We start from the raw sequence: 121,896 nt of genomic DNA, 5'->3' as shown, positions 1-121,896 counted from the left end.
CCCCAGACTGTAGCAGGGCAAGTGCTGATTTGGTGAATAATTAATGCCTCACTCACCTAGACCCCCAGGCTCCCGCCTGCCTCAGACTCGTGCAGGCTTACGAACTCGAACTCGTAAAGCAGCTGACTCTATGGTCTAATGATTAAACTTCTCTGGGCCTTATTTCGTTGCAGCTAAGTTAAAAACCGACCAGCTAGCCGCTAAACTCTTCTCCCGGAAATGACTGGAAAACAAGCCAAGTCTCCTGACTGGACGGACAACTAACTATACTCCCTGAATTCCAGCCACATTTGCCCAGAGCAGGACTCCAAGCTTTGACTTTGTCCATTGCTAAGGGTAGCAGAATGGGTGGTGGGGTCCCGTCACCAACCTCTTTTCCCTCTCCAGCCCCGGGAAGGTGGTGAGCTTCTATGTACCCCTAATTTCACCAGGCAGGTTACATTGTGTTGTTAGAGACTCTTCATTAGAGGCCCTCTCCCCACCTCACCATTTGCACACCATGGAGAATGGTCGAGATTGAGCGTTGTGGGGAATGTCTCTCATGAGAGATTTCCACTTGCTGGCTGTGTCAACTCTTCCACGGCGAGATGGGAAAGGGAGTCAGTAACAATAAGTGTCATTTGAGGAATCACCTGAGCTAAAGCCATCATCTGGATATAGGTAGGAAGATTTTTTTTTTTTTTGAGACGTAGTTTTGCTCTTGTCGCCCAGGCTGGTGCAATGGCACGATCCCGGCTCATGGCAACCTCCTTCTCCCAGGTTCAAGCGATTTTCCTGCCTCAGCCTTCCGAGTAGCTGGGATTACAGGCGCCCGCCACCACGCCCAGCTAATTTTTGTATTTTTAGTAGAGACGGAGTTTCACCATGTTGGAAGTAGATTTTTTAAAAACAGAACTAGACGTTCAATTCAATGCCGTGACCACCTGGGTAACAGGGATTACAGATAGGTCCTGAATACATGTGTGCGCAAAGAATTGCAGGGCGCACAGAGCTTCCCCTCCTTCCTAGGAAGACACTGTAGATGTCGCGCCCATCCCAAGCTCTTGGATACTAGGGGCGGAGAGGAAGTGTCACTTTCTAAAGAACAAACACGACACGTCGACCCTGTTTCTAAAGGGTTAACCCGCCGTCCCTGAGCGCAAGGCACGAGAGTTTTAGCCGTGGGCACGTTTGGTGATTCACTTCTTGCGAACGTAAATGCGCGAGTCCGCGGTAGGTCCCGCCGGCCCCCTGGCTGGGCGACCTGAACACCCACCTCGGAGACGCCCCCACGCATCCGCCCCCCTCGCTGGACGGCCCCGCCGCGCGCCGTTCTGGGACGCGCACCCCGGGGCGGACCCGCCCTGGGACCGGGAAGTGCCCCAGCCCCGCAGCGCTCGCAGACATGGTTTCAAACAAAAGAGGCGCCCCGGGGGGTGGGACCGGGACCTCACCCGGTCCTCGCAGAGTTGCGGCCGCCCGCCCCTTCAGCCCCGGCTCTCTGTATGCGCATGAGCAGAGGCGCCTCCCTCTGTTCCTCCCAAGGCTAAACTTTCTAATTCCCTTCTTTGGGCTCGGGGGCTCCAGGAGCCGGGCGAGCGCTCGCGTCGCCGGGTGAGGAGAACAAAGTGGCTGCGCGGTTTTTCCCCCTTTCCAGCCCACCCCCCGCTTCCGTGGGAGCGACAGGAAATGGAAGGGCGCCTCGACTCTCTTTGAACATTTGCCTTTTTCCCCCTCCTTTCCACCTCTCCAGAAAGGAAGACGGGAAGAAAGGGCAGGCGGCTCGGCGGGCGTCTTCTCCACTCCTCTGCCGCTTCCCGGTGGCTGCAGGGAGCCAGCATGGGGCTTCTCCAGGTGTTCGCTTTCAGTTTCTTAGGTAATTCCGTGGAAACGGTGCGGGGAGGCGGATGGACTTGGGCATGGGGAAGGAAAACCCAAAAGCTGCTTGCTCACCTTCGTGGGATCCTGGGGGCTTGGGAGAGGGACTGGATGGAAATGACGGCCCTGGGATTAAACGCCACCGCCCTTGCTTCGGTGGTGGCTGGAGACGGCGCACGCGGAGCGCCGCGGACCCGCATCCCCCGGGCTCTGCGCCCAAGCCCCGGCCCCTGCGGGCTCCCGCGGCCCCCGCTCAGGGTTTTGCACCCTCGGCCGGCTCACCCTGGGTTTCCCCACCGCAGAGGGCAGGCTCCCTGGGGTTGGCGGCGCTGACCGAGGAGGGCTGTCCAAAAATCCATTGCCCAGGAAAGTGCCCGAGCTGAGCGGAGGCTTCATTCTGGGAACAGATGAGGGGCCATGTGGCTTTAATTAACCATCTCTGTCTCCGGGTGGCACCAGAAACAGCTGGACCTGGCGCTTCCCTGGAATGGCGAAACCTTGAAACCACTCCAGAGCCCCAGGGACTGTCCACGGGCTCCCCTAGCTCCGGAAAGCGGCGTCCACCGCGAGCCGCGGCGCCTCGCCCCCAGCGAAGCGCCAGTGACCCTCGCGCGTGCACGCACACGCACTCTCGCGCCCCGAGCTCACAGATTTCCACGCGCACACTCACACCGAGGATGCGCAGGCTGCCGCGTGCACGCGGGTTCACGTGCGTGGGTGTGTGGCGTTTGGGGGGTCAGCCTCCCTGCGCCGGGCTCCAGACACGTCGAAGTGGAGGGTCTACACATCCACCCTTTGTTGGGGGAGCTGCTCCCCGGGGCTGATCAGGGTGGGCGCGAGCGTCGGTGGGTTTCCCGGGAGGGAGGCTCTCGCTGCTGGACAGACCTGATGACGTGTGTGGGTTTCTTTCTGTGTCCTTCTCCTTTCTGAGTCCCTGCCTTCCCAGCCTCTCCTGCGCTCATCTCTCCATTGTCTTTTCTGTGCATTTTGCTTTCTTCCGAATGGACTGTCCTCTCTCCGCACCCACTCCCCCGCCCCCGCTTGTTCGTTTTGTTGGGGCTCCACTCCCTGCTTGTGTCCCCCCAACCATGTTGCCTGTCCTTCCCGCAGCCCTGTGCGGAGCCCGAGTGCGCGCTCAGGAACCCGAGTTCAGCTACGGCTGCGCAGAAGGCAGCTGCTATCCCGCCACGGGCGACCTTCTCATCGGCCGAGCACAGAAGCTTTCGGTGACCTCGACGTGCGGGCTGCACAAGCCCGAACCCTACTGTATCGTCAGCCACTTGCAGGTGAGGGCTGAGAGCGGGGTTCGAGGCTCTGCTAGCGCCTCCTCCCGTCCAGACCTAAGGGGCAGGCCCTGGGGACTCCGCATCCTTCCAGCAATCCAGGTAGGAAGCGCAGCCAGCCGGAGAGTCCCGGGATTAGGCTGGTAGCTCACCCTTTCGCCGCATCTCAGTTTGCACAGTTGCATCCGCCACATATTTTCTGCCGGCGCGGTAAGTATGGAAAGACGGGACTGCCGACAGCCCTGGCTGCCCTGACCCAGGGCCTCCAAAGGCCTGATTGTGTGTGTTTTTTAAATCTTTAGTTTTGGAAGTGTGTATTAAAGGTGATTTATCCTCTTTTTAAAACCCTTGGGTTCCCCACACACACGCCCCCACCGCATCTTCACTTGAGTAAAGAGGATTCCAGCACTGACAGGCGTCTTGCAAGGTGATTCCAATCACTGAACGAACACGTTTTCCTCTCCTCATTCGGTGCTGTTCCCAACTAGATATCAGGATCAGATGCTTGCTTTTACGAAATGCCCTGGTTGCCATGGTACCCTGATACAGGAAGACCACAGTGAAATTTCAGGGTATTACCTGTTTCTAAAAGAGGACCCAAATTTTAGATTTCAGGGGTCATATTTATACAAAGTCAAAAGTAATTTTAAAAGAAGACACAAAGTATAAAATATCCAAAATCAGAATAGTTTTCCCTCATTTTTAAAAAGGAGGCTGGCCGGGAACAAAATGGCTCACGCCTGTAATCCCAGCACTTAGGGAGGCTGAGGTGGGAAGATCACTGGAGCCCAAGTGTTCAAGACCAGCCTGGACAACACAGACTCAGTCTGTACAAAATTTTTTAAAACTTAGCTGGGCGTGATTGTCCACACCTGTGGTCCCAGCTGTCTGGGAGGCTGAGGTGGGAGGATCACTTGAGCCCAGTAGGTCGAGGCTGCAGTAAGCGATAATCAGTCCACTGCATTCCAGCTTGATCAACAAAGGGAGACCCTGTCTCAAAAATTTTTTTTAAATAAAAAAAAGGCTGATATTTCTGGCCTCTAACAAAAGCAGAAAGTATCAGTTTCACATTTGGGGCAAGTTCCAAGCTAATTGCTCAGAACGTGGTCAGCCCACCCACCTGTACAATTGCCGTTCAGAAGGAGGACAGAGTATTGTGTGTGGTTTGCACAGCAGATCCCTTAAAATGGAGTCACTTTTACAAAGCAGAAGGCCCATTCTGGAGACCTGATAAATTAGACCAAAGGAATGTGGTAAAGTGGATTCCGTTCATTTGCTCCCAGGTTTATACAGAGATGTCTAGACTGCTTCCTCCTGATTAGAAGGGAGGCTGTAATTAAACTTTTTTAAACTTTTTTTTTTTTTTTTTGAGTTCTGGTGATTGTTCTCCAGTACTAGTTTCCTTGACTACAAGTTGTTGAAGGCAGTTGATGTTACTTTTCTAATATTAGCATTTAAATTTTACCTACAATATTATGCTAACACTCACTTGAGAGGCCAGGACATCCTGTAAATGAATCACCAGATTCTGAAATCAGCTTTGACCAAAATGAGAATCAGACCGTTTGTATTAAAAGCAACTGGAGAGACTATCCTTTCAGTGATGATTTCTGTAGTTCGTTACTAGAGAAGTTTCTCTGAATGTGTATAGAGAGCATCAGAAACCACAAGAAGGAGGTGCAGCGGTCTCTCCTGAGTGTGAAGCTGGCTCTTGGTATTGCTTCTTGGTTCTTCTCTTCCTTTGGGAGAGTAAGAGGAAGAGGATGCAGTCTTAGTAGTTTCCCTTAAAAAAAAAAAAAAAAAAAAGCAACTGGAGCCAGGCTCTCTGGTATATACGATTAGCCATGCATTTGTGAAGTGCTTTTCACAGATAGCAGGGCCTAAAGAAAGGGACTGGGCACGTGCTTTCCTCAAACATCTAGTGGGCATCAAGATTGAGACAGGAGGCTTGTTTCATCCAGGCTCCTAATGCATCTCTGGTTTTGGGACTCTGTTTTTTAGACAGTACATCTTGCCAGTTTCCAAATCCTTTTGAGAAGAAGATAATAACTAAATAAATTCGATGTGAAATACAATGTAAAAATACAGTCAGTTAATTGTGTCCTTATAAGATTACCCTTAAATGCTGTTTGTAACATACATGTGAGTGTCTATATATTTCAGTCTTAGCCTCATTTTCAGACTTAAGAATAATCTGCATTTCAGAAAATGTAGGTACAGAGCAAAGCTCCATGTGGAAAGAGAACTATTAAGCTCTGTTGTTTATGATGTGCCTTGATGGAACGCACAGAAAGTAGATAACTCTCCTAACCCAACTGCCCAGGTGGCTCTGGCTCCCATTTTAGGAGAAAGTGAGAGAAATTCAAAGCTAACCTAAAACTTACAGTCTATCTTCATCCTAGTTCATGCCCATGTTGGGGTTCTTTGAACTGGCCCCAGATTATGGTGGTCCCAACATGGCCTGGTCCTCCCTTCCCCAGATATTCTGAGCAATTTGCAGGTTAGCCTGCATGCCACCACCATTGATTCACTGCTCAGGCAGGGTGGAAATGAAGAAATCTTGTTCTGTGGTTCCCAAAGCTTCTCCAAATACTTCTGCCTAATACTTGGTTTCTGCTTCATTTAGGTTTTGGAAAATCAGGCCAAGCGAATTGTATTTTTTTCTTTCATTTTTAGTTTGCTTTATGTCAGCAAGAATTCTCTAACATCTCCTCTGCATTTTACTGTAGAGTAAGCTTCTCTAGCTGTTTACTGAGATTAAGGTTTAAGCCTAGAAATTTGAGTTTGGTTAAATTAATAGCTTGTGGAAACAATGCCCTCTTTTACTTTAGACCTTGAATTTGCAAGGAAGGAGGAAATTATTTTCAAGAGTATTTTAGACTCAGCAAGTTAAAAGTGAAAGATGTGATACAAATCACCTAAGCAATTTTCACACAATTATTTTTCTTGAAGCTAATAGGTTGATTTTTGTATTGTGGGCTTCATGGGGTTTTTTTAATTAAAAATGTTTTTAATGAGATTGCTTTCTAGACTGATGAATTCAACTTTGTTTGCAGGAGGACAAAAAATGCTTCATATGCAATTCCCAAGATCCTTATCATGAGACCCTGAATCCTGACAGCCATCTCATTGAAAATGTGGTCACTACATTTGCTCCAAACCGCCTTAAGATTTGGTGGCAATCCGAAAATGGTATGTGGTTGGTGTGGGGACAAGTTCCATTGAGTGTGATTGATAACTTGGGTAGAGCTTACAGGTTCCTGGGTGTTTGTAGTTATGATTTGCTTCTCTGTCCTGTAATTATGGCCTCTGACAGATTGACTGCCTGGAGCACTAACTTCTCTTGGTAAAATCTTATCCTTCTTCCTGAAGCATTTATTTCCTATAAGAAAGCAGTCTTCCATGCTAGACCAAAGGAGCATTTCATAGTCCTCATTCTGAGGGGCTTTTGGAGAGAGTACTTGTGTGCCGGGGGCTGTCTGGGGAGGGTATGGGTACTATCTCAGGCCCTTATTCTTCCACAAAACATAACATCTTTCGTTTTGATCAATCCCAAAGGAAGGGGCAGAATCATAGCCCCCACTCCTCCCCCAGCTGCCTTCCTTCATCTACAGAAAATTTCTTGATAGTAATAATAACACTATGAATAAGCAGCAAGATGTAATTTTTTCAAAGACTCTGTCAACATGGATATGACCCCAAGTCAAATGGTTCCTCCAGTGATTGCATGAATTACACCCTTTTTCCTGTCTTTGCTATTTGGGATTTGGTTTAATATATTCATCAAATATGATTTTACTGTTGCTGTGACATGAAGCCCAGATGAGTTTCACATTTATTTCAAACTTGAATGCTGAAATTTGGGGAATAAAGGTAGAGTTATTATGTTTGTTAATTAACAATGTACCGTTAGATCTTTTAAAAAAAAAAAGTATCCTCAAAGAAGTGAACCTAACCCTGGCTGTTAAAAAGTCTGGAGACTACTAGATTTCTTTATCCTATGCTGTACACCTGGGCAGGCTTTGGATGCCGTTGCAGCCATCTATCATTCTGTAAAGACAAACACTCTTAATAGATTTCTTTGTCATTGACTGTTTGTTTATTTATTTTGGGGGCAGAGTCTCCCTCTGTCATCTAGGCTGGAATGCAATGGTGCAATCTTAGCTTACTGCAACCTCCACCTCCTGGGTTCAAGTGATTCTCCTGCCTCAGCCTCCTGAGTAGCTGGGATTACAGGCACATGTCACCATGCCAGCTAATTTTTTGTATTTTTAGTAGAGATGGGGTTTCACAGTGTTGGCCAGGGTGGTCTCGATCTCCTGACCTTGTGATCCACCCACCTTGGCCTCCCAAAGTGCTGGGAACCACCACGCCCAGCCATCATTGACTGTTAAATTGCAATATTTTCTAGACTATTGGTTTCTAAGGAGAGTTGGTTTGTTCATTGGTTGGCCTTGGCAATTCATTGGTTACAAACTTCATTGGGTCATCAGAAAGCATTTATCATTTAGAGCCATGTTCATTCTTATGGGGGCATATTTTGGTTGATATTTCAGTGTGAAAGAGAAGTTTCTGTAAATCTGCAGTGCACCCCAAGGACTTCTGAAACAGCAGCAAGCTTATTATGAACAAAGACTAGGAGCATTTCCTGATCTCCCACATTCTTCTAGTGAAAGGCAGTTTGAAGAAGATGCCTCAACATTAGGATCGAGACTGTCCCCATTTTAGTCAACAGACAGTGAAACAGTTTATCATGTGCTATAGTTCTAGAGGAAGGTTTTTCTTAGTTATGTCGAGTTAATCAACTTCTACAACTTTGAATCTCTGGGACAAAAGAGACCAGATGCCAGAAAGAAGAGATTTTCCAGTAGAGGGGCTTGAGTTCTCTGTCACTCTGTCACAAGAGATTAGATGAGATTAGACTGATGGAACTTAGTCTTTAGAAAGTCAGACTGATTGTTACTATACCCTATCATCTCTCTGTTGTCCAATCACAATTGAAGACTTTATGAATGTGATTTTATCTATTTTCTGTGTGTTTTGCACAAGTTGTGCTTATACATGGCAGGGTTAAATTATCAGTGTCCAGGCACAGAAACGAGCTTGGAATGTACGACTATTTTTACCCATCGTGATCTATTCGTAGGTCTAACAGAAATCGAATACACTATAGAAGAATAACCTTGTTTCTTTTCTCTGTGGATTTTTCTTCCCATATAAGAAAAAGCCTGTATTGCTTTATCAGGTTATAAATCTAAATGGAATGTGCTTTTGGTGCACACATTGCAGCATATGTTCTTAGGTTACAGAAATGGCACTAGTCTTGCTTTGCACTTTACATTATTTTGTTATCTCTTAATTTTGAACAAATAATGTAGGTTTTTAAAAGCCTGGAAGAGGAGAGATGTACAGTTGCCTAACATTTCACTCAAAAATAAATGCCCAGTGTAGTTTTGTAATATGGTTCTTTTTGATAAGTTAGGTAAGATTAGTTAGTGTGATTATAATGTTTTTCTTTTAACATTCCAGCTAACTCATATCCGTTCCAGTGGCCACTTTCCGTGCCCCCCGCCCCCCAATTGACTTGGCAATTTTCCAGCAAGAGAGTTTATTTCAAAAGGTCCTCCTGATTTCCTGAAAATACACCAGCCTGTGACATGATTCATTCTGACGCATTCCTATCTTCCCGCATTTAAGACTTCTTTTGCTCTGGAAGATGGACCCCAAAAGCTCTCACAAACACAAGAAACGTGGAAAGTCTCCCTTGCTGAACAGGCAGGCTTGAGAGCTCTAGGGACTGGGGAGGAGGTGCTTTCCATCTCTGGAATTCCAGTGGCCTTTTTAACGTGTTTAAGTGAGACCGACTGACCCTCAGGGCAAGGGTGCAAAGGCTCATTTGTTTGTTCAGGCTTTCCCCTGAAAGAGAAGATGTTAGTATTTGTTCTGAGCCAGTTTATTTGACCGATTCTTTTTTTCTCTGGCATTGTTTTTCATTGTGGAAATGCATCCAAAGGTTTCCCCATCAGGGATAGGTTTTTCTAAGTTGTAGTGTAACTAACATATGTGGTAGACTCTTATTTATTTTCTTTGCTGCTGCATAGAGAAAAAGGAATATTTGTGTTTCTACTGGAGGAGGATTGTGTCCTTGTGCATCAGACTGCAAGCTGACCCCCTACTGTGCACAGGAAGTGCCCCTCCCTTTTTTCCTTTGAGAGCTGCTTGGCTTAGAGGGTTGGGAAGATGTTTCACTTCTGGCTAGGCAAAGGATGTCTTTCTTGACAGCAGCTAGAGGCACTCTGCCAGATGTCTTGTTCCAGTGAGCAGATTCAATCTGTTGAACTCCAGAAGGATTTGTGGAAAACTAAAGAATCATTCGACTTGTGCTTTACCACCAAAATAAGCCCATGGGATTATTATTTAGTTTCAGCTTCAGCTTAAGGTAGAATGCAAGGGTAATTTCTATGGGGAACATAAAAGTAATTTTAAAAAAAAGTCTCAACTATTCACATATGTTTCTATTTACAGTTTCATTTGTTTTTAATCTCCTGTAGGTGTGGAAAATGTAACTATCCAACTGGATTTGGAAGCAGAATTCCATTTTACTCATCTCATAATGACTTTCAAGGTAAGAAATCCATAACTTTCTCACAAATGACACATGAGAGCACTCTGTAATGTCCCCTTTCAAAATGGATGTCAGATGTGAGTTGACCTAAATGGGAACTTAAATATTATTGTTGCCATAAATTGGGGTAATTGAGCAGTTTTTAAAACATGAGCATGAATAACTACATTTAACAAATACTCTATCTTCATGACAATAAGTAGAAAGAGCCTCTATTCTAAGGTAATTCAACTGTAAACTTTTAATTAGGTATCTTTTTATTTCCCCATAGAGTAAGGCAGTGTTGACCCTCTTCCAAACCGCAATAAAACATCTGGAGAGTAAATCCCTGGTCCCTTGTGTTTATGTTTTAATACTGACTTTGGTAACTGGAAAGGAAGTGTGTTCTCTTTGGTTTTCAAAGTTTTGCAAAATTTGTGGGAACAGTTTTACAGTTCCTTAAGAAATGTGTAATGCCTTCTTAAATGTGGATTTTCTCATCATTTTTCTTTGAGAGATGTAAAATGACTCCAGAACTAGGGAATGTCCCTGTACAAAGTCCCTTTGTTTCTTCTTAAGCAGCTGCCTGGAAATGACAGACTTCACATGGCTTAAAGTACACATTGGCGCACAGAAAACCCATAATTTAGTTATTGCTTCTCAGATTAAAAATCACTTTTGAATAGCTTTCAGTTGGAGTTGGGAACCTTATCTACACCCTCTCAGGATAGGAAAAGGTGCCAAGGATAGATTTACCATGTGGGCAGGTAGCCATGAGAAAGTCTCACTGTCTCTGCCACCAAAGCGGGAGGCCAAGGAGCTAGGGTGGGCGTGGGAGTCAGAATGCAACTAGGAGGGATGCTGGGCTGTGCATCTGAGCCTTTATCCCCTTGCCCACTCCCCAGCAGCCTGCTGTTCCTGCTGGAGCAGGAAGGTGGGCACTGTGACTGTGACACCTGGTATTGAGAGTGGTGGGGAAGGTTTCACTAAATAAATTGTCAACTACTCCTTGTCACCAACCGCTTGTCCCTTCATTGACCACACAATCTGGTGATTAAACCGATGCTCGTCGGCATATAAGGATGTTACCTTTATGTTATGTGACACCTAAGAATACTCAGAATCATCTTTATTAATGTTTATGATCCTATTTTTTCCTTTGCAGAGGGCATCTGTTCATATACATGGATAGTTCTGAGTTCATCTAGATCCAAAAGTCCTTTGGGCACATGTTTTGTAGTTGAATACTCATTCAGGTGAATACAGTGGGAGAAAGATGAACTTACTTATGTAGGCGCAGAAGGTGAAACGGGGGTGATGATTGAACTGAGACATGCAGAATGGCTACAAGTTGGGGCCAGGCGTGGTGGCTCACACCTGTAATCCCAGCACTTTGGGAGGCCAAGGCGGGCAGATCACTTGAGGTCAGGAGTTCAAGACCAGCCTGGCCAATATGGTGAAACCCTGGCTCTACTAAAAATACAAAAATTAGCCAGGCGTGGTGGCACACACCTGTAGTCCCAGCTACTTGGGAGGCCGAGGCAGGAGAATCGTTTGAACCCTGCAGGCGAAGGTTGCAGTGAGCCGAGATCATGCCACTGCACTCCAGCCTGGGTGACAGGGCGAGACCCTGTCTCGAGAAAAAGAATAGGTACAAGTTATCACACTGGTTTGTGAGAAAACAACTCATCCTTCGGGTCCTAGCTCCAGTGAGAAAAGCAGCATCTATGGGGTTGGGTACATGGGGTGTGAATCCCTGCCTGCTCCTTCTTGGCGTGTGTGGCGAGAGCTGTGATTTCCTCATTGGTAAATGGGAAGAGGAATAATTCCTACATCATAGGACATAGGACAGAATGGTGGTGTTCTCCTTTTCCTCTCTGTTTTTTGTTTTTTAAATACCGAGTCTCGCTCTATTGCCCAGGCTGGAGTGCAGTGGTGCAGTCTTGGCTCACTGTACCCTCTGCCTCCTGGGTTTAAGCAATTCTCCTGCCTCAGCCTCCGAGTAGCTGGGACTGTAGGCACATGCCACCACACCTGGCTAATTTTTGTATTTTTGGCAGAGACAGGTTTCACCATGTTGGCAAGGCTGGTCTCGAACTCCTAACCTCAAGTGATCCTCCCACCTTGACCTCCCAAAGTGCTGGGATTACAGGCATGGCTACCGCACCTGGCCTGTTCCCTTTGTTCTGGGAACTGGGATAATCTTGCTGCCCTGGCAGTTAGTGGGAACCTGAAAGTCTGTAAATGCAGATGCTTGGCATATAGTAATTGCTCTACAAATGTTTACTGAATGAAAGAATAAGTGGATAAACGAATTCAACCATCTTCTGTTTGTAAGAAACTACTCTACTTTAAGCCTTATGGGAAATTGTAAAGATAGCATAGTGACTGCCCTCCAGGAGCTTCCAGTCTTCCAGGGCAGAAAGATATACTTGCAAATAACTTACAGTACATGACAGAATGTGCTAATGACTACAGCAGAAGTTCAGACAATCTATGTTAGCCTGGAGGGGGGTGAGATTAATTTTAGCCTGGAATAAAGAAGAAACCTAGGACTGGGACTGCACTTGACCTGGGCCAGGAAGGGAGAGCAGGATGTCAGTGGGAGGAGATGGAAGAAAGGCCATTCATGGCCAGAGGGAAACAGTCTGAGAGCAAGGCACTGGTGGTGGGATAGTGGGTCAGGATTTGCTCAGCAAGTGCTATGTAGATTTGCCTCGAGTTTGGGGTAGTGAGAGAAGGAAAGGAAAGGAAAGTATAAAAGCAGATTAGACACAAAGGACATTGATTCCTTGCTAGGGAGTGTGAACTTTATAAGAAATAGGGAGCCATTACAACTGATGAATCTTAGAAATTCTTTTTTTTTTTTGAGACGGAGTCTCGCTCTGTCGCCCAAGCTGGAGTGCAGTGGCATGATCTCAGCTCACTGCAAGCTCCACCTCCCAGGTTCAAGCGATTCTTCTGCCTCAGCCTCCCGGGTAGCTAGGATTACAGGCATGTGCCACCATGCCCGGCTAATTTTGTATTTTTAGTAGAGACAGGGTTTCACCATATTGGCCAGGCTGGTCTTGAACTCCTGACCTCATGATCCGCCTGCCTCAGCCTCCCAAAGTACTGAGATTACAGACATGAGCTGCCGCGCCCAGCCCAATCTTAGAAATTCTTTTACTAATTTTTTTTTTTTTTTTTTTTTTGAGGATGGAGTTCACTCTTGTTGCCCAGGATGGAGTGCAGTGGCACAATCTTGGCTCACTGCAGCCGCTGCCTCCCAGGTTCAAGCAGTTCTCCTGCCTTAGCCCCACAAGTAGCTGGGATTACAGGTGTGTACCACCACACCCGGCTACTTTTGTATTTTTAATAGAGACGGGGCTTCACTGTGTTAGTCAGGCTGGTCTCGAACTCCTGACCTCAAGTGATCCACCTGCCTCTGCCTCCCAAAGTGCTGGGATTACAGGTGTGAGCCACTGTGCCCAGCCTCTTTTTCGTATTTTTAATAAGAAATGAATGATCATTTCTTGCCAAAAGTTGCCACTATGAGGTGATTGAGATAATTCTGTTGCAAAAACCTTAACATTTAGTATGACTCTTTTTTACTATATTCTTGCAGTTAGTAACTGCAGCTATCACGTTATTTTGTGCTTTATTTTTGTTTATGCCAGTCTTAAAGATCCAGATTTCTGAATCTTTAAAAAAAAAATTAATACCAAAGAAAAATTGGGAACCATTGACAAGAAAATGAGACCTGTGTTTCAGGAAGGTAGCCCAAGAGGAAATACAAAGCAAGGACTGGGATGGCAAGAATAAAGGGCATGTTGGGAGGCTCTATTGATGTCAGCATTGATGAAGCATTAATGGAGGGTTGCTGCTAATGCAAAAACTGGCTGTAATTCTTAAGTAGGAGGGAGCCTCTTCCTGCAACCCAGGAGTCCTGTAAGAATATCTTAGAAAGCTTTTTCAAAATCCCATGTGTCCACTCACTGCCATACTCTGATACTCTCTGCTGTTACTGCCTTTGAGGATCATTGCCAAGATGAGGCGCCCCTGTTTTCTAAGGGCGGTCATTTGGATACTTTAAAATCAAAAGCTGAACCGTGAAGTGGAGAAAGATTAGAAGCAGAACAGTGGAAGGAAAGGGCTGAATCAAAAATTACTTAGGGCTGCTCTGCCTATGGAGTAGCCATTCTTTTCTTCCTTTCCTTTCTTAATAAACTTGCTTTCACCGAAAAAAAAAATTACTTAGAAAGTCAAGTGAAATAACTATGAAGATGGTGAAGCCACTAACAGCAGTGAAATCAGGAAGAGAACTGAGATTGTTGATTTTTTTTCCCCAAGTTTGCCATAGACATGGCTAATTGCTAAGTGGATTTAGACTAGCAAAAGCTCATTTAGTGTGTACACAGTATGTTTTTCTATATTACTAGATGTTTCAAAACTCATAACTCTTGGCCAGGCATAGTGGCTCATGCCTGTAATCCCAACATTTGGTGGGGCTGAGGTGGGAGGATCGCTTGAGCTTCAGGAGTTCAAGACCAGCCTGGACAGCATAGCAAGACCCTGTCTCTACAAAAAATGAAAAAATTAGCCAGGCATGGTGGCACACACCTGTAGTCCCAGCTACTCAGGAGGCTGGGGTTGGAGGATTGCTTGAGCCCGGGAGGTCAAGGCTGCAGTGAACTATGATTGTGCTAGTGCACTCCAGCCTGGGCAACAGAGCAAGACTCTATCTCAAAAAAAAAAAAAAAAAGACACAAAAAACTCATAGGTCTTTTGTTTAAATTATAAATTTGGAGGCAATTGTGCAGCAACGGCAGGCCTGAGAAGGTTGATGACTAAGCAGAGAGTATGGAAAGGATTCTATTTGTGAGGTAAAATGTGTTGTTCTGGTTTCCAGCAGCTTCTTAACACCACAGGAAATTGGATGACTCGTCGATGGTCCTTTGGGACTTAAAAGTTTCCAAAAGAGAGGGAGAAGGAAGCACAGCCAGAAATGGCTTTCACACTTTTTCTCTCTCTGCCCTTTTGACACGGAGAAGTATGATTAGACCTTCCCCTCTCTGCCTCTCCCCAAGCCTCCCAGCCAGGCTCTCACGGGGAGTTTGCCATGGTACGTGGCACATATGTTTCAGTTACTCCTTAGGGGTTTTCTCCCTTACTTTAAAATTCTTAGGCTGATATTGAATACGGTGTCATTTTCTTATATTCCTGGGTAGGTGAAAAATAAACCTGAGCAGCTAGTGAGTGAGTAAGTCAAAGAATCTGTCAAAATGTAATTGTCCATTTTCTTATCCGTCACATCTTTTATCAGAAAAAAAGCTCAGCAGGATTAATAAGGAGGGCTAAAGGAAGCTAAGCATGTTTCTAGTTTTCACTATTAACCCTCACCCAAATTTCTGTCAAGCGTTGATTTTAATTCGGAAGTAAGTGTCTTTATTTAGGTTCTGTTTTCTAGGTCAGCTGAAATTTTCCTTTGATCTTCTTCCCTTGTAATCTGACTTCCAGTTCCCAAAATGCATCATTGTGTTGGTTAGTGTCAAAGCCTTTGCCTGTTTGCCTATTTTTCAGCGCTCTTTCTGCTTCAGCTTTTATTTCCAGCTGACCCTGTTCACTGCACCCTCCTAAATCTCCCTCCTGCCTTGGTTTCAGAAGACTGCCTTTTTTCTCTTTTCCCTCTGACACTCATTTCTCAGTCTTCTATGCCTTTAGCCAGTGAGGGAGAAAGATAGGCATGGATTTGAATCTAAGCTCTGCCTATAACTAGCAGGTCAGTGTCTCCGAGCCTCAATTTTCTTATTTGTCAGACAAATGTGTTGTGAGGGTGCCTTGGTTTCCTAGGGATGCCATAACAAAGTGTCACGGGACTGGGTGGCTTAAACAGAAATGTATATTCTCACAGTTCCATAGGCTAGGAATCTCAGGGTAAGGTGTTGGCAGGGTTGGTTTCTCCTGAGGCCTCTCTCCTTGGTTCGGGATGGCTGTCTTCTCCCTGTGTCTTCACATGGTCTTCCCTCTGTGCATGTGTGTGTCCTCATCTGTTCTTATAAGGACACCAGTCATATATGATTAGAGCCCACCCTCATGACCTCATTTTACCTTAATTACCCCTTTAAAGAGTCCATCTCCACATATAGTGACCTGAAGTATGGAGTTAGGTCTTCAACATATGAATCTTGCAGACACACAAATCAGCCCAAATTATAGAGAGTTAAAGTAAGTAATGTAATGAGGGGTACTGGCACCACTCTGTTTTCCTTGTCTAGCCCCTGGTTATACGTTTTTCTGGAGCACAGACTTAGGCTCTCTTTATCTTGCCCATTCCTCTTTTCTTTTTTTTTGTTTGAGACATCATATACTTGGAGGTTTCAAATATGTGTGTGTGGTGACTCCCAAATTCATGTTTCAAGCACCATTCTTGCAGCTGAGTGCCAGACCACTTTTTCCAAGTGTCTGATGGGTGTCTCCACGTGGATATCGCACATGTGACTAATTAGCCTACAACCAAATGCTTTCATGCCTCTTCTATATTGTTGTCATTGGCAACACATCTACCTAGCTACCCAAGTTCAGGTGCCTGCATTTCTTTCCTCACCCTGCCTTTTCCACTGCAATCTAATTGATCACCAAGTGTAATTCAGTATAGTCTTCTGTCACTAAATTTTCAGAGTGGTCAGTTCCATCCCTTTCTATCTACATTGTAATTTCTCAAGTTAAAACCTTCATCTTTTTTCTTTCACTTGGTTTTCCTGTGTTTTGTATCGTCCATGTCCAGTAACTACCACAAGAGTTATTTTTCTAAAGTGCAAGATGATCATTGCATTTGTCCAGTTAAATTTTTTAGTGTTCTCTTTTCTTTGCAAAAAGATAAGTCCCTTAGCATGGCAACTTCTTACCTGCCCCAATCAACCTCTTCTGCCACGTGCAGCCACCTCCACCCACTGCCTGGAAAACACCTTGTTGCCCTTTTAAGATCCAATTTGGCCCAGGCGCGGAGGCTCACACTTGTAATCCCCTCACTTTGGGAGGCCAAGGCAGGTGGATCACCTGAGGTCAGGAGTTCTAAACCAGCCTGGCCAATGGTGAAACTCTATCTCTACTAAAAATATAAAAATTAGCCAGGCGTGGTGGCGTGTGTCTGTAATCCCAGCTACTCGGGAGGCTGAGACAGGAGAATTGTTTGAACCCGGGAGGCGGAGGTTGCATTGAACCCAGATCATGCCACTGCACTCCAGCCTGGGCGACAGTGAGACTCCGCCTCAAAAAAAGATCCAATTAGATGCCTTCTTCTCTGTGAAGTATTCCTAGCTTTTTTTTTTTATTGGCAGTAAAATATCCATAACAGAAAGTTTACCATTTTAACTATTTTTAAGTGTATAATTCGGTGGTGTTAGGTATATTCACAATATTGAGCAACCACTAAGACTGTCTATTTCTAGAACTTTTTCATTACCCCAAACAGAAATTCTGTGGCCATTGCCCCTCTGCCCAGCCCCTGGTAACTGCTAATCAACTTTGTGTCTCTGATTACTTAACCAATTCTAGGTATTTCATACCAGTGGAATCATACAGTATTTGTCCTTTTGTGTGGCTTATTTCACTTAGCATAATGCTTTCAAGGTTCATCCATGTTGTTAGCATGTATTAGCATTTCATTTTTATGGCTGAGTAATATTTCACAGTATGTATAAATCACATTTTGTTTATCTTCATCAGTTGATGGGTACATGGGTTGTTCCCGCCTTCTGGCTATTGTGAATAACACTGCTGTGGTGAACATTCATGTACAAGTGTCTGTTTGAGTTCCTGTTTTCAATTCTTCCAGGTATATACCTAATAATGTGGAATTGCTCGATTTTCCAGCTTCTTGAGTTACTAATTTCTTCCTCTTCCTTTTCCAAAGCACACTGCATGTGACCCTACTATGGTGTTTGACATAGCATATTGCAAATTATTGACACCTATATCTGTACCTCATTGGACTGTGTATAGCATATACAGCATATAGGCCACTGGCTGGTACTAAGGAGGTAGTCATACATTTATTGAATGATTAAATGAACGAATGAAAGAACAAGCACTCAAACTTGCCACTCATATTACAGTGGACATCGTGACTAAATATATGAAAGTGTGTTTGCTATTTAGGCCTGTTTATAATCAGCTTCTAAAGAGAAACAGTTTACTTATCCAGTAGGGTGGGGAAAAGTGCACATTTTAGAGGCTAGACACTTTCCTTGCAAGAAGAGGCTCTATGGAACAGCTTGAATTATTTGAAATCCAGCCACAGTCTGAAATACAAACCACATTCAGTTCAAGTTTGTGGCATGTAGTTGAGTGACATTTTTACCTGAGATTAAAAAAAGTACAGACTACCAATAAAAAGCATCAAATGAGATTTTTGCTCCTGCCTTTAGACATTCCGTCCAGCTGCTATGCTGATAGAACGATCGTCCGACTTCGGGAAAACCTGGGGTGTGTATAGATACTTCGCCTATGACTGTGAGGCCTCGTTTCCAGGCATTTCAACTGGCCCCATGAAAAAAGTCGATGACATCATATGTGATTCCCGATATTCTGACATTGAACCCTCAACTGAAGGAGAGGTTTGTTTGCTTCTGTGTTTTACATTCTACTTGCAAATCTACTTTTTGATTATTGCAGAAGTACCAATTACTCTTGTTTCCATTTTTAGGTGATATTTCGTGCTTTAGATCCTGCTTTCAAAATAGAAGATCCTTATAGCCCAAGGATACAGAGTAAGTTCATTTTCAAACAAAAGTGTTTCTTGTTAGTTTGTTTTTTTGTTTTGTTTTTTGAGACGGAGTTCTGCTCTTGTTGTCCAGGCTGGAGTGCAATGGCGCGATCTCTGCTCATTGCAACCTCCGCCTCCCGGGTTCAAGCGCTTCTCCTGCCTCAGCCTCCTAAGTAGCTGGAATTACAGGCATGTGCCACCACGCCCAGCTAATTTTGTATTTTTAGTAGAGACAGGATTTCTCCATGTTGGTCAGGCTAGTCTTGAACTCCCAACCTCAGGTGATCTTCCCACCTTGGCCTCCCCAAGTGCTGGGATTACAGGCATGAGCCAGCACACCTGGCTCAAAGAAAATTTTTTGTTTGTTTTGTTTTGTTTTGTTTTTTTGAGATGGAGTTTCACTCTTATTGCCCAGGCTGGAGTGCAGCGGCACGATCTAGGCTCACTGCAACCTCTGCCTCCCAGGTTCAGGTGATTCTCCTGCCTCAGCCTCCCGAGTAGCTGGGATTACTGGTGCCCACCACCATGCCCAGCTAGTTTATTTTTGTATTTTTAGTAGAGACGGGGTTTCACCATGTTGTCCAGGCTGGTCTTGAACTCCTGACCTCAGGTGATCCACCTGCCTCGGCCTCCCAAAGTGCTGGGATTACAGGCGTGAACCAACACGCCTGGCCCAAATAAAAGTTTTGATGGTAAACAGCAACCATGGAATAAGTCTTACTCAGAATCTAAATATTCAGTGCTAAATCTACCTTTTTCATTTTCCTCCTTTCTCTGCATTACCTGACCAGAGTGTCTTGAAATTAGCAATAATTACTCTCCACTGATAGGGAATACATTTACATCTGATATAAGATGTAAATACAATATATCCGATATAAGATTGATAGGTTATCAAGTAATTATGTTGATCATAATACCTTATTTTATTGCTCAGTATATTAGGGTATATATTGGGCTTTTGTATCAAAGTGTCCCCCCAAATCTAGTTGTTCAAATAAGGTGAAAGTTTCTTTCTCTCTTACAAAACCCACCAAAGAGTTTTCTAGAGAAGAAATGTAGCTCAATTGCCATAATTAAGCTTACCAGATAAAATACAGGGTGATACCCAGTTACATTTGCAGATAAATAATTCTTTTTTTTTTTTTAGCATAACTATATCCCATATATCCCATATATCCCATATAATACTTGTGACTAGTACAAGTGTGTCCCATGCAATATTTGTGGTTGGTATAACCATGTCCCTTGTGATATTTGAGACATACTTTATCCTAAAAAATGATTGTTTATCTGCAATTCAAATTTAACTGAGTGTCATTTATATTTACTTGTTAAATCTGGCAACCCTAGTTATAAGGCCATCCATGTTTCCAGGTTTATTCACATGGTTAGAGTTAGACCACCACCACTACATCCTCATCTCAACTCGGGAGAAGAGGGAAGACGAGGCAAGCAAATTCCATTTAAAGATGAGACACGGGCCAGGGATGGAGGCTCACTCCATAATCCCCAGCACTTTGGGAGGCCAAGGCGGGCGGATCACTTGAGGTCAGGAATTCGAGACTAGCCTGGCCAACATGGGTGAAACCTTGTCTCTACTAAAAATGTAAAAATTAGTTGGCATGGTGGCACATGCCTGTAATCCCAACTACTCAGGAGGCTGAGGCAGGAGAATCACTTGAACCCAGGAGGCAGAGGTTGCAGTGAGCCAAGATCGTGCCACTGCACCCCAGCCTAGGGGACAGAGCGAGACTCTGTCTCAGAAAACAAAAAAATGAGACGTGGAAGTTGCGCACGTCACTTCTGCTCACATCTCATTGGCCAGAATTAGTCACATGACTGTACTGCAGGAGACACTGGGAAACATCTCTAGGTATTTCATGTGCTCTACTAACACTCTCGGCGAGGGCTCTTACTGTCAAAGGAACAAGGGAAGAAAGAATACTGAAGAGAAATCAGAAGTCTCTGCCATACTCAGTATACTCAGTAAAATGAGGGTTGCATTTCCATTTAATAGAAAAATAAGCTGAAGCTTATAGAGTTGGATGTTATTACATAAGGTGATATGGCTATTAAATGGCAGTCAGATCTTGAATCCATATGTTATGGTGCTCAGTTCAGAGCTCTTTACCACATTCAGCAACTGCTCTTATTACACAATTACATTTTAATCTTCTTGGGAGGCATGTATGGTAATTAAAAGAATGGGCTCACCGGGCACGGTGGCTCACGCCTGTAATCCCAGCACTTTGGGAAGCCTAGGCGGGTGGATCACGAGGTCAGGAGTTTGAGACCATCCTGACCAACATGGTGAAACCCCGTCTCTACTAAAAATAGAAAAGTTAGCCAGGCGTGGTGGTGCGCGCCTGTCACTTGAACCCGGGAGGCAGAGGTTGCAGTGAGCCGAGATCACGCCATTGCACTCCAGCCTGGGTGACAGAGCTCGCGAGACTCTGTCTCAAAAAAAAAAAAAAAAAAAAAAGAATGGGCTCTGCAGTCACAAAGTCCTAGATTTAAATGTGTTCATAAATCATAAATGTGTTCAGTACATCAAAGCTGTTGCTACAGTTGTTGCCGTTGATGTTGCTGTCACCATCGGCTTTGGTATGGGTTTTGCACAGGACTAGTCCCAAATGTTGGAATGAAAGGTGAGACTGCCTCTCCTGCTACTAAGGTGCAACCAGTTGAGTAGAGGCGGGCTGATTCTTGCTGATCTTTCCCAGCTGCACAAGGTCCTATTTTTAACCAAGGCCCCAAAAAACTTCCAAGCTTGAAGCATGGAAGAGTAGAGTGGAAGAAGTCCAGGGAATATTGCCAGAAAAATGCTGCTTCCCCATTTAAATTAATTTTACATGTGGCCCAGCCTGTCTCTGGTCTGTAATTTACTCATTCATTCTGTTGTAAAACAAATATTTAATAGATGTGTCCAGCTGTGTGCCAATTTCTGAGAGAGCCGTGAGGCCTTTCCTGCATGTCTCAAAATGCAGTTGTGAAAAATGTCCACATGGGCTCTGGGACAGACACCCCCTAAGTCCCTAAAAGGACTCAACCATCTGCTCCCTTTAAGGTGAAATTTGTTGGACTTGGAGGCTGTGTTGTCTTTATAATTTTGATTCTTTTGTCTTTTGTGGTTAAATGGCATCGGAGAATCTTTTTCTATGTTATGGAAGCATGCATGTTAGCTGATCACGCATTTGATTTACTTTGTAATCAAAGGAGCAATATCTCTTTAGTTGTCTATTGTTGAGACCTGAGACTCACTTCAAAAGTGATTTGCCACTTAGAATAGCAGTCAAGATGAGGCTCGCTTGTTAAATATGGCAGGAGACAGTTGGGGGAGCATATTTGCTCTACTGAGGGGTTTCCACAAAGGTCAGTTCAAGGGTTTCTAAAGACTCCAGCTGCTCTTCAAGTTTGTTGTTTGGCCTCTTGTCAATAGGCGCTTGTGCTCATTTTGTGCAGGAGGATTTGTGCAGGAGAAAATGTTGGCGTTCATAACTGCCATTCGGGTGGGGAGTACCACGGTTTCTCTGTTTAGTTTTTGATTTTACAAAGAACCTAAGTTTGACACATGGACTTTTCCTTTCTACCCGCAGCCATTTCTATAGCTTCATTGTGAGCTATGCATATATTAAAAGCATTTGAAATTGTATTTGGGCTGTGAAAGTATCTGATGTACTGGGCCACTACCCTGTTGTCTTATGTTGTAAATTATAAGAATGCACAGACATAAATGACAGTAAAGAGCCACTTCAGGCTACAGAGCTTGAGAGTGCAGACAGATGAATCAATCTCTGGGGATCCAGTTTAGCACGAAGAACTTAGTAACTCGTGAAAACCCTGTGGAGAATGTTGAATGGCTCTTGGTTTGTTTAGTTAGTATAGAATGAATTGGTAGCCCAGCGTTTATGATAAGCATAAGTCTGCAGACCTAGGAAGAAGAGGGAAAGATAAAATTGATTTACAAGTAGCTTGTATTTGAGAAAAAATAATTTGCCCCACATCCTAATACTAAGCTTCTTTATGCTTATGTCACTATATAATATTGAGAAATGTGGAAACATTTTGTAAAACTGGGACAAAAAAGTTGTGGACCAAAATGTTGCTTAAAAACTTGAAATGTTCTCTCCTTAGGTTGTAGTTATTCTATAGCATTAACACTATTTTGGTAACTTGGATGTCATTTAAGTGGTGGGAAATTTCAAATTTTCCCTTCCAAAAATAGAAACAAAAATGTTTCTAACTATCTTATAATAACAATGAGAATTGGAGTGCTTTGATAAATCTTTTCCCACCTGAATGGAATTTTCTGATGTTGAAACTGACACTAATTGCTGTGGGAAGCAGATGGCATTGCGCTACTTCAAATTACTGTCTGCCCGCAGGTTCCAGCAGTCATGCAGCTGCATTCTTGTAATTTCTCCACTTTCACACTTCTTCCTGAATAGTTGTTCTGCAAACAGACCCATCACAGAATAGATACTCTCTTTTGTTGTTGTTCAAGCAATTCTCCTGCCTCAACCTCCAGAGTAACTGGGATTGCAGATGCCTGCCACAACACCTGGCTGCTAATTTTTCTTTCTTTCTTCTTTTTTTTTTTTGAAACAGTTTCGCTCTTGTTGTCCAGGCTGGAGTGCAATAGCACAATCTCGGCTCACTGCAACCTTCACCTCCCAGGTTCAAGCAATTCTCCTGCCTCAGTCTCCCTAGTAGCTGGGATTACAGGCGGATGCCATGATGCCCAGCTAATTTTTGTATTTTTATAGAGATGGGGCTTTGCCATGTTGGCCAGGCTGGTCTTGAACTCCTGACCTCAAGTGATCCACCCACCTTGGCCTCCCAAAGTGCTAGGATTACAGGTGTGAGCTACCACGCCCGGCCGACATTCTTATGAAACTGATGAGAGGGCAGTAACCTTTCCTCTTTCCAGTCATGTTAGGCTTCACTATTGGAGTCATCTAGATCATACAAGAGGGGGAACTTAAGCTATTTTCATGTATCATGCCTTTCTCTACAAAGAAATGATGCAAAAAAAAAAAAAAAAAAAAAAAACTTCTTGCTTGTCTGATCAGACTTTTCATCTTCTTGATGACCTTCTAGATTTATTAAAAATTACCAACTTGAGGATCAAGTTTGTGAAACTGCATACTTTGGGAGATAACCTTCTGGATTCCAGAATGGAAATCAGAGAAAAGTATTATTATGCAGTTTATGACATGGTGGTTCGAGGAAATTGCTTCTGCTATGGTCATGCCAGCGAATGTGCCCCTGTGGATGGATTCAAGGAAGAAGTGGAAGGAATGGTAAGTAAGCCTTCTGTGCACCTTTCTCCTTTACATGGCTGGTAATAAAATGCAAAGTGAAGCTAGTCTCACCTTAAGCCTTTTACATTTTCTGGGGGTTTTAGTTTTACAGAGTTACATTTAGCCCTTTGCACCATACAGGTAGTTGATTGTTGATTTTCTCTTTGAAGAGTTTCTTGGACACGGAGAATGTACAGACTACTCATTTCATAGACGATGAATTTTTGGAATTTGTTGCTTCAGGCTATTGCTAAAGTAGATATTTTAGTCAACAAGGATTAAAAAGTTGTCTAAATAACAATTGAGTCTGCCTTTATATTAGGGAAGATTAAAAACCTCAATTATGCTAGAAGGCATAAATTGATCTCAACCCAAAGAAACGGAATTTTTTTTTTTCTTGAGACAGAGTCTTGCTCTGTCACCCAGACTGGAGTGCAGTGGTGCAATTTCAGCTCACTGCAACCTCCGCCTCCTGGGTTCAAGCAATTCTTGTGCCCAAATACGTGGGATTACAGGCCCACACCACCATGTCTGGCTGATTGTTGTGTTTTTAATGGGGTTTCACCATGTTGGCTAGGCTGATCTCAAACGCCTGACCTCAAGTGATCCGCACACCTCAGCCTCCCAAGTAGCTGGGGTTACGGGCTCGCGCCACCACATCTGGCTAAATTTGTATTTTTAGTAGAGACAGGGCTTCTCCATATTGGTCAGGCCGATCTCAGACTCCTGACTTCAAGTGATCCGCACACCTTGGCCTCCCAAAGTGCTGGAATTACAGGCCAATGCACCCTGCCCACAGCTAGAAAATTTTAACCCATACCAATGGGATATCATTTTAGGGATCAAATGGAGTTGGTTTCTTTCTATCTTTTCCTCGTAATTCCATTCTTTTCCCACTTTTATGCCACGTTTGCAACTTATGTACATTTTGAAATTTGGGATTTGGGTGATTTGCCAAATGGATAGATGTGTTTAAAGTATTCTACTAGTATCTAGGAGAATTCTTACAGACCTAGAGGATTTTAAAGCCAGATAGGACTTATGAGATCACCTAGACCAACTATTGGTGATAGAGGAGCCCAAGGATTAAGTAATTTACTAGAGAGCCCTAAGTAAATGAGCACTCTGCCCTGGGGTTCCTTCCACTAAGCTGTGGCCTCCCCTCATGAAGGCTGTGCTTACATGCTCTTGCCTTTTCAAAGATTGTGAGTCCTTTTCAGAGAAGGTACAGGATTGAGTGTATTCAGCCCTTTAAAAACTTCTGCCTTCCCTTTACTCCAGTTAGAACTTCTGTTGCACAACAAAAGTTGAATTTTCGACGGAGCCTGAAGGGGAGGGAGGTATTTCTCAAATCTTATTGGTCCCTCTTTCAGAGAATGCTAGGTAGATTATGTTCCCTTTACAGCATAACAAATCAGCTGTGTAGCTAATGTCCTGTTACTATCATGGGTCTCACAGCATGTGCTGTTGATTTAGGCACAGTAGGGTCTTATGGTATGTGCTTTGGAACTGGTTTTCAGTTTATGTAAAACCACCTGGTAATAACAGGACTTTAGTCTTCTGCTAACTGCATTCCCACCAAAGTGGGTCCAGGAGGGACCTGTCTGTCCTGTTGCTGAATTCCATTCTGTAGAAACTCTTGTTAAGGTGAGATGCCCATATACACCCATATTTAGTGGACCAAAAGGCCATAATTAATTTATCATTTATGTGCCTCAAGGGTGGTAAGTGTGCCTTACACTGACACAAGGCAAAATCGTATATCTGGGCCTTTCATCAGGCAAATTAATATATTTCTTTTTCGAGATCTTGTATTTCCTTACATAAATGTAAATGTGATAAATGATTAATTTTTAAAATTTTACTGTCATTGAAAGAAAAATTTAAGTGCTATGCCTGAAGTAAAAAAAACTAAAATAAGCTAGCTAACAAAAACCTTTTAAAAGAAATGGTTATTTGGCTAAGTGGTAAATCGTGCAGTAATATAAATTGGTTTCCAGGTGGTATGTATGCATTTAGTTCTACATTATAACTTTTGTAGATTTCTATTACAATAGGTTTTCTTAAAAAAAATCTTAAGTAACTAGTTTTTTTTTTTTTAATTTTAAGTAATTTTGTTCATCTGGGTTCTTTTCATAGCTATTCAATAAAATATTTCTTGTGCATCCACTATGTAATGGGAACATTCTAGAGATGGGGCATGTAGCCATCAACAAGACAGACAACTCACTGCAGGGAGGGAGAAAATAAAAACAACCAAACAACCCTTTTCTGTGGTGAGCTAGAGATTAGTACAAAAAAGGGTTTTAAACTTTCGATTGATTATGGAGAAATGTGGCTATTCATACATCTCTGCCTTTGCTCTCTCCTGTTTTTATAACTTTCAAGGTTCATGGACACTGCATGTGCAGGCATAACACCAAGGGCTTAAACTGTGAACTCTGCATGGATTTCTACCATGATTTACCTTGGAGACCTGCTGAAGGCCGAAACAGCAACGCCTGTAAAAGTAAGTCTGTGTTGAAGGGACATTTTAAATCCATTCAGGCTCTAGTATCCATTTCCTAATTAGAGGTATTATAACAGTATACTGTTTTGCAGAGGGAAGAAAAGTTACGTCTTTTTTGCAGCTTCACCCTGATACTCCTAGACAACCAACAATATGCATTCAGTTAAATTAATTAATATTCACTGAGCAGCCCCTATGTGTTTGACACTGACCTGAGTAGTTTGGCAGCTACAGTAGAAAACTAAGGTGCTGTCCTTGACATTGTACCTATTTTTTTTGGTCACCTAGGCTGGAGTGCAATGGCACAGGCGGCTCACTGCAACCTCTGCCTCCCGAGTTCAAGCGATTCTCCTGGAGTAGCTGAGACTACAGGCGCGCGCCACCATGCCCTGCTAATTTTTTTTGTAATTTTAGTAGAGGAGAGGTTTCATCATGTTGGTCAGGCTGGTCTTGAACTCCTGACCTCAAGTGATCCACCCACCTCGGCCTCCCAAAGTGCTGGGATTACAGATGTGAGCCACCGCGCCAGGGCTGTTTTTAAGGCAAGACGACCATGAGAGAAAATGAAGGAAAAATATGGCAGGGTAGCTCATGAAGGTCTACGAGATATGGAGTAGCATTTTCAGCCTTGTTTCTGTGCCAGTCCAGCTACGGCCTCTGGCATACCTCCCTCCATCCATCTCAGGGGTTTTCTCTGGGTGGAGATGTAGCCGGTGACACCACTGCCCCTCCCCACTCCACACACAGTGATTCTGATGCATGTCCTCCCCTTGAAGAGCAGCTCTGCCTCTGCCCCCACTGAGAAGGACTATTATAGAAGTTCAGCAGCCAACGAGAGCTGGAGTGGTCAAGGCTTTGTTTGTAGGTAAAACCCAGATGGCCCTTGATGGATACTTAACATGGAGAAGGAAGGGAGGGAGGGAGGAAGGGAAGGGGAGGAAAGGAATGAAGGAGAGAGAGGAAAGAAAAGGAAAAGAGAGGAAGGAAGGTGGGAGGGAGTTCAGGTAAGAACAACAACATGAAGCACAAGGCCGCAAGGATGTTCTTGCAACCATCACAGAGTCCATGCTGGGAAGGATTACTCCAAGGTTCAGTTCACCCAGTGTATTGAGAGCAGTACTCTGTTGGGCACCAAGGATGTGAGGAGATAAGACATAGTCCCTCTTCTGCAGGCTGTTGTGTTGCAGGGGGAGACAGGCAAGGTGGGAGGCTGGAGTGCAGAGCCCCAGGAGGGCCAGGCTGAGTCACGCTTCCCTGTGCAAAGACAAGAATGGGATTGTTAGGCCCGAGAGCGAGATGATTGAAGCTGGGTGGTGCCAAGATGACTGCCGAATGGGCTCACAGAGGGAAGCGCTGCGCCCAAGGAGGTCAGCTAGCTGGCTGTTAAACAGACCTACCTTCCTTACTGTGGTCTGGCCTGGTGTGGTGGTGGGAATATGGGAATACGGAGGAGGGAATCCATCCTTCAGGCCTCACGGTCCTCGAAGCAGGGAGCCCGTGGACAGGCTTTCCTAGCAGCACATCATCTGGAAGGTCCCTCACTACAGTGTCCTTCCATCCAGTCCCACCCCGAGTGGACCAGAAAGCGCCCTCAGTGGGATGGCAGCCATCCTCTGTCATACACTTCCAAAGGGACTTTCCCTTAGAGTTTTCCATTTTTCATAGCCCATTCTCTTCCGCAGAGGTCAGATAACTATTTTATAAAGTTCACATTTTTGAGGTTTCTCATCTACTTTAGGGTTTAGACAGTGTTATCGGTGGATGCGTCCTTTTTCCCCAGGAGTCCTGCTTGCTGACTGCCGTTTTGTCTGAACTTAGTCCCTGGTTTCCTAAAGGATCTTCCTTCCTGCCACCCCCATCTTCCATTGGTCCGTAGATTTAAAAAGCTTTTCTTGACGTTGCTCTTGTCGCGCAGAATGTAACTGCAATGAACATTCCAGCTCATGTCACTTTGACATGGCTGTTTACATGGCTACGGGGAACATCAGCGGAGGCGTGTGTGATGACTGTCAGCACAACACCATGGGGCGCAACTGTGAGCAGTGCAAGCCGTTTTACTACCAGCACCCAGAGAGGGACATCCGAGATCCTAATTTCTGTGAACGTATGTTGGGAAATGTCTCTGTGTGGGACCTACTTCAGATTGCCTTCCAAATTGAATAGTCTGTAGTCTCAGCTCATAGTATGAGCAGCAAAGCCAGCATTGTTATTGTAATTGCAGTCGAAGATGCTGGGAGTGGAATTTACTTGGTAGTTGTGCTGCTTTTAGTCGACTTTTGTGAGATTTAGAGGGATGAAGGGAATATATGTATTTATACAAAGATACATTGAGTTTCCTCCTGATTTTAACCTGGTGCTTTGCATTCTTCTCAGGATGTACGTGTGACCCAGCTGGCTCTCAAAATGAGGGAATTTGTGACAGCTATACTGATTTTTCTACTGGTCTCATTGCTGGCCAGTGTCGGTGTAGATTAAATGTGGAAGGAGAACACTGTGATGTTTGCAAAGAAGGCTTCTATGATTTAAGCGGTGAAGATCCATTTGGTTGTAAATGTAGGTCTGTTTGCTAAAAAGTTTGGGAGTTTTCTTGTGCTTGGAATTCCCATTTTACTTTCTAATTCCAAAGCCAGACTATTATTTGAGACTCACGTGGTCTGTGTTTCTCCATTTTGTTTTAATACAGCTTGTGCTTGCAATCCTCTGGGAACGATTCCTGGAGGGAATCCTTGTGATTCCGAGACAGGTCACTGTTACTGCAAGCGTCTGGTGACAGGACAGCATTGTGACCAGTGCCTGGTAAGTAAATCCTCATTACATGGGATGGGTGGTTTGTGAGGATGACATGTTTTAATAGAGAAGGCTTTTCGCCATTGTAGAGTCTACTATCACCCTCACGTGGACGTGTTCAAAGACATGAGTAGACAATTCACACAATAGGAATTACTAATGGATAATTTGACAAGATGTTCACCATCCCTGTTAGAAGTGTAAAGTAAAACCACAATCAAATACCACTTTTATAGACACAATTAACACAAGTTTTAAAAAATGGGAATGTTTACTATTAGGATATCATGAGGTACTGGTACTTCTTGGCTGCTGATGGGCATCCATATTGGTTTGTACTTTTGTGAAAAGTATTTTGGAGATACATATCAGTAGCTTGTAGAAATGTGCATACCCTTTGACCCGGTAACCCTACTTCTGGGAATCTATTCTAATGAAATCAGAAAATTGGACAAAGATTTATTCACCAGAAGACTCATTGCATCTTTTATTAATCATAGCAGAAGACTTGGAAACAACAGTGGAAAAATAGTTAAGTAAGTGTGGGGACTTCTATACAATGTAATATTTGGTTGCCACTGAAAATGACAATAACATCAGGAAATGCTCATGCTGCTTGCTATATTTAAAAAAAAAAAACACAGGATGTGAATAGTATCTTGATTATGTAGGAAATAAAATTCATCAAGGAAAACAAAATCTGGAAGGAAATACACCAAAAAGTTCACTGTAATAATTCCGAGTAGGATAATTATAAGTTTTTAAAAATGTGTGTTTTTAATAATATTGTTATACTTTCTAATTTAGGGAGGATTCACTGCCCCCAAATTATTACCATTAAATATGTATATTTATATATAATCTTAATACACTCTTAAAGGAGGTTTCTGGAAGTCTAATTTAAATCGATGAGCCTGGTCAGGTGTGGTAGCTCATACTTGTAAACTCAGTGCTTTGGGTGGCCGAGGCAGGAGGAATGCTTGAGGTCATGAGTTTGAGACCAGCAAGACCCCATCTCTAAAATTTTTTTAAATCATAAATAAAATAGGCTGGGCACCGTGGCTTATGCCTGTAATCCCAGCACTTTGGGAGGCTGAGGCAGGTGGATCACTTCTCAGGAGTTCAAGACTAGCCTGGCCAACATGGTGAAACCCCATCCCTACTAAAAATAATACAAAAATTAGCTGGGTGTGGTGGCACATGCCTGTAATCCCAGCTACTGGGGAGGCTGAGGCAGGAAAATTGCTTGAAACCAGGAGGTGGAGGTTGTAGTGAGCTGGGATCACACCACTGCACTCCAGCCTGGGCAACAGAGCAAGACTTCGTCTCAAAAAAATAAATAAAATAAATTGGTGAACCTGTTTTTATATACTCATTTTTGAAGTGCACAGAGCTCCTCTTCCCTACTGTTCCATTTCTCTTTATTTCCATCTCTAGTGCTCTAAAGATTTGACTTCCTCACAGCTCAGTTGTGAGAATAGTCATAGCCGTATGCTATATTTCCACATAAATTGTTGGAGGGCTTTCTGTATGGGATTTATGACAGACTGAACTGAGGGCAAATTTAAAGGCCTGCCAAATACTTGCCATAATTCTCTTACAGCCAGAGTAATTATAATGAGGAAAATTGGCATCTTTACTGCTTGCTCTTATTAGTTGTTGGGTGGAGGTTATCTATAGGGCAAAGCAGCTAGTCTGTGGCCTGGCATGATCATGTTGATGGTGAACGGCTCTCTGACGCCAGTGCCTGCAGCTCAGGTTTCTTGATTTCAGAATACTCCTTCCTTTTGTTGGCTTTCTGCTTTAATGATGAAAATGAGCATTTGATGGAACAGCCGAAACACACTTTAACTTGCTTCTTGCTGAGTCTATTGTATAGTTACAGAAACCTACCGTTACATGTTTCATGTTTTGTTCTTCAGCCAGAGCACTGGGGCTTAAGCAATGATTTGGATGGATGTCGACCATGTGACTGTGACCTTGGGGGAGCATTAAACAACAGGTAAGTGGAGCTCCACGTATGCTCTTGTGCTCAGTTTTCCAGGAAAGTCGTGACTTCTAGGAATGAGTGACATTCAGTTGTTTCTCAAAAAGATAAGCAAAATATTTTTTATATGTCTTGATAAATGTGTGTAGGTACCTCTACGGACTAGATTCCCAGTGATGGAACTGCTAAGTCAAAGTACGTATGTATTTTTAATTTTAATAGAGAATGTTAGGTTGTTCCAGACATATTGAACTGGTTTATTTTCCTATCAGTTACAAAAGTACCTTTTCCCCCATCCCCAGCAACAGTTGGTATCATCAACCATTTTATTTTTCAACAATCTAAACACATGGAAAATGGACTCCTGTTTTAATTTGTGTAGAGAATCCTCTCATTTTCTTTTTTCTTTTTTTTTTGCAACTTCCAAGTCCATTAATGAAAATTACATAAAATAATGCTGAGCTACTTAAATATGCTAGTATTCCTTGAATAAATGAAGCATAAACCTCCACCAGAAGCTATCAGAACACACATTTGGCAAGATGTTAAATCTGTGGGAGTTTAACCACCTTCGAGTCAAAGAGAATTTTGGTCTCTGTTCCTGGCTCAGAGTCAGAACATCTGGAACAGATAGTGTAAGTGACTGCTGAGAGAATAGACAGATGTTTCCCTGTGGCCTTGAGTCTTCCCAGAGAGAACACTCTGAATTCATTGAGCAAGCTTCATGTACGCAAAAATGGACTTTCTTTCCCAATTATTTCCCAACACCATAGTAGTCTGCCGGGAAGGAATGAGGTTTTCAGCAGCAAGAACATGCTGTGTTTGTCCTCTTTATTTGGGTTTGTTCTGTTCGAGGTCGTGCCATAGACCCAGTACAGCATGTAGCCTCTGAAATCCGGTGTGAATATCCGTTCTTAGAAAACCTCCAGAGAGGAGGAAGCTAGGATAATTCCATAAAAGCAGAGAAGAAAGACAGAATGCTGTCTGCTTGTGGAATCACTTTTCTGACTTTTCCTTTGTGACTCCCAGAACACATGTTGAATCCTTTAGTAAATGACTCCTCAATTCAAAGCTGTCATCACTCCTAAAGTCCTTCTTGATGAGGTGAAAGTGGCATATGCAATTCCCCAAATTATGTCATAAACTCAGGAATGTCCTATGATTCTTAACCCTAAGTAATTTTTGTTCCTACACTCCCTTCCTCTTTCTCGGTTCCACACACACTTCCTGCCTGTCTCCACCCACGCACAGGCCCTAGCCTGCCCTCTAATCTCTCCTGCAAAAATTTATAAAAACCAGAATGTATTCACCAAGAGAGTTTGGGAAGCAAAATTGTCTAGTAAAGATTTTTAAAGCAGGTAATCATCTGATCTTTCTAGCATGGTTGATGGGATGCCCTATCTTTGAGAATCATTGGTGGGGGGGAAAAAGAAAAAAACATTTAAAGATGCCTCTAGTCTGGTGACTCTAGAGTGTTTTATGGTGAGCCTTTTCAAAGTTGCTGTCCCTCAAGAGGAATTTCCCCAGGAGCCCCTTAGGCAGGGTCAACTGAAGCACTGATTCTACTGGGAGATGTGCACAGATGCCGCTTGGGAAATGTTTGCTGGATGATTGGTTTGTTGCAATCACTCATCAAAACCTTTTACCTGATATTTCTTTTATGTAAAGAAATACATAGTAGGTACTGAATAAATGCTGATTGAGTAGAATTTAAAAATAAAAGATTTCTAAGATGTTAAAAAATAGATATGTACTCCTTAGAGGCAATGTCTAAATGTGATCCCAGACACTCCTTAGTTACTTTGTTGAGGAACAGAATTAACCACAAAAATCACTGGAAGTGGTAAAAGCTTTAAGATGTTTTGTATAGAGAGCTAAATGGATTTTTGGTAGTACAACAAAAGTTTAATAATCCATGTCTGTTATATTGACAACTAACCTGAACTTTGGAATAATTAAAGAAGTGGCCAGGCGCGTTGGCTCACGCCTGTAATCCTAGCACTTTGGGAGGCCGGTGCGCCAGATCACCTGAGGGTCAGGATTTCGAAACCAGCCAGGCCAACATGGTGAAACTCTGTCTCTACTAAAAACACAAAAATTAGCCAGGCATGGTGGCACCTGCCTGTAATCTCAGCTACTTGGGAGGCTGAGGCAGGGAGAATCGCTTGAACCTAGAAAACAGAGGTTGCAGTGAACCGAGATCACGCCATTGCACTCCAGCCTAGGCGACAGAGCAAGACTCTGTCTCAAAAAAAAAAAAAAAAAGTAAGACTAATTAATTTAAATAATGTAACTGAAGCCAAGTTAATGAAGTTTTGCCTAGTAGATTACTTGTTTTAATGAAAAAGAATTGGCATTGGTTGCTAGGTAAATGCTACTTGTAAATGTTTAATAACATTGAAAAATACGAACATTTTTACAGAATCCTTCAAAATTATTTTAACAACGAAATGTAGAGTTTTCATATCTGGCTTGAAGCCCACCACTTCTTTTTTTTTTTTTTTTTTTTTTTTGAGACAGAGTCTCGCTTTGTCACCTAGACTGGAATGCAGTGGCATTGATCTTGGCTCACTGCAACCTCCACCTCCTGGGTTCAAGCGATTCTCCCACCTCAGCCTCCCGAGTAGTTGGGACTACAGGCACCAGCTACCACACTCAGCTAATTTTTGTATTTTTAGTAGAGACGAGGTTTCACCATGTTGGTCAGGCTGGTCTTGAACTCCTGACCCTCAAGTGATCTGCCTGCCTCAGTCTCCCAGTGTGCTGGGATTATAGACATGAGCCACCATGCCTGGCCCCACCTCTTTTTTGAACTCACCATGCTGAAGCCCTGAACCCTCCCTTGATGCATTACTTCTGCATCTCTTTTAGCATTTATTTTGCTCTTACAGTTGTATTAAAAAGGTGTCTTTGGACAGAGATTATGTCGTCTTTGTTTTTGCATCTCACTTGGCACCCAGCATGGTGGACCTGGCAGGTACTCAATAAATGAGGGACTAAAATTTATTGTATTTCGAATCCAGAACAGAAGTTAGTGGATATTTTTATCATTGTATTGAATGACTATGGTGTAGCTAACCCTTTGTTAATTATAATCATGTACTGCATAATAACATTTCAGTCAAGGATGGACCACACATACAATGGTGGTCCCATAAGATACTGTGTTTTTACTGTAGCTTTTCTACATTTTGATATGGTTGAATACACAAATTCTTGCCATTGTGTTACAGTTGCCTATGGTATTCAATACAGTAATATGCTGTACAGGTTTGTAGCTTAGGAGCAATAGGCTATACTATACAGCCTGGGTGTGTAGTAAGCTATACCATCTAGGTTTGTGTAAGTACACCATGATGGTCACACAACAACAAAATTGGCTAACAACACATTTCTCAGAACATATCTGAGTCATTAAGTGACACATGACTATACTGTGATAGAACAGGATTATAGGACATAGGTCCTACCGAAAAGAAAGTGTCCTAGTTGGGGGTGGGGAGGAATGCCACCCTGAGAAAATGAATGTTGCTGACTGAACACTGTGGTTGGTTATTATGAAGCTTTTTATGCTTTAATGTTTTTCTGCCTAATTCCTTAGTAATAGAGAAAGGTTAAAATTCCGTTTTCTTTATTCACCACCATTTAAATGAAATGGAATTTTTAAAGGTTGCCAATTTCTATATTTATGATAATTTATTTATTTATTTATTTATTTTGAGACGGAGTCTTGCTCTGTCACCCAGGCTGGAGTGCAGTGGCGCGATCTCAGCTCACTGCAAGCTCCTCCTCCCAGGTTCACGCCATTCTCCCACCTCAGCCTCCCAAGTAGCTGGGACTATAGGCACCCACCACCATGCCAGGCTAATTTTTAGTGGAGATGGGGTTTCACCGTGTTAGCCAAGATGGTCTCCATCTCCTGACCTCATGATCCGCCCACCTCGGACTCCCAAAGTGCTGGGATTACAGGTGTGAGCCACCACACCCAGCCATAAATGTATTTTTTTAAGAAATAATCTTGGCCTTCACCCACTGAGAAAACATAGAGCCTGTATTAGTTTTCTATTGCTGCCATAACAAATTACCACAATTTGGTTGTTTAAAACAATGTAAGTTTATTATTTTCCAGCTCTATATGTCAAATACAGTCTCAGTGGACCAAAATCACGATGTTGGTAGGGCTGCATTGTTTTCTAACGCTCTAAAGGAGAATCTGTTTCCAGCTAATTTGGGTTGTTGGCAGGATTCTGCTCCTTGCAGTCGTAGGCTGAGGTTCCCCTTCTTTTGCTGGCTGTCATGTAAGGGCTATTCTTGTCCTCTAGAGCTGCCCACGTTCCTTGACTCGTGGTCCCCTCTCTCCATCTTCAAAGCCACCACTGGGTCAAATCCTTCTCATGTCACAGCTCTCTGACATACTGACTTCCTGCCTGCCTCTCCCACTTTTAAGAATTTATGTGATTAGATTGGGCCCACCCAGATAATCCAATAATCGCTCCATCTCGATGTCCTTACCCTTAATCACATCTGCAAAGTCCCTTTAGCCATATGAGGTAACATCCCACAGATAACAGGGATGAGGACGTGGACATCTTTGGGGGCCATTATTCTGCCTCACACAGGCCTTATTTATTTTATGTCCGTATTCTCCCTTACTGATTTAATGAACTGAATCTCTAGTTTACAGAGAAATTTGTAGAGAATACATAAAAATCTAAGCTGCACCATTTCTATCAGATGTGATTTTTACTTGAACACAGGAGAGAGTAATTACATGGAATAAATCATTGGTATCACTGTGAAGAAGCTAGGATTTGTGCTTGAGTTTTGAAAGCTGAGATTTGAAAGGTGCGATTGGTGAGCAGGGGAGGGCCTCCGAGCTGGGAGGGAAAAGATGAGTAAAGGCACAGAGATGGGAATGACTGTAGCAAGGTAGAGATCTGGTCTGATCTTGGCATCTCTGCTCACATTCCCCCATCACCCTCTTTGCTCCTGTTATTCCTGTCCTCTCTCTGCCTGTCAAGTCCTCTCCAGGCTTTAAGGACACCTCTTTCATGACGCCTCCCTCAGTCTCCTCAATCAGATGAATCATATCTTCTTCTCCCATAGTGCTTTGCTTGTAACTCTATCAATGCATAGGTTCTTACTGCATTTTGATTTGTTGCATTGGTTAATTTCTTTATTGTTTATCCCCAATTAGACTGTAAGTTCTTTAAGACAGGGACTATTTTTTTTTCTATTTCTCTTTCTGTATATCATTTAGCCAGAAATAATAGACTTACTGAGGAAGTAAGGATTCATTCAGAACAAAGTTCACAATGGACTAAAATGTGAGAGTACCTGCACTGGAAAGCAAGGCTGCTAGGGCAAATATTTGCTCAGTAAATATTTGCTGAAGAGTATGAGGAGTGTGGCTCATCGGAAAGCAAAGAGTCGGCACCAGAAAGAGAAGCCGTTTTCAGAGGATAGGTTATGGAGGCTGCAGAAAGCCAGGCAGAGGCATCATGGCTTGATAGCATAAGAAAAAACTGTGGGTTTTCGTGAAACAATGAAAGCAGCGCTGTGGGAAGATCGGTTGGCCCGTGGTAGACAGGATGGACTAGGCAGAAGAGGGAGAAGAGTTTGAGAGATCAGTTTAAGAGATTGTTAGAGTAACAGGTATGGGGCGAGGCCATCCTGGACTGACGCAGTGGCAGTGGCAGTGGCAGTGACAATGAGAGGAAGCTGCTAAGTTGAGAAACATTTTGAAGCTGAGTATTGGGATAAAGGAAAGAGAAGGTGATGTCTCACCTATACCATGAGAAGAATTTTAAATCTACTGGCAGAAACAGCAGAGCTGAGGATAAGAAGTCAGTGTGGGCGATGATGATCTGTTTGGGACAAGATGAATTAGACAGCTGGCCAGTCCATGGAAATGTCCCATTGATGGCTGGAGATAGAGAAGCAGGGCACAGCCACCTGCTGGGTGCTGAGAGCTGTAGGATGAGGGCCATCTGCATAGGAAAGCCACGAGAATGAGTTCACTGAAGGAGCCAGTGTTGAATCAAAGCCATGCCTATCTGTGATGACAATTCAAGCCTGTGGACACAGACTTGTGATTGCAGGGCCGCTGTTAAGGGAATTCCTTTCACATGATCGGCTCTCATGGAGCCATTCCTTGTTTAGAATTGCGCTGCAGATAGAGGCAGCACCGGGAGCCTGCTGGCGCCTTTGTCCTCACCTTCATTTGCTCGTTCTCTAATGGTTGCGTGTGAAGGTCTAGTTGTTTTCTTCTTTGGTGGTTCATGTTTTGGATATTTGTTGTCTCAGTAAACATCTGGGGAGGAAAGAATTTTCTTTTGTCCATATGATGTAATGTCTGATGCCTGAATTTCTGAAAATAGCTTTTGTTCATGGACTGTGCCAGAAGAAGCCTAGGTCCTAATTGGAACAAGCTTTCCTCTCCTGGGAATTGGCTGTGGGACGTTAAGAATTCCTATTCCTGGCTGGGCGCGGTGGCTCATGCCTGTAATCCCAGCACTTTGGGAGACTGAAGCAGACGGATCACGAGGTCAGGAGATTGAGACCAGCCTGGCCAATATGGTGAAACCCTGTCTCTACTAAAAATACAAAAATTAGCCAGGCATGGTGGCAGGCGCCTATAGTCCCAGCTACTCAGGAGGCTGAGGCGGGACAATCGCTTGAACCCAAGAGGCGGAGGTTGCAGTGAGCCGAGATCATTCCACTGTACTCCAGCATGGGCGACAGTGCGAGACTCCATCTCAGAAATTAAAAAAAAAAAAAAAAAAAGAATTCCTATTCCTGTAGGATAACAACATGATACACAGAAAGAGGACTTCAGCTATGCCGCGGCAGGGTCATTTAGGATTTTATCATTTGTTTATTTTGAGATGAAGTCTCACTCTGCCACCCAGGCTGGAGTGCAATGGCATGATCTCGGCTCACTGCACCTTCCACCTCCTGGGTTCAAGTGATTCTCCTGTCTCAGCCTCCCGAGTAGCTGAGATTACAGGTGTGTGCCCCTACACCTGGCTAATTTTTGTATTTTCAGTAGAGACGGGGTTTCATCATGTTGGCCAGGCTGGTCTCAAACTCCTGACCTCAAGTGATCCACCTGCCTTGGCCTCCCAAAGTATGGGATTATAGACGGGAACCACTGCGCACCCAGCCTTGGGACAGTTTTAATAAGCCTGTGAGTGCAAAGTCTTCCTGTGAGTTGCAACTTGCCTTAGGTACCTTGTTTAAAACTTTGGGATGAGAAAAAAAGAAAGAACGAACCTTGAGAATGAGTTGAAAGTAACAATTCCAAACCACAGCTCGTCTTTAAGTGAAGTAAAAATGGATACGTGTAATTTGAGTTTTATTTTGTATACAAAATTATGATACTAATAAAAGGGACATAAGCTGAGAACAGAAGTTTCACTCTTGTTGCCCAGGCTGGAGTGCAATGGCGTGATCTCAGCTCACCTCAACCTCCGCCTCCCAGGTTCAAGCGATTCTCCTGCCTCAGCCTCCCAAGTATCTGGGATTACAGGCCTGCGCCACCACGCCCAGCTAATTTTGTATTTTTAGTAGAGATGGGGTTTCTCCATGTTGGTGAGGCTGGTCTCGAATTCCCGACCTCAGGTGATCCACCCGTCTCAGCCTCCCAAAGTGCTGAGATTACAGGCATGAGCCACCGTGCCCAGCCGCATTTCTTATATTTAGCATAGCATAGCCAATGGAAAGGGGGAAGAGAGACACAAGATGCAGAAGTAAAAATCACAGAATTTGGTTCCTGATGGAGTGTGAAGAAAGAATCTGGAGAACTCCTAAATTTCTGACTTGGTTGACTCAGCAGGTGGTAGTGCCTTCACCCTGACAGAGACCATCCGAGGGATTGAGGGCTTCTGTTTTAGATCCGTTGGTTTGGGATGCTCTGGGACAGCCAAGCTGGAGATGTTCTTCAGGGAGCTGGACATTTGAGCCTAAATCTCAGGAAATAAGCAAAAGATGTAAGATGCCAAAGCAAGAAAGTTTGGGATGTCGAAAACCTCCGTGTGATGTGGACGGCGTGTTAGTCAAGAGAGGGCAAGGGAGGTAAAACTGAGAAGACCAGGTTCTCAGCCATGCTTCTGGAGTTTGGGATTAATCCATAGGCACTGTTTTTTTCCACATATGTATTTTCTGAAGAAAACAAGAACATGCTATGTATTTGGCGCTGTGTACTGAGTAATGGCAGCTGTAGAGCTGTTTCTGGCGGGTTGACTTGGGTGACCATGAACTCAGCTGACCTGGCTCCTCCTCCCTTCCAGTTGCTTTGCGGAGTCAGGCCAGTGCTCATGTCGGCCTCACATGATTGGACGTCAGTGCAACGAAGTGGAACCTGGTTACTACTTTGCCACCCTGGATCACTACCTCTATGAAGCGGAGGAAGCCAACTTGGGGCCTGTGAGTAGGGGAGTGTGTGGCAGGTCGGTAAAGCAGTGTTTTGGGGTGTAGTGGAACATACATGCTTTGTAAAGAGCCCATTTCAGAAGCATTTTTATAGCTTTGTCAGTGAGCAGAAAATAAGGATCAGGACCATGCCTTCCTGAGAACAGTCATATTTAAAGCTAAGTAAATCTATAACTCACAAATTGGCTTTGGAGCATTCACTGATAAGGCTTTTGGTTGGTTTAAGAAATTTGTCTTTACAAGAAACTTTTCTTCTCTCTACTTATGCTCCACAGTTATCAACCTAACATGGTAAATACTGAGGCAAGGATATTGTTTCATCTATTCATCCCCAAATTTAGTGACTTTAAATGTATGCCTGGCTCTTGAGCTGGGGTGGCTGAAACAGCTGGAGGCTGGCTGGGCATTTCTCTCCACACGAAACAACCTTTCTTTTTTCTTTTTTTCGAGACTGAGTTTCGCTCTTGTTGCCCAGGCTGGAGTTCAATGACACTATCTCGCCTCACCACAACCTCCGCCTCCTGGGTTCAAGCGATTCTCCTGCCTCAGCCTCCCGAGTAGCTCGATTACAGGCATGTGCCGCCACGCCTGGCTAATTTTGTAGTTTTAGTAGAGATGGGGTTTCATCATATTGGTCAGGCTGGTCTCGAACTTCTGACCTCAGGTGATCCGCCCGCCTTGGCCTCCCAAAGTGTTGGGATTACAGGCGTGAGCCACCGCGCCTGGCGATAGTGAGATTTCTTAGATGGCTTCCAGCTTCCAAAAAGAGGAAACAAGCTGCCAGGTCTCTGACAGCTTGGACTCAGAAGTCCTAGAAAGTTCCTCAGGTTCTGTTGGTCACAAGTCACAAGGACGGCCCGGGTTCATGGAAAGGATAACATAGTTTGCACCTCTTGATGGATAAGGCCACACATGGATACATACAGATACATACAGGGAATGAAAGAGTTCATCGCAGCCATTTTTGGATATAACCAACCACAGGTATTAAAAAATAACCCTGTAAACAATTAATCAGAATTAACTCATCAGTTGTGAACATTCATTATATCAAGTTTCTTCACTTGAAAATGGAGCCTAAAACTAATGCCAGTATGAGAGACAGAAATCCACTAGATATTGGACTCACCTTGTGGAGAATCTGGGAAGCACCTTATGATTCCTAGACTTGCTTATAACGGCACGTGGGATGTTCTCTTTTTTCCTTTATGCTTACTCTCCTGGTCGTATCAAATAAGGTATATCCCAAGCCTTTGAGTGCCATATCCAGTGTCCCAAGACTACTCCAACCACAAAACTAAAAAGAAACCTGTTTCCTGTTTGGATATCAAAAACTTTTTACAATCTATTAGGGGAGATTTGACTATAAAAAATAGACATAAGGTAGCAACCCTTTTTGAATTTTTGGGTGACTTCCGATTACTTTGACTATTGAAAGTTATTGAATTCCATTTCAAATAAAGAATAACCATTGTTCGCCATGTCCTCAGGGGGTTAGCATAGTGGAGCGGCAATATATCCAGGACCGGATTCCCTCCTGGACTGGAGCTGGCTTCGTCCGAGTGCCTGAAGGGGCTTATTTGGAGTTTTTCATTGACAACATACCATATTCCATGGAGTATGACATCCTAATTCGCTACGAGCCACAGGTAAAGAAACCACTCAGTGGACTGGTGGAGGAGGGAGGGGAGAATCAGTAGAAAAATAGTACTTCTAATGGGTATTATATATAGTTATGAAATATGGAGGTTGCATTGGAACCGATCAGATTCCGATAGTCTCACCTCCTCCATGGAAGTTAAAATAAATGTACCATTTTCTTTCTTTTTTTGAGTCTCGCTCTGTTGCTGAGGCTGGAGTGCAGTGGTGCAGTCTTGGCTCACTGCAATCTCCACCTCCTGGGTTCAAGCAATTCTCCTGCCTCAGCCTCCTGAATAGCTGAGATTACAGGCATGCGCCACCATGCCCAGCGAATTTTTGTATTTTTAATAGAGACGGGGTTTCGCCATGTTGACCAGGCTGATCTTGAACTCCTGACCTCAGGTGATATGCCCGCCTCAGCCTTCCAAAGTGCTAGGATTACAGGCGTGAGCCACTACACCCAGCCAAAATGTACCATTTTCTTGAATTCAGTTTCTCAAACGTAGTGATCTCTTGTGAGGCACTCAGCATTGCTGAGGACTGAGGTGGTGATGAGGATGTATGAGATCCTTTCCTTCCTTCACCACCTGGCTGTGCAGTGACAGACTCAAGCCCCAAGCTGTAATGAAAGGCTGAAGGTGACGGTGCAACACCAGAGAGATGCATGATCCTAGAAGATGGGCATGCACCAGCCAGCCCGAGCCAGGGTTACCAAAACGTTTTCCTAGAGAATCAGAGCTAGGCCTTAAAATGTGAATGGAATTGTGGAAAGTTGGCACAAAAGTAAGAAGTAGTGTGAGCAGAAGAGAGAAGAGACAGTTTTGTTTTTATTGAGAATCATTCCACATAGCTTGATGAGAGATACGGTTGGAGATGCTGTTGGCAAAAATACTAGGATTAGTAAAGGAATTTGGACTATAATATTCACAGGAAGCTACTGAAGCATTTCAAGCAGGGGATTGTCATTATCTGAGCCACTTTAAAGTGGACTGAAAGGGACATTGGGAAGAGGCAGAGAACAGCTGAGAGGTGTTTCAGCATCCAGGGTAGAAGGGATTTGGGCTGGAACCAGGGGAGTAGCAGAGGTAATAGTAAAGAGGAGAGTGAAAAGCAACTGTTTGGTTTCCATTTCAACTTGGCAATTGATTGATTCAGAGAGGTCTTTTTATAAACAGGCAGTGGTGGGCTAAATATCTTTTCATTGTTTGTTTCTTATTCTAGCTACCCGACCACTGGGAAAAAGCTGTCATCACAGTGCAGCGACCTGGAAGGATTCCAACCAGCAGCCGATGTGGTAATACCATCCCCGATGATGACAACCAGGTGGTGTCATTATCACCAGGCTCAAGGTCAGTGTGACAGTGGTTTGGCAGCTCAACGGACTTCATATGCAAATTAGTATTTTTATTTTTTTATTTTATTTATTTATTTTTTATTATTATACTTTAGGTTTTAGGGTACATGTGCACAATGTGCAGGTTTGTTACATATGTATCCATGTGCCATGTTGTTTTGCTGCACCCATTAACTTGTCATTTACCATTAGGTATATCTCCTAATGCTGTCCCTCTCCCCTCCCCCCACCCCACAACAGTCCCCGGAGTGTGATGTTCCCCTTCCTGTGTCCAAGAGTTCTCATTGTTCAATTCCCACCTATGAGTGAGAACATGCAGTGTTTGGGTTTTTGTCCTTGTGATAGTTTACTGAGAATGATGATTTCCAGTTTCATCCATGTCCCTACAAAGGACATGAACTCATCATTTTTTATGGCTGCATAGTATTCCATGGTGTATATGTGCCACATTTTCTTAATCCAGTCTATCGTTGTTGGACATTTGGGTTGGTTCCGAGTCTTTGCTATTGTGAATAGTGCCGCAATAAACATACGTGTGCATATTGGTATTTTTCTAAAATTTTGTGAGTTTTCAAGTCACCATTTCAGAGCCAGACATTGACTGCTGACTTTTTTCCTTTGGAATTATCAATGCAGAGCTTTGTTTTTAATTTTTATTTTTTGGATGCATGAAGGTTGACTTTCATTGTTGTCTTTTTTGTTTGGGGGCAGATATGTCGTCCTTCCTCGGCCAGTGTGCTTTGAGAAGGGAACAAACTACACGGTGAGGTTGGAGCTGCCTCAGTACACCTCCTCTGATAGCGACGTGGAGAGCCCCTATACGCTGATCGATTCTGTAAGTGCGAGATCGCTTCTGGCATATGCAGGAAAGCCTGGGCGGAAAGTGCCCGGCTGCTCCCAGGGTGTTTTGTTGAGGGGTAATGCTGAGGCCAGTGTAAGCAGAATCATTCTTTCTTGCCTCCAAGGTTGCTTTGCTTATACTCCACTCCGTGGAAAGGATTTATTCCTTCTAAAAAATATAAAATGTCTTTTAAAAAAATAGCATTTCACTGGGCGTAGTGACTCACACCTGTAATCCCAACACTTTGGGATGCTGAGGCAGGAGGATCATTTGAGGCCAGGAGTTCAAGACCAGCCTGGGCAACAAAGCAAGACCCCATCTTTAAAATAAAAATAAATAGCATTTCAAAAGCTATCAAGCCTTGTAAAATACATCTAAAATTTCCTGCCAAGAGTATTTAGGAATAGGGAGGTTTATACTTTATTTAATGAGTCTAGTGATTTCTTTTCGAGGGTCAAAGAAGCATTTGGGTTTTTTACACGTTTGCTTGCTTAAACCCATGCCATGGGGCACCACTGTAAGGATGTTTAGCCGTTCTCATTTCTTCGCAGCTTGTTCTCATGCCATACTGTAAATCACTGGACATCTTCACCGTGGGAGGTTCAGGAGATGGGGTGGTCACCAACAGTGCCTGGGAAACCTTTCAGAGATACCGATGTCTAGAGAACAGCAGAAGCGTTGTGAAAACGCCGATGACAGATGTTTGCAGAAACATCATCTTTAGCATTTCTGCCCTGTTACACCAGACAGGCCTGGGTAGGTATTGCTTGGCAGCTTCAGCAGCTGCTGTTTCTGGCTCTGAGTATATCTGGCACACAAAGTGCAGTGGAGTGCCCACCCCCTAGCCCTGTGTTAGGCAGCACAAGGGAAATAGTGTCTCAGTTACAGTTTGTCTTTATCTTTTTAAGTAATATTTCAGTGATAGAGCACCACTGAAGATGGAATTGATATTCAAGAAATATGCAAATAACAGGTGACCAGGGGAAAAGTCCATGAGGATAAAGCATTTCCGTAAGCAGGGTAGGGAGTGGGGAATGGAATCAGAGAAGCATCAGATACCTGAAATGTATGTTTTTCTCTTTGAAAGGTCAGACCATCCTCTGAAGGTCACTGGGCTTTGGCCTAACATTCTGTGATATTTGAGCTTTGAAGGCAAGGGGAGAAAACGTTAATGACCTCCTGCCTAGAAAAACTGCTTTGATCTGCCAACTCTGCCTCCCCTTTCTTCCCTTCTGCTCATCATAGGGATGATACTGTTTTAAACCAGAACTCTGAATAATCCAAAGTAGTAAAGGAGAAAGGATCAGGGAGAGCCAGATGATGTGCTGCTCCGTGTCATGGGTTCTGACCTCTCTTTACCCGCAGCTTGTGAATGTGACCCTCAGGGTTCGTTAAGTTCCGTGTGTGATCCCAACGGAGGCCAGTGCCAGTGCCGGCCCAACGTGATTGGAAGAACCTGCAACAGATGTGCACCTGGAACTTTTGGCTTTGGCCCCAGTGGATGCAAACGTAGGTTCCTCAAAAGCATTGTTATGCATTCATTCAGATTAACTCAGCCATCGTGGCAGGGTTCCATCGCTGCAGAGCTGATGCTTCCCTCCTGAAGTTGATCACACCAACCCATGAGCAATCTGAATTGGGGACAGGGTGCTTATAAAAGGGGCATGTTTCCATTGAATGAGTTTCTCAAGGCAGTTCCTTGTTTGCCTGTTTCTTTAGCTTGTGAGTGCCATCTGCAAGGATCTGTCAATGCCTTCTGCAATCCCGTCACTGGCCAGTGCCACTGTTTCCAGGGAGTGTATGCTCGGCAGTGTGATCGGTGCTTACCTGGGCACTGGGGCTTTCCAAGTTGCCAGCCCTGCCAGTGCAATGGCCACGCCGATGACTGCGACCCAGTGACGGGGGAGTGCTTGAACTGCCAGGACTACACCATGGGTCATAACTGTGAAAGGTATGCAGATGCTGAAAGTAAGGAGAATGCAATGATCTCTGGCTGAGCAGACAGCATCTTAGACCAACCACAGAATTCATCTCCACCAGGCTTCAGCTCACTCATTCATTTCTAACCACCTCATTATTTTCTAGGATCTTGTTTGTTTATCCAGTACATAATGAGTTTCCATCCTCTATGTGCCAGCCACCGTTCTGGTGCTGGAGATACCGCAGAGAACAAAACTGACATGAATCCGTCTTCTTGGAGAGTCACCCTAGAGCTTACCATAGGGCTGTATAGAAATTCTGTCTGTCTCAGCAGATTCTGGCCGAGGATAAGAGTTGTGAAATGCTCCTGCCTAATTTAGGCGAAAGGAGAAACTAATCCAAATGGGATTAGTCATTTTAAATAGCTTTGTTTTTCAGAACATTTTATGCAACTGCAGTTTCCAGGAGACTCTATAAAACATGCCTAAGTAGATCTGTTCTCCAGTTAGCAAATGTCAGTTGAATAATCATTATGGATGTGCTAGATATAGAGTAAGAATAGGAGAGAGAATGTACCTCCCTAACATTAATAGGATAGCTCAATAGATAAAAAATAGTCCATATGAAAAAATTACCTGCTGATTTACACTGTTCGTTACTAATTAAGAAATGCAGACAGTACTGTTAGAACTGGCTTTTTGGGGGTAATAGTCTCCACCTTTTCACTGTGATAATTTTTCTCTCTTCCAACATCCATTCGCCCTATAGAAGATATTTGTTTTTAAAAGTCACTTGTGAAACATTGCAGCAAGTGCTTCAGTCAGTGGTGAAGTTACTCATCAGATGAAAGAGAAATTGTTAGTGAAAAACTGAGTATGTGATTAACTTTTGGCATGAAGATGTTCATGGAGGCAAACACGTGGCTCTTGGCTCAATGCTAGAACGGTATTCAAGAATTTGGAGGCCCCACGGACTACCCCTTGAATAAAAATTATCACTTCCAACTTAAAATTGTGCTGTAAAAAGATAGCAAGGACACAGTTATACAACAGTGAAAGGAGGAAGTTAATATATTGGGGTCATCTTTTTCTTTTCTCTCCTGTTTTCCATTATTGTTTTTTCAAAAAGAGGTGGAGAATACGAGAGAAAGACATGAGAAAAAGATTAACAGGGAGCAGAGAGAGGAGGGGAAACAGAGGTAAACAGCAAAAGGGGCTGCCACAGTGCTGATTCAGAATCAGCATTCACACTGTGGAATGCATTTGAAGGAACATCGTGTCAGAATGGCGTAGCTGATATCTGTGACCAGCTTTGAATTTTATTTGTAAAGGGTTTTGAGAATGAGAAAGGGTGTGGGAGAAGGAAGATTTTTAACTCTAGATTTGGGTGGCAAACACTTGATTTTAAGTATCTGGAATTCTATCTAATTTGAGCCAGTTTCTATCATTCTTTTTTCTCATTCCAAGATAACCAGAGTTTCAATCCTGTGAATTTATAGAGAAACTCTACACTTAGATCGTCCCCAAGGGGAGGCAAGAAATGAACACTCAATTTCTATCATGATGTATTTGGATTGCCTCCAAAAGACTTGAGAAACAAATTGAATTGGAAATCCTTGGACTTCAGTTCCTGGCCCAATTCTGCTTCTAACTTGCTTTCTAACCTTGGGTGAGTTAGGATATCCGGCTTTTAAAAAATTTTTTTGAGATGGAATTTCGCTCTTGTTGCCCAGGCTGGAGTACAGTGGTGCAATCTCGGCTCGCTGCAACCTCCGACTCCTGGTTCAAGCGATTTTCCTGCCTCAGCCTCCCGAGTAGCTGGGATTACAGGCACATGCCATCATGCCTGGCTAATTTTTTGTATTTTTAAGAGAGATGGGGTTCCACCATGTTGGCCAGGCTGGTGTCGAACTCCCAACCTCAGGTGATCCACCTGCCTCAGCCTCCCAAAATACTGGGATTACAGGGGTGAGCCACCGCACCTGGCCAGAATATCCAGCTTTTCATAAGTAGAATAACTAGGTTGGATTAGATTGTCTCCAGAGTTCCTTCAAGATGCTACGTTGCAGGAAATAAAAAGTAACCTAATTACCATTCATCTTGACAAGCAGGCTAACATAGTAAAAGAATGTATTGCTAAAAGGACACCGAGTTCAAATTCTGGCTCATTAACTAGTTGTGTAAACTTTGAGAATCCTTTGACCTCCATGTATTTGTTATCTTTAAAGAGTGGAATTGATGTGTTGGATGTGGGAATTAATAAGTAACATGCCCCATCCCTGCCTGAGTTTGGAACCACCTGAGAGACAAACACAGGGGCTACACAGCTGGAGAGCACCCCTCTCACCCTCTCAGCTCCAGTACTGGGAAACGCTCGGTTGTAGGACATGGCTTTAGACCTGTGGCCACCGTGGGCTTGCCAACACATCACCCCTCCCAGGCATAGGCAGAGGCTGACAGGTATAAGCCACCCCTAGGAGGACAGACTCCGTAATACAAGGAGGGAGCAGAACTGAATGGTCAGCACAGGCAGGCAGCTGATAGAACACTCAAGTGCACATGGGGAGAGGTCGCTCTTCCTCTGGGGAGCAGTGAGTGAGGGGCCAGATGAGGCCATGGGTGTCACTCGAACGTAGTGGTCCTGCAAGTAGGATCCCTAGATCAGCAGCATCAGTATTACCGGGGACCTACTGAATCAGAAACTCAGTGGGAGGAGCCCAGTCATCTGTTTCAGGTGATTCTGATTGAAGCTAAAGTTTGAGAGCCACTGTTCCCATAGTAAATCTTCCACATGAAAACATAGAGAGGTGGGCAGATCACCTGAGGTCAGGAGTTTGAGACCAGCTTGACCAACATGGTGAAACCCCATCTCTACTAAAAATATAAAAATTAGGCTGGGCGTGGTGGCTCACACCTGTAATCCCAGCACTTTGGGAGGCTGAGGCAGGTGGATCACCTGAGATCAGCAGTTCAAGACCAGCCTGGCTAACATGGTGAAACCCCGTCTCTACTAAAAATACAAAAATTAGCCGGGTGTGGTGGCGCATGCCTATAATCCCAGCTACTCGGGAGGCTGAGGCAGGAGAATCATTTGAACCGGGAGGTGGAGGTTGCAGTGTGCTGAGATCGTGCCACTGCACTCCAGCCTGGGCAACAGAGTGAGACTCCATCTCAAAAAAACAAAAAAAAACAGCCAGGTGTGGTGGTGTGTGCCTGTAGTCCCAGCTACTTGGGAGGCTGAGGCAGGAGAATCACTTGAACCCGAAAAACAGAGGTTACATTGAGCTGAGATAGTGCCACTGCGCTCCAGCCTGGGTGACAGAGCAAGACTGTGTCTCAAAGAAAACATGAGGGGTGGAGAAGAGTGTGCCCAAACAGAACAGTTTTCAAGACTTCTTGGAACAGGTTTCTTAGAACTGTGGGGTCATGGCCTGTTCTCTTCTGTGACTGATGCAGGTGTTTGGCTGGTTACTATGGCGACCCCATCATTGGGTCAGGAGATCACTGCCGCCCTTGCCCTTGCCCAGATGGTCCTGACAGTGGACGCCAGTTTGCCAGGAGCTGCTACCAAGATCCTGTTACTTTACAGCTTGCCTGTGTTTGTGATCCTGGATACATTGGTAAGTCGTGTGCAGACTGGGAGGCAAAGAGGGAGGAAAAGATGTCTTTATGACTTCATTGTTAATGAGAAAAAAAGATGCAAAGTGAACCAATTAAGTCTACTTTTATAATTTTTAATTAAAAATTAAAGTTAGAAAAGATGCTCTTTTCCTATTTGGCACATGGGGTAGAGTGCGTTCATATTGAGTCTCTGATAAGAATGTTATAACAAAGTAGGAAAGTAAGCTCGTGGAAATCTAGAAACCCTGTGGAACACTTTTCTGTTATTAAACATTAGAAAGATTAACTTAAATTTTACTCCTGCCTTTCTTTATCCAACTCCTAGCAAAAGTATCTCAAAGCTGTGAGGTTACCAAATAGTAGTCAGAAGAAAAGAATATCATCCAGGGAATCACAAGATGGCTGAATATATTCCTCACTGTTATGATACTCACATTATCTGTCAAGATTCAATTAATCTAGCTGGGTTGTAAAAAACTCCCTCTTATTTCATCCTTGAAGCCACTATTACAAATACTAATTATGCTTATACATAACTCGGTAAATATTTTTTTGCATATAATTTCAGAATTTCTTAGGGAAATTGGTCATCATTAAAGATGCCATTTTTCAGGTTGCTCCTCACAGAGGAGTGGTAACTTTTCAGTTTGTGTAATTCTTTGTTTTGTTTTGTTTTTGAGACGGGGTCTCACTCTGTCGCCCAGGCTGGAGTGCAGTGGCACAATCTCGGCTCACTGCACACTCCGCCTCCCGGGTTCATGCCATTCTCCAGCCTCAGCCTCCCGAGTAGCTGGGGCTACAGGCACCCGCCACCACGCCCGGCTAATTTTGTTTTCGTATTTTTGGTAGAGACGGGGTTTCACCGTGTTAGCCAGGGTGGTCTCGATCTCCTGACCTCATGACCTGCCCGCCTTGGCCTCCCAAAGTGCTGGGATTACAGGCGTGAGCCACCGCGCCCAGCCCACTTTCTGTAATTCTTGAATTAGGCCAGGTGTGGTGGCTCATGCCTGTAGTTCCAGCACTTTGGGAGGCTGAGGCAGGAGGATTGCTTGAGCCCAGGAGTTAGAGACCAGCGTGGGCAAGATTGTGAGACACCATCTCTCCAAAAAAAAAAAAAATTTACAAAATTAGTCAGGTGTAGTGCCGCAAACCTGTAGTTCCAGCTGCTGGGAAAGCTGAGGCGGGAGAATTCCTTGAGCCCAGGAATTCAAGGCTGCAGTGAGCTATTATCATGTCACTGCATTCCAACCTGGGTGATAAAGCAAGGCCCCATGTCTTAAAAAAATGTAATCTTTGGATTAGGATTTTTACATGAAGCTACATTTTACATTGTTAGTTTGCTCCCAACCTGCTCCGGCCCCATGTGCTCAGAAGCTAAAGTCTCATGTGCTAGGACCCAACTGTCCATACCCGCTGTGGCCTCTGAGGCAGCTGCAGCACTGTTAGAGACTACAAAATATTAGATTGGTGCAAAAGTTACTATGGTTTTTGCCACTGAAAGTAATATTGCCTTCCTCTCACAACTCAAAGCCTATTCTTTCCCCTTCAGATGCGATCACCCTGGGCTCTGTAAATAGCGCAGCGAAGATGAAGCACCGCCATGATCAGCTCTCTCTAGGCATGAGTGTTGGTGCACTGGTGAGCTTTCAGTCAGTAAGCTAAACATCTTGTGCTTGGTTTTATTGGGTGACAGGTTCCAGATGTGACGACTGTGCCTCAGGATACTTTGGCAATCCATCAGAAGTTGGGGGGTCGTGTCAGCCTTGCCAATGTCACAACAACATTGACACGACAGACCCAGAAGCCTGTGACAAGGAGACTGGGAGGTGTCTCAAGTGCCTGTACCACACGGAAGGGGAACACTGTCAGTTCTGCCGGTTTGGATACTATGGTGATGCCCTCCGGCAGGACTGTCGAAGTAAGATGCACATTTATTCTGCCCGCTCCTTAGAATGACTTCCACCTTTTTTTCATTATCAGCAGATTTTATTCTTCCTGTATTTATTTCACTTGGGAAAGCATTTGTTCAGAGAGGTAAAATTTCACTTTCAACTAAAGAAGGATGAGACCAAATTTTTTTTTTTTTTTTTTTTTTTTTTTTTTTTTTTTTTTTTTTGAGATAGAGTCTCTCACTCTATCACCCAGGCTGGAGTGCAGTGGCATGATCTCGGCTCACTACAACCTCCGCCTCCGGAGTTCAAGTTGATTCTCATGCCTCAGCCTCTCAAGTAGGTGGAATTACAGGCACGCCCCACCACACCCAGGTAATTTTTGTATTTTTAATAGAGACGGGGTTTCACCATGTTGGTCAGGTTGGTCTCGAACTCCTGACCTCAGGTGATCCACCCGCCTCGGCCTTCCAAAGTGTTGGGATTACAAGCGTGAGCTATTGCACCCGGTCATTTTTATTTTTTTCTTTACATCCACATTTTCTGGCAGGAGTGAGGTCTCAAGATGTGACTCAGTGCCTGGGAGAGATAACAGGAAAGAAAAACCATGTAGCTGTCCCCATGATAAATGGCATCCAGTAAAGGGTATTGACGGTATGCTCTGCCCATGAACTTGCTGGTTGGATGGACTTCGAAATCCTAAATACCCACTGTGGTCCCACCTTTTCTAGTGGCATTGATGGAATAGAGCCTTCCAGCTTAAGGAAGAGAAAGAAGTAGCATCTCTAACATCTCTCTTTTGGACCTCTTTATTTCTCTCTTACTGAGATCAACTAGCATTTCCTCCTGCTGCAGCTGCACAGCCCCCAGGCTCCTGGCTTTGTTTATACAAACGTGTGGAATGCTAGGGACCAGCAGGACTGGATTCCTTAAAAGCCTAAGTAGCTTAAAGGGCTTTTACCTGCTATGTCGGACACGTTTATTATGGCTGTTCTCTGCCAAGAGTTTGAAATTATTAGATATCTCAATTCCCACTGGCATATTTTTTTTTTATTATTTCCAGTTAAGCCTTCAATTTTAAAATGACTCACCAGCATCTTGTCAAATCTGTGTATTTTGAACATACTTTTAGGTGAAATGTGTCATTGTGTGTATCTGGGAAATGTCAGAACTGTGTAAGACATCATGAGAACTTCTAAACGGTAATTTTAGCTTTATTTTTGTATCACCGCAATTTCTTTCCTTCTTTGCATTTCAAGGTCAAGATGTGAAGTGGGAACATCTTAGCGTTTAGATGTGGCTAACATCTGCATGCCTGTGTATTTGGGAGTGTGACATAAGTAAATGTGATGTTCTTTTTCAGAGTGTGTCTGTAATTACCTGGGCACCGTGCAAGAGCACTGTAATGGCTCTGACTGCCAGTGTGACAAAGCCACTGGTCAGTGCTTGTGTCTTCCTAATGTGATTGGGCAGAACTGTGACCGCTGTGCACCCAATACCTGGCAGCTGGCCAGTGGCACTGGCTGTGACCCATGCAACTGCAATGCTGCTCATTCCTTTGGGCCATCTTGCAATGAGGTGAGGAGATGCTGCTGGGGATGATGCCTTTATGAGCTCAGGTGTCAGCCTATGGTGACTTTGCCCCAGTTAGAGCAAGGCACCAGGGCACACAGCTTGAAACACAGCATGGCCTGGATCTTAGCCCTCATTTGTACCCCTTGGCTGGGTCTACATAACTGTGCACAGAGTCCCCATCAGACACATCTGTAGCATTTCAATAGAGGGTCCCAGCTGCAGATGCAGACTCACATAACAATAGACAAGGGTGTGCTATTTCTCTTCAGTACCTGGCCGCTGAAGCAGACTCTTTTCTTAGCTTCTCAACTTGAAAGGAACCAATTAGCCATACCCAGCATTGTAAAAAGTGCTGTTGTTTCCTGACACATGCTAAGGAGGACATACTCCCTAAGTCAGGCGAGTCAAAGGTGACCCAGGATTGTGGCTGATCTGTGAGGATAAAAGTGAGGAAATACGTAAATAAATAATAACGTGCCACAGACCTTTCCAAGCCCTGTTGCAAAAGAGCAGTTAGATGCTGGCATGGGGCTCTCGACACCTACGATCGAAGTGGGAGTCCCTTTTCCTAGTCAGTGGAGACGTTCTCAGGTAAACAGTTCATTCCCACTTCTAACTGGCAGCTAGAAAAAAAAGATGACAACTGGCTTCTGGCCTGAAGCCTGCTTGACCAAGGTCTGTGTTCTGGCTGCAGTTCACGGGGCAGTGCCAGTGCATGCCTGGGTTTGGAGGCCGCACCTGCAGCGAGTGCCAGGAACTCTTCTGGGGAGACCCCGACGTGGAGTGCCGAGGTGAGGTGTGGGCGTTCTCGCGTTGACTTGATCAGAGAGTGGAGGGAACAGGGGTTCTACAAGAGCCTTCTGTAAATTATAAAACACAGTACAAATTAACGTTTCTATAAGAACCTGTATTTAATTGCCAAAGAAATTAACACTGATTGTTTAAAAAACAATCTAACAAATCTAGCCCTGCCCATAAGTATAGGTAGTCAAGAGTGGATGTGCATACTCTCCCGGCCCCACACCCTGGGGTAAAGTTTGTTTCTGTGTGTCTGTAAGCGCGCGCGCGCACACACACACACACACACACACACACACACACCCCACAAATACACACAGAGCTGCTTTTTAAAATACTTTTAACCAGAGTGGGACCATGTGAACCACATGTTTGGCAAAGTGACTTTTTATCTACTCTGAACAGTATTTCGTGGCCAACCTCCTTGATGGCACAAGAAGAGGTAAGTGGTTATCCTAGTAAGATCACTGGATTCAGTGGATCAACTAGACTCTGCTGACAGTTTAAGCTCTTGGCGTATGTGTGTAAGATAACATCCCTACCAGTGAAAACTGGAGGGCAATGTCGTGGAGACTTCGTGCACAACGAAGAGCTCCAAAGTCAGGGGCTCCAAGTCAGTTTAATGTGAATAAAGCCCAGATTTTCACCTAAGCTTATGATTAAACAACAACAACAAAAAGATGGAAACGACATTTTCTTAGGAACAAAAACTTGTTAAAATTATGTGAATCATAAAGATTGCTTGATTTTTATGGTATTGCAATTTTTTTGACCTGGAAAATTATTTTTCAGATCCTAAAGTCAAAATATGGAAAAGATTGAATGGGCTGTTGCAACTCTGTTATATTCTTTCTTTCCTACTTGATTTTCTTCTCTGTTTTTAATTGATCATTATGGATAAATATTTTCTGTAGTTTCTTATGTGCTCTTTGGTATATTTGTTGCACATCTGAAATTATAGGTCTTTGCTGGACTCTTAAATTTTTTTTTTTTTTTTTTTTTTTTTTGAGACGGAGTCTCACTCTGTCACCCAGGCTGGAGTGCAGTGGCATGATCTCGGCTCACTGCAACCTACACCTCCTGGGTTCAAGCGATTCTCCTGCCTCAGCCTCCCAAATAACTGGGGTTACAGGCAGGCGCCACCACCCCCGGCTAATTTTTGTATTTTTAGTAGAGATGGGGTTTCACCACATTGGTCAGGCTGGTCTCAAACTCCTGACCTCATGATCCTCCCGCTTCGGCCTCCCAAAGTTCTAGAATTACAGGTGTGAGCCACTGTGCCTGGCCAGGACTCTTAAATTTTTAAAATGACTGTTTTCTTTTTTTGGACACAACTACAGCAAGAAATAATACAGCTCTTCAAGTTGGCAACTCATTCAATATCTCCTATAGAAGGTCAGGAGCCTAGAAACTGTGTTCCTTCAGGGTGCAAACCCATGTGTTCCTTAACAGCAGAAAAAGGTCAGTGGGCAAGACCAGAACAAATTAGATATGATTTGTTTTTTAAGTTGAGGCTTAGCCAGAAGGGTTTGTATGGACCTCTTAGATTAAGGTTTGTTTCACAGTGGGGATAATGTTTGCTATGTCAATAAACAGGTACTTTTCTTTCATCATTCTCCAAATTTGGTTCTTAATGAGATCTGACATCCCCTCTTCCATTAGAAGGTATTGAAATCTAGTGGACCAGTTTCTCCAAGATGACTCTTGAAAGTAAAACTCTGCTTAAAATCTGTTTTTTCCAGGGCTCTAATCACTACTCTGTTAAATTCCTCAAACTTGTAATGCCCCAAGGCTTGATTTTTTCCAGATAATGGCTCTATCCTTGCTTATACCCTGATTCTGTCAGCATGTGTCATTGGCAAAATAGCTTTCTCTGCCAAAGCTTTCTGACCTTTGGCTCCATCTTAGCTTTGTTAGCAGGAAAGGCCTGCTACCCAGAGTCAGTCAATCAGAGAATTGTTCATGTGGTCCTTAGAACTTTATCCTTACCCTTTTATCTTTTCTTTAAACTTTCGCCTCTAAATCTGCCAGGGAAATTGTGACTTACAGGAACCTTGTCAACTTGTTTGGGTCAAAAGTTAGATCCTGTTTTAGAAACTCTGCGAAGAGTGAGATTCATGGCATCATTGTTCGCCACCTTCTTTGTTCATTTAATCCAGAAGAAAGGTCAGCTCATTACGTAAGAAACTTTTCATCAGGAAAAACAAACAAGCAATAAAAAACAGAAACTAAGTATTCTGCAAGGAAACCTGGTTTGTTTAAGGAGAATGTATTGAAACTGGATATGTCTGTTCCTTTTTACTCCTCCCTTTGGCATATCCTTTTTTTCTGTAAGATAATCATAGAAATTTAGTTAATGGAGGAACTACAAAGATCACATGGCTTTATGGTTTGCCCATTGTGCTGGACAGTCCCGGTGGCACGAGGGCAACAGGGATGCAGACAGATGAAGAGATCCCACAGCCAAGAGTGTAGGTCCTGGAGCCAGGCTGCCTGCATTCAATTCAAGCAATTGGAACTCCTGTATTAGAAGAAAACAAAGTCCCTTCTCATCTCCTCACCCAGTATACTCCTCTTTTTACTCAGCTTGATAGTAATCTTTCCAGTCCTCTCTGCATTTATATGTATACATCATTCATATTCGTGACCCTAATAATGATACCCAGTCAGCTCACACCAGCAAGAAAAAGTTGGTTTCAAGCCCTCTGGAAGTATTGGAAGCTCCAAGTGAGCACAAGTGAAAATACCCTAAGAGATACTTCTAGGTTCTAGATCTAGGTGTTCCATTTTCTCCTTGTTTTCACACTACATTGTCATCTCTCCAACCTTATCTTTAGTTTTGTTTTTTTCATGGAAGACCAGAAAGCCCCTTTCCCCAAAGTGTTAAAATCTGGAGTGAAGGCAGCTGACCTCATTGCAAACTTTGGCAATTCAAAGTTATAAAATGTTAGCCGGGCATGGTGGCTCACGCCTGTAATCCCAACACTTTGGGAGGCCAAGGCGGGCAGATCACTTGAGGTCAGGAGTTCGACACCAGCCTGATCAACGTGGTGAAACCCCATCTCTACTAAAAATACAAAAATTAATCAGGTGAGGTGGCGCACACCTATAATCCCAGCTACTTGGGAGGCTGAGGCATGAGAATCGCTTGAACCCAGGAGGCAGAGGTTGCAGTGAGCAGAGATCGCGCCGCTGCACTCCAGCCTGGGCGACAGAGCAAGACTTTGTCTCCAACAAAAAAAAAAAAAAGAAGATATAAAATGTTGGGGCATCTTTCTTTGGGGTGTTAAAGTAGATACTATCTCTCCTTTGTGCCCACAGTGGCTGAGCTGGGGTGGGGATATTTAGAAATTTGGGAGGAAGGGAGTATTTTGGGTCATCACCATAATGGGGTCATTGCTATAGGCACTTGATTTGCAGGAGCCAAGAATAAAATGTCCCTCAGTGCTTAAGGCAGTCTGTCAAACAGAGAATGTGTTGGATCCTCAACGCTTTTAGCACTCTTTGGAGAAAGCTCATAACCTACAAAGCACCCAGAGAGAGTGAGAATTGATTTGAGTGGACAATGGGGGATTGATTCATGGTCAGCTACGGGGCCTGGTGCAGTCAGGGTGGCAACAGGAGTAGGACCAGTGTGGCCTGTGAAGGCGGGGGCCAAGATGCAGAGGCAGACAAGGCTCTTGGTTATGTTTGTGCTGGAATGCATTCACGAATAGAAACAGGAGGACAGGGGCTTTCTGAAGGGATGGGCCCAGAGATCAGCAGGGGCAAGAAGAGGTGTCATTCAAAATTAGATGGAACTATGCAAAAATAACTTCAGCTCTTTTCTCTAGTTATGTAATTGCTTGACAAATAGGTTTTCAGTTGAATTGGTTTGTTAGAGGGCATAAATTTAGACTTTCTGGTGCCAACTAGCTAACAATATGCTTATAGAAAGATTTAAGTCCTAGCTAAGTATTCTCCTTATGGAAAAAAAGAATGTAGTTATGTAAAAGACAAATGAGTTGAGCCTCCAACTTACAGACTGTTGAATGTTCCTATTGTCCAGGCGGGTTGGGGCTGTTGGTCGATGGTGCCAAGCCTGAACAAGCCCACCACTGTGCTGGGATGGAGAGGGAATCTCATCCACCCACCATGAACGTGCTGGAGAAAACAGCCTGGAGCGCTGCATTGTCCTCCTCAGGAGTCAAAGGGTCACAGGAGGAATCTTTCTGTTGATTCATAGATAGCAAAAAGGAAGGGTAAAGTTTCCACTTGGGGCCTCTGGCTCTTGGAAAAGGGCAGTGTCTCTAAACCCAGGCAAACCATAAATGTGGGGCATAGGCAAGAGGCTCCGGGTAGTGGGCACTTCCCCATCATGCTTGTTTCTCATTTCGTGTTTTTTAGTAGAAAAACACAGTGTGTTCTTTCGCCCAGACATTAATCTTTAGAATGCCTGTATTTTCTAATGTTGGGATTTCTTTCACAACCACCCACCTTAATATTTCCATTGTGACTCAGAAAATCAGACTTCATTCGATTCTTTAGAGAACTATAAATACTGTTGTCAGTAGAGTGAAGTCTTGTCTTATGTAATCCTAATTACAGAATGTGTTCTCAGAAGAGGTAGGCTAGACCAGAGCTGGGCAGACCACAGGCAGAGGCCAAATCCAGCCCCCTGCCCACAGTAGTTAATTAAGTTTTACACCCACTTGTTTATGTATTTTCCCTGGCTACTTGTAGGCAGCAATGTCAGAGTCAAGTCATCATGACAGAGACAGAATGGCCTGAAAGCTGGATTTACTATTTCAACTTTTACATTAAAACTTGATGACCCCTGTGCTAGACAGGCAGCTCATTTCTGCAGGCGAAATTATATTCATCCCCCAACTTTCATTCCAAAATTGAAGTTATATTACTGAGGCCAAAAAGGGAAAAGGATAGAAGAGAATGTCAGAAAAAAGAAAATCTCATGTAAAAGATAAATATTATTTAAATTGCCCTTGCTTTTAGTAAACAGAAAGGCCTACGTATCAGTAAAATTATTGGCATTGCAGCAGATCCTGGAGTCCCATGTTGCTTTGAGGCAAGGTCCACGGCAGAAGAGAACCCCATTACCTGAATCTTAGGGTGTAGCACTTTCTCTGTCCCAAGGCAAATTTAAGTTTCCAACAAAAAGGAGGATAATCAGCCCAATTATGAGTGACCAGTGGTGTAAAGTGGGGAGTGGACACAGAACAGCTGATAATGTTCTGCCACTTGCAGGCTATTTGACGACATGGGGTACATAAAATGAAGTAACAAGATAGCAGAAAATAAGTGGCACAAACTTTTCAGTTGTCAGAAGAAGGCAAGATCAGTAGGAACTGGAGTCATTAGGGAAGAGTTTGCAGAAAAGATTAGCTCTAGTGGCCATCTACAGAGAATGTGCTGAGTGCCAAGCACTTTTAGGCATATTATATAAGTATTCTTAATTTTATCCTTGCAACAAAGAACCTATGGGGGTAAGTATCATCTACCATTTCACAGTTGACTAATCTCAGACTCAGAGAGGTTAAGGGACTTGCCCAAAGGCTTATCTCGAGTGAGGAAAGAACTGGGATCTGAAGCCAGGCCTATGTGGCCCCGTGTCCCAGCTCTTTCCACAAGCCTGGGGGCTCCTCATTGACAGCTGGTATTTAGGGAGAAAATTATCATCCAAGCTAAAGGACAATACAGACAACATGAAGCAGCATGGCTCTGGGAGGTGCCCTCGGGAAACAGTCTTAGCTGGAGAGTCATGGAGAGATTTGGTTTCACCAGACTGTGTGAAGCCTTCAGTGCTAGGCCATTGGGGGTAGACTTTGTTCAGTGGGCACAGGAAGGTCTGGAGGAGGAGAGGGATGGATGTAAAGGAAGCAGGCAAGTTAGGTCTATGTGATAAATGGGTACATAGACTATTTCCCATTCTGGCATTGACTTGCTAGTGTTTTCCTCTGGACCTTAGTATCTTTAAAATCAGTACAATAGCTTTCATTTACCTACCTCTTAACGATTATGATTGAAATGATAAGAAAACTTAGTAAAAATAGAGGAAGCCTACTGGCCACAGAACAGAGAGTGTGTTTATAGATGAAAATCAAATTATTATGGCTTGTTAAAATGATTATCTTATTTAAAAAATACTATTCTTCATCTTCATGATTTGTTCATCTTAAAGATTAGGCAACAGCTTTTGCTATATATGCTCTCCTTTCCAAGAGAAAGTTTCTGATTCTCCGCCAAGTAATCCCATTTCTTAAAGTAAGACTGCTTTATCCAGGTCATTTGGATTCTGATTCCTTTCTCTTAAGAGAGAAGGAACCCACTGGACCTCGTCAGCTGCAGCCTGAATAGTCAGTTCAGTTTTTCAGATCCTGGTGGATGTGTGAGATGATGGGAGAATCTCCTCCATCCATTAGTGTCCATGAAGTTTTACTAACTTGTCAAGTGTGAACTGACCTTTCTGCTTCAGCCACGTGAGTGTGGGAGTTTCACTGAAAATACTCTTGAAGTGGAGGGGGTCTTTTTACAAGGTTGTAAAATGTGGGCCTTCTGGTGCCTGCCTCTTAGGTGACTCCAACAGAAGCAATTCTGGAAATTCAATAGCCAGGGAAGGAAGCACATGACCAGGGACTTCAGCTTGAAATCAAAACCTGGTGCATTTGAGACTAGTTATTTGGTGCCCTCCTGGAGAGTCAGGCCCAGCTTTTTCAATGACACTGCAATCCAGTCATCTGTGAGATTTGATGGTTTTTCACTGGGAGAAAGGAATGTTGGTCAGTTTGGCTGAACTGGTTGTTGACTTCTGGAGACAGCCGAAGCGCTGCTGGCTCATTGCAACTCTTGCCCAGGCTAATTTCCTTCGGCCAGATAAAGAGGGAAGCCTTATCTGCCTTTTAAGTCTTTCAGGGTTGGGCTGTTTTCCCCTTAAAGATGCCTATGACAGAATAGGAGCAAGACATGCCTTTTGCAACGAAATAAATGAAAAATGATCAGAGAAATTAAAAATAAATCGATGTATGCATGCATCCCTTGCCCCAAGCATGAATTCAGCAAAAACCTAATGTTTAGGACTGAACAAAGGTGTACCTTTTACATCATCTATGGCAAAGAAATAATTGTCTAAGCAAACTACAAGCATATACAACTCTGCCTCATTTGTGTCAAGCCTAAGGGAGACGGGTGAGTAGGCCCCAGAGGGCTGCCTCACCCTGACCACTGGCTGGGCCCTGCAGGGCAGGGGTAGACAAGGGAAGTTTTATTACAAATGGCATCACTTCTTCCTCTGTTACGCAAGTCCTGAGATTTGTGCATCAGCTTACATTGGTGAACTTCCAAAGTCGTGATTCTGCTCCAGCTCCACCTTTTGAAGGGTATCTCTTTCTCCATCTCTCACACACAGACAAACACACATACATACACACACATGCACGTGCTCTCTTTTTTTCTCTAATATACAGAAGGTGGGCAGAAACAGCTAGGAAAGTAACAGTCAGTGCTCCACAAAATGGGGTCTCATGACTCTGAACATCAGTATCTCCTGGGAACGTTAGAAATAAAAATAATTCTGGGCCCCACCCAGACCTACTGAATCCGAATCTGGGGATGGGAGAAGAGTACAGAAGCAATCTGTTTTTTTTATGAACCTTCCAGGTGATTCTGATACCTACCCAAGTTTGAGAAGTGAGGACCCAGGTGACTCGGGTAACTTTTAGCTTTCTGGAAGATGACTAAATTTTACCAAATGATAATGGAAATGTATTCTTAAAATCTAAACAACAAACTCTTAAGGTACTAAGTTATTTGTAAGTTATCTAAGTTCTTCCTAATCTCAGAAGAATCGATTAATGTAGTGGTTTTCCCAAGCCTTTCTCATTATTTCTCTTGGGTGTCACTGGCATTGACTTCCACTAAAAAAAGATCCCATGGTCAAATGACTTTGGCGTACAACTGGATAAAAACAATATAAAACAAGTTTTTCCTGCAGAACTCTTCTTAGTCTGTAATATGCTGACACTTGTTTTTAATCTTCAAGATAAGGATACAGAATTTTTCATCATGGGATAGTTTTTTCAAGGAACACATCATAGAACTGACGGTCTACGGATCACCATTAAAGTTATCCACGGTTTGTCTAAGCAGCTTCCTGATTCATTATGAGAATATTCCCCAAACAAGAAAAATGAAACATACCTTAAGTGCCTGGAAAGGATCTGTTTTTTGAAAAACATACACCCAAGTTTTACTTTTGAAATCCTAAGGTCTTGGTTTTGAAAACCCCAGGCACTAAGGAAATTACATGTTTTAAAATCCTAAAGGTTGAGGAATTAATATTCTAAACTTCAAATTTTTGAATAATCATGATGTTACTGGCAAATACATACAAATAAACATATAACCAGAACATATGTTTTTCCCCTTTATCCAGTGGAAATATGATCAAGCATCACTCTTAGTAGAAGACTACCAGACACTCGTAGGGACATGAAAAGCAATAATAAAAACGATTTATTTATTGAATCCTTGCTATAGACCAGATGCTCTTCTAAGCACTTTGTAATTATTTTATCTCGAAAGCAGTCCTGTATTTATAATCATTACCTCTTCTTACAGATGTGGAAGACGTGACTCAGTTTCCTGATTACCCAGGGTCACATAACAGGTGTGGAGAAGGCAGGATTTACAACCTCAGTCCGCAGTTCATGCTCTTAACCACAATGCTTTACTCCTCAAACCTGCCACTCAAGAGCTTGGAATGTAGGGGGAGAACAAAGACAATAAAAAGATAAACTACCAATACAAGGCAGGATGTGGTGAGGGCCAAATGAATGGGCCACGAACACGTATCTCTGGGTTGAAAGGATGGTGATGTTATAGCAGATCTCAGGACCCTCAGTATAACTGGTTCTGGGAGATGTTCCATTAGAAAGTTTTTCAGAGGAAGGCTGGGCGCGGTGGCTCAAGCCTGTAATCCCAGCACTTCGGGAGGCCAAGGTGGGCGGATCACAAGGTCAAGAGATCGAGACCATCCTGGCCAACATGGTGAAACCCTGTCTCTACTAAAAATACAAAAATTAGCTGGGCATGGTGGTGCACGCCTGTAGTCCTAGCTACTCAGGAGGCAGAGGCAGGAGAATAGCTTGAATCTGGGAAGTAGAGGTTGCCGTGAGCCTAGATCATGCCACTGCACTCCAGCCTGGGAGACTGAGCAAGACTCTTTCAAAAAAAAAAAAAAAAAAAAAAAAGTTTTTCAGAGGCAAATCACAGCTACTGACCCAAGAGTGGCTCACACCTGTAATCCCAGCACTTTGGGAGGCCGAGGCGGGCAGATCACCTGAGGTCAGGAGTTCCAGACCAGCTTGACCAACATGGAGAAACCCCGTGTCTCTTTAAAAAAAAAAAAAAAAAAAAAAAAGCCGGGTATGGTGGCGCATGTCTGTAATCCCAGCTACTCAGGAGGCTGCACTCCAGCCTGGGCAACAAGAGCAAAACTCCGTCTCAAAAAAAAAAAAAAAAAAAAAAAAAAAAGACCTGAGAAAGCAGGAATCTGTTGTGCTTTGCCACAGTTGACATTGCACTTCAGGAGGATTATTTTCTTTTATGAAGGTATGTAAGTGTCCTTGCATGCCTAGACTAAAATGAGGTTAGGGCTTCATTTGGCAAAGACGTTTGGATTCTGATTGCAAGTTAACCCCGAGTCTGATGCTGAAAAACGAAAAATGGTTTAAGATGTGCCCCTGCCCTTGGAGTCCATAATCCAGTTAGGGAAATAAGATAGTATATTCTTTATTTATTCCTCTTTCCTCAGAATGGGTGGAAGCCCAGAGATAAGATGTTAGCATAAGGCCTTCTGTAATTCAAACCCTGTATAAATACTCTTAAATGTCAGATGTTGATATAAAAATGATTTGGTCACCTGAAATTTGGGAATCTAAGCCAGGGTTCAAGGGCACAGCCACTGTGCTAAGTAATCTCAGCCACAGCTACTGGCCAAGAACAGATTTTGTCCTGTACGGCATGTGATTTTCCTGTGCCATTTGGCTTTGCCTAAGGTGCCAACCCTATTGGGCCTGTGAGAGGCTGAGACTGAATGGCTCCCAAGATCCCTGCTTGTAGTACTGGCAGTGGTCATCACAATGGCAGACACCCCCAAGTTAGATTATACTTAGTTGAAAGCCTTTAAACTGGATACTTAGAATTCCTTTGGGTTTTGTTCTGATCATGTTTATTGCATTTCATCAAGTATGTTTTGTTGTGAGATAGTCAGGTATGTTAGGAGCTGCTCATTTGTGATGTATCCGATGCCAGGTGGCACATTATCAGGATGTAACCTGGATTGTTTGTACAGACATGGTCTGTGGGGAAATCCTAAGTAAGGGGGAGGCAAAGGCAGGACAGAGGTGAAGAGTACAGACTCCGGAGTTGCAAAGAACCGAATCAGAATTCTGGCGTGGCCTTTTCCTTGCAGTGAGACTTGGGGCATGTTACATAATCTCTCAGTTCCCACATCTGTGAAATAGTGATTATTATAACACCTATCTCACAGGGTTATTGTGAGAGTTAAATGGGGTCATTCACGTAAAACATTTCTGTTTAAAGTATTATTACTGCTAAGAAGGGGTTAGCAACCACTGAAGTCATACATGTGCTAGAGGAAGCTGCTACAGTCTCTACCTGAGCCATTGGTCAATTGCCATCAATGGTTGACACCTTCCCATTTTCACAGTGAAATGAGTATTCTAAATGTCACATCTTGTCACTCAGGTACATGATCAAGTAGATCAGCTAGCATTGCTTCTTTCCTTCTAGCCTGTGACTGTGACCCCAGGGGCATTGAGACGCCACAGTGTGACCAGTCCACTGGCCAGTGTGTCTGCGTGGAGGGTGTTGAGGGTCCACGCTGTGACAAGTGCACGCGAGGGTACTCGGGGGTCTTCCCTGACTGCACACCCTGCCACCAGTGCTTTGCTCTCTGGGACGTGATCATTGCCGAGCTGACCAACAGGACACACAGATTCCTGGAGAAAGCCAAGGCCTTGAAGATCAGTGGTGTGATCGGGCCTTACCGTGAGACTGTGGACTCGGTGGAAAGGAAAGTCAGCGAGATAAAAGACATCTTGGTGCAGAGCCCTGCGGCAGAGCCACTGAAAAACATTGGGAATCTCTTTGAGGAAGCAGAGTAAGTAGTTAATGAGCCGGAGGAATAACTCACAATATTTTTTCAGCTTTATGAGTAAACAGCAAAGATTTCCTGGCATGGTGCTTCCATCAGGAGGTTTGGTTTAGTCCTGTGGGTGAAAACAGATTCTGAGCCATTTATTTTCCAGCAGTCTTGACTGGGCATTTGGGTGAGTGAATGTTGGCACATCCGTGGAGACCAGCCTTCTGGAGGCTGCAGTACAGAATATGCAAGCATTATATTCAGTGCTCCTCCTTGCAAATCAGGTTCTAAGTCAGTAAAATGGGAGGAATGCTGGATTTAGAAGACAAAGATCCATAATTGAGTCTTGGCTCTGATGCTAGGCTTGTGAACTTGGATGACTCAATTCCTGAGCCTGTATTTTCTCTCCTGTGGAGAAGGCGTAGGATAATATATGCCATTACCTTATGAAGTAATGAAAGGACTGATACATAAAATGACAACAGGATTGCAAAAAATTATAAACTGTTAAGTATTGCTACTATGGGGGAAATTCCATTACCTCAAATAAGACTCCTTACTTCAAGTTTTTTCTGCTTCTCCGCCATTAGTCCACCAGACCAGTGCTTCATTCATCTAGTTACAACAGCTGCTCTACGCTGAAAAGTCCTCATCCCACCCCTTCTCTGGGTAGTCTTCCCTCTGATTGGACAGTGTTTGTTAGTGGACGCCTAGAGAATTGAGCTGAGTGATGCTGAACTTCTCAAGGATCATTTATCTACCCTTTCTCCTACCTCCCCTGTCTTGCCCCTAAACATCCCAACTCCTTTTGCCAAAAAGGAACCCCCAAAACAGCACAATAAGACCTAAGTGCTAAAGGACAAAAACAGAAAAGGGTATGAGGCATCTGTTCTTCCCTAGATGCTATGGTTTTTTCACTGCAGACTCACCATCTAGGCCTGAGGGGACCGCTTCACAGTTAAATCCTGCACACTGAGGTGTTTATATGATGAAATGACAGTAACATTTTTTGTGTGTGATGAGACTTTAATCAGCATCTTTAAGAAGCCAGAGGGACTTTTCATCTCATACCAGGCATGAGTAGCAGAGGACAGCTGACATTAGCTCAAGCGACTTGAAGGAGGTCCTTCCTAGACCTAGATTTAAAGTAACTGGACCTTGATGTCAAGCCTCGGGTTTTATGCCCAAGACCATGTAGCTGGCCAGAGTGTTAGGAAATGTCTGATGTAGAGTGACAATGCATTTAATGAGGCATTTTACCTCACTGAAAAGACTAAGCCTCCTAATGTGCAGAGATCACAGTTTTGGCAGGCCATAGTCCGAATGCAAGCCCATTTAGGAAATGATCCTTGGCCTGGGTCTTAGGCACCTCTGGGAGGAAGAAAAAAATCTGGTGTCGTTTGAGAGCGTGCCAGAAGAGAGATTACATTCCCAAAACAGCTCTGTTTCTACCGTCACTATTCATTTAACTAGACAGATTGTAATAATCACAGGAAAACTAGTTCCATTACTCTTTTTTTCAACATACTATCCAAGGATACATGTTTTAGGAACCAAAGTGGCCTTATTTTAAAATATGATGTTAGATTTGCTTGTTTTAAAAAATTGTATCACGAGACCTGAGAAGAAATGAAAGCCTTCTGTGAGTCAAATAATTAATAAAAGCAAAGCACTGAAAAAAGAAACTATGTATATTAGCCTCAGGAAAAAAAGGCACTGAAATGTAATTTAATCTACCATTTTAAACGATCCCTTTAAGTACTTTTTCTTTGAGTTGGGTTATGGTTTTATCTCAGCCTTACATATCATTTTTCTAATGGCTCCCAGCCTTTCAGCATCTTTACATTTTCCTGGTTTTTTATACTATTATATCCCCAAGAAGACAATTATATTCAATTAGGTGAACCAATAATACCCAGAGGTAAAGTCTGCTCAAATATTACTTTCTTTACAATACACATACAACCCCACCAACACCCACCTGGAGCACACTCACACGTGCACACACATGCCCATATACACACTATGTACACAATAATATACAAATAGATGTCAAAAGTATGGCTTTGTAGTTTGAAAGTACAGAACAAAATGCAGTTTAGATTCCAAATTAAATACTGTGAAAGCTAAATCTTATTTCATTCTTAGTAGATGCTATTTTCTTATAAAAAAAATAAAAAGGCTGTTGGTAGAAGGAGGCCCCTCTGATGGAAGAGAGGAGTGTATGAAAGCTGATACTGGTGGCTCCTGTTGTCTTTGTGGCGGGCTATAGGGCTTCCCCTCTGCGTGTTCCATCTTGAAGGAGATCCCCGAGGCTTAGGGAAGAATGTTTTGGGCTGGTGGCTGGGAGGCCTAATTGTATACTGGAGTCATTTATGTCTTCAGTTTTCACAATTGTAAGGGCTTGAAGCTGCCTGTGAATGGAGCCGGAACTCCACACTCTGACCTGTGCTCATGTTACAGCAGAAATTTGGAATCCCTTAAATGGCTTGTCTACCACAACTCAGCTGAGTGGTACTTCTGTGTTTCTCTTAAAAGTCTTTGAGCAAAGAAAAATTGTTAGATTTAATACAATCTTTTATAAGGAAAATAAAACTAGCACTTAGAGATGAAATGTTACAAATTACTGAATTGGTTTGAAGTTAGTAATGGATACAGTACTAGTAGAAAATATGAAACGTAAAAGTTCCCCCTTGGGTTTATTTTATGTAAGTAAGCTTAACTTTCTCTTTACAGGAAACTGATTAAAGATGTTACAGAAATGATGGCTCAAGTAGAAGTGAAATTATCTGACACAACTTCCCAAAGCAACAGCACAGCCAAAGAACTGGATTCTCTACAGACAGAAGCCGAAAGCCTAGACAACACTGTGAAAGAACTTGCTGAACAACTGGAATTTATCAAAAACTCAGATATTCGGGGTGAGCATTTTTTGGTGCAAATAGTCCCAGACAATGGATTTAACAATATGTCTAACGTTTGAATATAGCACTTTTGGGGAAAAAAAAAAAGTTCTAATAAATTTTAAAACTTTTGCTCATCCAGTTTCCGGCACAAATGAGGATCAAAGTCCCCATTTTACAAATGTGGGACTTGGGCACAGAGAACCTAAGAGACATAGCAAAGGTCCCACAGAGTGAATGGCAGTAGTTGTATCAGAATGGTATCCATTTCCTGATTTTTTTTTTTCCCCCCTCCAGTTAGTAGTTTAATCCCCTGGCCTTTTCTTGGAAGGGGGTTCTTTTGAATAGTTAAGATATTAATACTTCTGCAAATCCTTTCACATTCAAGAATGCTGCTTGGTCAGAAAAAAACTTTTGCAAATCATTATTTATATCATAGACCATATAGGATTCTCAGCAAAAAGTGAATGTAGAAATATGTTAAATCATACTGTCCAACTATCCATACTGTTGTATGCATGATTGCTTTTGGACTAAAGCTAAAAACATGTCATGCTGTTATATATAATACCGTCATCCCTCGTTATCCATGACGATTGGTTCCAGGACCCACTGCAGAAACCAAAATCCACAGGTGGTCAAGTCTGTTATATAAAATGGCATTTGCATATAACCTATGCATATCCTCCTATATACTTTTCTTTCTTTTTCTCTCTCCCTCTTTCTTTCTTTCTTTAAGAGACGGGCTCTTGCTATGCTGCTCAGGCTGGTCTCGAACTCCTGGACTCAAGTGATCCTCCCGTCTCAGACTTCTGAATAGCTGAGATTATAGAGGTGAACCACCACACCCAGCTTTACTTTTTTCTTTTTTTCCCTTCAGTATATTTAAAAATAATCTCTAGATTACTTACCTAATACAATGTAAATGCTATGTAAATAGTTGTTATGCTTTATTGTTTAGGAAATAATGGCAAGAAAAAAGTCTGTACACATTCAGTACAGATACTGTACTGTACAGATACTGAACCATTTTTTCCAAATGCTTTCCATCCACAGTTGGTTGAATCCACTTATGTGGAAGCTACAAATATGGAGGGCTACTATATTAGTCATTTGAGTGGATCCGAATAAAGGATTGAGAAAAGTCATCTAGTCATATAATCTTCAGGCTGCCTGAAACCAGCTATTTATAAAGAACTGGATGTTTGCTTGTGTATAGAGACAAGATTGCATGAATTTCTTAATTTTTCATTTTTCACCCAGATGTTTGCCATACTTGAGCTGGAGTAGGTGCTAATGGGACAAAACATATTCATTGCTCATGAAAACTGTACTTCATAAATATTTTTTTTTGAATTTTATAACCTTACAGTAAATTTAGGACCTGAAGACACCAAATGCAGACACTGCTTGGGGAGGATGATGAGGTTAACTGTGGGCAATTTCATTTCCTACCCTAGGTGCCTTGGATAGCATTACCAAGTATTTCCAGATGTCTCTTGAGGCAGAGGAGAGGGTGAATGCCTCCACCACAGAACCCAACAGCACTGTGGAGCAGTCAGCCCTCATGAGAGACAGAGTAGAAGACGTGATGATGGAGCAAGAATCCCAGTTCAAGGAAAAACAAGAGGAGCAGGCTCGCCTCCTTGATGAACTGGCAGGCAAGCTGCAAAGCCTAGACCTTTCAGCTGCTGCCGAAATGGTAAGGTTTGGGGGTGTGGCCTTACTGCTGTGGTGCCAAGAAAAATAAAACACCATCCTTTGTCTTTATTACAATAATTTGCAAATGAATCAGCAGGAGTGAAACTCCTAGGCTGAGGTCTCTGTATCCTGGAATGGGGTATCTGTAACCAAGACAGATTAAAAGCAGCAGCATGTGGGTTTCCAGCCTTCCCCTCTTCTGTTTCTCTGTGGTCCTCAACTAAAGAATGAATCATGACTATTCTCCCATACTGTTTTAGCTACTCAGTGACATCGCACTGAAACTTGATCCTTTTTACACTGTGGACATTTCTTTAATATTTTTTTTCCTAAGTAGAGACAGGGTCTCACTACATTGCTCAGGCTAGTCTTGAACTCCTGGTCTCCAGCAATCCTCCTCCCACCTCAACCTCCCAAAGTGCTGGGATTACAGGCTAACACCCCTGCCCACCCCCACCCCCCTGCTTTTTTTTTTTTAAGAGATGGAGTCTTGCTATGTTGCCCAGGCTGACCTCAAACTCCTAGGCTGAAGCGATCCTCCCACCTCACCCTCCTGAGTAGCTGAGATGACAGGCATATGCCACCACACCCAGCTTGGACATTCCTTTTTTAGTTCTGATTTGAATTATAAAACCCATCTCAGTGTAGGAATTCAGAATCATTCTAGAAGGGGCTTCTGTTAAAAATTAAGGGGAGCAAAAGAATTTTTTCATGGGTATTAGCTATTATGTTCCTTTGTTCCAGTAACTTTACCTGGTGAAGATTAACCCTGAAACCAGCCTAGAAAGTAGATTCATTTCCCAGAAGCTTTTAAAAAGTAACTCTGGAGCCAAATGAAATTGAGTTGTGAGTTTAATGAAAATCAGGCAGAAGGCCCCAAAAAAGCCTAACAGCCTGTTTCTTCCTCTTCCTTCCTGTGTTTTCAAGGAAGGATACCTATGTGAGGTAATTTGGAGGGTATTTTTTATAGACTAAGGTTTGTGTTCTCTTAGCCCAGAGACACAGAGAAAGTTAAAGATGGAAGGTACATAGGCGCAGAAGAGTTCAAACTTCATTACAGCTTTGTCTTAGTGATGGTTCCTCCCTTCTCTCATCACTTTCTCTGAAATAGACAAAATTGGTCACAATATAAGACAGTGTTTATTGATGCCTGCTAGGTTTCATACTCATTATCTTCTGAAACTTTATAGCAAATAGGGAGCAAATAATCTGTCATCATTTATTAAATGGAAAAATAAATGATGAAGAAAAAAGAAAAATGAAGGCTTAGAGCAATGTGTAAATTGCAGCTAACAGGAGACAAAGTTATTAAGCATGAAATGCCAGTTCTCTCAATCTTTCCTTTCAGCATTGATTCCTTCCTTACATATTGTAGTTAAAAAAAAAAAAAAAAAATCAGTCATCACAAACAAGTTCTCTGTGACCTACAAGAAGCAGCTAAGCATGCTAAAGGATTTTTGTCTTGAACCGGAGGCATCTATCTGTGTGGGCGGCAGGGAGATGCATGGGCGGTAGGTGGGGTTTGGGGCTCCTCTGGCCTTTCAAATGTGTGCCCTTCCCTGTGCTTGCTTTTCCACCTGGTAAACTACCTAGGGATTAGCAGCTGCTTCAGTTCTCTTACTGTGTTTTTGTCTTTGTTAATGATCCTGTGAGAACTCTTTCTGTAAGTTCTTTACTGCCATTTCCTTGTGTAGAGAGACTTTCGTCCTTTTTTCAGGTGCTTCTAGTTCTGCATCTTTGTGGATGTTTAGCTAGAGCCATGCTGGTTTTTTTTTTTTTCCATGTCTACCCCTGTCTGTTGAAACAAAACAGATCTTCTATGTGTGCTGTCAGATTGTTTTTAGAAAGCAACCAAGGTTTTACACTTCTGTTCTTAAGACTCATGTTCTACAGTATGCAGAATACACTTTATTTTCTGAAGCTTTGTGTGTTTTTGTAAGCCAGATGACTTATTTCATTGTAATTTGAGACATAATGGGATTATAATTATCTTAAAATTATTAGGCTAAATAGTTGATTGTATTTATTTAAAAACTTTTTTGTACTTTTTTAAAACAATACTTGTCTTGTTTGGGAATATTCTGTTAACTGCCTTTCACTGCAGTAAATCTTTGTCTTCTTTTCAGTATGAGCATTTCCACAAAACAGCTCTAAATGCAATTTTCTTCCTGCTCAGCCTTTTCTATCATATAGCACACTTGTACTATAATTTATCAATTTGCATTTATATGCCATGACCAAGTGGTGATCTTTGAGAGGTTTTGGTAGGTAAGAAAGGACTCTCTATGCATGTGTGATGGCAGTCGGGGATGACAATTTGGAAACACTTCATCTACCTTTGTTTCTTTGTTTGTACTGTTTCCTTTAACATGTGGAATGTTTTCCCACTTCCCCTGCTCAAATCCCACCAGTCAACAAATCCTTCTTCAGCTACAACTGTAGCATTCCTCTGTAGTCTCTCCTTTGTCTACTTTCTTTCATAGTGACTGCATCTGACCTATTCTTGGCTATTTTATGTGGAATGATCCAGTCCTAACTAGATGGGAAGTTACTAAAAGGCTAGGTAATAGGTCTTTTATGTCACCATATTTACTGGAGGAGTTAACATGGTGCTGGTGTGCTGGTGCTGGCCCCAAAGATGGTTCACAATAGCTTTTTTTTTTTTTTTAACTCTAACTGGTTAGAAAAAAAGGAAGGCATTCCTTGGCCGTTGTACTGGCAGAATTCAACTTGATATAGCAGATGTTTGCATCCTGGGCAGAGCTCATATAGTATTTTAACTCATTTGGGCAGAAGATATTGATGAGTTGTAAACTTCCATTGTTTCCTTGGAAATAAGCAGGTTAGTTTATTCCTAAACTCTTTGCTCCTCTCTCCATTCTGTCTCCCAAACACTGTTTTCAAGCACCCTTGCTGAGGACCACCTACACATTCTCTGGGGCCACCCAGGCCCTGCACAGCTGTTTTGCTGCAACAGATTCACTATCTGAAGTATTGTGCCTGATCCTTGGCTTGTTGCAGACCTGTGGAACACCCCCAGGGGCCTCCTGTTCTGAGACTGAATGTGGCGGGCCAAACTGCAGAACTGACGAAGGAGAGAAGAAGTGTGGGGGGCCTGGCTGCGGTGGTCTGGTTACTGTTGCACACAACGCCTGGCAGAAAGCCATGGACTTGGACCAAGATGTCCTGAGTGCCCTGGCTGAAGTGGAACAGCTCTCCAAGATGGTAATTCAGTGGATGGCCTCAGTTTTTGTTCTGTATGTTTGCTTTCAGCTGTGGACTGGAGGATCTGAAAGGGAGAAATCAATTCTAAATGCTAACTGAAATGAAAAGGGCATATCACATAAAATATGAAAGTTGATGTTTCTGTGAGGTCAGAGAAAGAGATGGGGAGATTTTCTTCACAGAAAAGGAATTTGCTTTCTCCTCACTCAACACATGCTTTAGAGTAAGATGTTTAAATCTTATACTGGATAATTTGAGATAGCCATCTTACTTATCTGACTCCACGGTTATAAATACATCCAGCTGTAAGACAAAAACTCTATACTAAGCAATTGAACATTTATTCTTCTAAAGCAACACACACTTTTTAAGTATTTATGTGGGCACCTGAGAAAAAGACTTCAGGACTATTTTATAGGCCAGGAGTTAAAAACAACTTGAAAAATTTTAAATGCTAGTTCTATTTATATAAGAATACTGTTTAGGAATCTGTATACTGAATACTTGCGGTCTGTAAGAATACAATACTTTGTTGAATGGGAGAAAGTTGTTTCCCAGACATATGATTCCAAGTACATAGTTTTTCAACATCATTTTTGGGCCATTTCCAATATTCTGGTCTCCTTTAGAAAGAATGAAAATCTTCCATGGGTAATTTATTCTTCATATTTAGGTCTCTGAAGCAAAACTGAGGGCAGATGAGGCAAAACAGAGTGCTGAAGACATTCTGTTGAAGACAAATGCTACCAAAGAAAAAATGGACAAGAGCAATGAGGAGCTGAGAAATCTAATCAAGCAAATCAGAAACTTTTTGACCCGTAAGAAATTTTTTCATTTTACTTTTAGACATTTGTTTCTATGTGATTCTCTGTTTACATTTTAGATAAAGTCCATTTCTGTCAGGGTACTAAGTGACATTTCCAAATAAGAAAAACGTCCATATATTAAATGTTTCCACTTCTTAAACTTATATATGTGTATCAAATAACTTTCTCCAATGTTATGCAGATACAGACACACCTGATGGGATACTCAGGTAGCAGCCAATCAAAAGTCAAATATTTACATTGAAAATTGAATGTGGAATTTGTTAGAAGAATGTGGAACTTGTTAGAAATTACGTATAGTAATCTCTAACCTTAAAGAAGTGGAGTTTGTTATTTTGGCATTGCCCCCAAAGCTTTGTAATTCTATTATTTACAGGATATTATACCTATAGTTAAGAGTGTTGCTAGTCAGCCAGGCGCGGTGGCTCACGCTTGTAATCCCAGCACTTTGGGAGGCCGAGGTGGGTGGATCACGAGGTCAGGAGATCGAGACCACGGTGAAACCCCGTCTCTACTAAAAAAAAAAAAAAAATACAAAAAAATTAGCCAGGCGTGGTGGCGGGCACCTGTAGTCCCAGCTACTCGGAGAGGCTGAGGCAGGAGAATGGCGTGAACCCAGGAGGCGGAGCTTGCAGTGAGCCGAGATTGCGCCACTGCACTCCAGCCTGGGCGACAGAGCAAGACTCCGTCTCAAAAAAAAAAAAAAAATGTTGCTAGTCACAGTTCAAGTGTTACCAGTAAAGATGGTTTTGGTGGCAAATTACAGAAAACTCCCAAGTGAAAGGGACTTAATCAAAAAGGATGTTTATTATCTCACATCTTAATAAGATATCCAGTAGCAGGATAGCTTCTTGGGTCTGCGACCCACATACTTTTCATCTTTCTACTCTACCATCTTAAGCATATCAGCTTTGTCCTCTAGCTCCTCATGGTTACAAGGTAGCTGCCAAAGTTCCAGACATCATATAAAGATTAATAATGGAAGAAGAGACCACCTATTCCTTGCATCTTTTTAAAATGAGGAAGTCTTCTCTAGAGGCCTTTAAGCAGTCATCCTTATAAACTTCATTGGCCAGAAATAAGTCACATGCCAATGCATAAATGTCACTGGAAAATGGAAATGTGATTACAGTAATTGGCAAACTAATATTTAATGCTGGGTTGATAATTTTACCTGACTTAGAGGCAGGTGCCTGAAAAAAATCAGTATTCTGTTAGCAAGAAAAAAGGCATGGCTAATAAGGAGTCAACAGTATTTGCTAAGGATATCTTAGGTAATATTCCATGGAAACCATCCTTCAAGTACATATTTTATTTGAATAAATCCTCTGGGGTCCATTTTTATGTTCAGTAGTTTAAAACAAACAAAGCTTGAAAGTAAATGAGGATCTGACATATTTGAAGCTTAACTTCATAAACTTTTTTTTTTCACCATCTTCCACATTTTACATTTGCAACTCCTTGGCTTCGTTGACAACCCATTATTCCAGTTCTCCTGCTTGTATAATTTTCTCCCTTTCTATAATTTCCTGAATCTAGATAATTTGTAAGAAATATCAAATCTCTATATCTGCATTCACAAGTTTCTGAGCTATTCGTCCAACCTCAATTAAAAGATTTCACTGCCTTTAAGTCTCAGCTTTAAGCTCTGGCCCTCTATGGTTTTCCACAATCTTCAGATTCACTTTGCTAGACTTTCCCGTAACATGTTCTGCCCTTCCTGTCTCCCCACCTGGAACTGTCCTTTCTTCTTTCAAATTCTATTATCCCTTAAAATCTGATCAGCTCCTCATCTTCCATGAAGGTTTCCCTCACTACCCAGCCTAAAACAAATACTAGTAGTACTCAATTATCTGCAGTTACTTTTTTTTGTGTGTAGGTCTCATCTCCCCTTGAAACCCCAGACAGATTATAAACTCTTAAACAGGAAGTTAGTGTCTCTTGGTATGTAACCCCACCGTGCTAGTCCATAGTAGATGACCAGTAAGTGGTTGAATGAATGAACCATCTATTCTTTTCACCTCTTTTTGGGGACATCTTTGCTTTTCACAGAGGATAGTGCTGATTTGGACAGCATTGAAGCAGTTGCTAATGAAGTATTGAAAATGGAAATGCCTAGCACCCCACAGCAGTTACAGAACTTGACAGAAGATATACGTGAACGAGTTGAAAGCCTTTCTCAAGTAGAGGTTATTCTACAGCAGAGTGCTGCTGATATTGCCAGAGCTGAGATGTTGTTAGAAGAAGCTAAAAGAGCAAGGTATCTAAAGACATGGCATCTAAGGGGCTTATTTTGTGTATCTATCATGGAGTAAAAAGTATCTCTTTAACCAATGAAACTTCTAAGAAGGACCTATGCGAGTCTCTCTGGGTCATTTCAGGAAGGCTGTTCTTTAAAGAACACTGAGAGTACTTTTTTCATGTTCAGCAACAATATACTGTCTCATTATTTTTTACTCAGCAAAAGTGCAACAGATGTTAAAGTCACTGCAGATATGGTAAAGGAAGCTCTGGAAGAAGCAGAAAAGGCCCAGGTCGCAGCAGAGAAGGCAATTAAACAAGCAGATGAAGACATTCAAGGAACCCAGAACCTGCTAACTTCGGTAAGCATACACAATCATTACATATATGGGAACACACTTACATATACACTTTTACCAGAAAAGTACATTTGTTATCTATGAACAGAAATTCTTACAACTCAACATTAAAGGATTCCTTTAATTTTAATAAATCTAAACTACTCCATTAGCATGGATGCTAAAAATAAGTGGAGATAGGTTTTCAAGGAATAAAAGGACTCTGAAGACGTCGGACCATTACGTCCCATCTCATTTTCTCCCCTACAAAGTCTGAGAAAGATAAAAACTTCTATTCTTGGGCGGGCATAGTGGCTCACGCCTGTAATTCCAGCATTTTGGGAGGCCGAGGTGGGTGGGTCATTTGAGGTCAGTAGTTCAAAGACCAGCGTGGCCAACATGGCAAAACCCCTTCTCTACTAAAAATACAAAAGTTAGCTGGGCATAGTGGTGCGTGCCTGTAGTCCCAGCTACTTGGGAGGCTGAGGCAAGAGAATTGCTTGAACCAGGGAGGTTGAGGTTGCAATGAGCTGAGATCACACCACTGCACTCCAGTCTGGGCAACAGAGACTCCGTCTCAAAAAAAATAAAAACACTCCTACTCACTGAGGAAACAGCATATACTCTGTTCAGTAGTATGAAGTATAATAGTTTTAGAAAACTGTCCTGATGTTATAAAGCAGCTTATATGGCTAAGGCCAATGTCTCAAGATTTTGGTGATCAAACATTTTACTATATAGTAGTTTTGGAAACTACTGGAGAACAGTCAGTCTGCTTTCAATACCCAATTCTAGAGGAACCTAATAGAGCGCTTATAGCTAAACAATCTGTTCTGTTTAGAATGCATGGAAAACTTAATGTTTTTATAAGGAATATACTGTGACTACCAGATATTAAAAGTACTCAAGAATTTTTCATAGGGATCTAGCACTTTGCTCTAAAAATCCTCTTTATCTCTTAAAAGAAGTAATGCAAACATAATTCCATTAAATTGTTTCTCAGAAAGTTAATTTTTTCCTTCCAATTTTACGAGTTTTTAAAAAATGAAGAAAATTAATGAGTTATCTAATCCCTATACATGTTCTCAGAATATACTTTGAAATTAAATGCTCCCATACCCAGCATTGTCAGCCTTCTCAAGTCAATCCTCCATGTGTTTAAAACCTGGGAAGATGAATTTTCAACATGCTTTTCTTACCATTAGTTGGTAAAAACCTGTCTTCCCCTATTCTACTGCTGTCAGTTAAATGAAGGCCAATAATTCTTCTGTCCATTTTCCTCCTTAAATTTCGAGTATCAATAAGGCTTTTTCTTCAGGCTATTTGTTCAAGTTTAGAAAAATTATGTTTTCCCACCAGACTATATTTTGATATTTCGATCTCTAGGTTTTTCCATTTTCTCAGTTTGCTGTTAATATTTTAGTGAATATTATGTCAGTGACTGTAGAAATTATTGTTTTGAAAGCCAGGTGCAGCAGTGTGTGCCTGTAGTCCCAGCCACTTGGGAGGCGGAGGTGAGAGGATCACTTAAGGCCAGGAGTTTGAGACTATAGTGCACTGTGATCATGCCTGTAAACAGACAGTCACTGCACTCCAGCCTGAGAAATATAGCAAGACCCTGTTTCTTGAAAAAAAATTGTTCTGAAAAGCAAATTAGAAAATACTGAATTATAGGTGAGATGTGACTTGATGATGCAAGTTAGTAATTGGGGTTGTTTTTCAGGGGTCCTGGGGGGCAGGAAGTGTTTTAGGTTAGTAACAATAAGAAACAAAGAGAACCTCTAACTAAACTATGTTCATGAAAGCTTATCAGAAACAATTCACTCAAACTTTATCTTCTAAGAATTATAATTTCTAAGAATTTTATTCTAATTAAAGGGTCCTTAGGTTTGAAATATTTACAAATTTTAGCCTATGTCTTCTACTGACCCTATTAACTTCATTATAACAGTATTGTTATTCAGTTAATTCTATGTAATTAGACCCATCCTTGAAGATCATTTTAAAGAAAAATTGAGTGCTCAGTGAAATTGATTCTTTTGTCATGGGCTCAACTGCTTACTTTGGCTAGCTTTTAAAAGTCAATGTTTATTGATTCTACTTTGAAAGGAGATCGGATGTGGATCCTCACCAGTTGCCCAGATATTTTTTTTTCCCTAAATAACTTTGTATATTTAGAGTTTACAGCTGTAACGTTCCCAGACCATACATCATCTCACAATTCTATAGAAATTCAAAGAACATCCCTAGTCTCCATGTCTTCAGTAATTAGCTGAAATCTCCACTACTAGAGTTTAACATTTATTTTCCCACTCACATTAAGTTGGAAATTTATGTGGAAATCCCTCTTTGCACAGCTGCTTATTTGTGAATGTTCTTTAGCCAAAGTTTGCAGGTGTCCTTAAAATGCTTTCTCAACACATCATGCTCCTTGAGGAGTGTTTTGTTTGTTTGTTTGTTTTTACTGTCAGAAAAAACTTTACATCAATCTCAGCTTAAATCATCAGAAGTACCGAAAGAATGAAGTGAATATATGAAATGTAACAAAGACTAAAGTTAGACACTTCATGTAACTTTTCCTGAAATATTCTTTTTAGTAATTACTTCTTTTGGTCTAGAGCAAAATGGCACAGTAGACTTTTAAATCTTCCTCCAAACTTGTACTCATAGTAATTCCATTTCTTAAACTAATGGCTTGCTGGAAAATTGACATACTTTTAGATTGAGTCTGAAACAGCAGCTTCTGAGGAAACCTTGTTCAACGCATCCCAGCGCATCAGTGAGTTAGAGAGGAATGTGGAAGAACTTAAGCGGAAAGCTGCCCAAAACTCCGGGGAGGCAGAATATATTGAAAAAGTAGTATATACTGTGAAGCAAAGTGCAGAAGATGTTAAGAGGGTACGTAAATCTTTGTAATTTCAGAGCTATGTTGTTAAAGGAGCCACCAGTCTCCTCCTTGCCTGCCTTAGAATAAGGGACATGGACCTAACAGAAACAGAATTCATCAGAAACATCAAATGACCTGTTGTGCAACTGCAGTCTTTAGAAGTGTGGATGGAAAAGAATGGGAAAGAATATGGAAATATCTAATAAGTATGACCTATGCCCTCAAATCCAAATTTGGACAAGAGTTTAGAAGAAGGGAATTAGGAGTAGAAGTCTTAAAACAGGCTTTTATTTATTTATTTATTTTTTTGAAACCAACTATATTGACAAAAGCCAGGCAAATTGAACTTTTATTTCTGTGCTGTAGTCAATTAAATTCTTCATGGCATACAGTAATTATCAGGCCATTTGAGAATATTTTAAAAGCAGGTTGGAACAGAGAACAGGTAGTAGGAAACCAAATCTTATCTTTTTGAGACTCATTTTGAATTAACTACCCCTCACCTCCCATTGGAAGGCATTATATTTTGCAGAGAAAAACTCACACAACCCAAATGTTTAAATCAGAAGCCATGTAATAACTGAAACACATGTTCAGTTTCTACATAATGCTTATTTCTAAAGAGAACATTAAAAACTTGGTAGTGGTGGGGTGGGGCTTAAAACCATTAAATCACTGGTCCCCAACTTTTTTGGCACCAAGGACCAGTTTCCTGGAAGACAATTTTTCCACAGACTCGGGGGTGGGGACGGTTTCAGGATGAAACTGTTCCAGCTCAGATCAGGCATTAGATTTCATAAGGAGTGCGCAACCTAGATCCCTTGCATGCACAGTTCCCAATAGGGTTCGTGCTCCTATGAGAATCTAATGTCACCACTGATCTGACAGAAGGTGGAGCTCATGCAATAATACTTGCCTGCCCACCCAGTTCCTCACTGGTCCGTAGGCCTGGGGGTACCTGCACTTACTGACCTTATTTCAGTACATAACTCCCTACTATTCAAAAATTTTCCTGAAGTTACTGTAGCTTTTCAGGCATTACGTTAAGAGTAACTTCCTTACCTCTCTCTAGGTTGGGGAAGAGAACAAAACGATGAGAAAAGTTCACTGCCACAATATCAGACAGCTGTCTTTTCTGTTTTGGTTTGTGTGGTTTCCTGCAGTACTGAGGACACAAATTTCTCAAGTACTCTGCTTCAGGGCATTTTGCTTAATGACATTTTATCACAATAGAAAGGAACAAAATCTCTTGAAATGAAATTTCCATAAATGGCTATTTGAACAGTTTCTAAAAAGAATCATTTGCATTCCAACCCCACACCCCATTTCTCTTCTCCTCACTCACTTGCATATGCTACAATCTCACCTTTCCTTCCTGTATCTTTTGTTTAATCTTTTTCCTCTGATTTCCTTATAAGCAAGTCTTCACAAATCCTAATTTAGTCAAGATCCAAAGAGCCTCCATTTCTTCAATATGGGCTTCTCTAATGTCTAATCTACTTTTGAAAAATCTGCACTTCTCTATGTAATTCACAATACAATTATGCTAAAACTTTTCTACAGAAAAGTAATAAGAGAATGAGGACTTAGCCCTAAGGACTTGCTGCAACTCTAGAATTTTTTGAAAATGTTCTTTAAAATCATGTCAATTTTGCATTCAATTCCACTCTTTGAAGATAAAATTTTAAAATTACTTACCAGTGAATAACTTGATGAAGGCTGAATATCCTTGGTGGCCCTTAATCCAGAATGCATGCCATGATTATACTACTGCTCTTAAGTGTAATTACTGACACTAACATTACCACTTCTTTCTGTCTAAATGTGGAACTACAGACTTTAGATGGTGAACTTGATGAAAAGTATAAAAAAGTAGAAAATTTAATTGCCAAAAAAACTGAAGAGTCAGCTGATGCCAGAAGGAAAGCTGAAATGCTACAAAATGAAGCAAAAACTCTTTTAGCTCAAGCAAATAGCAAGCTGCAACTGCTCAAAGGTGGGTCTTTTCACACAGGCTTATTTTTTAAATTATTTTAAATTTAAGGCATCCATAGTTTATTTAAAAGTGAAAAATATATTCACTTTGTCTTGAGATCATCATAGTATAAATTGCTCAGACTTTATATATATATATAATGTCCACAGATTTAGAAAGAAAATATGAAGACAATCAAAAATACTTAGAAGATAAAGCTCAAGAATTAGCGAGACTGGAAGGAGAAGTCCGTTCACTCCTAAAGGATATAAGCCAGAAAGTTGCTGTGTATAGCACATGCTTGTAACAAAGGAGAATAAAAAATGGCTGAGGTGACCAAGGTAAAACAGCTACATTTTAAAAACTGACTTAATGATCTTCAAAATAAAACTCATCACCTATTTAATGTTTTTAATCACATTTTGTATGGAGTTAAATAAAGTACAGTGCTTTTGTATATATATTTTGGTGTACTTGTTACTTTCACTGATTGTTGATGAATCCCTTTAACAAAGAATGTTATTTTCACTGTAAACATGGATTTATAAACAAGTTTACTGCCTCCACGAAGACCCTAATTTATGTTGTCTATAAACAAGCTATTTATTTGACAGGTAAACATCCTCCAAAACTCCCCACCCTTGACTCCCCTCCTCCCAATCACCTCCCAGTGGGATTCCCAGGTTGAGGTTAAGGAGGACAACTATAGTCTATGCTACCATCACTATTTCAATGGTTGCTGAGTTGCTCCAACCATCAAAACTCCTGTAAGTATTCCTTGCTGTGGGAATGAGAAAAAGCAACATTTTAGAAAATCAGCAGGATGAACTATGGCTTGTAATCATTACCACCTAGAAAAGGACTAGGATTACTGAAGGGAAGGTTTCAATTAAATCAGGCCAGAGTTTATGGATACTGCTCCTGCCAGTTGAGCAATGCTACTACAGAGCACAGAATGATGCTCTAATTTCTCAGCTTTTGTATTGTATTTTATGTGATTTTGCAACTAATCTAAGGAAAGTAATTGCCAGGCCCATGTCAACTTTATTGCCTAACTAGCTGTATAAAAGGCCAGCCCCTATGTGTTTTCTTCACACATTCTTAGAGCAAGACTATTCTGTGGACTGCTTAACAACCACCCACACATCCAACACAGCTGCATCTGAAGCTGGGCCTGGACAAAAGTTAGGTAAACAGCTGTAAGTTAATAACTTTCCTCTGGCCCAAAGCAATAATTTGTCACTTTTATGGTACTAGTACCAAAACAGATAGACCAATGGAACAGAACAGAGGTCTCAGATATAACACCACACATCTACAACTATCTGATCTTTGACAAACCTGACAAAAACAAGAAATGGGGAAAGGATTCCCTATTTAATAAATGGTGCTGGGAAAATTGGCTAGTCATATGCAGAAAGCTGAAACTGGATCCCTTCCTTACACCTTATACAAAAATTAACTCAAGACGGATTAAAGACTTAAATGTAAGACCTAAAACCATAAAAACCCTACAAGAAAACCTAGGCAATACCATTCAGGACATAGGCATGGGCAAAGACTTCATGACTAAAACACCAAAAGCAATGGCAACAAAAGCCAAAATTGACAAGTGGGATCTAATTAAAAAGCTTCTGCACAGCAAAAGAAACCATCATCAGAGTGAACAGGCAACCTAGAGAATGGGAGAAAAGTTTTGCGAAGAACTTCAACCCCATCAAAAAGTTGGCGAAGGATATGAACAGACACTTCTCAAAAGAAGACATGTATGCAGCCAACAAACATGAAAAAAAGCTCATCATCACTGGTCAATAGAGAAATGCAAATCAAAACCACAATGAGATACCATCTCTTGCCAGTTAGAATGACGATCATTAAAAAGTCAGCAAACAACAGATGCTAGAGAGGCTGTGGAGAAATAGGAACGCTTTTACACTGTTGGTGGTAGTGTAAATTAGTTCAACCACTGTGGCAGACAGTGTGGCAATTCCTCAAGGATCTAGAACTAGAAATACCATTTGACCCAGCCATCTCATTACTGGGTATATACTCGAAGGATTATAAATCATTCTACTATAAAGACACATGCACACGTATGTTTATTGAGGCACTGTTCACAATAGCAAAGACTCGGAACCAACCCAAATGCCCATTAATGACTGACAGACTGGATAAAGAAAATGTGGCACATATACACCATGGAATAATATGCAGCCATAATAAAGGATGAGTTCACGTCCTTTGCAGGGACATGGATGAAGCTGGAAACCATTATTCTCGGCAAACTAACACAAAAATAAAAAACCAAACACCGCATGTTCTCACTTGTAAGTGGGAGTTGAACAATGAAAACACATGGACACGGGGATGGGGGTGGGGAGGGATAGCATTAGGAGAAATATCTAATGTAGATGACAGGTTGATGGGTGCAGCAAACCACCATGGCACATGTATACCTATGTAACAAACCTGCATGTTCTGCACATGTACCCCAGAACTTAATTTAAAAATCCTAATAACTAGCAAAAATGGTCATACCTCATCATCTACTAGAGCAGTTATATAAGTATTGTACTTAAAACAGTAGAAACACTCTCCATTCCTTTTCAGCTAAACAACTAAAGATCTCACTTTGAAATTACCTTTTTTTTTTTTTGAGACGGAGTCTCGCTCTGTTGCCAGGCTAGAGTGGCAGTGGCATGATCTCAGCTCACTGCCTCCTGGGTTCAAGTGATTCTGCCTCAGCCTCCTGAGTAGCTGGGATTACAGGGGCCTGCCACCACACTTGGCTAATTTTCATATTTTTAGTAGAGATGGGGTTTTACCACGTTGGTCAGGTTGGTCTCAAACTCCTGACCACAGATGACCCGCCCGCCTCGGCCTCCCAAAGTGCTGGGATTACAGGAGTGAGCCACCGCTCCCAGCCAGTTGAAATTACTAATTTTAATCAGTTCAATGAAGTAGACAATTAATCTCACTTTTCACAAGCCACGAAAATATTGAGACCTTAGTAGATAACAGTAAGTGAACACTTAAAACTTGTTTTATTCCTAGGACTTTATTCCTCATACAAATATATTTGCATTTTCATACTGAATGTAAACACTTAAAGATGGATTTAACTGTTTCGTGACTCTACAGCTAGGATTCCATATTAAATTATATTTCACTATTCCCTAACTAAAAACTTTTTTTTTCCCTGAGTAAGGGGTATGTTGAGATTTACATAAAGAGCACTTCACATGATACTGGGATTTCAAATTTTTAAAAAGATGCAGAGTTCACTTCCAATAATGGCAAAGTATCACAAATATATCAGACCAACCCTCCTGCTGATAGCAACTGCAAACTCTGAACAAATATATTTTAGGAAAAACTAAAGGCACTGGAAACAACTATAAACAAGTGGAAAGTAGAGGGAACTTGGCACTTAAAAAGTGAACAGCACTGGCTCAATGTCTCATTTTTAATAGGTTCTCACTTCAGGGGGAAACAAAAGCCAAGTTTTATTGGTTAAGGATCAGAGGGCAGAATATGGGGCAACCACAACAGCTGGAACATAAAGGGAAAATCCCCAAAAAACAGGAGGCACAGAAGGGGCAGACTTTCTTCTGCCCAAACTCTGGTTGACCCCTGAACTACACACTTGCATGGGAAAGACTTCCAGCAGCATAGGTAAAGCTAAAACAACTGAGAAGAGATTTCAGCTGCTGCCACCTACAAACAAGACAGTTTGGAGCTGGTGTTCAGCCAAGTTAACTGCCTACTAAGACAACAATCAATTATCTTTAGAAGTATAACAGAATCCAGGGTCGTTATGTCACTCATAATGAGCATAAGACAATCCATGCTATCTATACCAAATTTCAGAACTACTTAATCTGAATTATTCTTAAATTTAGTTACAATATGCAAAAGCCTACTTAGCATTTAGTACTTTGTTACTTAAGTTTCCTCAGGACATGGCCATTTTAAACACCACACATCCAATTTTATAGCACTCTTTAAATAAACAGTCATTTACCCAGCCAAGGAAAACACAGATTAAAGACTCCCTTATGTTGTACTTCCCCAAAAGTATATGTTAAACATTTAGTAGGTGTCTCTAAAATAGATGAAAGGATAATGACCTTTAAAATGCCTTAATATTGTCCTATAACACGAAAATAAAGATACATTCAGGCCTACAAAAGAAATAGGAATATACACTAGAAGTAGTCGTAAAAAAAAAACTACGACCATCTCAACATGTACTCATAATAACCAGTAAATGAATATTTAAGACGTTTATTTCAGTATCTTCATTCCCCACTGTAATACATTTGAATTCCCATGTATTTGAGTTCCGTAAATAGACTCTCCTAATTTGGATAACTATATAATTACCCTTCAGAGTTGTAGACAACAATGGAACCTTAAAAACTTCTTAAACACAAATTCTACCCCTAAACTGAAAGAATTTAGGGGTTAAATAAGTGAGAGACCATTTACTTACATCAGTTCGGTTTATAGACATCTGAATCATATTTGAATGACTGACTTGTTTCCAATGTGAAACCAAATTAAAAATAACTTGATCACTTTGCTTCAAACACAACTGTTCACATATCAAATTCTAGCTCCATCCACGTAAAATTCAACTTTTCTGTATCAGAGAAAAAAGCTATTTAAATTCAGTGGCATTGAATCTTTCATGAACAGCATGAAAACATGAGTTGACAGAGATATTCCAGGATGCTACAATAAGTAGCTTTTTGTCTTACATATTAGTGCACTGAAACAAAATACTAAATTTATGTAAAATATAGATATAAGAGTATTCCATTCTGTCCAAACCTATTAAATACCTTCCAAAAGTTTCATAATTCAGTCCTAGAAATTCTTGGAGCTGTGAGAATATCCTGTTCAGGAATGTGACTTCTACAAAAGCTCCCAGGAAATTTCAGAAGAAAATATATATAATCTTCTAATTCAAAAGTTGATTGATTTGCCAAATGATGCAGCAAGATTTGCTTCTCTAAAAGCTTCTGATAAGGTCTGCAAGGGAAGAAATTTAAAATTAAAAACCAAATATTTGTGGGTCAGAAGAAAATTTAGGCAACCATCAATTCTATATGTTGTTAATAATTACCGGATGCGCATGGCAGACTCTAGCTATATCTTCACAGGATGCTCCATATTCCAAAGCAAGAGCAGCTTCATTTACCATTTCTCCAGCACCCTTTAAAATAACAAGCCAAGTAAATTTGCTTCCAAGGCAAAAACTACATGCTAATAGGATAGCAATGGTTAAGAGAGGAAGCTTTTAGATCTTAAAAACATCTTAAATCTGTTTCTCTATCCGTTGAAGAAAAGTCAGGAAAAGCTTAACGAAAAGGTGACACAGAAGAGCTTGGGCTCTGGAGCCAAAGGGCCTTCAATTCATATCTACCATTTACTACCTTAACCATTCATTGGTTCTATGTGCTTCATTCAGTTTCTTCACCTCAAAAATAACAGCACCTATCTCACAAAGCTGATGTAAAAATAACAAAATGTATACTAAAGTGACACAGCACTCAAATATTCTATTCTCATTATTGTTACATCAGATACAAGAGATATCTACAAGAAAGATACATACTTTAGGCTCAGTGGTAGGAAAGGCTTCCCTTAGGAGGTAACATTTGAGCTGATACCTGAACAATAAGGAGCCAGCCATTCAAAGATCTGGAGGCAGAACAGTCTAAGCAGAGGGTACCTTAAGCACAAAGGCCCTCAAATGCAAACACATGGCCTGTTGTGAAAATGAGAGAAGGCCCGTATGACACGGAATTAATAAGTAAAAGAGAGCACAAAAAGAAGAGGTCAGAGAAGTAGGCACAAACAGCTTCAGTGAGGCCTTGGATGTAACAATCTGAAGTTGAAAAGCACCACTGGAGGATTTTAAGGGGCATAATCCGGTGTATGTTTTAAAGAGGGAATCTTGGCGCGGGACAGTAAGTAGATGATACAGTGGGCAAGACTGTGAGAGTGCTGCTGGTATCTTTCTAGAAATGATGCACAGAGAGCCATATTCAAAGTTTTGCTGGAAATGAGCAACCTCAGAGTAACACCAGGTGGTTTATAATTAATAAACAGCAATACTTTCTAGAAATCTTAATGGGATTTCTCTGGTTTTACAATACTCACTGGTCCAAGAATATGTGCTCCCAGTACTCTGTCTGTCGATTTCTGCCCAAGGATCTTCACCATGCCATCTGTGTCAGCATTTGTCTTAGCTCTGCTGTTAGCAGCAAATGGGAATTTCCCAACTTTGTACTCAATACCCTGTGACAGTCAGAAAAAAAGAATCTACGTAATTTCCAGAAAAGTTCTTTCCAATTTGTAAAATCATCTACCATTTGTTCAGAAAATAAATCCCAAGAAGGCAATTGTTTGCAAAGCACACAGAAGGAAAGGAAAGACCAAAAGACTGGTTAATGAAATATATCTTGGGTGCAAATGCAAGCAAATACAAATGTCTGTCCATCTGGTTATATTTCAAAGCCAAATATAAAAGATCTGGAATTACTAGTTTTTTAATATAGGCAACTTCTCTTCCTCTCAATTACTGCTGATAAATCTGTGAATGATCTCTTTATAATGCTAACAAGGGAAAAAATATATAAGCTAAACAATATTTCACAGCTATTAAATATATTAGCATAATGATAAAATGCTGTTTCTCAACCACCAGTATCATTGGCACAACTCACACATTGGCGTAAAACCACCCATGTTCAGACTTACCTCTTCTTTCAACTGCTCTTCTGATTTGCCAACCCAAGCAACTTCAGGGTGTGTGTAAATCACTGATGGCACACAATTGTAGTCAATGTGCACAGCACCACCAGCCATTCCTTCAACACAGATAATGCCTTCATCCTCTGCTTTGTGAGCCAGCATTGGACCAGCAACTACATCACCAATGGCATAGATACTACCACAGAAATCAAAAGAAACACAATGAATTTCTGAAATCACAGCTACTTATCTTCATTTACATCATGGTAACAAAAGTTTCCAGTAAATAAGTCACCAAAAATACACCAAATGCAGCTCTTCAAAAATCTGTGAATTCAGCTTCTTATCTTTAAGTAAAATTCAGTTATTTTTTATTTTACATTTTGTAAGTTTACTATTCTTCCCCAAAGCCAATACATATTTTAAGCATAACAATCTTACTTTTCAAAATACTGTTTGAAATCAATTTTAAAATTACTGAAAATGCAGATAATTATCCAACTTACTTTGGAATTTTAGTTTGAAATCTGGTATTGACTGGAATTCTACCTCTGGGATCTAGTTCAATTCCCAGCTCTTCTAGTCCCAAATTCTTAGTAAAGGGTCGTCGGCCAATGCAAACCAAGAGTACATCACAAGTGATAACTTCAGCTTTACCACCAGAAGCAGCTTCAATACTAGATAACAAACGGTATATAAATGTTAAATACACACCTACATAAATTGATAGGCTTAGAAACTTAAGGCCAGCGATTTCTCAAGTGTTGATGACATTTTCGTTTTTATTTTGTTTTGTTTTTGAGACGGAGTCTTGCTCTGTCACCAGACTGGAGTACAGTGGTGCAATCTCGGCTCACTGCAACCTCCACCTCCCAGGTTCCAGAGATTCTCCTGCCTCAGCCTCCCGAGTAGCTGGAACTACAGGTGCGCGCCACCACACCCAGCTAATTTTTGTATTTTTAGTAGAGACGGGGTTTCACCATGTTGGCCAGGCTGGTCTTGATCTCTTGACTTCGTGATCTGCTCACCTCAGCCTCCCGAAGTGCTGGGATTACACGTGTGAGCCACCATGCCCAGCTGGCACTGATGACATTTTTAACAATATAAGTTTATTTGAATGTAAACATAAGAGTCAGACAATGAAAGAGATCTATCATTGAAATCTAGAGGTCTATTATTAAAATCTCACAAAAGCCATAGTATAATAAAACAGCAGTTAAGAATACAGGTCTTTGAGTCACAGAAATCCAAATTCAACTACTGACTGCCACCCACTAGCTGTGTGGCAAGTTAGTCATTAATTAGTCAATGAATTCAGCTTCTTATCTTTGAGTAAAAGTTAGTCATTAAACTATTTAAATACTATTAACTATTTAATTTAAATATTTATTTAAAAACTAATTCATTAAATAAGTTAAATGCCATTATTTAATCAGTGGAGTACCAGACATATAGTAAGCAATCTTTTATTATTGATTTCCCCATATATACTGCCTAAAAATGTTGATTCAATTTTACTGAATATTGGGAATTTTAATTTTTCTGAATGCACTATAAGAAGGTACAACAATGAGAACATTGGATTACTCTTTCTAGCATTAACCTAATCATAAATTTCAATGTGCTAATGCAATAATTTGATAAACAACTGAGTTATATTAAGTAATAAAATGACCTTAAGTTAGAAAAAACCCTATATTTGCTAAGCTGATTTTGAAACTTGAGTGTTTTGCTTAAAGAAACAGACAGGGATGATACAGCAAAAACAAATGATGTATACTTACGAAACATCAATTTTTCCATCTGACTTCTTGGTAGCACCAGTAACCTTTGTATTCAATTTAAATTTAAACCCCTGTTTTTGCAGGATGCGTTGAAAGTTTTTAGATATCTCCATATCAATTCCAACTCCACCTACATGACCTAAAAATTCAACTGCTGTCACATCTGCACCAAGTCTTTGCCAAACTGAACCCTGCAAATAATTAAAAAACCCCAATAATCATAAAAGTTTCTATAGCAAATGTTTACGAAATCATCTTAATAATTTATTGTAAAATATTTTCTTATTTCGCTAGTATGTTCCTATGAGAAGCTCTGAGGTTTAAAATTAACCCTGTGTTAAATATGTATAACTTCATATATTTATTAACTTATTCATTCAATATTTGTTGAACATCTACTACACGCTAGGCAATATTTTAGCTTCTAGGCATACATTAGTAAACAAAGCAAAAATCTCTGTTCTCAGGGATCTTATATTCTGGCAGGGGACATAGACAAATACTTAAAATTCGTAACAGAGAATAAAGTGCTACAAGAAAAATAAAACAGGAAGTAGAACTGGGACTACTGATTACCGGGATTACAATTTTAAATAGCACGGTTGGGGAAAGCCTCACTGGGAGTAACATTTGCACAAAACTTGGAGTGAGGCAATGAACTACCCAGTTAACTGGGGGAAGAGTGTTGTTCTAGGCAGAGGGAAACAGCAAGTGCAAAAGTCTTGAGGAAAACGAAATAGGTTACTAAATCACTGATGTTTGCAGAATATTAAACTGGCTTCCTATTTTCTTTTCTCAACAAAGGACAAATGTTTACTTTTTCATTCAAATTATAATTTAAACTGAATGCTAGTTTATTTTAACATTTTCACAATTAGCATAACTTCTAAATAATTATATATTAAACAATACATAACTGGCAAGATGAACATAATTGCACAGCATTAAATATGAAAAACCATGAACATATCCTTTGCAAGAATGTGTATTAAAATCATCTGGTAATTCAAATGAACTATACAAGTTTACCTTCCCTAAATTAGGTGTGGGCATTCATTTAAAAAAATCTCATTAATTTATGGTATGAAGACTGAGTTAACTAGAAGCAATACAGTAACACTAAAAATCTAACAATATGTATATATAAAAGTTAATTCAAAATGGATCATGGACTTAAATGTAAAACCCAATACTACGAAACTTCTAGAAGAACACCTAGGAGAAGAAATCCTAGAATTGACCTTGAGTTAGGCAAAGATTTCTTTGATGTAACACCAAAAGCACAATCCATAAAAGAAAAATGATAAATTGGACTTCATCAAAATTAGAAAGTCTTAGATAACATTGAGAACACAAAAACAGAAGCCACAGACTGGGGAAAAAAAATTACAAAACTTCTATCTGATAAGGGATTTATATCCAGAATATATAAAGAATTCTCCAAATTCAGTAAGAAAAATTCAATAAAAAATGGACAAATGTCTGAAGAGGGAAGATACAGAGATGGCAAATAAGTACATTAAAAAATGCTCAACCCCGTAAGTCATTAGAAAAATCTAAGTTAAAACCACAATGAACTGAATTCAACAACTAAAAAGATCATTCACCATGATCAAGCAGGATTCATCCCAGAGATGCAAGGATGATTCAACATACGTAAATCAATGAACATGATTCGTCACATTAACAGAACCAAGAACAAAAACCACATGATCACTTCAACAGATGCTGAAAAAGCTTTTAATAAAAATTCGGTGTCCCTTCATGATAAAAACCCTCAAAAAACTGGATATAGAAGGGACACACCTCAAAATAATAAGACAAACTCATGGCCAACATCATACTGAATGGGGAAAAATTGAAAGCCTTTCCTCTAATATCTGGAACAATATAAGAATGCCCATTTTTCACCACTTTTATTCAACATAATACTGGAAGTCCTGGACTCAGCAATTGTAGAGGAGAAAGAAACAAAGGGCATTCAAATTGGAAAGGAAGAAGTCAAATTAATCTTTTGTGCAGACTACACGATCTTATATTTAGAAAAACCTAAAGACTCCACCAAAAAACTATTAAACTTACAAACTAATTCAGTAAAATTGCACGATATAAAATCAACATACAAAAATCAGTAGCATTTATATACACCAATAGTGGACAATCTAAAAAAGAAAAAAAAAAGCAATCCCATTTGCAATAGCTATAGAGAATATAAAATACCTAACCATCAATTTAGCCAAAGATGTGAAAGATCTATACAATAAAAAACTAAAAAACACTGATGAAACAAATTGAAGAGGACACAAAAAATAGTTCATGTTCATGGACTGGAAAAATTAATATCATTAAAACGAAATACTACCCAAAGTAATTTACAGATTCAATGCAATCCCTATCAAACTACCAGTGATATTCTTCAACTGCCAAAGTAATCCTGAACAAAAAGAACAAAGCTGGAAACATCATATTAACCAGCTTCAAAATTTACTAAAAAGCTACAGTAACCAAAATAGCATAGTACTGACATAAAAAGACACACAGACCAATGGAACAGAATAAAAAACCCAAATATAAATCCACACATTTTCGGCTAACTCATTTTCAACAAAGGTACCACAAACGCAGTGAGGAAAAGGCAGTCTCATCGATAAATGGTGCTGGGAAAACTGGATAACCGTATGCAGAAGAATGAAACTAGACCCCTATCTCTTACCATATACAAAAGTCAAATCAAAATGGATTAAAGACTTAAATCTAAAATCTGAAACTATGAAATTACTGGAAGAAAACATTGGAGAAATGCTCCAGGACACTGGTCTGGGCAAAGACTTATTGTGTAAGACCTCAAAAGCATAGGCAACTAAAGCAAAAACAGACAAATGGGATTACATTAAGTTAAAAAACTTTTGCACAGCCAAGGAAACAATCCACAAAGAGACAACCCACAGAATGGAAGGAAATACTTGCAAACTATCCATGTGACAAAGGATTAATAATCAGAATACATAAGGAGCTCAAAAAAATTTCAATTTTAAAATGAGCACCAGATCTGAATAGACATTTCTCAAATGAAAACATTCAAATGGCCAACACATGCATGAAAAAATGTTCAACATTATTAATCACCAGAGAAATGCAAATCAAAATCACAATGAGCTATCATCTCACCCCAGTTAAAATGGCTTTTATCAAAAAGATGGCAATAACAAATGCTGACAAGGATGTGGAGAAAGGAGAACCCTCATACACCGTTAGTGGGAATGTAAGTTAGTACAGCCACTATGGAAAACAGTATAAAGGTTCCTCAAAAAACTAAAAATAAAACTGCAATATGAGCCAGCAATTCCACTACAGGGTACATACCCAAAAGAAAGGAAATCAATATACTGAAGAGATATCTGCGCTCTATGTTAACTGCAGCACTATTCACAATAGCCAAGATACAGAATTAACTCAAGTGTCCACCAGCAGACAAAGAAAATGTGGTACATATACACAATGGAATATTATTCAGCCATAAAAAAAGAATGAAATTCTGTCATTTGCAACAAAACAGATGGAACTGGAGGACAGTATGTTAAGCGAAATAAGCTAGGCACAGAAAGACAAATGTCGCATGTTCTAACATGTGGGAGCTAAAAAAAAAAAAAACAAACAAACTGAACTCATGGAGATAGAGAGCAAAATGATGGTTACCAGAGGCTGGGAAGGCTAAGGGGAGAAGAGGAATGAAGAGAGGTTGATTAATCAGTACAAATATACAATTAGACAGAAGCAATAAGAGCTGGTGTTAATGCAGGGTTGACTATAGGTAACAATCAATTATACATTTCAAAATAGCTAGAAGAGAATAATTCAATGTTCCTAGCATTAAAAAAAAATGTTCGAGGTGATGGATAGCCTAATTACCCTGATTTAATTATATGAATATATCAAATTATCACACATACCTTGAAAAAAGTACATTATGTAGCAATTTAAAAAACAAAAATAGAAAAAAAAACAACCCCACCATGAGTTACTACTACACAACCACTAGCATAGCTCAATTTTTTTAAAAAAATGACAATACCAAGTATCAGTGGAAAAGTGGAACAACAGAAATTTATATTGCTGGTGGGATTGTATGGAAAACAGTGTAACAGTGTTCCTTGAGAAGTTAAAATAATTACCATATGACCCAACAATTACACATCTAGTTATATACCCAAGAGAAATGAAAACAGGTATCCACAAAAAAACTTGTAAACAAATAGACATAGCAGTGTCATTCATAATAGTCTGAAAGTAGAAACAACCCAAATGTCCACCCATGATGAATGGATAAACAAAATGTGCCATATCCAGAGAATGAGATATTTAGCCAGATAAAGAAATGAAGTATAGATACATGCTACAATTTGGATGAACCATAAGAACATTATGCTATGTAAAGAGAGCACACACAAAATAATATTGTATGATTCCATTTATATGAAATGTCCAGAATATGCAAATTCACAGACACAGTAAAATTAGTGGTTTCCAGGGGCTGAGCAAAGGGAGAAATGGAGAATGACTGCTAATGGGTACCAAGTTTCTTTTAGGGTGATGAAAATGTTCTAGGGTTAGACAGTGGTAACAGCTGTACAACTCTATGAATATACTAAAAACCTTTGAATTGTACATTTTAAATGGGTGAACTGGTATGTGAATTATATCTCAATAAAGCTGTTTAAAAAGCAAACAAAAAAAAAGGACTATTCTTGGAAACTGGGATAGGAGTAAACAGAGGGGAAATAATGGGAGTGTGGAAATAAGAAACATCATCTTGGAGTCTAATTCAAAGCAGGGAGTGATGAGCATAGACAAGTGCCCTACTCTTTAGGAAAACTGATTTCAAAATACTTATAGACAGGAAAACTCAATAGTATCTACCACTTATTTAGAGCTTACTAAATGCCAGGCACTGCATTAAGTGTTTTAAATGTGTTAAATCCCAGCAATAGTCCTGTAAGTTAGTTATTTTTATCCCCTTTTTGATGACAAACCAACTGGTTCAGAGTGGCTCATTAACTTAACAAGTCAGTAAGAGGCAGAGTTGAAATTCAAATTTAAATCTGTTCAATTCCAAAAAAGATGTTCTTTAATACTACACTAAACTGGAATGGAAGAAGAAAGGCAAAATATAAAAAATAAAAAAACACTTATGTGAATAATCTTTACAAGAAAATAAAGATATTATAACTACACAGTAAATTCTGTAATAAATTTTTAAAAAGACATGTAAAAACTAATTCAATACAGTAACAGATATCTAAATTATCGTGTCAAAAGACTCAAGGCTTATAAAAAACCTAAAGCAAAACTGCTGAGATGAAGAAATAGAATTATTGCTTGGAGATATTATCATAATGACCAACAAAAGAAAGTAAATGCTATTCCTTTTTTCTTGTTTTATCCAACTATGAGAACAAAGTAGAATGAACAGAAGAAATATTGTTAACCAAGAAGCAAAGCCCAAGATTAAGAACAACTGGCCATTTTTAAAGAGTTAATTCCCGGCTAGGTTTGGTAGCTCATGCCTGTAATCCCAGCACTTTGGGAGGCCAAGGCAGACGGATCATGAGGTCAGGAGTTCAAGACCAGCCTGGCCAACATGGTGAAACCCCGTCCCTACTAAAAATACAAAGAAAAATTAGCTGGGTATGGTGGCGTATGCCTGTAATCCCAGCTACTGAGGAGGCTGAGGCAGGAGAATTGCTTGAACTGGGACCTGGGAGGTGGAGGTTGCAGTGAGCCGAGATCATGCCACTGTATTCCAGCCTGGGCTACAGAGCAAGACTCCATCTCAAAAAAAAAAAAAAAAAAAAAGTTAATTCTCCCATCAACCCAATTAAAGTATGACAAAATAGGCACTCTCAGTGAACTCTGGGAACTTAGTTAGCACAAGGGAACTGCCAAAAGGTGGCAGGCAGGCAAATATGCCTAAATTTTCAAAAGTGGAAAAGAAGAGATTCTGCTAAATACTAGAAGACATTATTAATCAGCTGGTTTCACAATCATTAGACACTACCACAAGTGTTCCAAACAGGTCACGTAAACCACTCTTACTTTCTGAAGGGTTTCTGGACTGGTGAATGTAGTATATTTTGATATCAGCAAGGTGTTAAAAAAATTTTTAAGAAAATCTCATGGTATCCTTGTAGATGCGATGGAGAAATGAAGATGAATAAACATCAAAGGTGTTTATAACTGGTGAAAGACTGTACTGTCAGATGGCTTTCAATATTTCATCCCGGTCAAAAATTTGTACTAATGACGTGAATGACAACAGAAGTTTGCTTAACCAAGATCAGATCAGATGATGGGACTGCATTTCTTAATTGTCATATTTCCAAAATTTACGAACTATGAAAAATAAAAGCAGTTAAGTATAAGAATGACAAGACTAAGATATAGATTGGAATAATGAGTGTGAGTGAACAAGATTAAATTAAAGCAAGAATAAAGGTTCAAAGTCACTTAGGTTTAGAAAATCAGAATTCCAAATGCAAAAAAAAAAAATGTGGTTTTTATCTGAACATAAGCTCGATGTCTGCTTTATAAAAACAACTAAACTGATTTTAAAGGATTACATTACAAGAAGTATACCATGCATATCAAAAGAAGTACTCTCTACAACCCAGAACATTATGTTTAGATTACAAGTTTTCTTGACGGACTGGACAGGATCCAAAGGTTGATGACAAAATAACAGACCTGTTATCTATGAGACCTAAGTACTAAACATTAAGAAAAGCAATGGAGATTTAAATAGGAATTAAAAATTCGGTCCTGCCTTCAAGGAGCTTTGGTCTTACAGGAAAGTCAGCCATAAACAAACCAATGCAATGTATTATTATTAGTGGGTACTATGGAAATGTAGATACATTATACTAAGGACTCAAAAAATGAAAGACTTGAGCTTTCTTAGAAGAAAGAATTATTGACTAAAAAGGTAATGTAAAAACTGATTTTTGTTTTTGGGGTTTTTTTTTTTTGAGACGCGGTCTCGCTCTTTTGCCCAGGATGGAGTGCACTGGCATGATCCCAGCTCACTACAGCCTCAAACTTCCAGGCTCAAGTGATTCTCCCATCTCAGCCTCCTGAGTAGCTGGGACTACAGGCACACACCACCATGCCCAGCTAATTTTTTATATTTTTTTAGAGATAAAGTCTCACATTGTTGCCCAGGCTGGTCTCAAACTCCTGGGCTTAAGCAATCTGCCTGCCTCAGCCTCCCAAAGTGCTGGGATTACAGGCGTGAGCCATCATGCCCAGCCTAAGCTGATTTTTGAAAGGTATTTATTCTATCAAAAATGGGCGATAATAATAAAAGCTAATATGTAAGTACTTATTACATATATCAGCTACTGTGCTACATGCTAAAGACAGTGAATCAAACAGTCATGATCTCTGCCCTCATGGAGTTTATGATTTAATGAAAGAGAGAGACAAGAGAACAAGTATAGGTTGTGTATCTCTTATCCAAAATGCTTGGGACCACAGTGTTTCAAATTCTGGGTATTTTTCCAGTTATTGGAATATCTGCATTATATACTTGCTCAGTTGAGCATTCCCAATTTGAAAGTTTGAATCTGAAATGCTCCAATGAGCATTTCCTTTGAGTGTCATGTTGATACTCAGAAAGTTTCAAATTTTGGAGCATTTTGGATTTTTGATTTTCAGATTTGGGACATTCAACCTGTAATACCAAGAAAGTAAGATAAATACTGTAAGAAACAGAAGTATACAGTGCAATGGAACACTCAAAAAGAATACCTAAAGACATGTAGGGTAGTCAGGGAGGGGCTTACAAGAGTGCAAGGACTGGTAGAGGGAAGAAATGTTCCTAACAGAGGAAGGTCTACAGATAAGACCAAGGAACCTGGCTTGTTCAGGAACTAATATTTCAATATACTAGTACACAATTTGAAAGGTGGGGAGCTAGAAAAAAGGCTAGAGATATAAGCTGGTGCTACATCATGCTGGTCTTTAAACAGCAAAGCGTTTGAATTTATCCTAATAGTAACAGTAAGCCGTTGAAGGGTGTTAAGCAGAGAAGGAACATGGTTAAATCTGTGTTATAAAAAAATTACCCAGCCACAACGAGGAGGATTAGAAAAAGATGAAAGAAGCCAGGAAGACCTAGGGCAAGACATGACGCTGGCCTGAACTAGTATCTAGGTAGATGAATAAAGAGAAGTAAATATATTCCGTGTATGTATGTGTGTGTGTGCGTTTGTGTGTGCGTGCATGCGTGTGTGTGTGCGTGTGTGTGTGTGTCTGTGTGTGTGTAGACGCTGGCCTGAACTAGTATCTAGGTAGATGAATAAAGAGAAGTAAATATATTCCGTGTGTGTGTGTGTGTGTGTGTGTGTGTGTACCCAGTCACTGAGTGATACAGGGGAAGGGCACAGGAAAAATCATGTATAAGTCCCAAACTTCTTGCTTACACCTTCATACAGACAGCAGTACCACTCATTGAAGTGGGAAATGCTAGAAGAGAAATAGGTTTGGTTTTGTTTGTTTGAGGTGGGGAGTGGGAGTAAGATGGGGAAAGAAAGGTTAATTTATACATTTAGTGAATAAATAGAGTGCTGGTGAGACTCACAAATAAACATTCAGATATAAAAGTCTAGAGGCAAAGAGAAAGGATCAGGCTGCAGACATCTGTAGTCCTTGGGTAACTGAGATGAGAGTGAAGAGAATATTCTGTAGGAAGGCAAAAAAGGTCTAGGACAGAACCCTGAGATAGAATCTAGAGTAATACTAACAATTGGCCAAGTACGGTGGCTCACACCTATAATCCCAGCACTTTAGTAGGAGGCCGAGGTGGGCGGATCACAAGGTCAGGAGTTCGAGACCAGCCTGGCCAATATGGTGAAACCCCATCTCTACTAAGAATACAACAATTAGCTGGGCACGGTGGTGGGCGCCTGTAGTCCCAGCTACTTGGGAGGCTAAGGCAGGAGAATTGCTTGAACCTGGGAGGCAGAAGTTGCAGTGAGCCGAGATCGTGCCACTTCACTCCAGCCTGGGCGACAGAGCAAGACTCGGACTCGAAAAAAAAAAGAAAAAGAAAAATACTAACAATTAAAGGGAAGCCTAAGAAAGGGGAACTTGCATAATACGGAGAATTCAGCCCAAAGAGCAGATGTAAAAATGGAAGAATATGAAATCACAGAAGTTAAAGTGTTTCAAAGGCAAGAAAATCAGCAATGCTAATTACTGCCAAATAAAGCAGTGAAGAAATTAGTCCACCAGATTGAGCAATAAATGGATTCATGCCCTAAGAGCAATCTATTGGCACAAGCCGTAGACTGAGGAGTGAGTGGAAGTTGATGAAATAAAGCATGGACAACTCTTTTGAGAAGCTGGGTTTTGAAGGAAAAGTGCAAACAAAATTGGTAACTCAAGAAGGACATGGGACCAAGAGAAGGAGTATTTATGTGCACACAAACCTGTGTTAATGAGTGCAAATGCATCACAGGTACACACATAGAAGCACATGAAATTGTAGATGAGAAGGAAGGAGTTTGAAGACTGAAAAATACAAGAATAAAAATCACAAAACCAAGTCTCTGAAAAGGCAGATGATGTGCTACCAAGCCCAAGTAAAGGGATTAGTCTTAGGGAAAATGGCATTTCCATAGTAATAGGAGAGATATTCAAAAGGATAGGTGTAACAACAGGTAAAAGCATTATCAAATTTAGGACATCAACTTGAGGGAGTTCTCATCTGATTTGTCTTTTATGTAGTATTTAAAAGACAAGGTCATCCACAGGCAGAGAACACAGTATACAAGCAGAGATTTAAGAAGAGTAGAAAATGAAAATGGCCATTGCAGTGACCAGGGCAGTGTACCATCTTAGGAAATAAAAAACTGTCAGCAAGGCTGAGGTTCTTGTTGAGGTTTGTGCCAAGAATTAATACAAGTACCAATGTGTAGGGTGTGTTTTTCTCCAGGTATAGTCAACAGCCTGGAAATAGCATAAAAAAGGCAGACTGCTGCATTCAACCAGAACTAGAGTTTTGCCAAGCAGATATGACAGAACAGTGAGACAAGCAACTCAAGGACATCTGTAAGAGTGTGGTTAAAGTGATGGACTATGGCATCTAAGCTGATCAGGAATGCAGTCAAGACTGGAAAGGGCAGATCAAAAAAGTCGCTCTATGGACTAGAAAACCTAAAAAAGGGTATAAAGTACACTAGGAATAACTGAGTAAAAGAGGAAAGGAGATCATGGTTAGACAATAAAATATCTGAATTTATTATTTCAGAAGTAGAGCAATTCCTGGTGATTACAAGGCACAGTGGCTCTAAAATGGAGGGAGGTCATTGGAAATGTGTGGAAAGCTGCCAGATGGACAAGAAGGGAGAACAAGGCAGACAGAAGGTCTAAAATAACATGGTGTTCAGAGAAATGCAAGTAGTTTGACATTTCTAAAACCTAAGTTAAGAGGCATCAAGATGAGGATAGAGAAGGGAAGAGCCAAATCATGTATATGATGGTAAAGAGAATAATCTTTATCTGGAATGCAATTTGCTCAGGATAAAAGCTGCCCTCAAATATCTGAATGGCTGTCATATTAAAAAAGAATTAGACCAGTTCTAGGAAATAGAAGGGTAGAAGGTACACGGAAACAGACTAAAATAAAGGAGAACATTCTAAATGAGTAAATACATAAATAGGTTGTCTTGAAAAAAACAAAAGTAAACTCTTTATTACTAGAAGTGTTTAAGCAAAACTCAATGCTGATCAGCCTGTAATGTTATACAAAGAATCAAAAAGGGGACCTTTAAGTCCCTTCCAACTCCAAGGAGGTAATAAGAGGCAGAAAGACAACACTTACCAATTCTACACCTATTACTCCTGCACCAATAACAACCATCTTTTCTGGAACTTTTTTTAAAGATAAAGCACCTGTAGATGACACTATTGTATCTTCATCAATCTGTAAGAAAAACAAAAGATATAATCAAAATAATTTGAAAAAATCTAGTACAGTTGACCCTCCATATCCATGGGTTCTGAATTTGCAGATTTAACCAACCATTAATTGAAAATATTCAGAAAAAAAATTGATGGTTGCATCTGTACTGAACATGTACAGATGGTTTTTTTGTCATTATTCCCTAAACAATACAGTACAAGAACTACTCGCATAGCATTTACAGTGTATTAGGTATTATAAGTAACCCAGAGATGACTTAAAGTATACCGGAGGAAGTATGCAGATTATATGCAAATACTATGTCATTTTATGTAAGGCACTTGAGCATCTGTGGGTTTTGGTATCCAAGGGGGGTCCGGGAACCAATCCTCCAAGGATATGAAGAGATAAATGTATTTATAAACTGTGATCTCAGTAGAATCACTAAAAATACTAAGTCATTTATTTGTTTCGAGGTATCTATATACCTGATTTCATCAAATCCCATTAAAAATGCTGACTTTAAATTTTATCCTCCAATATTCCAAACGCAATGGTCAATTTTAACTTTATACTGTACTCAAACATATCTTAACATAAAGTGTTCTATAGCTGGTCAAAATCACTGCAGAATAAAGACAGGTAACTTCCCAAAGCTGAATGACCATCAAAATATAGTATTTCAGTCAGAAATCTCTCAAAGCTCACAAATAGCATAAATAATTTATAAAACGTATTTCTGAAGAAAAGTTATAATGGTTGTAAATTATGAAGCATAAATACCGTGATTCCAGGAAAAGGAGTAACTTCTGAACCCGTAGCTATAAGAATGTTCTTTGTATCAATAACCTGAGTGCCGCCATCAGCTTTCATAGCAGTGACTTGATTTTTGCCAGTTATCTTTCCATATCCATTGACATGAACAACCTTTATGAAATAATGTTTATAAATTCACAGTTTAATTTGTTTGATAAATCATTCAAAGGAAAAATTACTCTGCAAATAATTTATCTAAAACAAAATGCTTCCTTACTTAGTAATGCTATACCACGGTGCAGCAAAAAAATCTGTGATATATGTCAGGGAAATCTATTTCAGGTTAGCAAGCTATTTTAAATTAAATAAATATTCCCCTGTAACCAAGTTCAAATATCATCACTCTATAATGCAAAGTTTAATGTGTATTCAAAGTAAAGCAGAAATCTGAATATTAAACACTGACCTTATTCTGTTTGAATAAGTGGGCAATTCCACCTGTTAAAGCTTTTACTGCAGTACTCTTCTGCTCCATCATCTTGTCTAAATTCAAGCGAACTTCGGACACTGTAATTTGTTAAATTAATCTTTAGTTCTTAGCTAAATTCTTGAAGCAATGTGCGGTGTTTTTCACTCACCAACTGGAAAATTTCAACCTAATGCTTATAAAAGGTAGTATTAAAGTTTTAAAATGTAGTAACTTATAATTATAGTTGACAAAAGGCCAACATCATTGTATCACAGAAACAGAACCTATCAAACACTATAAAATGTCTACCTTGGGTAAAAATACAGTCCAAAATAAAACATTATATCCCACTGTGATAACATATCCTCCAAACACCTTATGATGGTTGTAAGTCTGGAAGATATGTAAGTAGAAATGACAAAGTAAAACATCATCTGAAATTTTAAATAAAGGAAAATGCTAGATTTCATGAAACAAAACAAATAAAAAATACACGTTTAAAAATTTCAAATACAGAAGCTTAATATTAAAAAGTTTAATCACCTAGGTTTTAATCACTCATTCAACTCAGAAGAGAACTCTGAAGCAACAGTACTAGATAAAAATGCTCAACTCAATTAAACTTTAGAGGTAAGAAGGGTATCTTAGAAAGTACCTCATATAACAACCAACACATATCTTAGAGATAAGGAAAAAGAGACTCTTGAGAGATTTCTGATTTACCCAAGGTCACAGAGCTAGGATGTAAAAGCCTTGCCTACAATGCAGGTCTCCTGACTACCCCTAGATCTTCTTTCTTTACATAATTCCATTTTTCATCTAGTATGATATTCTATTTGCTTTAGTGCATATACATCATCTCTATACCCAATGGATTGCCTATAAGTAGTCCCTCAAACCTACCTCTGTAAAGAAACAAATGAAAGAAAAGTAACAACCCAAGGTTACGACTAGGTCCTCCAGAAGAGACTACCTTTCTGGAAATATCTACCAACAATAATAATTGGAGACAAAAGATTAAAACAGCTCAAAAAGTACGTCAAGAGACAAGATATGTTATGAAATGTCCTCTTCCTTTTCCGCTATGCCTCACTCTTTCTCTCCTCTAATTTTTCTACTATCAACAGCTTAAGTGGGCCTTCCTTCCTCTATCTCCCCACAGTACTCAGGAATCCAGCCTTCACAGTGATCTCCAGGTTTCAGGAAATGAACACTGACTCTTTAAAAACACATAAAGGCAAACCTCAGGAAAAAGCTGGCAAAGGAACAGAGGATATAATGGTAGAAATCTGGATTTGCAGGGTTAGGCTTGGTTATACTTGGCTGGGAGAAATCTGGATTTAGGCTTTCTTTTTTAAGTAAATCTCTCCACATTTTTTAGATTCTTTATTTTACTCTTCCTTCACTAAACATCTATTATACATACATTAGACACATTTAAGTCTTTAGACAGAAGAGCCAAGTCAAGCAGTCTGGTAATATCATTAAGTATGAAAAGTATACTTACTTTCAATTCCTCTAGATGCAAAATCTTTTCCATGGGCCATATGGTAATAATGAGAGTTGTTCAATAAAGCCTAAAGGAAATTAAAAAGATGAAATTATCAAATATTCATAAATAGACTTCAAATAATCCAAAAGCACTTATGAAATGATAGTCTCCTTCTTTTTATTTTTTGAGACGGAGTTTCGTTCTTATTGCCCAAGCTAGAGTGCAATGGCGCCATCTCAGCTCACCGCAACCTCCGCCTCCCAGACTCAAGCAATTCTCCCTGGGATTATAGGCATGCACCACCACGCCTGGCTAATTTTGTATTTTTAGTAGAGATGGGGTTTCTCCATGTTGGTCAGGCTGGTCTCGAACTCCTGACCTCAGGTGATTCACCCGCCTTGGCCTCCCAAAGTGCTGGGATTACAGGCATGAGCCACCGCGCCTGGCCGATATTCTCTTTCAAATGTTCTCATCACAAAAATGGTAAGTACTGTGATAATGAATATGTTAATTAGCTTGACTAAATTATTCCACATTATAGTCATAAATCATAACACCACTTTGTACACCATAAATATGTACAATTGTAATTGGTCAATTTACAATAAAAATTTAAAAAGAAGTTAAAAAAAAGACATGGCATTCTCCACACGGAATAGTATATGGGACTACACCAATTCAGTTTCTCTTATTAATCAAAGACAAACAATAATGATGTGAAAAACATTCAACAAACAAGAATGAAAAAGACATTTTTACTTTCTTTAAAAGTAAAAGCATAAGTACACACTTCAGGGTGGCAGGTGAAAAAGGCAGTCATGTTTAGATACATAAAGGACCTAAAAGAACAATTTACTCTCTATTATCTCTTACAGTGGTGAAGGAAAGATAAAGAGAAAAAACTAGAACATCAGAGTTTGTTTGAATGGAAAGCTAGGCATTCTGAGACAAGGAAGTTATTTCAGGAATGTGTGGCAGACTAGTGACAGCACTCTTTAAGTTTTACAAAAGAGAAGTGTGTTTTTTATCACTCTGTTTTCTCTGTGTGAAATGTGCCACAACTTGGACTGTTTTTTAACAAGTGTATTTGTCTAATCTAGTCTCAATCCATCCTTCTAGTTGGTTGCTAGACAAAAACAATCTCTGTGCTGTACAAAACATATGCTCACCTTAGAAGGAATACAACCAACATTCAAGCACGTTCCACCAAGTGTTTCATTTTTCTCAACGCAGACTGTCTACAACCAAAGAAAACATTATTTAACTGCACATAACCTCAATGTTTCAGATCACTAAAATTCCAAATAATGTCTTAATTCTTCTACAAAACAAGCTATTCGGGCTGTGCTTTCACAGATACTAAAATACATAGTCCTTTATAATTTATCATTTGAATAATAATGAACTCTTTTGGGCTAACCCGAAAGTGAATTATTCTAAAAGATATTTTTGTGTGCTTAACATTACCAAATATATGCTTTAGTTCTATCACTGTATCTTCCAAAGTGTGATTAGAAGCCAAAATGAAAAGTACTGGGAAGAGAAGAAAACTAACAGATTTCACTTTCCATTCCAAGAGAATACTACAACCAAATGAACCTAATCTTTATTAGTCTCAGGCTTACAAGTAATTTATAGAGTTAAGAAAGTATTTACCATGTTTTTGCCTGCAAAGTACTTTATAAATATGATCAACCCTTCCCAAATTAAAATAAATCAATACTAGTTTAAGTTCAAACCTTACCTTGAAGCCTAACTGGGCAGCTTTAATAGCAGCAACATATCCTCCAGGACCAGAACCTATAACTGTTACATCAGCATCAACTACGATAAAAGCAAATTGATATAAAATAGTAAATTGCTTAATATTTACCAAAAAGAGCTCTTTGGAAGAGCAAACAAATAACCCGATACTTAAACCGCTTAGAGTACAAATCAGCATTTTCTACATAGTTTCTGCACTATTTGATTACTACTACTTGATGCTCTTTGATGCTACTGAAAAATGTAGCACCAAATTTCATTTTCTATTATTTTCTATTCATTACAACATACAGAAACACAACTGAGTCCTGTAATACTCACATTGCATTCACTGACCTTCCTAAATTCTATTGATTTAATAACTGACAGGAATTTAGTGATACTGGAAGACAAGTATGTGTGAAACAATAGAGCCTGAGCTTTGGAATCTGACATTCTGGGCTTCAAATCTCAGCATGGCCAATGATTAGTTGTGTGAACTTGACCAAACAACTTAACCATTCTGTAATATGGGGATGAAAACACTGCCTTCAATGATTGATGTTCGAATTAAATAAGATAATTTTATATAATGCTTTAGTATTTCCAATAAATTTAAGACCTATTACCTTTTTCAGGTCCTTAACTTCTGAAATATGAGAGAAAAAACAGCTTCCATGTAATATTTAACAAATATGGTTTAAACTTGCATATTGATAATTTTTATATACTTTACGATAATAGGCTAACCAGAATATTCAATTAACTATTGTGGCTATTTTTCAAATAAAGACAAAAAATTGAAAATTAATTTTGATCAGTACCCTTAGGAGTGTAACAATTGTAATACAAATGTGCAAATAAGTCCAATTACTCTGATTCTTCTCAATCCAACTTCAAATAAAGTAACAATGACTTTTAAGAGTTAGGAAACAGTCTCCCTTTTCTTCCCCTTCCACTGTCCTGACAACCCCAACTAGTCTAGCATTTAGCAATTCATAACACATATTCACATATATTATCATGTTTGAGTCTGAGAATTTCCTATGAGGAAGATAAAGATGTCATAAATAAGACATTTCACAGAAGAAACAAGAAGTTCAGAGAGGTCAATTAACTTGTCTAACGTTAACCGCCAAGTGAGTTGCAGAGACGAACTAAGCTTTTTGATTCTACTTCCAGTGGTCTTTCCATTATTCAATACTATTCCATTCCTCAGTTTTGACCATCATAAACTGAAATCCCAGAGAGCAATAATCAAGCTTTATAATCACTACCTATGTGACCTTAAGTGAGTAATTTAACCTGCTTCATCTTTGTTTCCATACCTGGCAAAAGAAAGACCACAAAAAAATCTACTTCATAGGGTGGTAAAAGAATAAAATAATGTATGTAAATAATTTAGCATAGTACCTATAGCATACATAGTAAGTATTCTATACATAGTAGCTATATACTGACCTACAAAGAAGACTATTTTAATTTGCATCACCCCCTCTCCCCAAAAACACACATCCCTAGAGTAATAGCATTCAAAAAACCTTTGCTGGCCTGAACAGAATCATAGAACCTCTGTGTTAGTGGATAACTAAGTTACTCAGCCCAATTATCCACAAAATCTAAGAATCCCTCCTGTTGAATAAATGAAAATACTAGATTCTCTTTGGTTATAGCAGATGATAACTGAGATAATACATGAAAAAATATGTAGTCATTTCAATACATGAAAAATTGCTTCAATTTTTACTGATCCATCTGTGCTTTTTAGCCACCCTGCTTGGGTCACTGATTTCAGTTCAGAATTAAGTATCTAATAAAATGTATTTTTATTTTCAAATCTTGAACCAAATGATGATCTACACAACATCCCTTAAATGGGTTCTAATTTTTAATTTCAGAGTAATGTAAATACAAGCTACAAAACAGGTTTCTTTGCTGAATTTTTAATGTCTTTCCTGACTAAAAATTTAGGTTTACTGAATAAATTTAAATACACTAAAGCAAAATTAAAAAAAAAACAAACCCATCCACATTGCCATACAACCCAGAGAAAACTGTTCATAGGTCCTTCCAATCTTTCTTCTAGGAAAGTTTTTATAAAATTCAATTTTTCCCATATTTTATATTCTTTTCTCATTCTTACATGAGCATATATATTTATAACATATAATATTGCTATAATTCTCCAAAAACCCTTTTAATGACAATAAAACTGAATTAAATATTTTAAATTTTGAGTATATGTATTTTTGAGCATATATTTTTAATCACTGATATGTAACAATTCTTATAGTAGGTCCATGGTACTAAAATGATAAATAAATTTGGTTTGGAAAAGAACTTGTTTTAGTAAGGTCAGGAGAAGTAAACAAGAGATAAAAGATAATAGCCAAAAACCTTGGGTTTTATTTCCCTATTCACTGTGTAATCTTAGGTGTTACTTTTTTTAAAACTTCAGAAAATACCAAAAATTCAAGAGTTCCCTTCCCACTGTAGATACTAGATGTAATATTCCATTACAATACCACTAAAGTGCTAAGATGCACAAAAATGAGAAAAAAGCAGACTCTTTATGTAAAGATCTGTCAACTGAGAATACAGGAGGGTATAAGCCAGGAACAAACTTTCAAAAACAAACCAGTATTTAGGGGAAGTATACACACATCTGCAATTTACTTTGAAATGTATCAAAAAAATAAGATGGACTGATGGATAAACGAATGGGCACAGATGTGGTACTGTAAGCACAGAAAATGTTAATGGAAGAAAACTGGGTGTTCAATGTAAAATTCTTACAATTTTCTAAATGTTTGTAATTTTTCATAACAAAATGTCAGAAAAACAAATCATCTAACTCTCACCTGTACCAAAGGATGCATATAAATGAAAGCTGACAACCCATGATTCTGACTCACCCTCTCCTTGTCAAGAAGAATTTCACAGGTTGGGTCCCACACATAAAGTTAAAAAATCAGGGCCAGGCGTGGTGGCTCACGCCTGTAATCCTCAGCACTTTGGGAGGCCGAGGCAGGCAGATCACGAGGTCAGGAGATCAAGACCAAACCCCGTCTCTACTAAGAATACAAAAAAAATTAGCCGGGCGTAGTGGCGGGCACCTGTAGTCCCAGCTGCTGGGGAGGCTGAGGCAGGAGAATGGCGTGAACCCAGGAGGCGGAGCTTGCAGTGAGCCGAGATTGCACCACTGCACTCCAGTCTGGGTGACAGTGCAAGACACTGTCTCAAAAAAAAAAAAAAAAAAAAAAAGTTAAAAAATCAGGATACAGGCCAGGCGTGGTGGCTCCCGCCTGTAATCCCAGCACTTTGGGAGGCCAAGGCAGGTGGATCACCTGAGGTCAGGAGTTCAAGACCAGCCTGACTAACATGGTGAAACCCCGTCTCTACTAAAAATACAAAATATTAGCCAGGCGTGGTGGCAAGCTCCTGTAACCCCAGCTACTCGGGAGGCTGAGGCAGGAGAATCACTTGAACCCGGGAGGTGGAGGTTGCAGTGAACTGAAATTGTGTCACTGCACTACCCTAGCCTGGGCAACAAGAGCGAAACTCTGTCTCAAAAAAAAAAAAAAAAAAAAAAAAGGATACAGAAAAGTAGTTAAAGGAAATACATTTATTTAAGGCAAACCTGATGGAAAAATGGCAAATGACAGCTAAATAGCAATCTCTGTTTCAGTGAAGTGATTCAAACAAGGTCCTTTAGATTCTGAAATGTGTGCTCCTATCAGGTTTAAAGTATCAGGTTGATACTTTAAAAATACTGGAGTACAGTAAGAAGTGACTGACTTAAACAAGGCAATTAATGTTATTAAAATTAACTCAAAGAAAAAAGGCAAGAAAAGTACTCCATGAATTCCTACAAGTGTTACATATTAGATCATTATAAGGAAAATAAGGCACCTCGTTATCCCAGGCTACCACTGAAATAAAGGTGTTGTGTTACAAATCAATTGTAATCATCAATATAATTACTACAAGAAGTCAGTCTGTGTAATCCCAGCACTTTGGGAGGCCAGTGCAGGAAGATCACTTGCGGTCAGGAGTTCAAGACCAGCTAGGCCAACATGGTGAAACCCTATCTCTACTAAAAATACAAAAATTAGCTGGGCATAGTGGTGCATGCCTGTAGTCCCAGCTACTCATGAGGCTGAGGCATGAGAATCTCCTGAACCTGGGAGGCGCAAGTTGCAGTGAACCAAGATCACACCATTGCACCCCAGCTTGCATGACAGAGTGAGATCCAGTTTCAAAAAAAAAAAAAAAGTCAGTCTACAATAATACCTAACACCTGGGTAGCTTAAAATGTGCCAGTTAGTGAGCCAGTCACATGTACTGTCTTATGTAAGCCTCATTACATTTCTATGACATAGTTATTACTACCATTAACAGAGGAAGAAAAGGTTGAAAACAACTAAATAATTTGCATAAGGCTACACAATCAGTAAGTAACCTAGCCAGGATTCAAACAAGGTCCTCTAGATTCTGAAATGTGTGCTCCTATATACCATTATGTTCTACTGCCTTCCAAAACACTCAGATGATCCCATAATCTCCAGGACAATCAAGAACTTCAACTAAAATGACTATCAGTATGAAATCAAACATTTACGACTCATCAGTACCTTCAATAACCTTATAATACAGTGAGGAAAAAGAGGCACATGTCAAAATGAAGATAAAACCAGATTTTTGGCCCGGTGTGGTGGCTCATGCCTGTAATTCCAGCACTTTGGGAGGCCAAGGTGGGTGGATCACCTGAGGTCGGGAGTTCGAGACCAGCCTGGCCAATATGGTGAAACCCCATCTCTACTAAAAATACAAAAATTAGCCGGGCGTGGTGGCAGGCGCCTGTAATCCCAGCTACTCGGGAGGCTGAGGCAGGAGAATCACTTGAACCCAGGAAGCAGAGTTGCAGTGAGCCAAGATTGCACCATTGCACTCCAGCCTAGGCAACAAGAGCGAGACTTCGTCTCAAAACAAAACAAAACAAAACCAGATTTTTAAAAAGAAAAAACGAACAGGGAAGGAGATGTCATAAGGCAATAATCATTAATTACCAAATTTACTGAATATAAAAGCTACTTGGTAAGGTTTATTTGTTGACATTTTGTTGAGGGGTAAGGGAATTTATTTTTACACTGTCAATGGCCTTAATCTCCAGTCTTTTTCAGTAACCTCCTCCCATAGTTAACACCCTATACTTGTTATCACCCAAAACTGTTCAGCCTCTGAAATCAATACTCCACTCTCTAGTCATAACCTCCTGGTCCCTAAAGAAGAAATATAGTAAAATAAGAAAGGATCTGAGTAAAACAGACCTGGGTTCCAAACTGTAACCCCGCTAAGTTCTTGGGCAAATTAATCTCTCTGGGCTTTGATATAACATGGGGATAATAGTAAGGATGACACCTGCAGCCTCGGGTTGTAAGGATCAGAGACTACACATGTTATGATCCTAAGAAGGTGCCAGGTGCATACTAGTCACTCAGTGTCACTCCCCTTCTCAGATCCACCTCCAAACTTAAGTCCAGCAGCCTCTAGCCTCATTCACATCCTCCATTTTAGCCTACCCAGTGCTACCACAAAGCTAAAACCCAACTCAGATGTTATTCTCTTTGTTGTTATGCTCTGTTGGTTCCCCAATCTCTTGATAAAGCCCATGTTCCTAAGTACAGCATCCAAATTCCTTCAGTAACTATTTCTCCAGCCTCATCTCCTACCATGTTCTGTTTACTCACCAATACCATGCAGTTTAAGCTTCAGTAAAAGTAAATTACTACTCTTAGCCTACACGCATAGAATTATGCTGGTCTACCTATGTACAATCTGTTCCATCTACCTAGAAATAAACACTAACAGCACGCATTTCACATTACAAACACTACTTTAGGCTCTCAGGGGGGTGTGCCTGCACATGCTGTGTCTGTGTGTGTGTATATATAAATGACATAGCCCAACTTCTTACAGTCTAAATAAAAAAAAAAAGAATTACAGTAAAAGGTCCAACCTGTAACCAGAGTTACTCTCAACCTTTTCAGCTATCAACATAATTCCTTAGGAAAGAATTATGCGACCATTCCCAATCCATATATAGATGTCGTTACTCCCTATGCTTAGTCTGTGGACCCCTGTCACCATTATGTGTTGGATGTTTGTCTCCCCCAACTGAATTGTAAGCTCTATAAAAGCTGGGTCTTGTCCGTCTTGCTCACTGCGGTATTCCAGTAGCTAGCCCAGTGACCAACACATAGTAGATATTATTATTTGTCAAAATAATAAAAGAATGAATGAATGTAGTGAACGTGAGTGATATAAGTGCAACAAGTTTAAGTGCTACAAGTTTAAGTGCTGTCGTGAAATAAAAGGTCACATCAACAGTAACACACACAACTTTGCAAATTCTAATGAACCTGGTTCATAAGGCTATTCAGACATCTCTCAGATGTTGTAACCAAGACTGTATCATAAGATTTGAACTCCTCAGGAGAGTCAATCAATACTCATGTAAGGAAGAAAACTGAATAAAACATTAACAGTGTAGGCTCTGAAGTCAAAAGGATTCTCCCAGCTCTGTCATTTCCTAGTTAAAAAACCTAACTCTTCCATCTATAAAATGGGGAGAACAGCAGCACACAGGTAGTAGAAAGACCATGAGGATTAAATCTGTGCCTGAGACAGAGTTAAGCCCTCAGTGCATCAGTTAATATTATTGTTGTTGTAGCTGGATACTTACTTTGTACAAGACACCATACCGGATGCTTTGCCATATAGCAGTAATTAAAACAGACCCGGCCCCAGGGTTCATTCAATAAATATGTACTGATTACTTACTGTATCACTTTAGGTACTAAACAAAACAGTCACAGTCACACACAGTCCCTGCCCTGATGAAGTTTGCATTCCTGAGGAAAAGACAGTAAGCATGTACCTCAGATAAATACAAGTATGTGTGTAAAATGCTTGTTACTGCATCCACTCAAAGCTTTTACACACTTTACACACATGGGTACTAAGTGATTTATGATTTACTCAATGTCAAGGGATCACCAAACTGATTATGGAACGCTCAGCCTCATTCCTCTAAAATCTAAGTTCTGGCTCAGGGTCTGCCTGGCAAATAGAAGGCACTGAATAATCTTTGTTGAGTGATTCCAAAGATATAGAGTTAGCCATGAAAAATATCCTTTAGAAATGAAAATCTAACATTTCTCCTGTTATGTGAGTTGAGAAGAATGAGATTCCCATTTAACAAGAGACAAAGTGTGTAAGAGGTCCAACTTTTCCCTTCATCATCATATTAGCATTTTTTTAAAAGGATTTCTTGACCTGTTCAAAGCTAGGATACATCACTCACTCACTGTTGGTCATGGGTGACTAGAATCCTCCCCCTACCCTTCCTCTAGAAATAAAATATCCAAAATGATAACAGTTGGATAACAGTTGAGGATACAGGATTAAATTACTTCACAGAATGCAGGGAGGCTGATAGTCACAGTTCGCCCAGATAATGATTTCTGTAATTGAAGCTTTAAGACATCTAATTTTACTTATAATCCATATGGGTGAATTCAGTAAATGTCAAAACAGTACATTTCAAATAATCAATACCCTTGGTACTGACAGGTCAAAATACTTCAGTATAATCTTATTAACTTTCTGTTTTAAATACTTAAAAAAATAAAATGCATATCCTTTATAGGAACTTCAAAAATATAAAAAAAGTATACAGGAGAAAATTCCATGACCCATAATCTTCCTTTTAGATCCTGCTAATCTTTAAAACATGCTTTTGATAAACCCATGAAGACTCTCATTCAGGATGTCAATAAAGTCATCTCATCATTCTAAACAGTGTTAAAATAACCAGTACAACCTTCCTCAATTAACTCAATTAACATTTTAAATGTAAACATATGAAACTGCTGCCCTGCTCGAAACCTTTGTTTCCCATCATACTTGGAGTATAATCCAAATTACTAGACCTGCCTTACAAGGCACTCCATGATCTGTCTCCTGCCTACCTCTCTGATTTTACATTCTATGGGTTTCTGCTCCAGCCATACCAGCCTTATTATTCCTTAAACTTCACAAGCTAAGTCCCACCTCAGACCCTTCTCAGTGTTGTTTCCCTCTGCCTGAAGTAACCTCACTCCCCCACTTCACTCATGACCCTGCCCAGACATCATCTCCTCAGAAATGCCTTTCCTGACACTGTATCTAAAATTCTCTCTTCCTCCCTATTACCTGCTTTAATTTTCAGTTACTTCTCAAAATGTTTGTCCGTTACTTATACATTGTTTGTCTTTTATCACCAAATTACAAGTTTCATAAGAGCAGGGTTTTTTTACCTTGTTCACCGCCTGGAACACACTAGCTCAATACACATTCAAACGAATAAATACATGAACAAATGAACTATAAGACACTTAACAAAAGTTATTCCAATATTCACTAGCTTTTATATTGAAATGGAAAGGAACTGTCAGCTAATGTGATGAAAAAGATGTTTTACTTAAGTACTTACTCGGCTGATCTGCGTAAGTTCTCAGAGGCACTGCAGAAAGTCCCTGTAGGCCATGAGATACTCGATTGAAATGGCCTCTCTAAAACAGAAAATGTTCCTATTATGTAAAATATGAATTCAAAACATAGAACTACTGAAGGTTGATGAAAACAGAACAATTTTGGGCAAATGTATCAAGCAAGGATTATTAGTGTATCTTCTTCCATTGCCACACAGAAGTTACAGATCAATATCCCCTCTTTGACAATAACTAATCATTTAAACTTTTCAGCCTCAGCTTGCCACACCCATCTTTTTATTATGAATAGTCAACAAACCATCTCATATTTAACTTAATTTTAAAAACGTATTCAATGGTATTTTTATTCAATTTTCAGAAAACATGGCTAATTATTAGTGCCAGGGATCATTTTAATGTCATAAAGCTCTGAGCCGGCCGTGGTGGCTCACGCCTGTAATCCCAACACTTTGGGAGGCTGAGGTGGGCGGATCACCTGAGGTCAGGAGTTCGAGACCAGCCTGGCCAACATCATGAAGCCCCGTCTCTACTAAAAATACAAGAAAATTAGCCGGGTGTAGTGGCGGGTGCCTGTAATCCCAGCTACTCGGGAGGCCGAGGCAGGAGAATCGCTTGAACCTGGGAGGCGGAAGTTGCAGTGAGCCGAGATCGCGCCATTGCACTGTAGCCTAAACGTCAGAGTGAGACTCTGTCTCAAAATAAATAAATAAACAAATAAGGCTCTGAAAGTTCTAACTTAAATACTTCAATAATCTATACATGATAATCCTTTTACCTGTAATTTTTGTTTCCTAACTCTAAGCTAGCACGTATATATAGTCCGTACCTACTTAGAACAATCTATGAAGATGTTCCTGAGTCATCAACTAGGATAGCAAATTAGACAAGGTAACTTAGGAAAATGCACCAAGTAATGTACTTACGTTCTGGAGCTACTACAGTTTGACAAATTGCATCATAATCTCCCTAATCTCTATACGTGGATGGCTCCATTTCCTAAAGGCAATGAGGCAGAAAGCAAGCAAGCAAATAACCCCTGCTCACAGTAGGCAAATGGGCGGCAGTGACAAAACCTACACTGATGTTTCCTATTCCAAGGCCACTCTTAAAACTTGAGGTCAAGACAGCAAACCCAAAGAGCAGCAGATTGACAATCCTGAGTTTCAGTCCCACCTCCGCCGCTCCCTAAAAGCATGACTTGTAGAATGTTACATTAACTTTTAGGAACTCAGGTTCCTCATCTCTGAAACAAAAGAGTTTGATCGCTATATTATTTTTAAGGTCTCCACCAATACAGTACCCAGCCACGGTGCCACATACACACAATTTGGCTGTATCTGGTAGGCAAATTAAAAAGGAGAGTTGTTCTGATAACCTGCTGCAATTAAAGATTTTAAGCCTCCAGGAAGACGTGAGAGATGGCAATGAACAGTTGAAAGCTGCCGACACTGACAAGACCTTAGGGGAATTCCGAGGGCTATCTGTTGGAGCTAACTGGGTCTAAACCATTCAAGAAGTGACCCCAGGGTTACCTGCCCACTGCATAAAATTAGGCCACTCAGTGGTCAAAATTAGGATGAGAAAAAGGCAGATGGTATAAAGAGCCAGACTACATGGGACATGGGTGGCTTATACTTCCTCCAAGGTAGAGGCCTATGTGTGACCGGGATGGCCCTCGGCCCAGGCTTGGGGGTGTGGCATGTGTGACCGCCGGCCGTCACACAACCCGAAAGGACTTGCCACAGCCTGGGCCCAGGCCCGTCCCTCGCTTGCTGCAGCAGCAGGACGAGCTGCTACCTCGGAGCCTAGGGCCGGGCTGAGCGGGTGCAAAGGCGGGGCCAGGGGTGGTGCGGCCCAGGCGCCCGGCCTCCGCCAGCACAACAAGGTTAGGCCGCGTACCGGACCCACTGAGCGGGACCTTCCGTGCCTCTGGCTCAGCACGACCCCACCTACTCGGCCCTCACCTTGGCCAAGGAGCAGTACACACGACTCCAGCTCTGCATTTTTCCGCTGTATTTTCCTCTCCGCCGATGCGTTCACCTCCTCTGGGCGCCTCCGCCGCTTCGCCAAGGTCTCCCCGCCCTGCGCATGCACAGGCGCAGCTACGTCATCGCCCGGGAGCAGCGCGATTGGCCCGCGCGGTTCTACCGCACTAGGCGTTCCTGTCAAGGCTCGGCGTCCCTGTCAGGCTCGGCGTCGTACGCTGTCGTAAGGAGCGTAGTGCCTTGTCGCAGCGGGGGTGGTGGTGGGAACGCTTTAGGGGCTGGCGTCAAAATGTCGAACACGATGTATTCTTATGCTTAGAAGGTGAAATAAACAAATAAAACTGTCGTTTGCTTAATGCACACTACCGACAGTAAAGCGTGACAAGTTCCACAAGCTCTTGGTTGTGCTAGGCATTCCTCGGCACTTCCTACAGACATCTCATTTCATCCTTGCAACAACCATATGGAGTATTATTAGTATTTCCATTTCTCGGATGAGACCCAGAGACGTTCCATTTCTTGGATGAGACCCAGAGAGGTTAAACAGTGCCCCCAAGATCTCGCAAAGGCGAGATAACTGCAGCCCCGAGGCAAAAACCTTTGGTATTAACTACTGCTTTATACTCGCTCCCCTCAAATGCCATATAAGGGATGGGGCTACAGATTTTGGCATCGCCAGCATCCTGCTCTAATTACTTAACTGACAATACGCAGAAAACACGCTATCTTCTATTTCTTTGGTTGAGAAACACATCTCCCTAGTAAAACAAATTAGAGAGTGGGATGGTGGATGAGATTTTAGGTTTTGAGAGAGAATCGGTTGAAAAGGGTTGAAAAACATTGTCTTCAAGATTGAGCACGAAAGTCTAAGGTCTCGTTCTTGCCTTGCGATAACTCTATATAGTGCGAATAAACTTAATTCTACATTTATTGAAAGTCTACCACCCAGGCCTTGTGCTAGGCTAACCACTGGTTAGAAATTACTGCCGATCTATGTTCAGATTTAGATATGAATAATATTTAGTGTTTGTTATAGAGACGGTATTGCTGGCAGCTCTGTCCTGTGACAGGGTCCCTTTTATGTCGTGACTCTGCCATCATCAGAGCTTGCCTTGCACGTTTCATTCAGGATGGCTGCTCGAGTTTCTACAATCATATCCCCTCATTCCTTCTGATTATAAAGCCACACCTAGCTGCAAGGGGATCTGCGAAACATAGTCTTGTCAGCTGAGTGCCTAACTAAAATTGTATTAATAAGCAAGATGAGATGAAGAGAAATTGGGGAACAGTGAGCAGCCTCCACCACACAGATAGGGAGAATTGTCTCCTCTCCAGCTTCATGGCAGTCTTTGACATCTGGTCTAGGAGTTATTGCTCCATATGCACCAAATCTCACAATTCTTTCCTGAACTTTCTGGGGCTTTGTCCCCTACTCCCTTGTCCAAAATTACAATATCGTATTTTTATTTTTAAGAAATGAAACACTTCCATCCTTTCCAGCTGTCATTCACAGAGCCTAGGAGCTCAACCTAGTATGAGAAGTGAGGCAGGAAATAGGTTCCTTACTGCACTCACCATATTCCTCCACATTCCTCCTCATCTCTTCTACCAACTATACCTCTTCTCCTCTCAGCTAGAACAAAAGCCACAATGCATATAAATTAATGCAAACACACTGGGGGTGGAGGGAGCGATGTCAACAATGGACAGCCCACACTAGCAGTGTTTATATTCCAGCTAAGGAATATAACCAGAAATTGGACCATACTTATTTTGCTAACTTGATTTTTTTCACTTAAAACTATCTCATGAGCAACTTTCCATATTCATATTAGCCTACAACATTAGTTCTAATGACTACCTGAGTATTTTGGGACATACCCTAATTTATTCAACTATATTTTATTATTAGATATGTAAGCCATTACCAATTTTTCAATATCGTGATTAGCTTATCACTAAGTCTTTGCACACATTCTTTATCACTTCCTTGCAGTAAATTCCCAGAAGTGGAATTGCTAGGTCAAAGACAAAGCATATTTTAAAGATTTATATTGTCTCTCGCTTATTTTATTTTTTGGCGGAACCTTGCTCTGTCACCAAGCTGGAGTGCAGTGGCACGATCTCAACTCACTGCAACCTCCGCCTCCTGGGTTCAAGTGATTCCCCTGCCTCAGCCTCCCGAGTAGCTGGGATTACAGGAGCCTGCCACCACGCCTGGCTAATTTTTGTATTTTAGTAGAGATGGGGTATCACCATGTTGGCCAGGATGGTCTCCATCTCCTGACCTCGTGATCCACCCGCCTCGGCCTCCCAAAGTGCTGGGATTACAAGTGTAAGCCACCGCACCCAGCCCACTTATTTTAATTCTTAACAGTGGTTACCTTAAATGAATCAGAAGTTCTAACCGGCAGTTTCAAACGTCCTTAATTTAAGTGGGTTAATGGAGATGAGTTATTCATTACAAATGCAATAAGTCGGGCAATCAAAATATTTGAAAAACATGGCTTTTCAGAACACTTCTTTTGCTGGTTTAAGAAAAAGGAAATATTAAATACAATAGGCTATACTTCATCAAGTTTTTTGGTACAGTTGATAATATAATGACAAGAGCATGAGTTTTGGAGTTGAAAATGTTTGTGAATTCTTGCTCCTCAATGTAATAAATAAATGTGTAATCTTGTAAACATTTCTTAACTTTTCTAATCTTCAGTTTCTTTAAAGGTAACACAAGGTGCTAGCTCCCACATGACAGGTTGTTGTAATTATTCAGTAGATGATATATGTACAAGGTCTAGCCCGTGGTAAGCATTTAACCAACATCAGTTCCTTTCTCAAGCCCTTTCCTCCTCGTATCAAACTATATCTTAATTCCTTCTTGAGCCAGTATTACAGACTCAGTAAGTCTTAGAAGAAAATGTACCTTCATAATGCAAATGGACTAGAAATTTAAATGATCAACAAAGTAGCCACAATTAAGTGTTCCATCCAAGGAGAGAGCCAAATGGGGATTCTATCCTTTTCAGTCTCCTTCATTGGTTCTTCTTCATCTAACCTCTTAAATGTTAATGTTTCATAAAAACCTATCCTTGGCCGGGTGCGGTGGCTCACACTTGTAATCCCAGCACTTTAGGAGGCTGAGGTGGGTGCATCACCTGAGGTCAGGAGTTCGAGACCAGTTTGGCCAACATGGCGAAACCCCGTCTTTACTAAAAATACAAAAATTAGCTGGGCGTGGTGGTGTGTGCCTGAAATCCCAGCTACCCAGGAGGCTGAGGCAGGAGAGTTGCTGGAACCTGGGAGGCAGAGGCTGCAGTGAGCCGAGATTGTGCCAGTGCACTCCAGCCTGGGCAACAGAGCAAGACTCCATCTCAAAAAAAACCTATCCTTAACTTTCTGGTCTGTTCACAGTACATTTGCATTTTGGCCATCTTATCCATTTCCATGGCTTTGGCACCTGCCTACATACACTAATAACACTAATAACTTCTAAATCCTTATCTCCAGTCTTTTTAGAATTTTTTTTTTTTTTTTTTTTGGTGGAAACAGGGTCTCGTTTTGTTGTCCAGGCTGCTCTCAAACTCCTGGCCTCAAGCGATCTTCCTGCCTTGGTTTCCCAAAGTGCTGGGATCACAGGCATGAGGCACTACGCCTAGCCCTTATCTTCAGTCTTTACTTCTCTCCTGATCTCCAGTTGCATGTGTTCTCTCTTTTTCTTTTCTTCTTCTTCTTTTTTTTTTTTTTTTTTTGTTTTTGTTTATGACATGGTCTCACTCTGTTTTCCAATCTGGAGTGCAGTGGAATGACCTCAGCTCCCTGTGGCATCAACCTCCTGGGTTCAAGTAGTCCTCCTGACTCAGCCTCCCGTGTAGCTGGGACTACAAGTACACACCCCATACCCAGTGAATCTTCAAATTTATTTTGGTAGAGACAAGGTCGCACTATGTTGCCCAGGTTGGTCTTGAACTCCTGAGCTCAAGCAATCCTTTCACCTTGTCCTCCCAATGTGGTAGGATTACAGATGTAAGCCACTGCACCTAGTCTCAATTGCAGTTTTCAACTATCTACTGAATATGTCTAACAGGTATCTCGTTTCAGTTATCTAACATCTTAATATAAAATACATTTTTCATTATGATTAATGTTAATGACACCTCTAAAAAGCCTATATGAAAGATTTTGTAGCCATTCTAAACTCCTCTCTTTATCCCATGTCTAACTGGCCACTGCTTTAGTTAGATTCTCTAGAAGCATACCCAGAAACAAGGATTTGAATGTAAGAAGTTTATTTGATAAATGATGCAAGGAAGCACCAGTAGGAGATGCAAAAGGGATGGAAACTATTTCAGATACATTAATTAGTAGATTATCACTTGTTGGGAACAAGCACCCCAAAATCTGGCCATAAACTGGCCCCAAAACTGGCCATAAACAAAATCTCTGCAGCACTGTGACATGTTCATGATGGCCATAAAGCCCACGCTGGAAGGTTGTGGGTTTACTGGAATGAGGGCAAGGAACATCTGGCCCACCCACGGTGGAAAACCACTTAAAGGCATTCTTAAGCCACAAACAATAGCATGAGCGATCTGTGCCTTAAGGACATGCTCCTGCTGCAGTTAACTGGCCCAAACTATTCCTTTAATTCGGCCCATCCCTTCGTTTCCCATAAGGGATACTTTTAGTTAATTTAATATCTATAGAAACAATGCTAATGACTGGCTTGCTGTTAATAAATCTCTGTTTGGGGCTCTCAGGTCTGAAGGCTGTGAGACCCCTGATTTCCCACTTCACACCTCTATATTTCTGTGTGTGTGTCTTTAATTCCTCTAGCGCTGCTGGGTTAGGGTCTCCCCGACCCAGCTGGTCTCGGCAATCACTGTGGGCAATTGGGGCTCAGACTCACTGGAGGCCTCTGGGAGACAGCATAGAGCACGCTTCAGAGTTGCCCTACCCAATCTATATCCATCAACTTCCATCAGTCATTGAATGAGAACTGATTCCAGGGACTTAACTCTCTACACTTCTCACCTGCCCTATAAGTGCACAGAGTGAGTATCAGCAGCCAGAGAAATCTCCCGGGCAAAGAGTTTCTGATGCTTGCAGTAGAAATGCTTTGAGTGAACATGCAGAGGAGAAGTGAATGCTAAGAGGATACAGGGGAGACACTCACAAGATCTGTGATAATCACCAAGTCCTATAAATTCTGAATGTGAGAATGAGAGTGAAGGAAACATTGAGATGGCTCCAGAGTTGCTAGCTTAGACAGCTGGTAGAGAGTGAAACCAATGCAGAAATAGGCAACACAGGAGAAGGAGCAGCCTTGAAAAAGATAATGAGTTATGGTTTTTTTTGAATTTGAGATGCCAGCTGGACAACTGAGTGGAGAAAAGTTATTGGAGCACAATTCTAGAGCTTACAAGCTCCAGACGTGGACTTGGAAATTTGCTGGCATGTCGACACATATGGGAATAGATGAATTCACTAAGGACAGCATGTTTTTAAAAAATCACTATGAGGAAGCATGAACAGGAGGTGAAAATGGTATGTCTGATACAGTGTTGGGCATGTGCAAGTCCAGGCTGGAGCGTGGTGGCATGAGCATAGGCTTCTCGCTCACACAGTGTTTAGTAGTTTCTTCTTGAGCCAATGCATGTATTATAGGAGCAGGCTTCTTTGTGCTTTCTCATCATAGTAATGTACTACGTGTAAATACATTTTTCCATTTTCTGTTTTTTTTGTTTTTGATATTTTGTTTCATTGGTGTGCTGTATATTTTCCATGCCCTCACTCCTTTAAGAAAAAAAATAAAAAAGGAAAAAAGCAACACACACCCACACAAAATCATTATTTGTTATATTATTTTTAACTGGGCTCTGTGGTCTTCTAGAAGAGGCAGTTGCACAGAAGAATCCCTCATATAGTGCCATTCTCCTCCAAAATGCCTCGGGCAAGAACAGAATTGGTGGAACCCACACAGTGGGACCTGAGGGGTCATTAATTGGCCCCCGTTGTCCCCCAAATTGTTCTATTCCACCTAACCACTGCCCTAACTCCTGGCCTGAGAGTTTTCTATTAAGAAATTTATTCTTATTGCTCCATCTCCAAACATTCTCGATTCCAACAAGCTAACAGTTGCTGAATTTAAATACGATTCTTCCCTTAGGGAAAAGAGGGTAAGAGGATTATTCTAAACCCTGTGTGAAACTTTACATCATTTGCCCATTTAATCATCACTCCAGCCCTGTGAAGCAGTTTGCCAGTAGATTTTCTTATGGATGGTTAGCCAAGGAACTAAGATGTCAAGTGGATGAAGTAATTGTCATGGAGGGTAAGATCCTTTCCCAGCTGGAGAGACTTAGGCAGGGGGAGGGGAGCAGAGCGAGTGGCAGGTAGACAGCAGGTGAAGGGCAGAGGCTGAAAGAAAAGAGGAGCAAACATTGATGAGAAGTCAAAGACACCAGGCTTAGTAAAAGTGCTGTATTGTCTTGAGTATGAGTACTAACTACTGCAGTAATAGTGTTAACAACTTTAATAATCTGAATTTTCTTTATAGCTTGTAAGCTCTCCTTATCCATTCACTCCCTCACAGGTCCAGTAATCACTGAGGGCCCACTACGTGCTTGACATTGTGCTAGAAGCCAGGAAAGCAACAGAGAGCTAAACCAGAGCCAGTCCCTTACCTCATGGAGTTTACATCCTGACGGTGTAACTAGGTTAACCAATTACTGCCATATAAAATAGAAGAGTGCAACTATGATAAGCGCTGTGAAAGAGCACGGAGATCCAGAAGGGATTTGAACTAGTTGGTCAAGACAAAAGAGCAGAAAAGGCTCTTCTGAGGGAGTGATGCTTGAGCTAATATCCAAACAATGACAAATTATCTGAGCAGGGAGGATGGAATGAGTGTTCCAGGCAATAAACATTATCAACATACTCATTTTACAAATAGGAAAGAATGTTGTAGGGAGAACTGGAC

The 121,896-nt window shown here is 41.0% G+C and overlaps 2 protein-coding genes and 1 pseudogene across 2 annotated transcripts; 2 read left to right on the top strand and 1 right to left on the bottom strand.

Moving 5' to 3' along the window:
* The first annotated feature begins 2,858 nt into the window (after nucleotides 1-2,858).
* Nucleotides 2,859-80,960, top strand: LAMB1 (laminin subunit beta 1). Its single transcript, XM_030826767.1, has 32 exons — nucleotides 2,859-3,143; nucleotides 6,197-6,332; nucleotides 9,692-9,765; nucleotides 18,153-18,341; nucleotides 18,431-18,494; nucleotides 23,594-23,796; nucleotides 26,185-26,305; nucleotides 28,221-28,409; nucleotides 28,679-28,858; nucleotides 28,989-29,101; nucleotides 31,015-31,094; nucleotides 39,371-39,506; nucleotides 41,003-41,161; nucleotides 42,375-42,502; nucleotides 43,219-43,342; nucleotides 43,900-44,104; nucleotides 44,714-44,857; nucleotides 45,068-45,299; nucleotides 48,724-48,887; nucleotides 50,582-50,806; nucleotides 52,141-52,355; nucleotides 53,047-53,143; nucleotides 63,960-64,329; nucleotides 67,048-67,232; nucleotides 68,675-68,916; nucleotides 71,937-72,140; nucleotides 72,814-72,958; nucleotides 75,020-75,227; nucleotides 75,429-75,570; nucleotides 78,268-78,444; nucleotides 80,270-80,429; nucleotides 80,579-80,960. The coding sequence occupies exons 1-32, from the start codon at nucleotides 2,859-2,861 to the stop codon at nucleotides 80,713-80,715; spliced, it is 5,433 nt and encodes a 1,810-aa protein (XP_030682627.1). The 3' UTR covers nucleotides 80,716-80,960.
* On the top strand, nucleotides 4,726-4,919 carry LOC115838181 (annotated as a pseudogene).
* A 3,710-nt stretch (nucleotides 80,961-84,670) lies between the features above and the next one.
* DLD (dihydrolipoamide dehydrogenase) lies at nucleotides 84,671-115,078 on the bottom strand. The gene is made up of 14 exons (XM_012512221.2): nucleotides 114,897-115,078; nucleotides 112,914-112,992; nucleotides 104,379-104,458; nucleotides 103,804-103,872; nucleotides 102,650-102,719; nucleotides 101,140-101,240; nucleotides 100,701-100,844; nucleotides 99,837-99,938; nucleotides 88,958-89,148; nucleotides 87,680-87,850; nucleotides 87,180-87,369; nucleotides 86,580-86,717; nucleotides 85,540-85,629; nucleotides 84,671-85,445 (listed from the first exon to the last, which is right to left on the bottom strand). The coding sequence occupies exons 1-14, from the start codon at nucleotides 114,933-114,935 to the stop codon at nucleotides 85,380-85,382; spliced, it is 1,530 nt and encodes a 509-aa protein (XP_012367675.1). The 5' UTR covers nucleotides 114,936-115,078; the 3' UTR covers nucleotides 84,671-85,379.
* Between the last annotated feature and the right edge of the window lie 6,818 nt (nucleotides 115,079-121,896).

This window comes from Nomascus leucogenys, chromosome 13, assembly GCF_006542625.1.
Source record: "Nomascus leucogenys isolate Asia chromosome 13, Asia_NLE_v1, whole genome shotgun sequence".
Lineage (NCBI taxonomy): Eukaryota > Metazoa > Chordata > Mammalia > Primates > Hylobatidae > Nomascus > Nomascus leucogenys.
The sequence above is the reverse complement of the archived record's forward strand: the minus strand, read 5'-3'. Positions and strand labels throughout refer to the sequence as shown.

Excerpts from the sequence above, each read along its gene's own strand:
- LAMB1 (XM_030826767.1), top strand. The coding sequence starts at position 2,859 with ATGGACTGTCCTCTCTCCGCACCCACTCCCCCGCCCCCGCTTGTTCGT. Across the intron at positions 18,342-18,430 it reads AACCCTCAACTGAAGGAGAG|GTGATATTTCGTGCTTTAGA; the intron begins GTTTGTTTGCTT and ends TTCCATTTTTAG. Across the intron at positions 72,959-75,019 it reads AATCAGAAACTTTTTGACCC|AGGATAGTGCTGATTTGGAC; the intron begins GTAAGAAATTTT and ends TGCTTTTCACAG.
- DLD (XM_012512221.2), bottom strand. The coding sequence starts at position 114,935 with ATGCAGAGCTGGAGTCGTGTGTACTGCTCCTTGGCCAAG. Across the intron at positions 101,241-102,649 it reads TGCATCTAGAGGAATTGAAA|TGTCCGAAGTTCGCTTGAAT; the intron begins GTAAGTATACTT and ends AACAAATTACAG. Across the intron at positions 85,630-86,579 it reads GAGCACATATTCTTGGACCA|GGTGCTGGAGAAATGGTAAA; the intron begins GTGAGTATTGTA and ends GTTATTTTAAAG.